The sequence below is a fragment of the Canis lupus genome, chromosome 10 (genome assembly GCF_011100685.1).
Source record: "Canis lupus familiaris isolate Mischka breed German Shepherd chromosome 10, alternate assembly UU_Cfam_GSD_1.0, whole genome shotgun sequence".
In the NCBI taxonomy this organism is placed as follows: domain Eukaryota; kingdom Metazoa; phylum Chordata; class Mammalia; order Carnivora; family Canidae; genus Canis; species Canis lupus.
The window spans coordinates 11,294,137-11,438,315 of NC_049231.1; the positions used below are offsets into that span (position 1 = coordinate 11,294,137).

The following is a 144,179-nucleotide window of genomic DNA, read 5'->3' on the forward strand; positions in this document are numbered from 1 at the left end:
TAAGCCAAACCAAATCGCTGAAAATAATATGAACAATTAAATCCATTGAGTGATCAAGGCCTGGGTGGCTCAGTGGTTGATCATCTGCTTTTGGCTCAGGGCTGATCCCAGGGTCCCTGGATCGAGCCCCGCATCGGGCTCCCCGCAGGGAGCCTGCTTCTCCCCCCGGCCTGTGTCTGTGCGTCTCTCATGAATAAATAAAATCTTTAAAAAAAAAATTGAGTGATCAGTATGTTTATGAAAGATTCCTTTCTAGTAGGCTAGAGAGTGGAAGGTAAAGTTATATATATAAAAAAAAGCCCCTATAAAAAAGGAACTAATTGCTTCCTGGCCAAACCACCTTGTTCTTAACAAGGACTACTTTTTGCGTCGAGCCGCCTCAAGTCTTAGGTCCTTATTTTTAAGTTGCCACGCCTACGTGCCGAAAGTGGCAAGGTCTTTCATTATTGAGTTCCTATTATATAAATATATACTTTTAATGAGAAGGAATGTCACATAAACAAACCCAAACATTCTGGAAGCATAAAGTAACCTCGGTTCTTTACTGCCCCCGCCACCCCCATCAGGGCGGCCGCCCAGAGGCTTCTATTTCTCCGACTAGAACGTTTCTACGCATCGCGTACAAGACTATTTTGTAGTGTTTTTGATCGTCCTTTAAAAAAATAGAAGTCTTGAAATAACTCGTTTGTATACAATTCCAGTGGCCGGCAGTGTGGGCTTAATATATCGCACAGCTGTCAATTTTGGTTTCTCTATTGGTAGCGGCGCTTAGATACGCCCGGTGCCTGCAGTTTGGTGGTAAACACGTGACATACAGAAATAGCGCAACGGTTAGAGTCCCAAGGGTCGCGCGCCAAGCGAGCTGCGGCGGCCTGGGCCGAGCCCCCCGCCCCGGGGAGGACTGGGGGGGACTGGGGGGGACTGGGGTCGGTGCACCGCCCCGGGGGGCCTCCTCCCCCCCACCCCGCACCCGCTCCAAGCCGACCGTCCTTCCCCCCTCCCCCGGGCCCCTACCCGCACCCCAAGCCGCCTCCTCCCTCCCCCACCACTCCCTCCCCCCCTACCCCCCCACCCCAGCCCCCCTACCCGCATCCCCCTGGGGGTCTCCTCCCGCGCCCCGCCTCTCGCCACCCAGGACCTCCTACCCCCGCACCCCAAGCCGCCTCCTCCCTTCTCCCCTCCCCCAACCCCTCCCTCTCCCCCGCGCCCCCCTACCCGCAACCCCTGGGGGCCTCCCCACCCCACCCCACCTCCAGGCCGCCTCCCCCTCCCCCACACCCCCCGGGTGGCCTCCCCCCCCACCAGCCAGGCGGAGGCGGCCCCACGCGGGAGCTGCGCGCGCCGCCCCCCTCCCCAGCCTCCCGGAGCCCTCTCCTGCCCGGCGAAGCCGCCTCCCCCCCCCTCCCCTCCCCCACCCCGGGCGGCCCCGCCCCCTCCCGGAGGCCCCGCCCCCGACGGCAGACGTGGGAGGGCGGGCGCGCGCGCAGAGCGCCCGGATGAGCGGCGACTTCCGGCGCGGGGCGGGCGGCAGGGGGCGCGTCGGCCGCACGTCGGCGGCTGGGCTCCTGGGGCCTGCGCGGCCCGGGCTGGGCGAGGGGACATGGGGCCGCCGCGCGCGCCGCTCTGAGCCGGGCCCGCGCCGCCGCCAGGAGCCTCCCTGCGGGACCGGGGCGTCCGAGCGCCGCCAGGGGCATGGCCGCCGGGGCCGGGGGCGGCGGGCTGCTGCGCGCCCCGTGAGGGGCCCAGGGGAGCCGTGGGGGCCGCTCGCCGAGCAGCAGGTACGGGCCGCGGGGCTCGTCGGGCGACCCGGGGCTCGCGGCCTTTGTGCGCCCGGGTGGGGGCGCGGGCACGTGGGCCGTGGGGCTGCTGGTCGGGAGGAGGGCGGGGCTTCGGGCCGCGAGCCGGGCGCCCCTCCCCCTCCCTTCTGCGCCCCCCCGGTCTCCGCGGGTGGTCGGGGTCAGGGTCACGTGGGCGCGCGGGCGAGGGGCGGGAGCTGTGCTGGAGCGGCCGGTCTCCCGGCTCGGGGCCCCGAAGGTGGCAGGTGCCTGTCGTGTGGCCTCCGCGGGCCGCGCGCGGTGTCTGGGCGAGTCTGGGCTGGTCCCGTGGGCAGGTTGACTCAGCTTTTCCCTTGGGGCGGGTCAAGTTCGGACACGTCCCGCGCACGCAGGAGCGGGAGCTAAGCCCCGACTTGCCTCCAGCTGCGGCTATTTAAGCCGCGCGTGTCCCCAGCTGCGCTCAGAGATAGGGACCTGTGCTCCCGACCCGCGGCCCCGACTCCGCCCGCATCCAGGTGAGGCCCCGCTTACTCTACTGCCTTTGCTCTAACAGGGACAGCACTCAAGGGCGTTATTTTTATCCCCTTTCCGTGTGACTTTGTTGTTGTTTTTCCCCGCAGATGTTTCATTATTTCGAGTTTTTATCTTGTGTTTTTTTTTTTTCTTTTCTTTTCTTCTCCCCACTTGTAGGCAAATGTGCAATACCAACATGTCTGTGTCTACTGATGGTGCTGTAAGCACCTCACAGATTCCAGCTTCGGAGCAGGAGACCCTGGTTGGTATTTATGGGGGTGACCAACTGACTTCTGTTAGACCCGCATTTATAGCCCGGTTCTCCAAGCGAAACTAAACTGTGCCAGTCAGGGGCAGGTGTGAAGCAGCCCGTAAGAATCGGTACTTGTTTTCTCTCTTGGGTCCTTTATCACTCTGGATATAAAATTGAGTTCCATTACATTCTTAAACGTGGATGCTGAGGTCATGTTCGTTACAAACCAATATTTGTTTTCTGTTTTGACTTGTCAATGTTTAACTCTTTGAAACGGTTTTTGAAAGTCACAAAAGTTAACTCACGCTTGTAAAGATTTTTGGGCATCAGGGAAATGTAAAAAAGCTTGGAAGCTGAAAATTCTAGTCTTCTCTTTTGGCGGTGTCTTTTAGGTCTTTCTCTCTGTGTGTATCCACATACATACATGCACATTTTATTTTATTTTTTTTAAAGATTTTATTTATTTATTCATGAGACAGACACAGAGAGGCAGACACACAGGCAGAGGGCGAAGCAGGCTCCATGCAGAGAGCCTGATGTGGGTGGGACTGGAACCCAGGACTCCAGGATCAGGCCCTGGGCTAAAAGCAGCGCTAAACCGCTGAGCCACCCAGGCTGCCCTATTGTGTTTTTCTTAATAATTTGTAGTAGTTCTTTGTGTTTCAAATGTATTAGACATCTGTCATTTACAAAGATTGCATAGAACTTTGTTGTCTTTTTCCTATTGAGAATGTTTAAGTGAAGTCCAGTTTATGGACTTGTTGGTTTTCGCATTTCATATCATGCTGTGGAAGAACTTGCCCATCCCAAGATTATACAGATAGAGTCCTGTATTTTCTTGTGGTACATCTAGATCTATCTTTGTATTTCTTTTTGTTATTAAATGTAAGATTAAGAATGGTATTTGTAGTTTTCTTATACGTATTTTAGGTCTTAATAAACTGATGGCTTTCCTTTACAGATTTTTATTTTGAGTTTTCTGTAGTTTGAAGTTAATATAGCATACATAAAATTTCAGGAGAAAAAATTTATCTTTCAAGAGAGAGTTCATTAAGTCTAAAAGTGAAGTGTATATGTAAGGACACACACAGAAGTGCGAGCAGAAAAGTTAAAGATTCAATACCACACTTACTGTGTATTTTAAGTGTTTTGGTTATTAGATAATATTCTGTTGATTAGCTAGAAATAGGCAGTTTTTCTTAAATCTAGTTTTGAGAGTTCTATTCCAAACTGGGATGCTGTTAGATTTCAAAGTTAGATAAAGGAAAAGAGTATATTGAGAAGAGGAACAGAGGCACCTGTCTGTGTGGAGGTGGCAAGCTGTAAAGACCCTTGAGTTTTACAGATTTTGATGCAGCATCAGTTAGGGAGAAAGAGAATATTATATCCCTACCTCCTTGCCAGTCATTTCCTCAATATCTAGAGATTGTAAAATCTCTAGATCAGGGTCACGTACACCCTAGCCTGTGGGCTGTATTTGACCTCCTGCCTATTTGTGTAGCCATGGCCATTGGGTTCAGTATCTGTATTTGAATCCAGACCTGGCAGGAAAGTCTTAAAATATTTGCCATCTGGCTCTTTATAGAAAAAATTGACTCCCAATCTATTTGGTGGGTTCCTTAAACACAGCTCATGTTTTATTTACCATTTGCCCTCCCAGTACCTACTGCTGTCTGGTGCGTGGTGGAAGCTCAGTAAATACTTGTCAGTAGGTATTTGAAATGTAGATCACCTAAGAGGCAGCATGATATAGTAGGAAGAAAATGCTGGTTTGTAGTTGAGGGTTGTGAATTGCAGCCTCAGATCTGCTTTTAATTATCCTTGTCAGTTTGAGTTATTTAAATCCTCTAGCCTTTAGGAGCCTAATGTGTGGGAAGAAAAGATTGGGAAACAGAATTACCTTAAAGACTTACTCTTTTCTCTTGGACTTTGCAATTTAGTTTGTGGTAATCTTATTGGAGTATTCCATTTATAGCTAAGTTTAAGGTAGTAAGCAAATAATAGAAAGAGCTGGAGGAAAAGAATAGTTTTCACTGCCTTGGCATGGATACTGTGTTTGATTGCAGCTGATGATACTTGAGGATTCTGTGATTATTTGCATAGTAATGAAATCAGCATTTTTTCCCAACTGCCTTGATAAGTCTATGATCTTCAGTTTCTATTGTCTGTTACATTTAGTGAAAACATTATGACTTAATTTTTGAGTTCTAATCTTGTGAGATTGTTAAATACAACATCTACCTTTATTGAAGTTCTTCATGGACATGCTTGCTGTGGGGATTATAGCTCTGGAATAATTTTGGAAGTATAATAGCAGCTTTTTGTTCTTTGTAGGTTAGACCAAAGCCATTGCTTTTGAAGTTGTTGAAGTCTGTAGGTGCACAAAAAGACACTTATACTATGAAAGAGGTAAGCTAAATAAAGAGTTAACAAGATAACTAATGTTTTGTTAGTTACATGTGGCCATGGGGAGAAATTGACCATATAGAGGGAATTTTTTTTTGTTTTGTTTTTTTTAGTAAGCAGCAATATTAAGTATTGTCATTTGGATTATAAATTGAAGCTGAAATTCTAATTATACTTGAATATCATTTGTCAGGTAGGAATTCTTGAGATGAAGGGAGGCTTTGTAGGGGTTCTTAGCATTTTTGTGCTGTGGACTTAGGTGGCAGACTGGAAAAGTCTTCTCAGAATCTAGTTTCTAAATGCATAAACCAAAATGTATAGGATTACAAAGGAAAACAAATTACGTAGAATACAGTTATCAAAATAGTAAACAAGTTTGTGATATGTGCTTTTTTGTGTTAGCACATTGAATAATAAGATTTAGCAGGAGATTTTATGTAATTTCAAAGTAGTGAGGAGGATAGTTACTATTTTGAGATGTTTACACCAAGCAAAGTATGATATGAAAACACTTGTGATTTTTACTGGTGACATAATCACAGGTATTACTAATACTTTGTGGTTTGTTGCCTATATTCATAATTGAAGGAAAAGCTAAATTTCAGTTAAAAAGTAATGAAAATATAGATAGAAATTTTTTTTCCATCCAAATTAATGGATCCCCTGAATTCTATCCAAGGACTTCTTGGGCATCCATGGATCCCAGGTTAAGAACTTCTGCACTAGAGATACATGAGTACAGTATACTGATCTTTCTGGGATAGAGGTGAGCTGCTTCATGAACATATGTTCTATTTAACGGATACATTTCAATGTATTGTTCTCTAGCCTTAAATTTGTGCACAGAACCATGATTTTCAGTGAGAGATTGGGCCATCTTAGGCACAATTTCATTGTGAATGAAGTTTGCCTTTTCCCCATCTCTCCCACTTAGTTTGTGGGGCCCAGAGTGCTCAAAACACTGAAGTACCTTATCTACATCAGGTTAGTGGGTCAGGAAGAGACTCTGCACCTTTTTCTTTTTCAGCCACACTTTTTATAAACTGTATGGGATGTTTGGTAGGAGTGTAGGAGTCTTCTTCCTTTCCCCCTATCAACTTGTCTTCTTCAATCCATAGTCACCAGGTAATATTCTTTTAAGTCTGAGGCCGGTTTAACCAGTTAAGTCTACAGACAGTAGGGTAGCTTGCAGGGAAGCATGGAGGTTAAGGATGTTTTTGAGGTTAAAGCTGTATTTATGGCTGTTAACTTGGTTTGTCCTCATCATTATGTAATTGGTTAAGGAAACAAAAGGTATACATTTAAAAGTAGATAGAAATAAGGGGGAAATTGATTAGGCCATTATAAAGGTGTAGAAAGCTTTATTGAGTTTCCAGTTGTGGGATCTTTGTTCTGGGGCATGTGGGAGAGTGATGACAGCTAGTATGGGGAAGTAGAAAGAACTCTGGACTTAGGAGTCAGAAGACCAGGTCCCATTTCCTTATCTCTAATACAGTGAAAACAATTCTATGAAGTAGCAGAAGAATGAGATAGTACTTGTTAAAGTACATTTAAACTGTAAAAAAAACCAAACACAAAAAAACCATAGATATTTAGGTGGTTAATAGGTTTGTATGTGGATGTCTTAAGGTGTATCATTTATTTCATTGTTTTAGTGGAGCATACAATATTTAACTGTATATGCATGATTCACGGTTACTATTTTGATTATTTATTGTTGCATAGATTATATTGATGTCTTCAAGAGTTTATTTTATTCACCAAATTCTTCCAAACTGTTGTGTAGATGTAATTGGTCACTTTCCTGTCATCCTCACCTGTGATGACCTCAGGCTGTTGAGCTGTATGGTGTTTGGGACTATTTAATAAATGACTTTAGGTCACTGCTATATTTCAGTTGATGATTTGATTTTGTAACTTTTTATTGCTCTCAGTGGTTTTGCATTTTGCTGCCCTTTCCCTTCTAGTATGTATATACGTAGTACCTAGGTATCTGGGCAGAGTTAAAGTCCGTTACACATACATAATTTAAGTAAATTGGAGAAGCAGTGTCTACTCCCATAAATTAAAAGGAAAAGATTTAGAAGCTTTTTTTAAGAGTACAGAATAGTTGTTATTCTAGACCATTTTGGGTATGGTTGCTGGTTTAACCATCTTTAGATAAATGAGAAGTTGAATGTATTTGAAACTAACATTTAATTTTCTTTAATCTCAGAATCCTATTTCTATTTCAGGTGATATTTTATCTTGGCCAGTATATTATGACTAAACGATTGTATGATGAGAAGCAACAGCATATTGTGTATTGTTCCAATGATCTTCTAGGAGATTTGTTTGGAGTGCCAAGCTTCTCTGTGAAAGAGCACAGGTAAATTCTTCAGTTTAGTCCGTTGTAAAAAGCCAGCTGGGCAAACATTTCAGTTTACCTCCTCCTTTTGTTAGAGAAAAATTGTTGCATGCAGAAATTGAATATAGCATATTGTTTGAGAACCTGAATTCTGGAATCTAATAAATCTGGGTTTGAGACCTAGCTCAGTCCTTTACTAGCTGTGTGACTGGGTAAATTGATTTACCCTCTCTGAGCCTCAGTTTATCCTACTTGTAGGGATAATATAAATACCTCATGTGTAAGTTACGAAGAAACAATGTGTAAGAAGCAGTGCTTGACACAGAGAAGGCATTTAAATGTTAGTCACAGGGGTGCCTAGGTGACTTCAGCTCAGGTTATGATCTCAGGGTCCTAGGATGGAGCCCTGGGTCAGGCTCCCTGCTCAGTGAGGAGTTTGCTCTTCCTTCTCCTTCTCCCCGTCCCCGGCTTGTGTATACTCTCATAAATAAATATTTACCCAAAAAATGTTAGTCACAATTACTGTGTATTTAAAAATATTATTGCAGTTACTTTGAAAGGTAGTCTTTAGGCCACACTGTGGTAAAGGTTTAAGTTTGAGCCTTACTTTGGAGAATATTTTGTCATACATCATCATAGCACTTAATCGGCTAAATTTAACCCAGCTAACATTTCTAGAATTACTCTATTAGGAACTGAAGACTGTTTTTTCAGTCATTCTTTCCTTACATTAGAATTCCTTTTCCCATTTGGTTTAGTACAGTCCATGTGGAGCCTTAGTATGATGTGTAGCTTAATAAATGGGAGGAATACTCTTTCACATGAAACAACTAGATTCTACTAGTATAATGTTCAATAATAGTGTAGCTAAAAAGATAGTATTTAAATGGAAAATTTATAACTCTGAAACTACTTCATTATATAAGCATAATATGTATTCATTATTGGACAGTAGGAAAAGGCATAAAATGAAGAATAGGAAAAAAAAAGTCTAGTTTGTCATCAAATAGTATTTTTTTATTTTATTTTTATTTTTTTATTTCTATTTTTTTTATCAAATGGTATTTTTAACTTGTCATTTCTATATTACGTGTAGATGTGTTTTGACTCAGTTGTGAACATACTATGTTTAATTTTGTCAAGCTTTTTAATTTAACACTGTATAAATATTTATCTGATTTATATTCCTATTTTGCATTTGGCCTTGGGATCTAGGCTTTATTGTATAAATTTAAAAATTAGGGCAGCCTGGGTGGCTCAGCGGTTTAGCACCGCCTTCAGCCCAGGGTGTGATCCTGGAGACCCAGGATCGGGTCCCACGTTGGGCTCCCTGCATGGAGCCTGCTTCTCCCTCTGCCTGTGTCTCTGCTCTGTCTTTCTCTGTGTGTCTCTCATGAGTAAATAAATAAAATCTTAAAAAAAAAAAAAAAAAAAAGAATTAACTGTATTGGTGACTTGGTACCATTTGAGTGTTGAATCTTCTGATAATGTTCTGGGGTATGATTTTATAGTTTCTCAGATTGAAGGCATAGTTTAAAAAATTATCTTTGACTTGAATTCTATGTTGAATAGTTGAACAGTGGGGAAATTATTGACTGGGAAAAAGAATATGAATAGGAATATTGATATTTATAAGTTTACGGAGCTGTATCATTAGTCCCAAGGGGAAAAGAAATATTTGGGAGTGGTATTTCCCCTTAATGATGAGAATTAGAAATTATATCATGTGACCAGTAACATTGTCTAAAATCATTAGCTTAAAAGAAAGTATGCCATAATATCAGTGAAAATTAAAATAGGTGAATTGTCTTTCTATTGGGATGTAAGCTCCATGAGGGCAGAGATTTGTTTCCATTTTATTTCTTTTTTTCCTGTTTCTAGAATAGTGACTGGTTCATCATAGGTTTTCAGTCTGTGTTTATAAATGAATGAAGGAAGCTTCATCTCTTAATAGATTTTAATATAAGAAAGAAAATCCATTAGGTGATTGGTCCATGGTTGATAGAAATCAAAATTACAATTGTGCATGATCCACTGTCTTTGTAGGCAGTCTACTGCCTTTTTTTTTTTTAATTTTAGTTAATTATTCATGAGAGAGGCAGAGACATGGGCAAAGGGAGAAGCAGGGTCCCTGTGGGGAACCCAACATGGGACTTGGACTTACTTGTTCTAGGTACTCCGAGATCACGCCCTGAGCTGAAGGCAGACACTTAGTTGCTGAGCCAGCCAGGTGTCCCTAGGCAGTCTACTTTTAAACTTTAAGCACAGAGATAGAAATTTTCTTTTTTGTTTGAAAATAGATATATCAACCCTGTTTCTGCATTCACACTCATTCTCTGGGGTCTTTTGGTAAAGTCCAAACAAGACACATTTCAGGAAATGGAGATAGGAAATCCTTCCAGTGAGAGAGACCTTTGTGATTAATAAGAGTAACTATGTAATCATTGGACAACTAATTATCATGATGCTTTTTTTTAGGACCTTGCTTGCCAGTGACTTAGTTTGAATGCAGTGATTTAAAATTTTTAGCTTATGTACAATTTAGTTAATGCTAACGTGTATATAAAAATCTGAAGTCCTATTTAATATATTTTTATTTTAAGATGTACATCTCCTTTTTTCCCTGTCCCTACTAGGAAAATATATACAATGATCTACAGAAACTTGGTAGTAGTCAATCAGCATGGTAAGTTAATTTTGAATACCATAAATAAGCACTGTAAAATATTTTAAAGACATTTTGTGTATGTGGAGTCATTTAACAGGAAGAAATGAATTGTATGAACTAAAGCAACATAATACTAAGGTTCTAATGCAGATTTGTGATATGTAAAGTTAAATACCTTTATTCCACCAATTTAAGCCTTGGAATATCAGTATTAGAATTTGTTTTGAAATATTTCTTTTCTGGGGGATCCCTGGGTGGCACAGCGGTCTGGCGCCTGCCTTTGGCCCAGGGCGCGATCCTGGAGACCCGGGATCGAATCCCATGTCGGGCTCCCGGTGCATGGAGCCTGCTTTTCCCGCTGCCTGTGTCTCTGCCTCATTCTCTCTCTCTCTCTGTGACTATCACAAATAAATAAAAATTAAAAAAAAAAAAAAAAGAAAGAAATATTTCTTTTCTGGATTTTTGGGGAGCAGTACACAAGTATTTGTTAAATATTTTTAAAATTTTTCTTTTTATTTTAATTCCAGTATAATTAACATAGTGTTATATTAGTTTCAACTGTACAATGGAGTAATTCAACAATTCCATACATTAACTGACAGTCATCATGACAAGTGGACTCCTTAATCCCCATCACTTGTTTAACCACATTCCCCCACCTACCTCCCCTTTGATAACCATCATTTGTTCTCTATAGTTAAGAATCTGTTTTCTTGGTTTTGTTGCTTAAATTCCACATAAGAGTGAAATCATATGGTATTTGTCTTTCTCTGACTAATCTCACTTAACGTTATATTCTCTAGATCCATCCATAGTGTTGCAAATGGCAGGATTTCATTCTTTTTATGGGTGAATGCTATTCCACTGTATAGATATGTACCACATCTTCTTTATCCGTTTATCCATTGGTGGACGCTTTGGATGCTTCCATATTTTGGTTTTTGTAAAGAATACTGTGTATATCTTTTCGAATTGTTATTTTTGTGTTCTTTGGTTAAATAGTGGAATTACTGGATCATATGGTGATTCTATTTTTCATTTTTGGGAAACCTCCATACTATTTTTCACAGTGGCTGCACCATTTTGCATTCCCACCAACAGTGCATGAAGATTCCTTTTTCTCTACATCTTTACCAACGTTTGTTGTTTCTGAAAGGTAGATAAATTCGAGGTCATGCTTATTAGAGGTATAACACACCTTGAAATGTGTACTGGAAAGGTTTTGGGAGGTTATATAGATATCTAATATGAATGAATGAATGAGTCCTCTTTTGTTTTTGTTTTTTTTGTTTTTTTTTTGTGTGTTTTTTATAATAGACAAAACTTTTATCAATTTATTAAAAATGGCATTTCCCTACCTGTAGACTTACAGTTCTTAACTGGTTATTTTTAGGTCACATACTCCGTGGATAATCTGATGAAAGCATTGGGTTCTTATTTTAGTAGAGATACACATAAACATATACAGTGATATACTGGTAAATCTTTAACAACCCACTTTTTTTGGGGAAATGCCCTGATTTATGGTGTTTTCTGATCCCATGGTGTAAATACATTGGCCATTTTCAGGCTTCATACATGGACTTGGTAAAAAGAGGCACACAGCTTTGAGTACGGGTAGGAGCGGTCTCTCAGCACACCATAGACTTTTTTTTTTTAACATAGACTTCTTATAGCCTCCCCTCAACTATAATTTTAAGAACTGTTCTCATAAGCTTGTTTACTTCGTACAATGAACTGACCACTCTTTTGTGCTTCCACTGTTGTGTATTTAGGTTTTGTTACACATTCTTTTGTTATACTTGTTTGTATTTCTGTTTCTTGTTTCCTAAGCAGGTTTGCATTATATATTAACAGTATGGTGTTTTATTAATATGTTTAATAAATGTGTTGAGTTGAATGCTCTTCCAAAGCTAGGACTTAAGACCCAGAAAAGGACATCACTGTCTTATCCTAGAGTAGAAGTGACTGTTAGTTTGGTGACATGTTTTGTTGTTTTACAAAAACTCTTTATGAATTCAAATGAAGGCAAATAAAGCAAGCAACTATAGTATTGTAGTAGCATTTTCAGTTTTCTTAAATATTACCCTGATGTATTGATTCATTCATGTAAAGAAACCTTGGGTAGATTACTAGAAAAATTGTATATTAATGAGTTGGTAACCTGTGGATTATTTGGGTATTTCCGTTTTGAGTTTGTTTCAGGTTTCAGTTTAGTAGAATTCATTTCTGCACTTCTGTAACTGTTATCAACCTATCACTTCTCAAAATTTCCTTTTTATTTAATCTGCATTGTAACATAATACAGATATAACAACATATTAATATAATATATATTATTTATTATATTAAAATGAAATATAGCTTGTCTGTATCTACAACTTAAAATCCACATAACCTGTGATAAAAAGAAATAAACTGTTATGATAATGTGCATAATTTTAAAATGTTAGTGAGCGGGCCTGACATTCCCATTAAGGTGAGGATGTTTCCGAGGGAGTAACAGGGTATTTGATTATGATCTTTGGCAACTGTGTATATTCTGTGTGTATTTGAAATTTTGACTTCTGAACTCCACGTCTTGTACATCCAACTACAAGCTAAACCTACCTACCAGAATGAGTTTCATGCATTTAGTTCATTATCTTTCCATCCTAATTTGTTTATCTTCTGAAGTTTCTCTCTTGGTGAATGATCCTACCTGTTTACCCACCCAAGGCAGAATCTTGGCATCCTCCATAATGCCTTTCTCCTTTGCCTCGTGTATCTGATGCCTGGCCTTGTTGGTTTTTACCTTTTTAACTTATCTGGAATTGATCTCTTTTCCATGCCCCAGTTTAGGCTTTAATACTTTGGCATTTGTATTATTGCAGTTACTGTCTACTACTGGCTTCCCTGCTTCTCTCTCCCTCTCTCTCTCTCTCCCCCTATCCCCCTCTCCCCCCCCCCACCGCCCCCTCTATTTTGCCAAAGTGATATGTCACTTCTCTGCTTAAAGTGACCATGTAGGGGTTCCTTATTGTTCTCTGGATAAAAAACTTGCTGTGTACTGCAAATCAGTTTTATCTATTGGATTAAACATTTTTAACAGTGAGTGGTTGCAACAGTGCCATTGGGCAGATTCTAAAGTGTCAGCCAGGAAGGATGCAACGATGCAGGATTGACGGCACGAGGGCTACTTGTTGACATCCTTGTTCTGTTTCACAAGACACACAGAATCCTTTATGAGCTTTCTTACATGCCGGTAATAATTAACTGCCTATAGTTCCCTGCAACAAACATTGGTAATTCACTTCTGGATGCTTTTTTTCATGGAGTATTCTCTTCTGGAATAGCCTTTCTTAGTCCTACTTCTTCATATTCTACTGTAAAACCTTTCTTGATTCCTTATTCCTCAGACCTGCCCTATTCCTACCAGATTGCTCTCGTCTCCAGTGATTTATCTTACAATACTTCTTTTATCGTGTTTATTATGCTTTTATTACTTCTAATGTAATGCTACTCTGTATTAAAATTGAATTATTTACATCTCTGATATCTAGCATGAGGTTGGCTCCTGGGAGATACACATTTAATGTTTGTTGAAAGATTAAATTGTGTAAGTTTGTCCTGGCCTGACAAACTAGTTTCTTTCCTAGTTTGTAATTCTTTGTTGTTGTTACCTTCCCCCCCACCCCCCCCATCAGAACCATCAGATTCAGGCACATCTGTGAGTGAAAATAGCTGTCACCGTGAAGGTGGGAGTGATCAAAAGGTAATCTGGGAATGAACACATTTTATAATGTTTTTTGAAAGTTAGATTATTTTAAACAAGTAATTTTTAGCTTCCTGGTGTTACAAGTTCGTTTTTGTTTTTTTCTCTCCCCTCCACACTGCCCCCCCCTCCCGCCCCGCCTCCCCGCCTTGAATGCTTAAGGACCCTGTGCAAGAGTTGCAGGAAGAGAAACCTTCATCTTCAGATTTGATTTCTAGACCATCTACCTCATCTAGAAGGAGAACAATTAGTGAGACAGGTATTTATGATTATTTAATTGGCACTTTCAAATAGCTTTTGACTGTTTATTTTCTAATAAAATTAATGCATTTAGACTAAATGAAATTGTGTGGGGTTTTTTGCTTTTAGATGAATGCATTTCTGAGTTTCTTTCATACCTATTTTTATATGATTTATTTGGCTTAAAAATTTCTTAGCAACATTTTTCTGGTTGACTATAGCAGGCACAGTTTCCTGGGCCCCACTGGAGTTTATAGTTAGCCAGCTGTCTATTATTCAAGGTAATAGAGGACAAGTATATAAACTATTTTAGCCCTTATTCTTAATTATTGTAGCGATTAAAATATTTATTGTTTCTAATAAGTGATAAAACACAGCACTGAGTTTAAAACCAAAGTAAATAATATCGTAGAACTGACAATGAGATAAAATAGCGGAGAACATTTTTATAGAGAAAAGATTGTGGAGAAGGCTATTGCTTGATCAAAATTCATAATAACTAAAACTGTGATTGAGATGAAAGAAGAATTCAGCAGATCAGTGAGATAGAATAGATAAAAACCCAGACTCGTATGTCCATGAAGGCAGAGAGCGGAAAGGACAGAGGATATTTGTTAACTGCATGGGACTGGAACAAATGGTTAGTTATTTGGGGAAGAAAAAACAAGTTCTATCTGTACCATATATGAAAATGAATTCCAAATGAGTTTAAAAGATAAATGAAAAAGATATTTGATGGATATTCGCTTTAAATTTGACAGTGTTAATACCCTTATCACATAAAAAGTTCCCTCAAATTGAATAAAATATTAAAGATCCATATCGCTAAAAAAGCAAAAACCCAAATTTTTCATAGTAAATATAAAATGACTAAAATATGAAAGGGGGGTGGATTTTAGTGATTTTGCTTTATAGACAATAAAAAATGCAAATGTGTTTTTTCTAGGCTATCAAATTATTGCAACTCTTGCAAAGAAACTGGGTCCTGGGATCCAGCCCCATGTCAGACTCATCCTTATTAACTTGTGTGTTGGCAGTGATAGACTATTGGTGTATCAGTTGGTATAAGTTGGTGTTAAACCTTTACAGATTTAAAAAGGCTTGGAGTTCTTACCCTTATCCCAGTAACTCTACTTCTAGAAATCTATCCTAGAGATATAAACAAATTCAAAGATTATATATTTAGAGACACTAATTTTACAGCATCATTTATAATTGAAGACATACATGGTAGAAAATGTCATCACTCTAGTTCAGGCCATTGCCCTGTCTTCCTTGATCACAGCAGCAGTGTCCCGATTTTCTTACTCCTGCTCTTTGTGTTCCTTCACATAGTACCAAAAGAGATGGTAAAAGGTAAATTGAATTATATCATTTCTTGCTTAGCCACTTTGGTTACTTCAAATAAAACCCGTACTCTTTACCTTGGCCTACAAGGCCATGATCTACGTTTAACCTGATTTTTGGCCTTTTCCCTCCACCTTTATTGTTTCCATTGTATTGATTATTTGGTTTCTCAAGTCAGAATTCCTTCCTGCCTTAAGGCTGTTTACACACAGTTTTTTTCTGCCAGGAGTTCTTCTATCTTTGTGTATGAGGTGAGCTCCTCATTTTTTCTGTTTTTGCTTAAATGTGACCTTCAGAAAGAGGCTGTCTCTAACCAGCCAGAAAAGCAGATTCTTTCTTTTCCTTAGCTCCCTGCTTGTTTCCTCATAGTACTCACTATAGCTTGTAAATAATTATGTTTCAATTGCCTTGATGTTTGAAATTAAACAACTTCTGGTGGCAGGGATGACAGTTGACTTCACTTTTGTATATACTCACTGCCTAGCACTGTGCCAGACAGTAAGCAGGTGCTCAGATTTGTGGACTAAATGGTTGAATTGTAATGAACAGTATAGAGACGTCTGGGTGGCTCAGTCGGTTATGCCTTTGGCTCAGGTCATGATCTCTGGGTCCTGGGATCCAGCCCCACGTCAGGCTCTGCTCAGAGGGGGTCTGCTTCTCTCTCTGCCTCTCCCCCCTGATCATGTACTCACTCTCTCTCAAATGAATGAATAAAATCTTAAAAAAAAAAAAGATAATATATGAACCTATGTCACAGACCCCATATTCTGCAGCCATTAAAAATAATATAAAGGAAGATTTAAGACAAAACTACCCCCAAATAGTACACGTAGTGTGATTCAGATATGTTTTTTTTAATTAATTAATTTATTTATGATAGTCACACAGAGAGAGAAAGAGAGGCAGAGACACAGGCAGAGGGAGAAGCAGGCTCCATGCAAGGGAGCCTGACGTGGGACCCGATCCCGGGTCTCCAGGACCGCGCCCTGGGCCAAAGGCAGGCACCAAACCACTGCGCCACCCAGGGGTCCCTCAAATATGTTTTTTAAAGGAAATAAGGGCAGCCCAGGTGGCTCAGCGGTTTAGCACTGTCTGCAGTCCAGGGTGTGATCCTGGAGACTCGGGATCGAGTCCCATGTCGGGCTCCCTGCATGGAGCCTGCTTCTTCCTCTGCCTGTGTCTCTGTCTCTCTCTCTCTCTTTTTGTCTCTCATGAATAAATAAAATCTTTAAAAAAAAAGGAAATAAAAAATGTAAACTGGAAAATTATTACAGTAAAATGTTAGTAGTTGTTATCTTTATGGTAGCACTAGAAATAATTTACTTTTTAAAAATTTTCTATTTTTTAAATATTTCTATGATGAGTATATATTTTAATAATCAGGAAAAGCCCCAATTACTATTTTTAATGGAAGTAAAAATTATGAATCAACATGGTTTAGGCTTCAACCATGATCACCTTTTATAAGGAATAAAACATGATTAAGAACTTAGATCAAGAACTTGTGATCTCGTTGTGGAGATCAACACAAAATTACTTAAAATATAGGATATAAAAGTGGAGAATTCAGAGGGAAAAATGTCTTTTGGCCAGGATGGTCAAGAGAAGGACATGGAGTGAGCAGAAGTATGCGAGTTGTACCTGTTTCGGGCATATGGATTATAGTTTAATTAATAACCCTATTTGGTACTTACTTCAGTAAAAGGCTGCAGTGAACACCCTTGCTACCTACGTTTTAAAGTAATATTGCAGGTATTTCTCTATCTCTAGAGATTGCCCACAAAATGTATTATTTTAGATTTCTACAGTGTATAAAAATGTATTCTCAAATCTCTTGAAACTGTCTTTCATTTTAATTTTTGTAATTCTTGTGGGTAAAAAATGGTATCTTGTTTTAATTTATGTGTCCCTGGTCAGTAGGAGGTAGGGGATTTTTTTTCATGTTTATTCTTTGTATTCTGTGAATTGCTTTTTCATTGAGTTTTTTTAATTTAATTTTTTTATTTTTAAGGACTTTATTTATTAGAGATCAGGAACGGGGGGGTGGTGCGAGAGGGAGAGGGAGAAGTAGACTCCCCGCTGAGTAGGGAGCCCAATATGGGGCTTGATCCCTGGACCCTGGGATCAAGACCTGAGCCGAAGGCAGGTGTTTAACTGACTGAGCTACCAGGTGCCTTTTGACTTTTTTTGTTTTTTAATCAAATTTTGTTTTGTTTTACTTGATTGGTGTATATAATGTATAGTAACCATTTTAAGTATGCTGCGGATATTTTCTTTTAGTCTGACATTTGCTTTGTTTTGTTTATTTTGCCACATAGGCCTTAATTGATATAGTTTAATCTTGATAAACTTTTCTTGAAGGTTTTGTAGTGCTATATCATACTTCTTTACCCTGGTATTTTTAAATTTTTTTTAAAGATTTATTTATTCATGAGAGACAGGCAGAGACACAGGCAGAGGGAAAAGCAGGCTCCATGTGAGGAGCGCGATGTGGAACTCGATCCCGGGACCCCAGGATCTCACACCCTAGGCCAAAGGTGGCGCTAAACCACTGAGCCACCCAGAGGTCCCTTTACCCCGGTATTATAAGAATGTTCTCTTACAAGTATCTGGATGATTTTGTTCTTTGTGTTTGGTTATTGAATTCACTTGGAATTTATTTTTATATTTGATATACTACACAGTAGGACTCTTATTTATGTTCCTGACAGGTTTGGTGACATTCTGACTTTAAGTCAGAGATCATTTATTCTTTAAAACAAAATATACTATATTTTCACTGGTTTTGATTCCTGTTGAAAATACAGAGTACTGAGGAAATTGAAATGTTAAGAATACCTTCTAAGTAGGGGGTGTCCAGGTGGCTCAGTTGGTTGGGCATCCAGCTCTTGGTTTCAGCTTGTGTTGTGGTCTTGGGGTCCTGGGATTGAGCCCCACATTGGGCTCTCTGCTCTGCAGGGGAGTTTGCTTCTCCCTTTGTGAGCATTCTCCCTCTAATGAATAAATTTTTTTCATAAAATCTTTTTAAGAAATAAAAATAAAATGCAGTGTTCTGGGGATGGCTCAGTCAGTAGAGCCTGTGACTCTTAAACTTGGGGTCATGAGTTCAAGCCCCACATTTGGCATAGTGCTTACTCTAAAATAAATACAGCATTCTGTTGTAGCTCTCAGTTGGACAGATCCACTAGAAGTGTTGACTTTTGAAACAGTAGTAATTGACTATTTTCTCTGTTTAATTCCATTGAACTTAAATTTTGGTACAACTGGGTACTCAAGGGAGCTCATTTGCTAAATTGAATCCTAGTATGGGGTTTTAATTGATTTGTCTTTGTTTATGCATACAGAAGAACATGCAGATGATTTACCTGGTGAACGGCAGAGAAAGCGCCACAAATCTGATAGTATTTCCCTTTCCTTTGATGAAAGCCTTGCTCTGTGTGTAATAAGGGAGATATGTTGTGAAAGAAGCAGTAGCAGTGAGTCAACAGGGACGCCATCAAATCCGGTAATATTTTCATTTTAAGTAACACAAGACTCTTATTTTCAAAATCTAGTTCTAACAGTCCACTTGGACAGAATACACATACGTGTATGCTATGCACTTGCTGTTCTACGCTGTGGTAAATTTTTCTGTCAAATAAAACAACCGTATAAATTTTCTCTACTCCCAAAACCCCAGGTTCGAGAGAAGGGTGGAAGATAAGCAATTGCGGGGTGTGTGAATAAAATTTGTACCTTTATTAATAGTTGTTAGTATCATCCTACATATTGGAGAATCTTTGTGGGCCCCTGTACCAATAGTAAACTCAATTCAAGTAAATTGGAGTGTAGAGTGGTCTGAGGATTTATAGTTTTACTTTTTAAAAAATAAGGGAAAAAGCAAATTTGGTTGAGTTAAATATCTTAGAACTCTAAGGCAGGTTTGTTTTGAATATTGAGAGTAACAGTATCTTTTTATTATAGCTACCAGCAAATCAGTCAGCAGAGTCTAAGCTACACATTTGTCGTACATAGGCTTAGATATCAGGAAAAGTCTGTTACTAAGGCTGTGGAATATAGGTATGTTATTGCATGGATGTACTTTAGTACTTTTTGATTATTAATACGATATCCCAAAGCGTTAGAAGTTCTTAAGAGATGTCATTGAAAATAGTTTGGTTAAAAAAAAAGTTTTTGCTAACAAGAATGCCTGACAAATGGAATATTCTCTTTCTGGTCATTAAGTATTTGTCTTTATTTATTTATTTATTTTAAAGATTTTATTTATTTATTCATGAGAGACACAGAGAGAGAAGCAAAGACACACAGGCAGAGGGAGAAGCAGGCTCCACACAGGGAGCCCGACGCGGGACTCTATCCCGGGTCTCCAGGATCAGGCCCTGGGCTGAAGGTGGTGCCAAACCACCAAGCCACCTGGGGTTCCCCATATTTGTCTTTAAAATACTAAAAATGGAACTTGTGATATGCCGGCACCTTGTGATCATTATTCTGGGTATTAGTGATCGTTTTATATCTCTTGGAAGGTGTAGGGAGTGAATGAAGTTGCGTGCTAGTAACCTTATTTTTAGTTTTTCTGTAATGTTACTTCTTAACATTGTTTACATTTTTATTTTGTCTTCCAACTCAGTGATTCTAAGGATACAGATGTGCCCTGTAGTTAGAATTTCATAGAGCTGTTACTTCTGTGGCCACTAGATGGCCTTGAGAGCAATTTCTTCAGTCAGTGGGTCTGTAAGTGTTTTTTCTGTGCCAGGTTCTGTCTAGCAGTGGGGTGGAGTGGTAGTCAGGGTAGATATTGGCCCTGCCCTCATGGGGAGACGTGGCATCAACAATTAAACAGGTAATTAAGGGGATCACTGGGTGGCGCAGTGGTTTGACGCCTGCCTTTGGCCCAGGGTGCAATCATGGAGACCCAGGATCGAATCCCACATCGGGCTCCCGGTGCATGGAGCCTGCTTCTGTCTCTACCTATGTCTCTGTCTCTCTCTCTCTGTGTGACTATCATAAATAAATAAAAATTTTAAAAAAATAAAAAAAATAAACAGGTAATTAAGATGTGGAGTAAATGCTGTGGGGGAAAACACAGGTTCTTGAGAGCACATGCATGTAATCTGAAAATTGAATCCAATTAAAGAAAGCTTGACATGGACACAAGCTTCATGTTTGGATAATTGTACTCCTTACTATCTATCTATCTATTTATTTATTTATTTTTAAAATTTTATTTGCATTTATTCTATGCAGAATTTACTCCTGGCCATAAGTTTTTGTTTCTTCAGTTTCTTCTGGGAGATCTTTTTCTTCTGTGCAACTTCCTCTTCTGGTTTAGGAACAATCTGCTCTTTTTCAGTAAGAATCATCTCAATGTGGCAGGGAGAGCTCATGTATGGGTTAATCCGGCCATGAGGTTCTCCGTCGCATCGTGAGGGCTTTATTCACCTGGATGTGCTCAATGACCAGAGAATCTACATCTAAACCCTTAACTTCAGTGTTACTCTCTGCATTTTTAAGCATGTACAGTAAAAGTTCAGCACTTTTCTTGGGCCACCGACCCTGTGCCCAGCCCCACTGTTTGGCCTGCGCACACCTACCAACTCCACCATTGTAGTGACGGAATGGCACACACTGCTTCTGCAAAGTGACACCTTTCAGATACTTGGTGGCTTTTTGGATATGCATACCCTTGATGGCCTGGGCAGTTTCATGCATGTTCTTAAAATGAACATGAAGATTTGAACCTCTCAACGTGCATGATTTTGTAGGGTTTTCTGGGTCCGGTGAGTAGCGAACCATCTCCGGAGGTCACCTCAGGCCGCTCAGGGGGAGAGAAAGCCTTACAGATGATTTAAATAGAATTCCTATGCTCTTTAAACTTAGTCTTTGTTAAAGTTGTCTCAGAATTCTAGTTAAATGACATTTAAAGTCCTTGTTTTTGCTTTCTACCTGGGACACTGCCTTGTTACCAAAGCAACAGAGGATAATTTTCTTTTTGTTAGTCCTAGCCTTTCCTGTCTTCTAAAACTTGTCTACTGGGGATCCCTGGGTGGCTCAGTGGTTTAGTGCCTGCCTTTGGCCCAGGGCACGATCCTGGGGTCCCAGGATCGAGTCCCGCATTGGGCTCCCGGCATGGAGCCTGCTTCTCCCTCCTCTTGTGTCTCTGCCTCTCTCTCTCTGTGTGTCTATCATGAATAAATAAATAAATAAATCTTAAAAAAAAAAATAAAACTTGTCTACTAAAAATCAATGGTTTTTCAGGCTGAGTTTCTAGTTGTGAAAGCTTTTGGTAAGGTAGGATTTTTTTTCCCTCATCTTAGCTTATCTGAGAATGTTGTAGTCTTCATTTGGTGATGGCGTTCACCAATTTGTGAAGGGGTTAAAGGAACATGCGTTTGCCTTCCATCTTTCTTTCTTTTGGGTTTAGTAAATTGAGGAAGCTACTAGGCTCTATTCTAGGCTCTGTACTAGGCAGTTTACATGATATTATCTCAGCAGCCTCAAATTCCATTTATAGATGGGAAAGATCAGCTTGCGGGTTTAAAATAACTTGTTTAAGATCCCATACCTAATAATTGTCATAGTTGGAATTCAGGCAAAACCACGGACTTCTGACTTCAAAATTAATCTTTCCAGATCTTGCCTGTCTGATGCTTTTTACATGTGCAGTATTTTTAAAGTTTTTGGGTGGGTCATTCTTTTTCGAACATTAGCCACAACTTTAAAAAAAATAGCTTTTAATCTGCCTTCTCCATAGCACCCTAGAACAGTGCCAGCAAACCTTTCCTGTAAAGGGCCAGATAGTAATTTATTTTGGGCTTTGTGGGCCCATTGTCTTTGTTGCAGCTACTCACATCTGCTGTGGGGCTAAAGCAGCTGTTAGAGAACAGGAAACGGCTGTGTTCAGTAAAACTTTATTTATAAAAACAGATGAGTAGTAGGCCATATTTTGCCATACTTACCATAGAAGATATTTGCTGAATGGGATACCTGGGTGGCTCAGCGGTTTAGTGCCTGCCTTTGGCCCAGGGTGTGATCTTGGAGTCCCGGGATCAAGTCTCACATTGGGCTCCCGGAATGGAGCCTGTTTCTCTCTCTGCCTGTGTCTCTACCTCTCTCTTTTCTCTATATGAATAAGTAAATGAAATCTTTGTAAAAAAAAAGATATTTGCTGAAACTTTAATGTCTTGTGATTTATCCTCATATTCTAAACCTAGTACACTAAATGCTAGTTAATGGAAGTATCCAGTTTGTTAGGTTACTTTATTATAGAGTCCCTGTTAAGAATTAGAACTGTAAATGGTCAATTTTGCTTTTACTACTATTTTCTTAATATCAGTTTTATTTATTTATTTAAGGTTTTATTTATTTATTCATGAGAGACACACAGAGAGAGAGAGAGAGAGGCAGAGACAGAAGCAGGCTCCATGCAGGGAGCCCAACGTGGGACTCCATCCCGGGTCTCCAGGATCAGGCCCCGGACCGAAGGCAGCGCCAAACCACTGAGCCACCGGGGCTGCCCTGAACATCAGTTTTTAAAAGTCTTTTGACCTCAATGTTTGTAAAATACTTTGTTTTTATAGATAATAGAAATATTAAAGATCATTTAATCCAGACTCCTCTCATAGATGAAGTAGCTGTGGTCTTTACAAGTTAAATATGTCCAAGGGTAAATAGCTACTTAGTGGCAAATTAAGAAGAAGAAAGTTTGTATTCTGATTCTTAGAGGAATGTACTTTTCCTAGTTCTAGCTTTTGGCTTTGATATGAGCCTATTCTTAGCCACTGACAGCAAATATTATGGGATTAATCATTTTATTATGGTTCTTACATTATAAATTGAGGAACCATATGAGCTGATACAGAATGTTTAAAATAAATTTTTAAAATTATGCCTGAAAGCTCTTTCAAATAAATTAGCAAAAGTTTATTAAAAAATACATTTCAAGACAGCCCGGGTGGCTCAGCAGTTTAGCGGCACGGCACCTTCAGCCCAGGGTGTGATCCTGGAGACCTGGGATCGGGCCCCACATTGGGCACCTGCTTCTCCCTCTGCCTGTGTCTCTGCCTGCCTCTCTGTGTCTCTCATGAATAAATAAAAATCTTTAAAAAAGAAATTTTTATAATGAGACACCTGGCTCCCCGCAAGGAGCCTGCTTCTTCTTCTGTGTCTCTGCCTCTCTCTGTGTTTCTCATGAATAAATAAAATCATTAAAAAAATTCATAATTACTGTGGGTTGTAGCTACTAGCATTCTACTAATCTGAAGATATAAAGAGATTAACACGTTTTTAACTCAGATATCTAAGATTCATGTATGCAAAAGTATGCATAATTGACATGCAAAATTTATAATTATAGATCTATACATAAAAATACGTTAAATATGTAAGTAGTGAAGATAATTAGAAGTGGAAATGACAGAGGCTTTAGCAGAAAAGGATGAGTAGGACTTAGTAATTCCAGTGAGAAGGAATGTGTGAAAGTTGAAGTGCCAAGTTTGGTTTAGATAAAAATGTACATCTGGCTGATTGTTCATATTTGGGGGGTGGAGAGGAGTGTCTAGTTGGAGATAAGATGAAAATGTTAATATGGTCCTACTGTGTGAACCTGGAATGTCCAGGGGATTTGGTCTTATTCCTTTATGAAATGAGATTTTGAACAGGGAAAATAAATAGTAATAACCCAGAATCTTAATCTCATGTCATTGTGTAGTATGGATCTAAGGAGGAAATAGGACTATGGGGATGAGCTAGGAAGCTGTTACAGAGGCCAACAGGTAATGTACTCTAACAACTTTTCTCCCTTCTGATTTTAGGATCTTGATGCTGGTGTAAGTGAACATTCAGGTGATTGGTTGGATCAGGATTCAGTTTCAGATCAATTCAGTGTAGAATTTGAAGTTGAGTCTCTTGATTCAGAAGATTATAGCCTTAGTGAAGAAGGACAAGAACTCTCAGATGAAGATGATGAGGTAGTTTTATTTCTCTAATTACAGTCTAAAGTTCTTCAATATTTTCTATATTCATTGATGATAGTTGAAATAATGTCTTCTGATTTCACTTAATCTTTGACTTTTGATTTGTTCAAATTAGAATATTGTTTTGTGGACTTAAGGCTTTGGTAGTTCCTTCTGGTTCAATTTATATACTTGTAACTGTAAGTGTCAAAAAGTCAATAGTCCTTAGTGAACATTCTTATAATAGTCTTACTTTTTAAAAAATTACCCTCTTTGGGGCACCTGGCTGTCTCAGTAGGTAGAGCATGCAACCCTTGATCTTGAGGTCATGACTTCGAGCTCCACATTGGGGGGTAGAATTTGCTTAAATAAATTTCCCTCTTTTAATATTAACTTTTTAAAAAAGTACAGTATACAGTCAAAATCATTGGAGGTGACCACCTTCAACATTGCTAGCTATTTCAGTTATTTAATATCTCCATACTTATAAAATAGAAATGCTTATCCTGAATTTTTTGCCTTACTCATTTTAAATATCCTGTGTCTGTTGCCTTTTAACCATAATGGGTCAGGATTTCATGGTCCTTCACGTTTCCCCCTTCATACTCACTTATTCCATTTGACCTCTGTCTCAGATTTTTCTCATACACAGTAGTACATGCTATTCGTTTAGGACTAATCACTAAGAAGCCTTTCTGGTTAAGGAAAAAAGGTGATGGATTGATGCTAATGGATTTGTTTTATTAGGTGTATCGAGTAACTGTGTATCAGGCAGGGGAGAGTGATACAGATTCATTTGAAGAAGATCCTGAAATTTCCTTAGCTGTAAGTATACATCTGCTTTTTTAAGGAATCAAGAAAATACAGAGGTTAAGGTTAGAAAAACATGCCTAGTCTGCTTCCTGACGTGAGGTAATTTCTAGAAAAGTTTTAAAGCATTTTTGTCTTTATTTTTTGTGTTGGAATCTGTTACTGCATTTTTTAGGTTTTTTTTTTTTTTTTTTTTTTTGGTGCCAGGATTGGAACTTTGAACATTTTTTAATTGAAAATTTCAAGTATGTACTTGAAATTTGACAGTTAGCTTTGACAGTTAGCAACATTTTGCCAGTCTTACTGATTTGTGTAGGATTTACTGTGGGTGGGGGGTGCCAGGATGATTCAGTTAGTTGAGTGTTTGACTCGATTGTGACTCAGATCATGATCTCAGGATTGTGAGATCGAGCCCCACATTGGGCTCAGTGCTCAGGGCGGAGTTTGCTTGTCTCTCTCCCTCTGCGCCCCCCCACCCCCATGCATGCATGCTCTCTCAAACAAAATGTTAAAAAAAAAAAAATTCAGGACTAACACCTGGGTGGCTCACTCAGTTAAGTTTTCCAACTCTTGATTTCAGCTTAGGTTATGATCTCAAGGTTGTTGTTGAGGTCTATCCCTGTATCAGGTTCCATGGTGGGTGTGGGGTCTGCTTAGAATTCTCTCTTCTCCTCTCTTAAAAAAAAAAAAAAAAAAGTAACAATGAAAGAAAGAATTCAGGACTTGAAACATTTATGTTTCATGCTTCAGGAGGTTCTTGAAGTATTGGAAGGATTTTTTTTTCTTTTTTAATTTTATTTTTTTATATTTATTTTTTATTGGTTTCAGTTTGCCAACATATAGAATGAGCACCCAGTGCTCATCCCATCAAGTGCCCCACTCAGTGCCCGTCACCCAATCACCCCCACCCCCCGCCCGCCTCCCTTTCTACCACCCTTTGTTTGTTTTTTTTCCTTTTTCTTTTTTAATTAATTAATTTATTTTATGGAAGGATTTTTAACTGAATATTAATGCTTTAATTTTTGTTAATACTGCCTTTCCTTTAATTATATTTGAATAGGAAATTTCATTTTCTTTCTTTTTTTTTTTTTTTGCTGAGTTGAAAACAATTATCCAAATGCAAAAAAGATGAAATTGTAAAAACTTTTGAAAAAATTTTTACTGTATTAGAAAATAATTCAAGTAACTAGTTGACACATTTGATGTCAGACATAGATCCTGCAGTTTATTGGGCTCTTTGAAGCACTTCCTCTCCCATATTACAAAAATTTTGCCTTTGATTTTATCAGTTGGGTAGCAGCCTGTTTTGGGAACTTGAAAGAACTCATGTGGGAGAATGAACAGTCTCCATCCTTACTGCTAATTTTTTAGGTCATTTGTGAGGCAATTTAAAAATGGTTGTTCATGGCAAGTTTTACATGGACATTGTCCTCAGGCAAAAATCATGCTTCATTTAAGATAAGGATATGTTCCTTATTTTTTTTTAAGATTTTATTTTTTTATTCATGAAAGACAGAGAGAGAGGCAGGGACACAGGCAGAGGGAGAAGCAGGCTCCATGCAGAGAGCCCGACGTGGGACTCGATCCTGGGACTCCAGGATCATGACCTGAGCAGAAGGGAGACACTTAACCATTGAGCTACCCAGGCATCTCAGGATGTGCTTGTGAAAAAGGCTGAGGATGGATGTTAAGGGAGGGAGTTTATTATCCAAACTCTGTGATGGCAGAAAGGTTTGGGAAGTAGGTTGAGGTATGAGAGAAGCAATACACACAGAGATGAGTATGGATAAGGGGCATATATTTTGGATAGTGACAAGGATGACAGATTTTAGCAGGCAAAGATTGCTGAGACGAATGTTTTAGTGTTTCCTTTGTGGATGAAGTTAGGGAACACTCAGTTGAACCCAGGTTTTAGAGCACTTCTAAGGCAGTCTCAATGACGCATTGGGCAGTAGTTTCATCTAGATTGATTGGGTGGGCATTGGGCATGGTATCTAGGGTTAAACCTTTAAGAGAGTGAAGTGGATACAGGCCTCACTTCAGAGTAAGACTGCATCATGCTTGCTTCAACTAAATGAGCCAACTGTATCTGTGTCCTTAAACGTAACTATTTGGTACATGGTTAAGATCATGGTGAATACTTTTTTTTTTTTTTTTTTTTTTTTGGATTCTTTAGCATGGTTTGGGGAAAAAATTCTGTACTTTATAATTATTCTTGAGGAAAGACTGTTACATGTCAAATGTTTTATATAAAACATGAAATGCTGGAAATTGAACTGTATGGTAGATTTTACCTCAGACATCTTGGAAATTGCTCATGTTGGCTATGACTAGTTGTTAAAGGGTTACAGAAACTCTCTTTTTTCATTGAAGGACTATTGGAAGTGTACCTCATGCAATGAAATGAATCCTCCTCTTCCACCTCATTGCAATAGATGTTGGGCCCTTCGTGAGAATTGGCTTCCTGAAGATAAAGGGAAAATCCCTGAGAAAGCCACACCAGAAAACTCAACACAAGTAGAAGAGGGCTTTGATGTCCCTGATTGTAAAAAAGCTGCAGCCAGTGATTCCAGAGAATCATGTGCTGAGGAAATTGATGATAAAATCACACAAGCCTCCCACTCCCAAGAAAGTGAGGACTATTCTCAGCCATCAACTTCTAACAGCATCATTTATAGCAGCCAAGAAGATGTCAAAGAATTTGAGAGAGAAGAAACACAAGACAAAGAAGAAATTGTGGAATCTAGTTTTCCCCTTAATGCCATTGAACCTTGTGTGATTTGCCAAGGTCGACCTAAAAACGGTTGCATTGTTCATGGCAAAACAGGACATCTTATGGCATGCTTCACGTGTGCAAAGAAGCTAAAGAAAAGGAATAAGCCCTGTCCAGTATGTAGACAACCAATTCAAATGATTGTGCTAACTTATTTCCCCTAATGGACATGTCTATAAAAGTAGAATTCTATATTTCTAACTATATAACCCTAAAAATTTAGACAACATAAAATTATTGTTTTTTTACACATATCAAAGGGGGATCTCGTATCTGTACATATAGATTTCTTCTCTGTAGTGTAATTTACCTATTTTGGAAGGAGAAATAGTAAATACTTTTTTTTAGAAAAATTTCACTTTTGTTTATATTTTATATTTGGGTTTTAATGTAATTCGAATTGGATATATAGCTCATCCCTAACCCTTACTCTTCATATTTTAAATGATTTCCACTTCTTAAAATTTAGAGAAGTATCTGTTTTAAAAAATATATAAATAGAATATTTAAATATATGTACATTCAGCATATGTTGTGCAGTGATTATGGTCCTTACAAAACATTCAAATCTGCAGATAGTTTCATTTACCATGCTTATGTGTTAAATTGTCTAAATTTTTAGGCTTAGTATATATTATTTATTGATTTACAAATAAAAATGTCAAATGATTAAGAATTGTTTCAACAATGTGATTATTGGGTCTTAAAAACTTTTTTTGTAATGAGTTTTGTTAAAATAGAAATTAAACTTGAATACTGAATATTATTTGGGTAATCAAAGGTACAACTCTGTGCTTCTATTTTTGGAATGGCCAAGACTGTCCACTGTGGCAGCTTGATGCAGTTGGGAGCCTCCAAGGCATTGAATAAGGTTCAACTTGAGAGAACGATGTTACAAAGTTTAGTAGGGCCATGAAATGCTGTTTTCTCTCTCCTGTTCCACTTGTGTTATCACATGGCAGGTTGGTTTCTCAAGAAGTGATGATGAATGTTCTGGAAGGGATGTAACTGGGCCAGGGAGGGGAGATAGAGCTAAGCACCCTGCTACTTGTCAGCATGAAAAGCCCTTTGTAATTTTCTGTAATTTCTCTGCATCATCTGTGAAGCTAAATTCCATGAGGCCAACAACCTCTTTTTGATTCTGACACTGACATATAGGTGATCAATAAGAATTTATTGAGTGAATCTCAAAGCATTGGGACCTATCTTGAAGCGGACTTAAAAGCAGGAGTCTGTGGGCTCTAAAGCCAGACCAGGGTTAGCTGTTGGCATCATTTCGTTCACTTTCATTTTTAATGAAGGTTTTAAAGGTACTGATTAGTGTGTCGTATGTAGACATCTGTTGGTTGAGGGTGGTAACTGCAAGCTGTCATGGCATGGAGGAAGGTTCATAGTTGCACTTGCTGTTTGGATTTTGAACTGGGGTTTGATTTCGTCTTTACAAAAAAGTATCTTCAGCTTAAAAATTACCAGCTGTTTAAAAGTTTGTGGCCATATTGTCTACCATACAGAGCCAGCTTTCACTTTTATATGGTAGGGAATTTTTGACATTTACAAATACTGCTTTATTTATTTATTTATTTAAAAAAGATTTTATTTATTCATTCATGAGACACACACAGAGAGGCAGCGAGAGACAGGCAGAGGGAGAAGCAGGCTCCATGCAGGGAGCCCAATGCAGGACTCCATCTCAGGACCCTGAGACCATGCCCTGAGCCAAAGGCAGATGTTCAACCACTGAGCCCCCCCAGATGCCCCTAGAAATACTGCTTTAAAAAGATAAATAGGGATGCCTGGGTGGCTTAGTCTTTTAAGCATCTGCCTTTGGCTCGGGTCATGGTCCCAGTGTTGTGGGATCAAGCTCTGTGTTCAGTGGGAGTCTGCTTCTGCCCCTGCTGTACTTTCTCTCTCTGTCAAATAAGTAAAATCTTTTAAAATTTTTTTGGAAAAATAGGGATCCCTGGGTGGCGCAGCGGTTTGGCGCTTGCCTTTGGCCCAGGGCGCGATCCTGGGGGCCCGGGATCGAATCCCACGTTGGGCTCCCGGTGCATGGGAGCCTGCTTCTCCCTCTGCCTGTGTCTCTGCTTCTCTCTCTCTCTCTCTCTGTGTGACTATCTTAATTAAATAAAAATTAAAAAAATTTTTTTTTTTTGGAAAAACAAAGCAGTAGCTCATAAGGTGCTCAGAAGTGTTGAATATGGTGCAGTTATAAAATGGACTGTTAACAGGAACTTGATAAAAAGGCAAAAGAACATAGGAGTAGTCTCAAGTGTAAGCAGATGGGAGACTCTACATGTTCAGTAATTTATTATATGTAATACCTTTGAAATGATGTACTAACCTTCTAGAATAATATTTTGGATAAGAGACTCCTATTGATTATTTTTAGGAGATGATCCTAAAACATGAATTTTTATTCTTTTTTTACAGCTCTTTAAAGATTCTTCTTTAAAAAACTTTTTAAAGTTTTTAAAAATTGATAGATGTGTTCCTCTCATCCTGTTTCAGTTCCACAGATCTGCTTTCAAAATACAGTTATTTGGGGCATCTGGGTGGCTTGTCAGTTGTCTGCCTTTGGCTCAGGTCATGATGCTGGGGTTCTGGGATGGAGCCCCACATAGGGCTTATTGCTCAGCAGGGAGCCTGCTTCTCCCTCTCCTTCCTCCTTCTGCTCTCTCTTAAAATCTTAAAAAAATATATATTTATAATGAGATTAACAGTCAACTAATTACAGTAATATTCCGAATTGCAAAATTTCAGCCTTTTTCCTCATTTTTCTGTTCCTGTCATATTGAATGAATTCCATTTAAACATTTCTCAGAAAAAAAAAAAACCTTTCTCAGTTAAATTTTAGTATTTTTATGTGTTAATTTTGGTTTATACCTTTCCAGGTCACACCCTGTATTAGGCCTTCTTCCAAGATCACAGCACCCCCCCCCCCCCAATTGACTTCACTGCCTTTGGTCTCCCCCATTTTCAGTTCATTTATAGATAATTTACAGGTAGCTTTATGTTACTTCCTTGATTTAAATACAGAAAAAACTTTAATGATTCTATTTCTTGTTGGATGTTATCTCAAATGTTCTGGGTGTTTTAGACTTTTAGACATGAATGTCTATGACACAGCTACTTTCACCATATCCTTAAACTCTTTTGCCACAACAAAGTTCATTTGCATCCTCTCTCATGAGTTATTTTTATCCTAATGGAGTGGGAATGGCTAAATTCAAAATGGTACTTTGTGACCTTAAAGACGAATCTATGGAGCCTATGATACGGTCTTGCAGGTAGTAAAGACTTAAAATGGCAGCTTTTAATAATACTTTTCTGTATCTGTTTATGACCATAACCACTCCAAAATCTAGCTGAAGTAGCCTTGAATTAACTCTTTTTCCCCTTCTATGTTGTCTCAACTGCATTACTGCTAAGTTGTTCACACTTAAATGTATTCATAGGTTGCTTTGTATCTTCTCTGCAAAAGCAGGTTGTAACATCCATTTGTATCTTCTTCCCCGCCAGGTTGCCTACTGTAGCTTATTGAATGCACAGAGGGCATTCAGTAAAGGATGTTGATTGTCAAGGAAAAACAGCTATGGAGTTTTCTCAAATTTACAAGAGGAAAAGACAGTTTTAAAAAACATCCAGAAAAAGTAATCTTAGTCTGCAGTATTGCAATAATTGCAATAAATTACTTCCATGGCAAGAGAAACAGTCTGACAAAACAGTGGTTTTCAAAGGTTTATACAGTATCAGAATTGGTAAACCTTTGCTTAAAACACCCCCTGTATAAAAGTTTTCCCCCTTTTCTCACATTTATTTTGTTCTTTTTAAAGAGGCAAGTGGGAAGACCAAATGTCTTTCTTTAGTTAAGCACTTTGCTAGCCAGCAGTGGAAGCCCTACTCCTACTCCGGGAGTTCTCTGCAGGCATCCTGTAATGGGGGGTGGGTAAGGCCCCTAACAGTGGGGACCCAGCACTCCGGGGAGAGGTTGCTGGTTTAGAGAGCAAAGATGCGATGGAACGCACTCAGTTGTTAAAACACAAACTTGCCATCTTGGTCTTGAAATCCTTCAGTATTCATCCTTCAGAACTTCATGTCTTTGGTCAATAAAGGAAAACGATTTTTAAGTTTAACAGTGTTAATTCAGCACGAACGCTGGAAATTAATAACTACATAGGAGGGGGTAGCAATTACCTATGTAAACTGGTGCCTCTAAAATTTGAGGTTCCATTCTTTATTTGCTTTTCTCTCATAAAAAATAGAAATTGGAAACTTCTAATAGATTCAAAAATGAAGTAGGAAAAACAAAAGCACAGAATTCTGCTATCCAAAGAATGGTCTAATCACTTGTTTTACTCATTTCCCCTACTCTAATATTTAAAAATTTTGTTCATTTTAAAATTGTACCTTGCTTTTGGGGAGAGTGGGGAATAATGGACCCTCTAAAGAGCTGTAAATATTGAAGTCTAGCTAAAATGTTCCAGGGAACTTCTGCCAAAGGGGTTCCTATATATAATGAATTCTTTGGAAAATCAAAAAACTTTTCCCATTTACTGAGTATTTTTTTAAGATTTATTTATGAATGAGACACACAGAGGCAGACAGAGAAGCAGGATCCTATGGGGAGCCCAATGAGGGACTTAATCCCAGAACTCCAGGATCATGCCCTGAACCAAAGGCAGAGGCTCAACTGCTGAGCCACCCAGGTGCCCCACTAAGTTGGGATATTCATTATTTTTTTAGAAATTGGTACCTCTAAGTCATTTTGTACTCAGCCATGTCTTATTTAAACTATTGTATAAAATGTCTCAGAAGGCTAACTGGAGTCCAGCCTCTTTCCTTGGCTAGAAATTTGACATCAGGGGTTTCAGTGATAAGGGTTAAGGGATGTTAATTTTCAAATGCCTACAGAAGGCAAATCTTTTATAACTCTGTGTTTCAAAAGCACTTTTTAAAAAAAAAGATTATTTATTCACGATAGAACTAGAGAGAGAAAGAGGCAGAGACACAGAAGGAGGGAGAAGCAGGCTCCATGCTGGGAGCCCGATGCGGGACTCGATCCCGGGACTCCAGGACCGTGCCCTGGGCCAAAGGCAGGCGCCAAACCGCTGAGCCACTCAGGGATCCCCTCAAAAGCACTTCGAAGTCAAAATTTAATACTTGGGACAAAAGACTTCTCCCTATACCAGCATTTCCCAAAATGTGTTTGGTAATCAAGGAATCTAAGTTCAGAGGGATGGTCCTAGGTTAAATTATTTAAGGTAATGGTTCTCTGGCTAAATATGTTAAGAATCCTGCATAATTTCTCAGCACTTTTACTTACATTTATACATTAAATACCTTGTGTATTCAACGGTTGCAAAGGTTTTCTTGTTGTTTTTAATCAGAAGGCACATTTTTCATCTGCCATTTCTCTCATGGTACAAAGTGATTTAGGGTGGGCTATATATCATAGCTGCTCTGGAGGGACTGGGTTTTGAAGAGTTGTTGTAATATTATTGCCTCACAAAAAGATCATTAAATTTGGTCTTGTCCAGGCTTTATTTGGTGGTAATCAGTTCTGTGTAGTATGTGGACTTTGTTATATTTGCTTGTTTTTAAGGTAACAGTAATGCAAATAAACAGTATTCATTGCTTATAAGAATATTCTTTATCAAGGATCAGGAGGGGTGCCTGAGTGGCTCAGTGGTTAAGCATCTGCCTTTAGCTCAGGTCATGAGCGGGGGTCCTGGGACTGAGCCCTGCATCAGGCTCCCTGCTTGGTGGGGAGTCTGCTTCTCCCTTTTCCTCTGCCCCCACCCCTCCTGTGCACTCTCTCTCTCAAATAAAAATCTGTTTAAAGGAAGAACCAGGAATATTCTAAATTTGCTAAGTTCAGAGGTAGTCATGACCCCTACCCAGTAGGGGTTGTCTTAGACACAACTGTCTTAGACAATTTGTGAACGTTCTTATAGTACAGAAGAAAGTCACTGAGAAAACTTACAAAATCAACTGTAAAACATCTATAAAACACTGTGGAATAGTTCATATGCTAAAGTAGGATAAAATGTTCTCTGAGTGGGAGAGGATCTTATTAGTGATATAATGTAAAGTCTCTAATGAACTCAAACTCTTTTCCTAAACTTTTATTTTACGTATTGTGATGTGGTGTTTGGGTTTTTGGGTTTTTTTTTTTTTTTTTTTTGGTTCTTCAATAATCATTCTCTCCCCCCTTCTAAAGCCACGAGGAAGATATAAGGGACCTGTCATAAAAAAGACAACCATAATGTCTCTAAACTTCTCGATAAGCAACTGTTGTAATGAGACAATATACTATGCTCATTTTTTCTGGATTCTCTAGGAAAAGATTATTTCCAATCCAGTATCAGATATTATTACTTTCTAAAGCTAGAAGTAACTTCTTACAACAGTTAAAAAAAATTACAAATGCAAATTTGCTTCTGGAACAAAACACAACATTGATTTCTTAGACTTTAAAAAATGCTGAGAAGCTTTTAATATCTCTGATACATGTAACAGCTCAAGTCTGAACATGATAATTAAGCACCAAAATCAAATTGACATTTACCTGTAGAGACTTCACATTTCTCTACAGTACTCCCCTCCATTTAGATTTATTCACGTTAACGTTTATCATAATTTAGATAGATTAAAAAAAAGTTGTGTTCAGGAGATTCCTTAAACAGTAAATGCCCATCCCAGCTAACCAGTGTTTCAGTTCTCCGGTCAATTCTGTTTGTTATCTGAGGCAAAAGACCTGGTCTTTAAGAAGATATATTATGCTGCCTTCAAAATATTTATGCCACTTAGTGTTAATTATCCTCTCTGCGCCTGGGCAAGCACCAAAAATGACATCAAAATAAGGCATCTTAAACCACAGCTTTTAGATAGTCACAGAAACAGTCAAGCAAGGGTCTTCATTTTACAAGTAAGGAAACTGAACGTGGGATGGGTTTGAACGTGGGGTTCTTGCAAATTTAACTCCCATGTTCTTTTATCTTGTAAAATTTTACCATGTTGTTTTCTCCATAGAAGGAATTTATACCTGAACTTAGAAGCTGAGGAGCATAACCACCATAAGGGAGTAAGAGATAGTAGGAAAGAGGTCATGCAGGGAGATTTGGGGCTCTGGTCTAAGGAGAGTTGGAATTCCGGTTTCTCCCCTTGGACACTGAACTTGGTTGGTGGAGAGTATACTTGAGATTCGGTTATCCTAAACCCTCACTACAAAGTTTACTTCTGAGTACTTTGCTGCAAAATAGGTACCCTGAGCGTGCTCTGTATTAAACTCAGGTTTGGTTTAGATTTAGTTTGGAGATTATTTTGTTTTACTTGTGTCTAAATGATTTTGATAAAATTTCTGATTTTAAAACATTATTTCCTTAAGGAAATTACATTAAGGCTTGTGAACCAGTTCAGATTTTGGTTCATGTCCCTTTGAAAATTGGTATTGTAGAAAAGTTGGGACTCAGACTGATTGAAAAACAAGGCTTGATGATAAATCGAGTTTTCTGTGCTTTATAGCATACCAAAATCATTTTCTGTAATATTAATACATTCATGTATAAATTAGTTTATTTAAATAAAAATGATCCAGATAATTCAAGTTATTACCAGACTTTTATAAGAAATAGGAAGATCACAAATTCTGTTTAGATTAACAAGCATGATTTGTGTGTATGGAATAAGGTTGGCACAGGAATAGCTCCCATTCGTTTGTGGTTCTCACGTACTCATCACGTGCCAAGCCCAGTATAGTTTCGTTTTCAGATCCTAGAGAACTCTCAGTTGAAAGACCCAAGGCAACTTACATTCCATGAGCAATATATAGCACTTAGACATCTGCTTATGAGTTGCTGTTTTTTTGTTTGATGTTTCCCCTCTCAATTCTTAGATAAAATGTTCTAAGATAGGTTAACTCTCATGATAGCAGGTGGAGAACAGTTGCTTCAAGTTGAGTACCAATGGTAGAACTTTTGTTTTCTGATGACAAAAGAAGGTAGCTTGTGTTGTTAACAGGTAACAATACGTTTACTATGAACCTTAGGATAAAGGCAAAGCATAGTAAAAACACTGTATTCAAATTTATTTGTTGAGACATAATTGAAAACTCTTCTGTCAGTGTGACTACTAAGCTGGAGATTGCCAACGCAGAGGCCCTCATCTGACAAAATGACTCAAAGCCCAACACAGCTTGTGGGAGGGACTGGGACTATAGGTTCCTAGAACTCTTTGTTTACTCATTCATTTGGTTTCTACTCTGTCCTGGGCTCTGAAGACATAAACATGAATTTTAAGCAAGTTGATTGTTTTTTGTTTTAAGTAGAACTTCCCAAGTTCTGTGTGGAAGATGGATTTGAAGAGGAGAAGCCTGGGAGCAGAGACCAGTAAAGCTGCTGCAGTGGTGCCGGTGAGCTGTGATGGCCTAAACTTGACAATGTTACTAGCCATGGAGAGAGGGTTTATAATTTATAATATAACACTTAAAATTAACATCAATCTCGAGTGACTGAATATATGGGATGAGGAAAGAGGACAAAGTATCAAGGACGACTCTCAGGTTTCTCGTTTGGTGGTTCAGAGAAAATCTAGGAGGAAAAGCAGCTCCAGGGAGGAAAATATGTTCAATTTCAACATGATGAGTTGAGGTACCTGTGGGTCACATCCAGGTGGATATGTATAGTGAGAAGCTGCACTTGAATTTGAAGCTCAAGCGAGATGCTAGAGCTACACTTTTGGGGGTCATCAGCATGACAGAACTATGGCATCTGCATCTGCAGAAAGGCAGGGACGCCTAATTGACCTGTTGTTTTGGGGCTCTGTAGATAGAACCTTGCCATCCCATTAGGCCCTTATTTTCTTGGGCCACTGAGACCTGGTTGCCTCTTTTCTCTCATATTTCCTTAGAACATTTATGAAATGAAATATTTCAGTCCTATCATCATTTTTCCCCTGTGCTGGGAATGAATTATAAATGGCACCTCCTCTATCTTCACATATAGCACTCATGGCAAGATTTCGGATATAGTAGGTAATCCATGAATGTTCATCTTCATTGCTTATATTCAGCTGGCTCTCTGTGTACAAAATTTGCTTCATATTTTTCTTGCAGAAACTTCTTTCTTGATTCTCAAGTTTTTCTTACAAATTTCTAAGACAACTTCAAGATTAAGTGGACTACTTGAAAGGTCAGTATCTTCCATTCATCAAGATCAAATCATTCCTTTTGTTATCACCACCACATGTTGCTTGTTGTGATTTGAAAACCACTGTTTCTCTTCTCTGGGAAGGGCCATGGAGTTTGTTCAGTCAAGATCCCACAGGGGGAGTTAAGAGTTGCAGTAACCTGGCATGAAATCCCTGATTCCAGGTGATGATGGGGGGTTGTATTTCACATTTTGCTTTATTTGACAAATATGTGAAAGGCAGTCACTAGAAATATGAACAGACCAGGCTTTGTTGCAGCTGAGTGGCTTGGCAAATTCCTATACAGAGGAATCTTAGGACATAAAGGAGTTGATACTGGGATAGAATCCAGTTGCCCTCTGAATGGGAGTAAAATATCCTTTTTAAGAGCACTGAATTTCTCAGATTTTTCTGGAATAACCACCTTTGTGAGGTATGGATCATGTCCAGGGACTGTAACCTGAGAGGAAAACAAAAAAACAATCTGAGTGATTTCAGATGTTTTGTGGTGCCAACACTAAAAACACCGACATCCACCACTAAAACACAGCCTTTATGAGTCACACATAACCATCTGCCCGGCCTCCCAGGCTAGTAACAGCTTTAGGCCTACTCATTGAATGAGTTGTCCAATGCCTGTTGCCCAGAGTTATGAAGTGCAGTAAAGACAGGTCCTTTATCAGGAGATGTAAGCTAAGAGAAGGAACCTGTAGGTTGATTCTCTCATCTTTTTTATGGAGAGCAAAGGTAAAGTTGACTGTTTCCCTTTGTCCCAAGTCTATACTTAATATCCTGATTGGGTATCGAGATTATACGTGGAATTCTGTTCTCAATTTATTCCATTTTCCTTGTAGCTGATCTGAGTGTACAAGTTTATTGCTTCCTCAAAAGGCTTTGATTTTACCTGGCTTTCTTCCTGAGCCTGAATCTTAAGCTGGATTGATTGATGGAAGAAATCAGGAGAAAGGACAAAAGCCAAACTACAGATGATGTCCACTGAGAAATATTTTCTTTTAAAAATATTTTATTTATTTGACAGGAGAGCGAGCATGGAGAGAGCGAGAGTGATAGCGAGAGTGAGAGAGCACGTGCGTCAGAGTGAGCACTTGTACCAGCGGAGGGCAGGGGAGAGGAAGAAGCAGGCTCCCCATTGATCAGGGAACCCGGTGGTGTGGGGCTCCATCCCAGGACCCTAGGATCATGACCTGAGCCAAAGGCAAATACTTAACCACCTGGGCACCCCTGAGAAACACTTTTATTATATATGGAGAAGGAAGAGAATGGGGACAATTATTTACATAAGCAGCAGATGGTATATATTTTAGTCATTCATTTCAACTTCCAGTCTTGCCCTCCACCCTTGTCCTAGAACTAGTAGCTAAGGCTAACAGGTACTTAGTCTAAATAGAAATGAACAATTAATAACTTTATAAAGGTGTGGCTTATTTTGGGGATTACATGATAATTTATTTATTTATTTATTTATTTATTTATTTATTTATTTATATTTATTTATGATAGTCACATCAGAGAGAGAGAGAGAGAGAGAGGCAGAGACACAGGCAGAGGGAGAAGCAGGCAGGCTCCATGCACCGGGAGCCCGACGTGGGATTCGATCCCGGGTCTCCAGGATCGCGCCCTGGGCCAAAGGCAGGCACTAAACCGCTGCGCCACCCAGGGATCCCATACATGATAATTTAGACTCATTACAAGGACTCTCCCAAAGCCCCCCGTTTTTTTTGTTTTTTGTTTTTTTCATGGAATAGAAAGGTCACTATAACAGGAAAATAAAGGGCCTTTTTAGGCACAGAGTCACAGTGAATTGCGGCCTTTCCAGTTCTAGGGGCGATTCTTAAGAGGATTAGCCGTTGATGAGCCCCACTGCTGGGCACCAGGGGAATAACCTATAGGAATAGAAAAGCTCTGCATCCTAAACGTTTATGAATTGAAAAACGTGCTTTTCATCATTTTACCTTCAGGACATAACAAAATACAAAGCCAGTTTTTACTACCGAGCAGATGACCACCTTTTCCAAGGAGTCACTTTGTACAGAAAGACTGCTTTGTAGCTGGCATCAGACCCACTAAGCAAAGCAGAAGAATCTTGAGATTCTTAGAGAAAGTCGTATCAAAGAGGAAGAAGCACAGTCTGGCCAATTAAATCAGGTAATTAATTCACTTAGTTCATTCAGATAAATCTGTTTGGGCACAAAGTAACCCAAGCCTCCCTCTAGGAAATGACTCAAACACCTTCATAGAATTAAACCTGGAATTTTACTTGTATTGATTGGAACTCACCATCATTTGCTTATGAAAGGGCTTCAAAGTATGTCTACCACTTGCTTTATATAGTGGTAAAGTTTGTGGATCAAATGTTATTTATAATGAATTTGAAGGAACTTGTGTCCCAATCCATTCTTTAATAGCAGAAATTATGTTTCACGAAATGGGTGTTAAAATGGTATTCCACGAAGCTTGGAAGCACTTTGGCTACATTGTTTAATTATTCTTATTAATAATAAAGTTCATTCCACCTTTCATCATAAAATATATCACAAGAAATAGGATTTGGCTTCTGTTAACACTGCCAGGTGGGAAAAAAAGTGATTTGTTTGGATTGTTCCTATCATTCTCACCTCTTCTACTCCCTGCCAAATTTAAGTCTGGTGATGTCCTTTCCTTCTATCCTGATGTAATCACTTTTGGGACTTTGCAGACTTATTTCAGATTCCTTCTGGGTAAGTACTGCAAGTTCTGAAATGTTTTAATAACAATAATGAGGGCTATATACTCACATTTAATACATAGGACCCAGGCAAGAGGAGAAGATAATACTCTCCTAATTTGTTGGTTTTATAAGGGCAGATATGTTTTCTGTCTTGAACTTCTACAATTACATTGGGTAATGGATTTCCATTCTGGTCAAAAACTTGACCCTTGACACCTGCAAGACAAAAAGAGCATTAAATGTTAACAGCACATTTTATGACCTATGGAAAAAATTTTTTGTAAGTATTTAAGAAAAATACACCCAATTATTTATTAAGCTATTTTAAAATGATGATAATAAAGTATTTAAGGGAAGGTAAACCTTTCCAAAAAATTGAGATATAATTGGGATATAACAATAGTTCCAGATGTATAATGATTTGATATATGTATATTTGTGAAATGATCACAATTTACCTAGTTAACATAGTTCAGGATTTTTCTTGTTTAGAGTTTTATAAATGGATGTTAAATTTTGTTAAATGGTTTTTTCCTGTATCTATTGGGATGATCATATTGTTTTTATCTTTATTTTGTTGATATGGTATATTACACTGATAGACTTTGCAGAGGTTGAGCCATCGTTGCATCCCTGGAATAAGTCCCACTTGATCAAGGTCCTTTTAATGTATTGTTGAAGTTGGTTTGCTAATACTTTGTTGGAGGATTTTTGCATCTATATTCATCGGGGCTATTGGCTTGTAATTTTCTTGGAGTGTCATTCATTTTTGCTATCAGTGTAAAGCTGGGTTTGAGAGTGTTTTCTCCTTTTCTGTTTTTTGGAAAAGAGTTTGAGGATTGGTATTAATTATTTAAATGTTTGGTAGAATTCACCAATGAAGCCACTAGTCTTGGGCTTTTGTTTGAATTAGGAATCAAAAACATGTCAAAAGTCTCCCTACTAGTAAAAGGTCTGTTCAGACTTTCTGTTTTTTCATGATTCAGTCTTTGTAGGTGATGCTTCTGTGGATTAACTATCATCTAGGTTGCCCACTTTTTTGGTGTGTAGAGTAGTCTTTTATGATCCTTTGCATTGCTGTGCTATCAGTTGTAATATCTCTTTTGTTTCTGATTTTGAGTTCTTTTTGAACTAAGTGAGTCTAGCTAAAGGTTTATCTTTTTTAAAAAAACAGTTCTTAGTTTTATTGATTTTTTTCTCTTGTCTTTTTAGTTACTATTTCATTTATTTCCTCTTTGATCTTTATTCCTTCCTTCTCCTAATGTTAGGCTTTATTTTTTAATTTTTATTTATTTTTTTATTGGAGTTCAATTTGCCAACATATAGCATAATACCCAGTGCTCATCCTGCCAAGTGCCCCCCTCAGTGCCTGTCACCCCGTCACCCCAACCTCCCGCCCACCTCTCCTTCCACTACCCCTTGTTCATTTCCCAGAGTTAGGTGTCTCTCATGTTTTGTCACCCTCACTGATATTTTCACTCATTTTCTCTCCTTTCCCTTTATTCCTTTTCACTATTTTTTATATTCCCCAAATGAATGAGACCATATAATGTTTGTCCTTTTCCGATCGACTTATTTCACTCAGCATAATACCCTCCAGATCCATCCACTTCGAAGCAATTGGTGGGTATTTGTTGTTTCTAATGGCTGAGTCATATTCCATTGTATACATAGACCACAGCTTCTTTTTTTTTTTTAATTTTTATTTATTTATTTATGATAGTCACAGAGAGAGAGAGAGAGGCAGAGACATAGGCAGAGGGAGAAGCAGGCTCCATGCACTGGGAGCCCGACGTGGGATTCGATCCCGGGTCTCCAGGATCACGCCCTGGGCCAAAGGCAGGCGCCAAACCACTGCGCCACCCAGGGATCCCTAGACCACAGCTTCTTTATCCATCATCTGTCGATGGACACTGAGGCTCCTTCCACAGTTTGGCTCTTGTGGACATTGCTGCTATAAACATCAGGGTGCAGGTGTCCCCACGTTTCACTGCATTGGTATCTTTGGGGTAAATCCCCAGCAGTGCAAATCTATTTTTAACTCTTTGAGGAACTTCTACACAGTTTTCCAGAGTGGCTGTACCAGTTCACCTTCCCACCTATAGTGCAAGAGGGTTCCCTTTCTCCATATCCTCTCCAACATTTGTTTGTCTTCTTAATTTTCACCATTCTCACTAGTGTGAGGTGGTATCTCATTGTGGTTTTGTTTTGTATTTCCCTGATGGCCAGTGATGCGGAGCATTTTCTCATGTGCTTGTTGGCCATGTCTGTCTTCCTCTGTGAAATTTCTGTTCATGTCTTTTGCCCATTTCATGATTGGATTTAGGCTTATTTTATTCTTTTTTTAAGCTTGGTGAGGTATGAAGTTGGGTTGTTTTGAGATTTTTTTAAAATTTTAATTCCAGTATAGTTAACATACAGTATTATATTAGTTTCAGGTATACAATATAGTGATTCAACAATTCCGAGATCTCTGTTTCTTAGTGTAGGTATTTATCCCTGTGATCTTCCTTCTTAGAACTGCTTTTGCCGCATCCTATAAGTTTTGGTATGTTGTATTCTCATTTCATTCATTTCAAGATTTTTATTTTTTTGACCTATTGGTTATGTTATTACATGTTTCATTTCTGAATATTTGTGAATTTTCCAATTTTCTTCTAGTAACTGATTTCTAGTTTTATACCACCATGGTTAGAAAAGATAGCCGATATGATTTCAATATCTGTAAATTTATTGAGACTCATCCTGTGGCATGACACATGATTTATCCAGGAGAACGTTCCATGTGCACTTGAAGATGATGTGTATTCTGCTGCTGTTGGATGGAATACTATGTCATTTAAGGTATTTCTGTAGTAATTTTCCGTCTGGATGACCTGTCCATTGATGAAAGTGGGATAATAAAGCCTCTTATTATTATTATTATATTGCTGTCTATTCTCCCTTTAGGTCTGTTAATACTCACTTTATATAGTTAAGTACTCCTATGCTAGAACATTTTGTTGGACTGATTCCTTTATAATTCTGTAATAAGCTTGTCTCTTATTAGTCTTTGTCTTAAAGTCTGTTTTGTCCAGTATAGCTATCCCAGCTATCTTTTCGTTTCCTTTGCATGGAATATCCTTTTTTACCCCTTCACTTTCAGTCTCTGTGTGTCCTTATATCTGGAGTCTCCTGCAGGCAACATATAGATGGATCTTATGTTTGTTTGGTTTTTTTATCCATCCAGCCACTCTGTCTTTAGATTGGAGAATTTAGTCCATTTACATTTAAAGTAATTATTGATAGGTATGTATTTATTGCCATTTTGATGATTGTTTTCTGGCTGTTTTGTAATTCCTTTGTTCTTGGTTTTCTATAGTATGCTTAGATTCCTTCTTTTTTTGTGTATCTATAGGGTTTTTGCTTTGTGGTTCCCTTGACACTTAGATAACTATAACAGTCTATTTAAAGTTTATAATAACTTGATTTCATTTTAAACCTTTGCATGTTTATTCCCATCACCCACATTTTGCATCTTTTTTGTTTTTTAAGATTTTATTTATTTATTCATGAGAGACACACAGAGAAAGAGAGACAGAGACATAGGCAGAGGGAGAAGCAGGCTTCCTGTAGGAAGCCTGATGTGGAACTGGACCCCAGGACTCTAGGATCACACCCTGAGCCTAAGGCAGATGCCCAACCACTGAGCCACCCAGGTGCCCATTTTGCATCTTTTTATCTGTGTATCCATTAACAAATTATTGTAGTTATAGTAATTTTTGCCACTTTGTCTTTTAATCTTCATAATAGCTTTGTAAGTGATTAACCACTACCTTTACAACATTAGATTATTCTGAATTTTATTTAAGATTTACCTTTACCAGAACAGCCCAGGTGGGTGGCTCAGCAGTTTAGTGCCGCCTTCAGCCCAGGGGCCTGATCCTAGAGACCTGGGATTGAGTCCCATGTCAGGTTCCCTGCATGGAGCCTGCTTCTCCCTCTGCCTGTGTCTCTGCCCCGCACCCCCCCCCATGAATAAATAAAATCTTTAAAAAAAAAAAAAAAAAGATTTACCTTTACCAGTGAGTTTTCTGTTACTAATTAGTACCCTTTCATTTCACCTAAAGAAGTTACTTTAACCTTTCTTATAAGGCTGGTCCAATGGTGATGAATTCCTTATCTTTTGCTTGTCTGGAAAATTCTTTCTCTCTCCTTCAATTCTAAAGGACAGCTTTGCTAGATAGAGTATTCTTGGTTAGCAATTTCTTTTCTTCCAGCACTTTGAATATACTGTGCCACTATCTTTTGGCTTACAAAGTTTCTGCTGAAAAAAAAAAAAATCCACTGATAATATTATGGGGATTCCCTGGTATATAACAAGTTGTTTTTCTCTTACCACTTTTTAGATTCTCGGTCTTTAACCTCTGACACTTTGATTATAATGTATCTTAGTGTGGATTTGAGTTCATCTTATTTGGAATTCTCTGGCCCTCCCAGATCTGGAGGTCTGTTTCCCTCCCCAGGTTAGGGAACTAACTCTTCAGTCATCCTCTCTTTATAAAAGTTTTCCATTCCTTTATTGCTTCTTCTGGGACCCCTATAATATAAATATTGGTATGTTCGATGTTGTCCCATAAATCCCTTAAGCTGTCTCCACTTTTTCATTCTTTCCTTTTTGCTGCTCTGATTAGATGAGTTCCATTGCCTTGTGTTCAAGTTCATGGATTTTTCTGCTGCACCCAGTCTGCTGTTGAGCCCCTCTGTTGTATTTTTCAGTTCTATTACTGTATTTTTCAGCTGTGTGACTTTTATTTGGTGGTGTCTTATAGTCCCTCTTTGTTGAAATTCTCATTTGTTCATGCATTGTTCTCCTGAGCTCAGTGAGCATGTTTATGATCGTTATTTGAACTCTGTATCAGGTAAATCACTATCTCCATTTCAGTAAGGTCTTTGAGGCTTTATCTTATTTTGTTTGGAATATACTGCTCTGTTTCTTCATTTTCTTTGATTCTATGTTGGTTTCTATACATTAGATAAAACACCTCTTCCAGTCCTGGAGGAGTGGTCTTTTGTTAATGAAACTTATCCTTCAACTCTGACCTAGCTCTTGGTTGTTTCTCAAATCTTTGTGATTGTCTAAACAGCCCACTTTATTCTTAGGAGTTCCCAGTAGTTGAGGTTGTGCCAAGACCTATTGGTACCCAGATTCAGGCTGATTGGATGCCAGACCCTCAGGCAGAGGCTTTTAAAGTATGCAAATAAACCTCTTTCAGGGCAATACTGGAGAATGGATGTGTCTCCCTGTCCCCTTTACACTGACCCCCTGGGGTGATAGCCAGTTAAGACCGGTTTCTTTGTTAGTCTCTTGTTGGGAGCCCTGAACACAGACCCCACTGGCTACCAGAGCTAAGAGGTATTCACTTGGTTGTAGCCCCAAAACTGGGGCACCATATGCGTGCACAGGCTCCCTTTTGGGAGAGACTGTTGATCTGGAGGGAGAGGGAGTGCAAATATGATGTCTGCCAACTTCTATCTCTGGAGACTATTTTGGGATACCCCTAGATTTGTATTAAGCTAGATACTTGCCCCTCAAGCCAAAGCTTTAAGACCAGCAAGTAGGCCTCTTCTGCAGAAAAACTGGGCATCTCTCAGTTGGCTGGCTTGGCACTGGGCCCTCGCAGGCAACCAGGTGCACCTGTGCAGACCTATAAGAACTATTTCCCAGTTTGCTATAGCCTTGAGGGTCTTGTAGATGCAAGCCCCAGTGGCTTTCAAAGCTAGATATTTTCAGGAATTGTTTCTTGGGTGTAGCTTTTAACAGTTGGGGTGCCAGATGTGGGTGGGGTTCATACCTTTTGCTGCTCAGAGAGAAGCTTGGAGTTGTGAGTACCTTCCTGTTGTGGGTTGCTGTACCAGGGATGGGGCGTATGGCAGGATCACATCTCAACCTCTCCTACTTTTTGCAACATAGGTTTATTTTCATTCATCCAATGCATGGGAATGGCTCAGGCAGTTTTTGGTTTCTTTCAGAGGAAAGTGTCCCATATGTAGCTATAGATTTGGTGTATTTGGTCCCACAGAATGTGGGAGGAGATGAATTCAGGATACTCCTACATTGCCATCTTGAACCAGAACTTGGTAAACTAATTTTTGATGTAACTTAAAAGTTTATTTCAGATATTCCATCTATAGCACCTATTAGCAAAATGGGAGAACCTTGATGACAACCTAAATCCATTCCTGTCCTTTCCAAGTTGTCCAAACTACTGTAGCATTGCTCTTGGTGGAGTTCATTAAATCCTAAACTAAAAAATGCCAGTGTATATACAAAAGTGGGAGGAGGTGGTTGCACCTGGCTGAGTCAGTTGGGGGAGCATGTGACTTTTGATCTAGGTGTCATGAGTTTGAGCCCCATGTTGAATGTAGAGATTACTTTTTAAAAAATGCCAGTGTATTAATTTACAATAAGATACTTAGCTATGCAAGGGACTCAATAGTTTTGTCTCGTGGGAAACTACAAACTACATGGGAAAGTTACAATCACAAGATTTCTTGTAATTAATGGTGTCTATTGCTAACAACAGGAGTGAACATTTACTGACCAGTTAGTATATTTCAGGCTCTGTGGCAAGTGCTTGCCATGCATGTTCTCCTCACATCAACTCTGATGTAGGCAATATTATCACACTTTTGCAGATGAGGAAACTAAGGCTTTGGATTATTAAATAACCTTAAGCTCCTAGAGCTGAGTGGTACAGCTGGGCTGTAAGTCCACACTGAACCGGACACCATACCCCTCATCTCAGAATTTCAGGAATACAGTTAAGAAAAGGCCATTTTAAATGTTACACGTCACATTCCAGTTTGTTCACTCAGTGACAAATCATCTTAACCAATGAGAAGAAGCTACAATGAAAAAAAATGACCATGCACTATTCCCAGGTCATTATACTTAGTAATTATTTACTGGAGCAGAAAACTACGAGACATAGATTGTTTTCCTTCAGAAAAGTTGAAAATGAAATGTAAAAGTTTTGACATTTGGCAACAAAATCTTTGTCTCAAAGGTTAAGCATTGCCTTTTGCTTTAGTTCCTGACTCTGTTGCCTGTGCCCACCCGCCCCCCCCTGCACAGAAATTACTAAATGCCGTATTTCCTTCTCACATATTCAACATGTAGCAGCTGTGTAACCTCTGTTTTCAGGTAATTTGTCCTCCTGCCTTTTCTAAAAGTTTCATCTATATTTATTCCTACTACTTGGTACGTATCCTTTGGATTTTTAGGTAGGACCCAACCATAAACATCAGTCATGATTTAACAACCCAATTACACATTTATTCATGGGATACCAGTGGCATTATTCTTTGAAGAAATGTTTTCACTGTGCCCTTCTCAGGAGGTCTTTTGACACATTAGGTAAGTACAGATATGTACCAGTCAGGTCACAGTGTAAATCCCAGGTCACAACACATTCCCAAGACTCACTTTCATCACCTATAAAATGGAAGTGATATGTACCACCTTCCAGGCCCTTCTACTGGCTTAGGAGGCTTTTCCTTTCCAGGCAAGGTAAGCCAGAGACTTCCAGATGGGTCAAAGTCTCAGATGTCTCATAGCAAGTGGGGAAGCTAAGCCAGTGACTGTAACACCGCTTGTCAAATATCAGTACTTTTCCTTAAACCACAGTAATACCAGTAAGAAGGTGTTTGCGCCCATCATCTCTAAGCTTCCTACCAGACACTGCAATGGAGAGAACCTATCAAGTAACTGGACATCGGGTTTCATTATTAAATTGGAAAAAAAAAAAAAGCCTCTGTTTTAAACCACAAGGGGGCAGGGGTGGTGTGCTTATATATATTTTAGGTAGCTTGTGCATACCTGATTGTAGGGACAGGGAGATACATATTCTTTCTAAAACCTAGTGTAAATGGACTTGTAAGCTCTCCAGATTAATAATAGTCATGCTATAATTTGCATGTTACTTCACAGTTACAAAGCTCCTTCACTGGCATTATTAGGTCAGTGTGATACTTCGAGCCCACCTTAATTCAGTGCTTGGAAGATAACCTTTAGTGTTAGATTGCAATTCCAAAAATAGTAGTGCAGTTATGTGGAGCATATTTCATTTTCAGTTGCACTCCCACGTTGATACAGGTGAAGGAGAAATTTATATTAGGCAGGGTAACACTAAATACAGAAATATGATAGGCTAAATTAGTATGTGACTCATGAGGAAAATCTAGGAGCAAAATACCAGAATATTAATCGAGAGAGGACTCAATAATCTTAATAAATGCTAAGATGCTGATGAAAAGTGACTTCTTTAACATCCCTTATCACAGGGAATCGGCCTACTTCATGAATGTCTCAGCCCTGTGAATTCACCAGTAATCTTTGCACACCTATGCTCTGGGGGGTGGGTGCTGGAGGGGCACCCAGGTTGGTGATATGGGCTCATATTGGGGAGGGAAGCTCAGCTCTGGAGCCCCTATGCTTCTTACTCTTCCCTCATCTCTTTAGCAGGTGGAAAGCTTTGGTGTGAAGTATGCAGAAAATTCCAGGAGCTGTGCAGTTATGTAGCAGGCCTATGAGGTAAAACCTCCTCGACCCAAACCCATACCTACTTTAGCTTGACTTAGTAGCATAACTACTGTGCCAGTTACTTGATAGCAAATTCTGAGGTTTCTTTCCCCAAGCCATCCTGAATGGAGAAAAATAACTTATACCCTGGCAATGCAGGAGAGCCTTCCACACCCTGTCCAGAGACACAGCCTTGTTCAATAAACTTGAACTGCATGACTCCACCACCATCACAAGCACTGTGTTTCTCCGGTACAGCGGTTTTCAAAGCATGGTTCCTGGGACCAGCAGCATCTCCTTGGGAAAGGTGAACCATTCAAGATGTACTAAGTCATGGGGATGGGGCTGACAATCTGTGCTTTAACAAACCCTCCAGTGAGTCTGCTGTACAGGTTTGAGAACTACCACCCTTATCCCATTTAGTCCATCCATCTGTGTTAAGGGCTAGATAGCTGTCTAAAAGACCAGACTGGGAAGACTGTCAGGACCAGGTCACTTGGCAGAGTTGCCAGGTGTGGGGTTTAGGTCACCACCCCAGTACTAGGAATACAGTACTAGGAAAAATGCAAAATGGCATGTCCAGTGTCCTCTGAATCTATGATGTTGTGTGACAAGCAAACTGTTGAATCATCACCCATCTAGAAAATGCCGGGAAGACTGGGAAGACTGTCAGGACCAGGTCACTTGGCAGAGTTGCCAGGTGTGGGGTTTAGGTCACCACCCCAGTACTAGGAATACAGTACTAGGAAAAATGCAAAGTGGCATGTCCAGTGTCCTCTGAATCTATGATGTTGTGTGACAAGCAAACTGTTGAATCATCACCCATCTAGAAAATGCCGGAGTAATAACTTGTTTTTCTAGATCTTTTGCCAGACTTCTCAGTCAGTCAACATGAAGATTTTGAAGTACTCTGGATTTTCCACCCTCATATTAAAGTAACATACATCATGCTTTCTCTTATATGAACTGATGAGCACTGAATTTCTCACATGCTGCAGATATTCATGCAGAGAAAAGTCTTAATCATTAGTTCTGGTACTCAGAATGAGGCTGTACCCGGAAAAACCAATAGAGGCTTGCATTTTTTCAACCCAAAGTTTGTGCCAGATATAATGTTTCATGTTAGAAGAAATTAAAAAAAAATCTTACAAACCTAGGTGCACCTGTTTTATATATTCAATTAGTGAAGCTTTGTTTTTATTCCAGAAGAACGGAAGCTTCTCCTCATGAGGATATTTACAGCATGACAGCTCCAACGTAATCTCAAAGCACTGCTCCCAGATGTAGTTGTAATCTTGCATTCCACCTAAACACAAGCATATTTAATTTTTTAAGTCTGAAATTGAAATAGTGTTAAGTATCCCAAGCCTTGGGGACAAGTGAATCAGACAGTTACAAGGAAAGTACATGTAAACAGGAGAAGATGAACTTGACGTATTAGCATTATAGAATCAGGACCTGACATCTTATTAGCCAGGCGTGAACAGGCAATCTAACACTCTCACGTGGGTACCTGGGTCGGAGCAGACTAAAGTTCAGCTGTGCGCCACCTGAGGGGAGGGGAAGGGTCAGTCCTATGTTTTTTTTTTTCCAATCATAACTTACAAAAAGGATTTATCAGTGTACATTTCTTCTGTAAGTTACATCCTAGACAGATATGGAATGATACTTCTAAAAAAAATACTGCTTAGAAACCATAACTACACTTATTATGTGAAGCTACATACACTCATTCGGAGGAATGCCAATGGCTAAGGGTCAGCGAGCGTGTGCCTTCAGTGGGTACTAGCTGAGGAGTCTGTTAGGCAGCTACTCCCCAGGTTTTACAGACAGACCATCACAGATGTCAAGGAACGTGCCAGTGAGCGCAGAGCCCAGCGCGCAGGCCCTCCTGTCCAGGCCCCGTGCTCTTACCCACTAGGCTGAGCTGCATCTGGGGGTGAGAGAGAGGGTGCCGGGCGGCTCTCGGGAGCGGAGGGACCCAGGCCCTGGGTACCCAAGCTCACCGTCCAGTTCTCACCTATGGAGACTATTTCGAAAGGGTCATAATCCTGTTTCATATTTTCTAAGATGCAAAAATTTTCATATTTAAAAATCTCTGAGTTGGGAGGTGTGTTAAACTCGATGGCTGAAAAACCCAGTTGTCATTAGTTTGGCCAGAAACGTTTTTCTTTCATCCTTGGAGGTACGGTGTTTTATCCTCAGTGGCATCTTGGATTTGGTGAAATCACTGCAGGCCAGCAGGGTACTTGGGAAGTACTGACTTAGCAAAAAGCCTCATGCTAAGAAAATAGTCAAACAATTATCAACGTGTTATTTACGTTAAGTAGCAGCTATGGAGGTCTAGATTCTAGCGGGAAGGATTTCTCCCTTCTTGGTACTTACTTCCCTTCTAAGGCTTGTACTTGTGTTTCTCTCTGACCTCGTTTTCACCAAGAAATAGAGGAAGAGACAGAAAGCCAAGTCCTGGGGAGGGGGGGGGCTCTCGGAGCCGGTGGGAGCTGCGCACGCAGGGTTCCTAGCTCGTCCCCAGGGTTAGAGACCCCGCCTGCGGGGGTGGGGGGGGGGTGGGGGGGAGGACGGAGGGCCACCCCGATGGGGCCAGGCCGCACAGGTCCCGCTTGGGGCTCTCGGGTGCAGGCCTCCCAGGCCACCATGGGGAGTGCGCACGGTTGCGGGGGGCAGCTCTGGGGGGGCTCCCCTTGGGGCGCGGGGCTCCAGCCCTGCCGCTGCTCCCGGCCTGCATTTCTCCTCCTACCCCCGGGCTGCCACCTACCTTCGTCCTTCTATGGGAACATTCCCACCCCCACCCCCGCCCCTGGGATCCCTGCGCGGGGGTCCCCGTGCCCTCCCGCACCTGCCCCCCTATTCCCAGGGCCGAGGAGCCCGGCGGGGGGGGGGACCCACCTCTGAGCGGATACCAGGCGTAGCCGTTGGTGATTCCGTTGGGGAAGTCCATCTTGTCCTTACACTGATCTCCCTTCTTCATGGTGGGGTTTCTCGAGGCGTAGACGTGGGCGAGGTGTTGGAAGACGTCGTCGTCGGGGGTCAGGCTGCGGGAGTGGGACGTCCCGGTGGCTGCGGGGGACCCACACGTCTCGGCGGGCGCCCAGCGCGAAGCACCTGGCGCCGCCGCCTCCCGTGCCAAGGCCCCTCCTCCCGGACGAGGCCGGGGCTCCTGGGGGGCTCCCTGCACCCCTCCTCCCCACGAGGCCGGGGCTCCTCCGGGGCTCCCTGCACCCCTCCTCCCCACGAGGCTGGGCCTCCCTCGGGGGCTCCCCGCACCCCTCCTCCCCACGAGGCCGGGGCTCCTCGGGGGCTCCCCGCACCCCTCCTCCCCACGAGGCCGGGGCTCCTCGGGGGCTCCCCGCACCCCTCCTCCCCACGAGGCCGGGGCTCCCTCGGGGGCTCCCCACACCCCTCCTCCCCACGAGGCTGGGCCTCCCTCGGGGGCTCCCCGCACCCCTCCTCCCCACGAGGCCGGGGCTCCTCGGGGGGCTCCCTGCACCCCTCCTCCCCACGAGGCCGGGGCTCCTCGGGGGGCTCCCTGCACCCCTCCTCCCCACGAGGCCGGGGCTCCTCGGGGGGCTCCCTGCACCCCTCCTCCCCACGAGGCCGGGGCTCCTGGGGGCTCCCTGCACCCCTCCTCCCCCACGAGGCCGGGGCTCCGTCGGGGGCTCCCTGCACCCCTCCTCCCCACGAGGCTGGGCCTCCCTCGGGGGCTCCCCGCGCCCCTCCTCCCCACGAGGCCGGGGCTCCTCGGGGCTCCCTGCACCCCTCCTCCCCACGAGGCCGGGGCTCCTCGGGGGCTCCCTGCACCCCTCCTCCCCACGAGGCCGGGGCTCCTCGGGGGCTCCCTGCACCCCTCCTCCCCACGAGGCTGGGCCTCCCTCGGGGGCTCCCCGCGCCCCTCCTCCCACGAGGCCGGGGCTCCTCGGGGGGCTCCCTGCACCCCTCCTCCCCACGAGGCCGGGGCTCCTCGGGGGGCTCCCTGCACCCCTCCTCCCCACGAGGCCGGGGCTCCTCGGGGGGCTCCCTGCACCCCTCCTCCCCACGAGGCCGGGGCTCCTGGGGGGCTCCCTGCACCCCTCCTCCCCACGAGGCCGGGGCTCCGTCGGGGGCTCCCTGCACCCCTCCTCCCCACGAGGCTGGGCCTCCCTCGGGGGCTCCCCGCGCCCCTCCTCCCCACGAGGCCGGGGCTCCTCGGGGGCTCCCTGCACCCCTCCTCCCCACGAGGCCGGGGCTCCGTCGGGGGCTCCCCGCACCCCTCCTCCCCACGAGGCCGGGGCTCCTCGGGGGCTCCCCGCACCCCTCCTCCCCACGAGGCTGGGCCTCCCTCGGGGGCTCCCCACACCCCTCCTCCCCGAGGCCGGGGCTCCTCGGGGGCTCCCCGCGCCCCTCCTCCCCACGAGGCCGGGGCTCCTCGGGGCCCCCCGCCCCCCCTCAGGCCTCAGATGCTCGCATCCCGGGGCGCACGGCCCCCTTACCCGGCACCCCGTTGTCGAAGGGGTAGCTGGCCACCAGGGCGCCGCCGTGCAGGTTGGCGGAGAGCACGAAGGTCTCGGCCTCCAGCCAGGCCATGACGGCCGCCGCCTCGGGCTGCCGCGACACGTCGTTGGGCTCGAAGGCGTCGGGGAAGTTGCGGTTCAGGTCGTAGTGGTTACTGTTCTCCCTTCGGGAGGAGGACGGAGGAGTCGGGGTGCGCCGGGGCAGGCGGGGAAGGGGCCCGGCCGCGCGGGTCTGGGCGGTGGGCGTCCTGCAGCCCCGGGGACACGCGGTGGGCAGGGTACGTGGGGGCTCATGCCCTTAGATGCCCCCCTGGAGGCCCGAGTCACCCCCACCGGCCACCTGGGGACTCACGGTGGGCGGGGCGCTGGGGGTACGGGGGGCTCCCGCCCTGGACACCCCCCCAGGAGGCCCAAGTCGCCCCCAGTGGCCGCCCAGGGACTCACCGTGGGCTGGGGCACCCGGGGGCTCCTGCCCTGGATGCCCCCCCCCCAGGCCCGAGGGCCCCATTGGCCGCCCGACTGGGGGCTGCCACTGAGTCTCCCCGGACTCCCGCCTTCCAGGGCCCAGAGTGAACAGGGAGGGTCCAGGTCGCTGAGGCCGGTACTGGTTCCCCAGCGACGGGTGGAGAGGCCACAGGAACCTCCTCAGTGCCCACCCCTCCTGGGGGCCGTCGCTGTCCCTATGCCGCAGGATGGCCCGACATAGCAGGGTCATCGACTGGTGAGGTTATATTTATTTTTGGTAAAAGCAAACAAACGTTTGCCCCCATATCAGTGTTCAGCAGACCCCTGAGAAATCCTCAACTCCCGGGGGCCATTGTGAGAAAATAAACTATTTTTTTTTTTATTTTTATTTTTTTTAATAAACTGTTTAAATCAGAAATAGTACAAGGCTCTCTCTTTCTCTCTTTTTTTTTTTCTTTAAGATTATTTGGGAGGGGGCAGCCCCGGTGGCTCAGCGGTTTAGTGCCACCTGCAGCCCAGGGTGTGATCCTGGAGACCCGGGATCGAGTCCCACATCGGGCTCCCTGCATGGAGCCTGCTTCTCCCTCTGCCTGTGTATCTGTGTGTGTGTGTGTGTGTGTGTGTGTCTCTCATGAATAAATAAATATTTTTAAAAAAGATTATTTGGGAGGGAGAGAGCGCGCGAGCGGGCACATGCCCTTCAACAGTGGGGTGGGGGGGACAGAGAGAGAAGCAGCGACAGCGCAGGGCTCTGTCCACGACCCTGACATTGCCCCTGGGCCGAGGACAGGAGGCAGACACTTAACTGAGGAGCCACCCAGGCACCCCCTGACCCCCTCTTCTTCTTTTGATCAGTTCCTGTCCTGGCTTTTAAAAAACCAACTGGTAATTCCCAGGGTCCCTGCTGCAGACTTAGGCCCCGAGATTTAACAGTGCACAACGCGGGCCGCAGGACTCCTGCCCCCTCCCGGGGCGCTCACAGACGGGTGCTGGGCCCAGTCAGGAGGGATCCCCGAGGAGGCCTGGGCGGTGGGCGGCCCGGGGGGGCAGGGGAGCCCGGCGGGTGGCCCAGGAGGAAGGCCGCCTTCTCCGGCCCTCACTCGTCCGCCTCCGGCAGTCGCCTGAAACCTTGAGCGGCCCAGGCCAGGGCTGGTTCCCGGGGCACCCGGGGCCCCCCTCACCTTCCGTTACTGTAGAAGCAGTCGGGCTTCCGGACGGCCTCGAACCCATCGGGGTTCATGGAAGGCATGAAGTGCATCCGGGTGCTGTTGATTAGGTTCGTGATTTCCAGGTCTTTTCCATCCCTGGTCACGAGGTGCTCGATCAGATGGAGCAGGAGCTCCCGCCCCACGGTCTGCGCAGGTTGAGAGAGAAAACGGGGTGTTACTAGGGCGGAGGACGGTGAGGAGCGTCGTCCGGAGGCACGGTTTCCCCAACAAGGGCTCCCACTGCCACCCACGCCTGCTCTGACACCACGGTGACCTCCCCATGCGGCACTCGTGCAGGGGGCCACCGCTCAGCGGCCTGTGGGGCAGCAGCGGCGAATGGTATTAAAATAAAAAAAAAAAAAAGTTAATGTTTTAAAAAGCATTTTAAAAAGTATTTTTTAAAAATTTTTATTTATTTATTCATGAGAGACAGAGAGGTAGAGACACAGGCAGAGGGAGAAGCAGGTTCCATGCAGGGAGCCCGATGCGGGACTCGATTCCGGGTCTCCAGGATCACACCCTGGGCTGAAGGCAGGTGCTAAATTGCTGAGCCACCCAGGCTGCCCCAAGAATTTCTTTTTTTTTTTTTTTTTAAAATAATGAATTAGGTGGAATAAAGGTTATTCTTATTATCGTCTCCGTTTTCTCTGCCTTCTGAAATACTGGAGGGGGAGAGCAGGGACAGGGCAGGAGCCGGCCCCCAAGAACACATGGATGGCGACCCACAGGGCCATGTTTCAGACACACGTGGGTTCCAAGAGGGAAGAGTCCTGTTTGGTAATAAGTATCCACACAGTGAGCAAGGTCAGCCCCGTCTGTGCAGCCCCGGTTGCCGCCTTCTTGGGTTTCTGCAACCTCAGCCATTTGCACATCATGCTTTTTTTTTGGGGGGGGGGGGGCCCATATCTGCATATTATCTATACTCTTGCTTAGTTTCTATTTTCTTTAAATCAGCTCACTTTTACTTACAAGAAAAAGAAAACCTTTGTGTCCTTAACCATTTTGCCAGATAGGTTTCTGATGGGCCTTGTTTGAAAAGCAGGACCATGAAAATAAACATGATCATATCCAGCTACCATTATCTGATGTATCACCAGCGAGTGGGGACCTCAAGACCCATGAGAGATCTTGCTTCATAATCCTCAATAGTGAGAATTACTTTTTTTATTAAAAAAAAAAGGTAATTTGCAGTTCACAACCTGATTATAGAACTAGCCTGACGAGGCTATGTCAACTTGTCTCTAGAATCCTGGGTTCAAAGGAAATCTCCTTGTAGGAACGTTGGCCTCTTACCTAAGATCAGATGCTGCTGTGGGGTCAGTCCCTGGGAAATCTGGGGCACCGGGTGATTTAGGGCCGCGGTGTAGAGGCGCCAGTGTAGGCATGAGCAGGACAGGAGTTTCCAATGAAAACCCCACCGTATGAATTGACTGTTGTGACAACGGATGAGCAAGCCTTGAATGGCAATCTCTCACTGTAGTCCCCTCGTTGGCAAGCAAAGAAACTACATTTTATGAATTTGAAATCCCCATGAACATGGAACCATTGGAACTGGGACTAAGAAAATTTGGAATATGTGAATTATATGTTTACAGGTAGCCATCAGGTCCAGAGCGGGAATATATTCAATTTTGACTTCAATTTTTTTCCTACTTATTTCTATCTTCTACTACTACTACTACCTTGATTTTTGTGTTTACAGTCAAAATTATCAGCTTGTGGGGCACCTGGCTGGCTCAGTGAGTTAAGCGTCTGCCTTGGGCTCAGGTCATAATCCCGGAGACCTGGGATCGAGCCCCAAACCAGGCTCCCTGCCCAGTGGGGAAGGGGGCATGAGAGCCCATCAAAAGCTAAAAATGATAAATATGTGTGTGTGTGTGTGTGTGTGTGTGCGCGCCTCTCCCAGGCAGAGGGAGAAGCAGGCTCCCTGCAGGGAGCCCGACGTGGGACTCGATCCCAGGACTCCGGGATCACGCCCTGGGCTGAAGGCAGATGCTCAACCGTTGAGCCACCCAGGCATCCCCAAAAATGCTATATAAATATAAATGATATATCATTTAAAAATGATTACAATTTCAAAAAGTTTTTCCCCAATTTTCTTTCTTGACTTTGGAAGAACCCGGTAATTCCTTAGGTTGAGAACATATTTATCAAGTCTACCAATTACTTGAGTTTCACCTCAGTTTTATTCTGTTCACATAACATGAAATCTCATGCTTATTTAAAGGGTACCGTAGTCTGACACCCCATTTTATTTTATATCCTTTGAATCCTCCTCATTCTCTTACTGCAGAAATCCAAAGATGTCTAGAACGATATCTGGCAACTATTCATGATGGTTGTTTCTGAGTGCTAGTATTCTGAATGATTTTTACTCCTTTTATTTTTCTGGCATCATTTTTTTTTTTTAAAGAAAACCTTTATTATTTTTACGAGACCAAGAAAATCTGGATTCTTTCAAGTAAACCAATGTAAAACCAAAGTACTTTCTGTCTCCATATCCCAAAAACATATCACAAGTCCTTAACTGCAGAGGACAAATTCTAAAAATCTTGGAAAAATGGTAAAACACCAAGTAAGAGAATAATTTTTAAAAGGCTGAGTTTAAACAGCTAAAATTTCAGGGAGTTAAAGTCCTCTCTTTCTGTTGGGGCTGTATTTCGCTGCCTTCCTAACAGCAGATTTATGTCAAATATTATTCAAATTAATTCTTCCCAACCTTAATATAAATGTTTCAAGCACTCATTCATGTTTTATGCATAAACTTCCCTTCTTTAAAAATTAAGTCTTTGAATATGAAACCTTAGAGGGTCCAAATTTTAAAAAGGATCACGGTCAAAGCAATCCCAACAGCTTCACCAGCTTTCCGTTTAGCACGCCCACTTCCTGTGAGGGTGTAGACTGAATATGAGAATCCCTCCCGAAGACACTGAGAGGCTGGGCGCACATGCCAGGTTTGGGGGCCTTTCCCTGATCACTCATCTGCCAGTTAAAATGGTAATAATCCAAATGCAGCAAATAAATTCTCCATCAGTTCTAGTTTCCAGTCAAGGTGGAATCTGCCAGAGACAAAATATGCATTCTAGCTCTTTGAAGAATGTTTTATAACAGTGGAAATAATTTTTGAAGAGTCACCAATCTAGGCAACACGTGAGAGCGAGAGCAAAACCCAGCTATCCCGACGACGGAATCTGTCTTAAAAATGCTACGTTATAGTGCAGCTTCTGGGTGGAAAAATAAGCCTGTGAGCTCTGGGGCTCCCCAAACAGTGTGTTATCGATTTAATTCTTTTGTCTGATTGCCTAGATATTAGCCTAAATATTACATTATCTAGCACACTTTTCCCAGGGTTCCAGAGCTCTGCAGGCTTGTGCTCCCCTAATAGCACCCATACATCTACAATGGCCCCACCGACCTTGACCAATCACCCTGCCCCCCACTCCCTCCTCTAAGCCTTGAGGGCAGGGACCCTAAGAGGCTCTTTCTGTAGCCCCATAACTTGCCCAGCTCTGAGGATAGCATGTTCTCCGTAAACGATTGTTGAAGACTGTTGACAAACCCGCTACAAGGTCAAGACTATTCTAAGGAGGAAATTTCTGAAAACGTGAAGACTTAAGCTGCTAAACGAGGGCAGAAGATGTACTAACCATCAAGTTATTTCCTTTGAACGATTTTCAATATTGAACAACTTTCACAGGGGCGGGGACTTACATACAATTCAGGTAATGCCAGGGACTCAAGGTACCTGGTCCCCTAGCATAACCTCACCAAAAGCGGAGATGGAGAGAAAAAGCACGATTACAGGAGAAATTTAATACATGCTTAAAAGGAATCAGACCCTTCACTTGGAATAAAGATTAATTCTAACTCCAAAAGGAAAAAATTAACAATCTAAAGCCACACTGCCTAACTGAGGGTATTTTGCTACCATCTGGGATAATGGTGGAAAAAAGAACTTGGTAAATGACATCTGGAAGGACAAGCTTTACTTTTTTTTTTAGTACATTTGGAACCTGTACTGCATGTTGACTACACATCCCAGATTTTCCAGCCCAGGCAAAATTAAGGTATTATGGCCTGGTGTTCATATAAATCATTAAATACCCTCTAAATACAAACATCTAAGCACACAAACTGCATCTCATAAATCGTCTCTTATATGCCTAGAAGGTGTGTGTGAGAATCCTTTATCCATTTATCCTGTATTTTTAGGTTAAAAAATATGGTCACTATTATCCAGGGATTGTTTTTGCTTTTAGCTTATATACCTAAAACATAAGAACTACGAATGAATGCCACCCAAATGTGAAGTTCTAAGTGTGATGTGGATATTTCGAAAGGCTACCCAAATAACCCACCCTAGTAAAAGTAAGTCATTGATGTTTAAGAAATAGGAGCTTGGGACTGGGGGGGTGGGGGGACACAAAAGAAACTGAATTGGCAGTTCAGTTAAGCCTAATGAGCACACAGTGACTATCTGCTCCCATCCTGCTGAAGACCATGGCCCTGAGGTCAAGGGAACCCAGTGACCCCAGCTTGTGACTTGTACTTTGCCTATTACTGGATTAGCTGAAACCTATCAGCACTCAACTTTCTCAACACATAGTCAGGCCTCACTTCAGTATTTCTATTAGGAAGTAGAGAGGTCTTAACAATCTAGAGATTAACCAAGACTTTTTTTCTTCCTACAGAGTTTAAAAACCATGGGATGAGGCGGCTTTGGGGAAGGCACCTCCCCCGCCCACCCTGAGGCTGAGGCTACCAGATGTTCCCAGCCTTGGGGCCTGGTCCCAGTCTCCAGTGGAACTCTGTCGATGACTCTGTCGATGGCTCTAGCTCACTGCAAAGCGGACCAGTCACAGAAGGAGGGGGACGGAGACAAAGACCCCATTCTCCAGCTCCGCCAGTGTTTGTGGAGTAAAGAACTACAGGGAGCCCACTCAGTGTGCCGGCCGCGTCCCTTCCACTGAACGACAATCACTAGGCTTGAGATGCGTCTACACCGCCCATTAGGAGCCTGCAGAAACTAGAACTAGAATTGGGGCTTCTACAATGCGACGGGTCGGCGTGTGTGTCAACAGATGGCCCAGGTGACTGAGAAAAACACGGGCGAAAGGTAGAAACTCAGAAATACTTCTCCCTCGCTGTTCTGAAAAGAGCCTGAAGCCCAGGTGGCAAAGGCCCAGGGGTGCAGTTGGCTACCCTGCGTGACTTCCTGGCGATCAAGGAGGGCAAGCAGGGCGCAGAAAAAAGGACGGGAGAGGGGACTTGGACTTACAGCCAGGGTCACCCTAAGGGCTTGGCCTCTTTTACACGACGAGGGAGACCCAGTCTTCTCATCCAATGGCATTGAACACTCCGAAGGCAGCAGAAAGGGTAAAGGAGGTGGACCTACGCTGGGTGGGGCTCGGCGCTGGGTTTAGACACCCGTGACCGAGCCCACGGCTGCTTCCCTCCGGGGAACCGGGCCTAACCAACCTGCCTGCTGCAGAAGGGCTCAGCCTACGCCCAGGGCCACGGGGCACAGTCTTGGTTCGGCCCAGCTCCTGACTTCAGGGCCGTGAGATCGAGCCCCACGCTGGGCTCCACGATGAGCGCACACTCTGCTTCGCATCCTCTCCCTCTCTCGCGTGCGCTCTCTCTCATCCTCCCAAATGAATAAATACTTAAAAAAAAAAAAAAAGGAAGCTCTGCCCACCCAGCACTTAATGTGGCCCATGCTCCGTAACGTGGGCTATTCTCATTATTCTCTTGTAAAGCGCCGCGGAGACGTAACTCGCCAGTCCCATCACCGTGGCTCAGTGAGCTGGTGTCATTGGAAGCACGGGAGCCAACAGCAAGGTGACCCAAGACAAGCAAGATACTACACGAGCGTAGGCTGAGCATCACATCTTTCCTAACAATCCTTGCCTGCAAAGGGGCCATCCTACGTTGATTTTGCTGCCACGGTTTGCTTTCTGCAAACCCTCAGCATCAGCCAAATCCATCCTCACGATTCCTAAGGGTACGTTAGCCAAGATGTTTCACACCCATACAGCAAACCTTTGCATTTAGCTTCCAGTTGGAAGGAAACAGGAACTAGAAGCCCAAGTTCAATGATACCATAAGGAAGGAAGAAATCCAGAATGTGGGACATTCTGCAGGATAGATAACTGATCAGGTCTCTTTATTAGATCTAGAGTCGTGAAAAGATCCTTTAAAGGCCAGAACAAAAGGGATTTAAGGGTCATATCGATCACATGCGGTGCCTGGGCCTGGACTGGATCCTGATTTAGACAATTTGGGGGACATTTTAAGAAACTAGAAAGGGGGATAGGAGATAAAGATAGGATACACTCTTATTAACTTGAAAGGGTAGCTAGTGTGAAATGTCACAAACAGCAAATCAGCATAGCTCATTTAACCAAAGTGCGCACACGCACACACAAGCATCTGGAAGGATAAACAGTACTAGGAGAATTAACTACTGATTTTTGGAAGGTCAATACACAAGGTTTTTGTTGGTGGTGGTTGATGTTTTGTCGGAGATGCACAAGACTGATTTTATAATGACAACAACAAATTGATTTTAATTTCAAAAAGACCTGATTCAGGACGCCCGGGTGGCTCAGGGGTTGAGCGTCTGCCTTCGGCTCAGGTCGTGGTCCCCGGGGTCCTGGGATCGGGTCCCACATTGGCCTCCCCACGGGGAGCCTGCTTCTCCCTCTGCCTGTGTCTCCCATGAATGAATAAATAAAATCTTTAAAGAGCTGATTCTAAGACAAGGTATAAAGACGTAAGGTGAAAGTTCATGGAGGCAAATAGCGGGTCTGATCAGCAGAACCGGGTCTTGCTGCCTCCACTGCCACCATCCAGCCGGGTACTGACACAGGCGGTACACAGTCCTCGGTGGGGCGGGGTCCAGGTAAGAGAGGCAATATTTTCAAAATAGTGATCGGGGCGCCTGGGGGGCTCAGTGGTTGGGCGTCTGCCCGGCTCAGGTGCCGGGGTGGATCGAGCCTCCCCCTCCGCAGCGCCTTGGGCTCCCTGCTGTTTCTCCACCATCCCCCACCCAGCTCACACTCTCAAATAAATGAAATGAAAAAAAAAAATAAGTGTGATCAGTGCTGTCCCCCATGAGCTGCTTGTGTGGGGCCCACAGAGTCCTGGAGGAGCCAGGGCCAGTGCTCGCGCGGGGGGCCGCCCCCCCCCCCCCCCCGCAGGGCTCCAGCTAGGGAGGTGGGGGCCGCACCCACAGGGTGGCCGTGCAGCTTTTTTCTCCGCTCATGGAGAAGAGGCCTTTGGTCCCCAGCTCCTGGCTGTCATCCGCAGTGGGGCTTGGGGGCTTGGGGCTCGAGACTCTCTCTCAATTCCGAGGGGTGGGAGAGAGGATGCGGGCCCCGGGGTGGTTGGAGCCCCCGCTCAGGCCCCGGCTCCCGCGGAGCCGTCCCTGTCCCCAGCTCCCCGGGGCACCGGGAGCAGAGGGTCGAGGTGGCCGGTCCTCGGGGCCGCGGCTGGGACGCTCGGGGACAGCAGGCCTGGGTCCCGCCCGAAGCCCAGCAGCAGGGCCAGGAGGGTGTGTCGCAAACCAAACGGGGGCAGCTAAAGCGGAACAAAACCAGTTTGTCTTTGAGAAGTTGGGGGAGAGGCGGGCACTGGGATAGGGTTTGCGGGGAGGCTCCCTGGGTCGGTTGCGGGGCCCGAGGCTTTCAGAAGCCCAGGTGTTCCTGGGATCCCCTGCGTGAGGAACAGTCCAGCCCCCCGGGCTGGGGCACCCTGGTGCCCCTAGAGGTGGGAAGGCCCGCCGGGGAGGGGAGGGGTCAGGGGTCCAGGGAGGGGTCCAGGGAGGAGTCGGGGGCCTGGGGAGGGGTCCAAGGGGTCCAGGGAGGGGTCGGGGTAGCCGGGGAAGGGTCCGGGGAGGAGGTCTGGGGAGGGGTTGGGGGGCCCAGAGAGGGGTCCAAGGGGTCTGGGTAGGGGTCTGGGGGCCTGGGGGGGGTTCCAAGGGGCCTGAGGAGGGGTCCGAGGGGTTGGGGGCCAGGGAGAGGTCGGGGGGGGGCTGGGGAAGGGTGGAGAGGCCCAGGTAGGGGTCAGGGGTCCGGGGGCCCAGGGAGGGGTCCGGGGAGGAGTTGGGGGACCCAGGGAGGGGTTGGGGGAGGGGGGGCCATGCGGGCTCAGGCACCCTGCTCCCCCAGCCCCACGCAGGACCAGCTGCCGGGCCGTCGGGCCCGTTCCCTGCACCCTCTCGAAGGCCTCTCGGGGATGTGGGCGCTGCCCTCCGCATCCCCAGGGCGCTCGGAGTCCGGGCCGCACACGTACCTCGTCTCCGTGCATGTTTGCCACGTACTTGAACTCCGGGATCCCGACCCTGTGCTCCTTCGGGAAGCGCCCCACCACCAGGACCCACAGGTTCCTGCCTGTACAGCAAGGATAGAAAAGGATAGAAAAATAAGTTGTGTCCCGGGGGGCGGGGGGAGAAAGACCGACAGTCTGTGGGTCAGGCTCACAGTCCTGGGGGCCCCTCAGCCCAAGCCCTCCCCCTCCGGGCTCCCCGCTGATCCCAGGATGCGATTCCCAAGAATCCAACAAGCCTCAGGCTGCAGCCTCCGCATTTCCCCCAAATGCTGGTGCTTTGGAGAAACCACCCTGTGCCTTCGCTGGGTCCCCCGATGGCTGCGGTGGGTGGGGGGGCGCAGAGCCCTGGGCCTCGCATCGGGGTGGCTTCTTGGAGCACAGATGCCGCAGCCCCAATGAAAAAAAAAATCTTTAAAAAAATAAATCAAAAGATTTTATTTATCTGAGAAAGTGTGTGCACGAGCAGGGGGAGGAGCAGAGGAGAGGGAGAGACAGGCAGCCCAGGGCAGGCCTCCATCCCAGGGCCCTGAGATCATGAGCTGAGCCGACGGCAGACACTTGGCTGAGCCACCCAGGCGCCCCTTCCCCATTCATTCTTCATTTACTGTTAATATTTTAGGGAAGTTTTTCATGACAGGGTGACGCTTTAAATTTAGTAACTGCAGGATTTCTCAGAAAATACCCACAAAAAGCCGTTTATCGGAGTGATTAGAACAGAACCCGCATTAGCTCATACATTCCTTCACTTGGGACTACCGTATCCGGGCATTTTGGCAGGTGACCAGACTCCAGTGAGTTTCTGATCTAGTGGAGAATAGCAGCGTGCAAACACATAATTACATTAGCCGGTGACCTATACGGCCAAAGAAGTGGGTAGAAGTTACTGTTGTGTATGTAGAATCAAAGAAATGGTTCATTCTTTCCAAGGAGGGGGATCATGAAAAGGTTTACAGATCTACGAGTTTATAGATGCCTTCTGAGCAGGGTTTTGAAGAAGGTTCCCACGTTTGCCACGTGGACAAGTATAATCCGTCCAGTGATTTTCCATCAGAACCATTTCTTTTTTTTTTTTTTAAAGACTTTATTTATTCATAGAGATGAGGGGGGAGGGGGGCAGAGAGAGAAGCAGGCTCCATGCAGAGAGCCCGACGTGGGACTCGATCCAGGGTCTCCAGGATCACACCCTGGGCTGCAGGCGGCTCTAAACCGCTGCGCCACCGGGGCTGCCCCAGAACCACTTCATTAACCAGAACCTTCTATTGCCTGATATGAACTCTCAGGTCATCTAGAATTTCAATTCTACAAAGTTAATATTTTCATGTAAGCCCCTAGAGGTGGGAAGGGGATTTTTTTTTTAAGGCTGGGTGTGGAACCTACTTAAAAAAAAAACACACACAATAAAAAACACAGGCCTTGAACTCGCGACCCTGAGACCATGACCTGAGCTGAGATCAAAAATCAGATGCTTAACCGACTGAGCCACCCAGGCGCCCCAAGGAAGAGCTTTTTCTGAGTGAGCTAATAAACCTGGTTTTCTAGGTTTCCTTCTGAGGAATTCTTTTTTGGTAGCTCTTAATGCTTTTTAAGCTAGAATAATCATGGATTTGTACAGAAGAAGATTTAGTTGCTTCACAGGCAAGGGGGAAAATTCATTATCATCTCAACATAATATTTATAATGACATAACAACCAATTTGCAACAGCTGGTTTGTCACATAAGACTAGGGTAAGACAACAAAAGCTGGGCAGCCCCGGTGGCTCAGTGGTTTAGCGCCGCCTTCGGCCCTGGGCGTGATCCTGGAGATCCAGGATCGAGTCCCACATCGGGCTCCCTGCATGGAGCCTGCTTCTCCCTCTGCCTGTTTGTCTCTCTGTCTGTGTGTCTCAAATAAATAAAATCTTTAAAAAAAAAAAAAAAAGACAACGAAACCTGACTTGACACAGCTATCTGGTATCAATTGGCTTAAGGCAGGAGGGAGATCGATAAAACCTAAGTGAAAAAATACTTGGTGGGTAACTCAATCCCAATTTTAGCACAGATGGCCCCTAAATGAACTGCAAGATGAGAAATTTACCTTGAATAACCTCAGTGGCACAAAGTTTGAGAATGAAAACCAACCAATAACCCTGGAAGACCACAGCTTTGTTGTACAACCTGAAATCTGGCATCGTGATGCCCCCAGCTATGGTTTTCTTTTTTAAAATTCCCCTGGCTATTCGGGGTCTTTTCTGAATGTGAACTGGTGCAGCCACTCTGGAAAACTGTGTGGAGGTTCCTCAAAGAGTTAAAAATAGACCTGCCCTATGACCCAGCAATTGCACTGCTGGGGATTTACCCCAAAGATTCAGATGCAATGAAACGCAGGGACACCTGCACCCCGATGTTTCTAGCAGCAATGTTCACAATAGCCAAACTGTGGAAGGAGCCTCGGTGTCCATGGAAAGATGATGGATAAAGAAGATGTGGTCTCTGTATATAATGGAATATTCCTCAGCCATTAGAAATGACAAATACCCACCATTTGCTTCGATGTAGACGGAACTGGAGGGTATTATGCTGAGTGAAGTAAGTCAATCGGAGAAGGACAAACAGTGTATGTTCTCATTCATTTGGGGAATATAAATAATAGTGAAAGGGAATAGAAGGGAAGAGAGAAGAAATGAGTGGGAAATATCAGAAAGGGAGACAGAACATAAAGACTCCTAACTCTGGGAAACAAACTAGGGGTGGTGGAAGGGGAGGAGGAAGGGGGGAGGGGGTGACTGGGTGACGGGCACTGAGGGGGGCACTTGATGGGATGAGCACTGGGTGTTATTCTGTATGTTGTCAAATTGAGCACCAATAAAAAATAAATTTATTATTAAAAAAATAACCCTGGAACATATTCACACAAATGCTTTTGGAATGACAAGCGTCCTGAAGGCTTTTAACTCCCCTTTCCAACGAACACCGGCCACCCCTGGCTTAGACCAGAGCAAATGCACAAAGGACAAACTTGACGTTTCACAGCACGATTGCCAGCATAAGGTTAATTTAAACACCATCTTTTTCTTCCCCTATCAAGGTCGGAAAGGCTACCCTTATTTCCCCTTTCTAATACCTGGTGTGCTGAAGAGTTCTGAAATGCTTGGCCTTTCCCTTTACTACAAAGTAAATGAAACTTGAATTCCAAATATTTTATTATTTATTTATTTTATTTTAAGGATTTTATTTATTCATTTATGAGAGACAGAGAGAGAGAGAGGCAGAGACACAGGCAGAGGGAGAAGCAGGCTCCCGGTGGGGACCCCGATGTGGGACTCGATCCCGGGACCCCAGGATCATGCCCTGAGCCAAAGGCAGGTGCTCAGCCACTGAGCCCCCCAGGCGTCCCGGATTCCAAATATTTTTGTATCTATATTATATTCGGGAACTTGGGAGCTTGACACAAATCCCAGGGGTGTGACACAGGTGCCCAACACAGGGTGTGACACGGTTTGTTTGGAAGATCAGGAAACGCTTTATAACATCTAAGGATTCACAAAACCCCAAAGACAAGAACAGCAGGTGATAAGTGCCACAAAGTACTTTTTTAGGAGTTCAGGAGAAAGCAGATGGAGAAGTTTGGAGAATTAAGTACAGCTTCAAGAGTAGAAATGGGAGAAGTGTCATGCCCAGATCAGAGCCACCTGGATCCCTGTAAAAATGCCAACCCCCGAGCCCCATGCGCTAAATCAAATTCTAGGGGTAAAGCTCAAAACCTGCATTTAACAGGCTCCCTTGGTGATTCTGAGGCCCGTTAAAAATTGAAAGCTTGCTGAGACTGAGGCAGTGAATCTCCAGACAGATCGAGAGGCGCTTGATTTTTAGGCAAAACCATCTCATTTTGCATATAGTCACATGCTTCTATGTTAACAAAATAAACTTCTAATTTTTTTAACTGGCTGCTTAATATTTTAACACCTGACTATATTAGCACTTGCGTTCAGCCAATGCCCTTTTGTTAGGTGTTCAAAAATATGCAGTTTTATGCGAATCACAGCATCGCTGCCAAACTGACATACAGAATTTCTGACGACACTATTTCATCATGCAGAAGAAGTCAGAATACCCAATTGTATTACGTAGGGCCACGTACAACAGACTGCTCGTTAACAGACGAGCCTGCAAAGTGCACGGCGGCTCACCATGAGCGATGAGGGTTGGAGGACCGGGGCGGCGGGGGGGAAGCCAAGGAAAATTTTTCCCACTTCCCTATCCTTCCAGTTTTTTAAAAAACAAAACGCCAAATTCTATCAGAGCCTAAACAGCGGCCCCGGTGCTGAGCCCTGTTCCTGAGCCGCACAACAGCTCATGCAACACCCACAGTTTAGTGTTGAGGAAACCGACTTGGGTGGTGGCACCAGGCCCCAAACCTAGGTGTGTGATTTTTTTTTTTTTTTTTTTTTGTGGTGTGCGTGATTCTGAAACCCGTAATCCTCCGATGATGCCAGGCTGCTCTCACGGGCCTGAAAGTGCCGGGCGGGCCAGAGGCAGCCTCAGCGCGGGGCAAACGTTCCCAGCAGCTGTTTCAATGTCGTGTTGCTACGGTCACACCGGGGGCATCAGCCGGCTGCCACCTGGCTGCGACCCACTGAGCCAGGACGAGACCCCGGCCTGAGGGCTGGCACCCGGGTCAGGCTCTCTGCTCCCACGGTTTCCCACGGGGCGGCCTGGTCCCCGGGGGCTGCCGGGCTGATGAGGCTTGTCCGTGTGTCTGCGAGGCCACGACGCTCCGGTGTCCGGGGATGCGGCACCGCTGACCCCCCAGGTGCCCACCCGGGGCTAAGGCGGGCTCCGTGGGCTCTGCTAAGGCTGCTTCGCCTTCCCCAGGGGGAGCCAAACGCCTGACGCCACGGCCTCGATTTCACTGGTGCACGTTCCCGTTCACACGCTCACACTCACACACAGCTTAGCACACAGCTCCGAGGCCGCACGTTAGCTAGTGGCGGGGTGAACACAGCCCGCTGCCCACCCGAGCCACGTTAAACGCCTGGCCTCCAAACGTCATGTGTCTCCCGGCTCTGGAGTGGGGGGCAAAGAGGTTCCTGCCAAGGGGCTCATTCCAGAAACCACACACACACACACACACACACACACACACACACACACACACACGGGCAAACAGGGACCAAAAGCCAAGGTCTCCAGGTTGCCTCTGCTTGCTCGGCCACATCCTCATTCCCAGCTCACAGCCCGGGGGTGCTCACGCCCTGGTTTGTAAACCCGCCCCAACAGGGACCGCGCCCCTAAGCACAGTGCCGCGCTGCTCTAGCTCCCCACGATGTGCTCTAGCTCCCCACGATGTGCAAAATGTCAACGACGACCAGAAATATCAAGGGCGGGCGCCCCAGGCCTCAGGCATGGGTTGCGCTGTCGGGAACCCCCTCCCTCCCCCGCGGGGACCCGGACCCCGAGGAGGATGGTGAGGGCCCAGGAGGCGGCGTGGACACGGCCAGGCTATCACGCGCTCCCGTGGCTTTGCAGACAGCTCCCTGATTCCCGGACCGGGGCCTCGGCTCCCCGAGGGGGGATCTGGAGTGGGTGCGCCTCGGGGCACCCGGCGCTGGGGGCTTTCCCGGCATCGCTCGCCCTCTGCCCGTGGGAGCGACAGAAAACACCGGGCAACCCCCCACCCCGCACAGTCTGTCTGGGACCCCAGGTCACGCCCGTGCCCTCCCTCGGTGGCCAACCCCCGCGGCGCTCAGGTGGGGGTCAGGAGCACCCTGTCAAGAGCTGGTCCTCGCACAGCCGCAGTGACAGCCGCTGGATCCTCATGCGGCTGCTCTTGTCGGGGCCAGAGGGGCTCGGCGGCAGGGCCTGCGCTGCAGACGGGGACCAGGGCGCCCCGGGACCCCAGTGCTGCAGGGCCGGGGGAGCTGCCTGGAGGCGGCCGGGCGATGCCCACAGCCATGCAGGACCATGGGTCTGAGTGCAGGTTGCCATGCGGGGAACTCCCGGGCAGGAGTTCCTGCCGCCCTGGGGCGGTCCTGGTGCGGGGGCCCAGGGGCGCTGCGGGGGCCCAGGGGCGCTGCAGGCCCCACAGCCCGGGCCCCGGATCCGAAGCCTCAGCCCTGGCACTTTCCCAATAAGCCGCGGGCGGCAGATGCCAGGGGGCCGCCGCCTCTCGTCCTGGCACCCCGCATGCCGTCTGCCCGTGGCCAGGCCCGGACGAGGAGGTGGCGGTCCGCTGAGTATGCCAGCCCTGCCGTCCGGTCCTCCCCGGCCCATCCCCCTGGCCGGACATGACCCCCCACGGCCACCCCGGTCCTTCCCCAAGCCTGTGTATTTTCTTCTTCATGCATTTTTCATTAAGATCGTAAATTTAGGGGATCCCTGGGTGGCGCAGCGGTTTGGCGCCTGCCTTTGGCCCAGGGCGCGATCCTGGAGACCCGGGATCGAATCCCATGTCGGGCTCCCGGTGCATGGGCCTGCTTCTCCCTCTGCCTGTGTCTCTGCCTCTCTCTCTCTCTCTGTGACTATCATAAATAAAAAAAAAAAAAAAAAAAAAGATCGTAAATTTAGGGACATGGGGGCGGGGGGGGGGGAGGGGGGCTCAGCGGTTTGGCGCCTGCCTTTGGCCCAGGACGTGACCCCCGGGACCTGGGATCGAGTTCCACGTCAGGCTCCCCGCAGGGAGCCTGCTTCTGCCTCTGCCTGTGTCTCTCATGAATAAATAAATAAAATCTTAAAAAAAAAGATTGTAAATTTAATTATTCCCTTGCATAATGTCTGTCTTGACTAGAACGCAACATCCAGAGCACCCCCCGCGTGCTCACTATTTGTCGGGTTTGCGCGTTCAGCGCGCAGCTATGCTCTTAGCTAACAGTGCCTGGTGCGCAGCAGGTGGCCAATAAATGTCTACGCAGCCTTCCACGGTTACTGAAGCGGCTCCAGGACTACTTCTTTGTAAAGGCTGGCACATCAGATCCAAATTCCTCCCTCGTCCTACCTCCGCCCAGACTGTTCACCACCTGCGGACAGGTGCTCTCACCGGCAGCAGGCCCCTCGCTGTGCCCCCTGGCTCAGCCTCGTCCTTGCTGCTGACCATCTTGCCCTAGAACACGTCACTGGACTTTCAGCCTTTTCAAATCCTGTGCATTCCCCAAAACCTAATTCCAGAAGTTTCCCCGGATTGCTCAGATCCACGCTGATTTCTCCTCTAAGGTATTTCTATAAAATGACACTGCACACTTTGGTGTTAGAAGAACATCCGGGGCAGTGATGGCTCCATAAAACCCAACTCTCCCTTTCGGTTGGTTTTCTAAGGGTTTCACATGAACAGTCTTGTTTTCTCAACAGTGTTGTCGGCACGGCTTGCGCGGTCAGAGCCCCCTCTCTTGGCTGCCGTACACCATGGCCAGCCACCAGGGTTCAGGTGGGGCCAGCAGGGGCCTGGGTCACTACGGTTGACGCCACACCCGGGGCCTTGTTGAGCTCAGGTGTGGTCACCTACTCTGGCCCATGAGATGTGGGTGGAAATGACACACGTGGCATTTCTGGGAAGAAGCTACAGGAGCCGTGTAGGGTGGCCACCTCCTTTGGCTCCATCGCAAGACAGGCAGCATTTGGCAGAAGCTGCTCGGTCAGCCTAGGTCCTGGGGGAAGACGGCAGGGAACAGGGTCACAACTGACCTGTGATACACGTGTAATGTGAGAAAGATATAAGCCTTCATGTTGTTGTCATCACCCATTGAGATTTGGGGTTTTAAAAGTTTCTGGGGTAGAGTTTAGCTTCTCCTATCTGTTACGCCCTCCGTAACAAACCCACCCCAAGGGATCCTTCCCGCCACCGAATGCTCATCATTCTTAAGACAAAACACTGGTTATCTGCAATTTTTTCCCCCCAGACAGGTTTTGTGGGGATGACACAGAGGTGAGGAAAGTTTAAAAACATTGCTTTAAAACTGCTCACGTGGGGAGGGGGCGCCTGGGTGGTTGAGCCAGTTAAGCCATCAACTCTTGGTTTGGGCTCAGGTTGTGATCTCAGGGTGGTGGGATCGAGCCCCACGTCAGACTCCATGCAGGGCGTGGAGTCTGCTCTCTCTCCCTCTCCCTTTGCAACCCCTGCACCCCACCCCATGCCTGTGCTCACTCTAAATAATAATAATAAATAATAATAATATCATGGTAAGACATCATTGGCAAAGCCTATCTCTTAGGATTTTTTTCCCCCCGGATCATCTCATCATATCTGCCTGTATCATCAAATAGTATTTGTACATAGACACGACTCCAGAGCTGAAATAATACTTTGAGTTCCAGAAGTGCAAAGTTGGACATGAATCGACAAAAATGGGCAAGAAAGGACCTAAATACATGTCACATGGAAGCAACGTGGGATGGCCTGAAGCCAGGTAAACCAATGCACTAAAGCACAGGCATAGGCAAAGCGGTAGCCCCGGTGGCTCCTGGAACCCAGGCCTGCCTGACCTCAGGAGCCAGAAACAGGCCAGCAAAGGCTTTGCTAACCCACGGCTAGGAGACCGAGCTGAGAGCAGCAGCCAGCACCGTAGCCAGCAGCTGCAGCCCTGCTGGACTAAGTGCTTCCCTGCTTACAGATGCTTCTGGAAGGCCTGGTCCGGGCCTGACAAAAAGCAGATACATCTTCACCGTGAAAGCTACTGTCCCGTACAAAGGCTTAGTCTTCCATTTCCCCATTTATTCATTCAATAAATAGGTATGGGGTCCCGAGCCTGAGTCTGGCATTTAGTCAGCTGGAACAATTGTAAGTCACTGATGATACTGGCCTGAAAAACACTGATTTTCTATTTTTTTCAAGTACTTTGGGATGTCATTTTTTTTTTTTTTAAGTAATCTCTACACCCAACATGGGGCTGGAACTCACAACCCTGTGATCAAGAGTTTCACCCTCTGTTGACTGAGCCAGCCGGGCTGTCCCCTGATTTTCTGATTTCTGAGGTCACTCTCATCATTTGGGGGGAAAAAAGTCCACATGAAGCACAATGTCTTATAAACTTTCCATTATTTGGAAGGAGGGGTCAATCAAATGTGAATCAAATCCCATGGCTCGGGATCCCTGGGTGGCGCAGCGGTTTGGCGCCTGCCTTTGGCCCAGGGCACGATCCTGGAGACCCGGGATCGAGTCCCACATCGGGCTCCCCGTGCATGGAGCCTGCTTCTCCCTCTGCCTATGTCTCTGCCTCTCTCTCTCTCTGTGACTATCATAAATAAATAAAAATTTAAAAAAAATTTAGAAAAAAAAAAAACAAATCCCATGGCTCTGCTGCTTATCCTGCAATAGTTCCCCAGGGCATTAAGATAGAACCCAAGCCTTCAGCATGGCACGTCTGTCCTCAGTCTGTCCACTTGCTGCCTCAGCATCCTCCCCACAACCACAATCCCATACACCAGGCTCTAGGCATTCTTAATTATGTGTCGTCCTCAAAGGAGCCAACCACCTGCTCCTTTAGAAAGGACCTAAATACATGTCACATGGAATGCATGCTATTTCTTCATAATGGATAAATAATCCTCTGTCCACCCACCAAAGCAGCTACCTTCCACTGGCCTTTTCAAGGCTCAACCAAAAAGCCAACACTTTTCCCCTTCTCCTCCTCCCTTGGTCCTATCCCTTGCCAGCCTGAGTTACTCTCCCTTCTGAACCTTCATGGGACTTTTGCAGCCTCTCTCCTAACGCTTATTGAAACCACAGGTTTTCCTGCAACAAGGGATGGTGTATCTTTGGGCTTGCAGAACCTCATACAGTGCCTGGCACATACGTAGTAGACGATCGATACATGATCGTTGAGTGGATTGGTGACTGGATAAATTAACAACAACTCAGAAGTCCAGTTGGAGCTACGGTCACCCCTGGTCCAGAGACTAGATGGAAAAGTCTGCAGCTAGTCTACAAAGTACCATTTGGGTGGGATCTGAAAAGAATCCAATTTCCTAGACTGCAATCCCAAAGCACATGAACCCTCTTGGAGCATTACCATGGGAGTGTGCGGATGTCCAAACCAAATATCTGGCTTTGAGTGAGACTCTTCCCACATTATGGGAGTTGGGATCTCATCTGCTTACACATTTGTCCCGAAGCGTGGCACTAATGTTCTGAAATGATATCTAGGTTCCATATTATTTCTTCCTGAACAGGTGAATGGGATGGGAGAGGGTGTTGGAGATTTCAGTTTCCAAGTCAAGGATTCTTCTGATTGCTGAGAGACATTTCCTTGTTTCATTGAAAAACAGGAAAAACTTGAAGATGCATTGAGTTCGGGTAAACTTTCTTTTCTTCTTAAATTTCAAAACTAGTCACGACTCCCAGAGAAGCAGAGCATCTTGTCTTATTAATCATCAACCAGCAACCCAAACAAGAGGATCCTAGGAAATTCCTCTGCTTTTCTGCTCTGGCAAATCTACCCTCATGAGTCCTCCCGCTCTATTCCCAGGTCAGAGGCTGAATCTGTTCCCCTTCCTCTAAACATTTTAGTTTTTGAGCTGTAAATTATAAGAAGTTTTTAAAAATTGAGTTTTAAGAACTGGCCATCATTCTCATACCCCAACCACCGTAATCTCCCTATATTCCTCTCTAGTTTTCGTCGTCGTCTTTTTTTTTTTTTTTTTTCATATAGAGACAGGAAACTTGTTTTTGAATCCCCAAAGTGAAAACCTCTAGAGGCTTCATACTATAAAAAGCTGAGAACTTCCCTTTTTGGTCCCCGGGGAGAGAAGTCAAACGTAATCAGATCATCACAGTTGAGCAATCATAGTAGCCACGTTGACTATTAACTTAAAACGCAAACAGGACTTAAGGAGATTTTTAAAATCTTATTTTAAAGGATGCAATAATTACAGCTAGTGCTACTCATTAATTGTCCATTTGAGAGTTCTCCTTGATGGTGCGTCAGGAGCGTGCTCAGTCGGTATTGATGTTCCAGTTCTTTCTTCCCAGTTGTTTGGATTTCTTAGGAGTTCCTGTAGGTGTCACAGAGCTGTGATTTGTGAGGAGGTCAATGCAGATCCATCTGACCCAGAAAAAGATCATTTGCTGGAGGCTGGCTTCTCCTTCCTGCCTATTTATTATGACCCTAAAAAAACTCATCTTTTAGTGGCAAGGAATAATGGCAATTTATTATAGGTTTCCTTATGAGCTACTTGGGAGGACAGAACTTTTCCTTTCCATCATCCCACTCCCTGCACCTGTGCCCTAAAACACTTTCATTTGAGAGTGAAGTGGGCCGGAGTCGGGACAGAAGGATGTGGAGCCCCTGACAGCAGGAGGAGCCCTGCAGTCGCCAACCCGAGATGAGGTTCCTTCAAGGACTCCACTCAGCCAAAAGCCAGGGCACCTGATGGATTGGTGGGATTAACGAAGGTGGACTTCTCACTAGTACCGCTGTTCTGAGATTTAAATCTCGTAAAGGAATCAATAGTTTAGTAAAGACATCAAAACCAGTATTTCAGTGACACACCATCTGCCTCGAAACAGCATCTGGATTTATTTTATTTAAATTCAATTAACATATAATGTATTATTGGTTTCAGAGGTAGAGCTCAGTGAGTCCTCAGTCTTATTTAACACCCAGCGCTCATTACATCAGGTGCCCTCCTTAATCCCCATCACCCAGTTATCCCATCCCCCCACCCCTCCCCTCCAGCAACTCTGTTTCCTATGATTAAGAGTCTCTAATGGTTTGTCTCCCTGATTTCATCTTATTTTTTCTTCTCTTCCCCTATGATCCAGTTTTGTTTCTTAAATTCTGCATATGAGGGAGATCATATGGTAACTGTATTTTTCTGATTGACTTATTTTCCTCAGCATAATACCCTCCAGTTCCATCCACGGTGCTGTAAATGACAAGATTTCATTTTTTTTTTTGATGGCTGAGTAATCTTCCATCGTGTGTACACACACACACACACACACACACACACACACCCCACATCTTCTTTATCCATTCATCTGTCAATAGACAGCATTTGGGATTTCTTAAAAGATACTCAGTATCCCTATGGCGGCACTCTATATACTGACGCAGGTTCTAGAATCAAATTGCCAGGGTTTAACCCCTGGCCACTTATTAGCCATGTGGTATTGGGCAAGTTGCTTAATCTGCCTGACTGGATCAGTTTTATTGTCTTTGTTATGGGATTAAGAATACTCACACCTCATGGGGCTGCTCTCTTTTAATCCCCACAAGCTTTACGGACAGTGCCAGAAACGTGGTAAGCGCACGTCTGCTGGAGGGCCTCAAGTGCACAGAACTGGCTGAGGACAAACTTTAGGCTCTAGCAGGTGACGCAACAGTGGAGCAATTAAAGAAAAATTTCAAATGTAAAGTGTCCATACATATGGATAGAGACCTTTTGCCAAGAGTCAACAGCAATGTATGTTCCAGAAGATCTGCAGCTCAGATATGCTCAGAAAGACCAATACCCACTTAAGGGTTTTTTTTTGTTTGTTTGTTTGTTTTTTAAATAGAAGGATGGACCCACAAAGTAGAAGGGGTTATCTTGAGAAAACAGGTCCTTCAAAATCTGTTAGCAAACAGTCACAAACATTCTCATCACCAGACATCCAGTGAGTTTACTTTTTCAATCCCAGCCCTGAGTCCCATGGAGAATTCCCAGGATGAGATGCCTGAGGTTGGTGTCAAGCCTGGAATCTGCACGCACACAGGGCCAGAGGGCAGGTTAGGAAACCGGTCACCTCAGCTAATTGCGCTGAACCATTAACCATAAACACGTCTTTCACGTCTTCTTACGTGTCTTATTGCCAAAGGGATTGAAGCCATCACACAGATTTTTTTTTTTAAACTATCTCCAGGCTAATGAGGCTGAAAACCACGTTAGGATTTCCAGTCTGGAGAGGCTCCAACTCATCCCTGAAAGAGCACAACCCAAGAGCTTGTAGATAAAGAATTGGCTCATTAAGGAACCAATGACATAAAACTGGTTCAATAGGAGTGGGTCGAAGTCAACAAAAGGGAGGGGACTGTCCCAGATTATGAGACTCCAAGAGACATTAACACAATATGCAACGTGTGGACTTTGACTGGATCCTTAAGGAAAAAAAAAAAACCCACAAAAAACCCATAAGTTATACAAAGGCATTCTTGGGATCATTGGAGAACTTTTAAATGGAATATGTTATTCATTAATATTTTTGTTAGTTTAATAACGGTGTGTTGTGGTAAGGTAGGATGAAGTCATTTTTTGGTGACGCATGCTGAAGTCTTTAGAGACAATGTGGCATGCCACTTACCATTTCTAATAGGTTAGCAAAACCGATAGAACTCAGACAAGGCAAATGTGGTTCTACATGAAGACTGTGTGAATATTTATTTTGCTACGTTTGCAATTTTTCTATAGGTTTGAAAAACTGCAAAATAAAGAGCTGGGGAGAAGGGAGGTTTCAAAACAGTAAAGGTGAGGGATCATGGCCTGACCCACTGGCTCCTGCAGTGTATGAAGGTGAGACGCAGGATGGAGGAAAGTCAGAGTTGTTCACCTGAAAGGTGAGGCCATCAGGAAGGGAGTGGGGGCCTGGAGGAAAAAAAAAGTCACAGGATGCCTTTTCCCAAAGAAAACACAGAATTATTCTCCAAAAGGAGTTAAGAAATTACTAGGTCCACTACCTCAAACCAAAGCACCGAGTTAGCTTCTTACAGCTCCACAAATAAGAAAAATCATCCCAGTGTAAACATGAATGTGAACTAAAGGACTTTTTTTTTTTTAATTTTTACCACAACCGGAAAACAAACCACAAAAATATTTTTACACACATGATTTATGTAACCATTGAGCCTTCGGATCCCCAAGCCATGAAGCCCACAAAGGCCAAGTGACTAACATAGGATACAAATAAGGAATCGGGAAAGCCTGGGTGTTGGGCAGCTGAATCATGACTCCCATCTCTTCCTCAAGATTGGACTTCGGATCAGGGGGAAAAAGGAATGTAAATGGTTGGAATTCTTCTATCTGCCTCAATTTGATCACCATTTCCCTGCAGGCCTTTGTTGGAACAGAGCAGCAAAACTATTACGGGGGAGGGAAGGTGAGGGGGGGCAGGGACAGTGGCTGCTGAGCTGCCCAGTCTGAGTGACAAGGGCCTACCACTGTCACTCGGCCCCACAGACACTCAGGAGAGGCCCTACTTGACCCCACGGACGTCAGTGCAGGGCCACAGGTTTGTGGCTTTCACAGGTCCTTTCAATTTATCCTTTAACAACAACAACAAAACCACAGCATGTATTTGCTTCTTAGGTCAATGAACCTGAGAAGCTATATGATTATCACTCGAGCACTTTCAAAGTAGTGGTGGATATGAGATTTACTTACATTTCTGTTTCTGTTCATTTTTAATGCAGCCAAGAATATGAACATACTTCAACACTATAGCTCTGGGTGGTACCCAGCACCATCAGCTGGTGCTAATTTTTTAAATAAGATTTTATTTATTTATTCCTGAAAGACCCAGAGAGAGAGAGGCCGAGACACAGGCAGAGGGACAAGCAGGCTCCCTGCGGGGAGCCCAATGGGGGACTTGATCCCAGGACCCGGGGATCACTCCGAGCCCAAAGCAGATGCTTCAACCACCGAACCACCCAGGCATCCCTGGTGCTAATTTTTTTTTTTTTTAAAGATTTTATCTTTGGGGTGCTTAGGTGGCTTGGTCAAATAAGCATCTGACTCTGGCACAGGCCATAATCATCTCAAGGGGGGTCATGGGATCAAGCCCTGTGTCAGGCTCTCTGCTCCATGGGGAATCTGCTTGTCCCTCTCCTTCCACTCCTGCCTTGGGCTCAAACTCTTTTTCTAATTCTCTCTCAAGTAAATAAATCTTAAAAATATAAAAATGAAAATAAAGATGTTATTTTTAAGTAATCTCTTAACCCAATGTGGGGCTTGAACTCATGACCCCGAGACCAAGAGTGGCGGCTCCACCCCAGGAGGCGCCCCAGCTGGTGCTGATTAATTCCTCTAACAAAGTAGCAGTTTGCTTGTCCCTATTGTCACAAAGTGGACACAAATACAAACACTGGCTTAAACAGAGCCAGCGCCCAGGCACTGAGGGCCTTGCCACAGCCCTACCTGGGAAACCGTGGACACGCTTCTCAGGCTTACGAAGCGATGGGCCGAGGAGGGTCCTGCACGATGTCACAGGGGTCACAGCTCACTGCCCTCGGAGGAGTTTCCGCTCATCTTGGGCATTTCCAGGGTTTCACTGAGAGTTTGATCATTAGGATTGCCAAGGAAGGGGCCTATTTAAGTGATGTCTTATTGTGAAGTCGGAGGAACAACTCGAAAACTTTAGGGAATCCTATCTGCTTAAAATATTGGTATTTTACATACTTTCCAGGGCATTTTTCATGCACTTCATCAGAGTAGTTAGTCCTTACAGGAGCCCCCGGGATGCGTAAGGCAGGCATCACTGTCCTCGTTCTACAGGCAGGGGAACGGGCTGGGCCTTGGAGCCTAAGTGGTTTTTGTTTTTGTTTTTTTTAAAGATTTATTTATTTATTTACGTTAGACAGAGAGAGAGGCAGAGACACAGGAGGAGGGAGAAGCAGGCTCCATGCAGGGAGCCCGACATAGGACTCGATCCTGGGACTCCAGGATCGTGCCCTGGGCCAAAGGCAGGTGCTAAACCGCTGAGCCACCCAGGGATCCCCGCCTAAGTGGTTTTTATTTGCTTCACACTAAGACCGATGTTTGGCCTACGGGGCTCCTCCGAGTGGAGAAATCGTTGCCAGCTCAGCTGAGATAGTTACTGTCCTTAACCCGAGAACTTGAGGCGTCTCGCTTCCTAACCCATGGGGTATCTAACTCCCAAGATGAACAAGAGCTTCATCTTCCTCACTCCTTTCCCCACCCCACAAGAGCAACTTGTGTGTCTGTGTTGTATGTGGTGTGTGTACGTATGGCCTGTGTTGGGGAGTGTGGGCTGTGTGTGTGTGTGTGTGTGTGTGTGAGACCCATGTGAGGCCTGTGTTTTTATGTTGTATTTGTTGTGTGTGTGTGATGTATATGTGTGACCTGTGTGTGTTGTTTGGGGGGTATGTGTGGTGTATGTGGCGTATACAGGAGTGTTTTGCAGTTGTGGGTGTTGTGTGATGCGGGTGTGGTAATTGTAGTGTATGTCTTGTGTATGGTGTATATGAATGGGTGGTATATATGTGGTGTTGTGTGGTGTATATGAGTGCTATTGTGGTGGTGTGAGTGGTATTATTGTGGTGTGTGTTTGGTGTATGTGGTGTGTGCACTGATATGCCACACACACCTCACATACACAACAAATACCACACAGAGCACAAAAAACATACCGCAAACACACAACATGCATGTACTCTATACACATGACACTTGTACATGCATGAAGACACAACACAACAACCACACACCTTACGCTCGATGTGCTTCTATACCACATACACCACACTCACAATGACCACACATACATCACACAGAGCACACATGACGCGGAGAGGGCCACCAATACACACACCCCACACAAACCACAAATACACCCCACAACCCCACAGGTACATCATACGCTCACCACATATGACACACGCACACATCACACAATGCACGGATGCCACACACACCACTCAGACACCACACACGCAGTACACAGACACAGAAGCAACTCTTAAGTCACTTCTCCAATGGCGACACGCACCTCCTTGGATTCATCAAGGAGAGACGTCTTCTGGAAAGTCATGTGCTGATTTTGGGTCTGTCGGAGCTTCGAGAAACTAACTGCTTACCGTTCGAAAATCCACTTTATCTGGGGCATTTACCAAAAGGAAATACACGAATTCAAAAAGACCTATGCACGTCTAGGGTTACTGCAGGGCCACTAGCGATGGGAGGGTACGGAAGCAGCCCAAGCGTCCGGCGGCCGACAAATGGCTAAAGACGCGGTGTGTGTACGGACAACTAGACTCAGCCCTAGGAAAGGAGGAGATCTTGTCATTTGTGACAACACACGCGGGCCCACAGGGTATGAAGCGAAGTGAGATAAGTCAGAGAAAGAGAAATATCCTAGGATTTCACGGATATGTGGGATCTAAAAAACAAAACAGATGAATAAACAAAAGGCAGACACAGACCTATAAATACAGAGAACTTAGGGTTGCCAAGGTCAGGGGTGGGGATGGGCAAAATGGGTGGAGGGGAGGGGGGTACAGGCCTCCGGTTACAGAATGAATATGTCGGGATGCCTGGGTGGCTCAAGGTGTGACCCCGGGGTCCCGGGATCGAGTCCCACATCGGGCTCCCTGCATGGATGCATGGAGCCTGCTTCTCCCTCTGCCTGGGTCTCTGCCTCTCTCTGTGGGTCTCTCATGAATAAATAAATAAAATCTTAAAAAAAAAAAAGAATGAGGATGTCATTTGGATGAAAGCACAGCACAGGGAATACAGTCAATGCTAATGTGACGGCTTTATGTGGGGAAAGAGGGTGGTTGGCTTGTGGTGAGTGTAACATACGGACTTGTTGAATCAGTATGTCGTACACCTGAAACTAGTGCAACGTTGTGTGCCAACTACACCTGATATTTATTTATACATATATACACCTGAATTTAAAAGGAAACGTTTTAGGCCGCTTTCCTACCCCCTCAAAAAACAAAGTCAATGTTATTTGCGAAGCAGGCCTGCACACACACACACAGGAACCAGCATTTTTTTTTTTTTTTTTTTTTTTAGGAACCAGCATTTATTTTCGAAATTGCTAAATTTCCCAACTATTTCTCTGGCTGCATATCTAGCGCTGGCTCCCCTTACGTCTTTTCTAAGCTGAAGACCGTGGCTTTACCGATGCCACCTTGTACTTGTATCTACAGCTTTTGCTCAATATGCCTAAAGCAGCAGCAATGAGCCGTCAGGCTCTGGACCGCCTGCCAGAGTAGATCCAAGGTTGCGTGGGCTATTTTAAGGTCAGAAAATCTCTCAGGACCACCTCTTTGGCTTTATCAAACTATCGAACTGTATAATTAAGCTTACGTCTCAGGTAACCTCCCCTTTAAAATGTGGGCTGAGAAGCATGAGGAAATGCAGCTGCTAATAAGCCACCTGAGTTTACTCACCCATTTTTTAAGCACATCTTATCTTGATCTTTGGTAGTTTATAAGATATTTAGCAATTCATGCCCTGCCAATTTCACAAGGATATGAGGCAGCTGGGTCACAGAGCACATTGCCCACTGGCAATTCTTTCTCAAGAAAGAATGGGCCAAACAGACGCATGAAAAAATGTTCCGCGTCACTCGGCATCGGGGAAATATAAATCAAAACCACAAAGAGACACCACCTCACACCTGTCAGAATGGCTCAGATGAGCAACTCAGGAAACAGGTGTTGGCGAGGATGCAGAGAAAGGGGAGCCCTCTTGCACTGTTGGTGGGAAGGCAGGCTGGTGCAGCCGCTCTGGAGAACCATGTGGAGGGTCCTCAGGAAGCTGAAAATAGAGCTGCCCTACGACCCAGCAACTGCACTGCTGGGGATTTACCCCTAAGATACAAATGTAATGATCCGAAGGGGCACCTGCACCCCAGTGTTTAGAGCAGCGATGTCCACAAGAGCCAGACTATGGAAAGGGCCCAGATGTCCATGGGCAGATGAATGGATAAAGAAGATGTGGTCTGCAGACACACAATGGACTATCACTCAGCCATCAGAAAGAATGAAATCTTCCCACTTGCAGTGACGTGGATGGGACTGGAGGGCATTATGCTGAGTGATAGAAATCAATCAGAGAGAGCCAATTATCCTATGATCGCCCTCATCTGTGGAATTTAAGAAACAAAACAGAGGATCATAGGGGGAGGGAGGGCAAAATAAAACAAGATAAAATCAGAGGGAGACAAACCGTAAGAGACTCTTAATCACAGGAAATAAACGGAGGGCCTCTGGAGGCGGGGGAGGGCATGGGGTAACTGGGTGATGGGCACTAAGGAGGGCACGTGCTGTAATGAGCACTGAGTGTTGTAGCAACTGATGAATCACTAAATTCTACCTCTGAAACTAATAATACAGTATATGTTAAATTTCAATAAAAAAATTTTAAGGGAAGCCTGGATGGCTCAGTGGAGTGTCTGCCTTCGGCTCAGGGCGTGACCCCGGGGTTCTGGGTTCGAGTCCCACATCGGGCTCCCTGCGTGGAGCCTGCTTCTCCTTGTCTCTGCCTCTCTCTGGGTCTCTGGTGAACAAATTTAAAAACCCTTAAAAATTTTTTTTATATAAAGGAGAGCACGTGTCATGATGAGCCCTGGGTGATGTATGGAAGTGACAGACACTACATTGTACCCCTGAACCTAATATTACACCGGATGGTAACTATACTGGGATTTTAAAAAAAACAACTTCTCTATGTAGCAGCATTTAAAAAAAAAAAAGTCCCAGAGCTTCTCAAGGGCACTGACTGCTTAAAAAAAAAAAGAGCGGCCCAGACGCGGGTCCGAAGGCCCAGGACAGACTGCAGGCGCGGGAATGCACGAGGCCCCCACCTTTCCACGGGCGCTGACCCAGGAAGCTGGGGGCGAAGGCTCGCAATCCAAGGGGGCCATCCGGGGCGCTTGGTGACTCTGCTCTGCGCTTTGTCACTAGGAGACGCGCAGCCCGGCTGCTCCCCCACCTGCCTCGGCTGCACCCCTCTGGCAGCGCCTGCCTGAATCTTACCCTGTGCCTCCCCATCCCCTGAGCCCAAAGGGTCTGGCCTAGCGCGCCCTGGGGCTGCGGCCTCGCTCCATCCAGGGCTAGGCTGGACGGCTGGAGGGCAAGAGAGGGAGGAGGCCGCCCGGCTTCCCCACCACTCAGCTCAGCTGCTTGGAGGTGCCCGGTTTGAGCCCGGGGAGGGGGAGAGAGGGGGGAGAAGGTGTGAGCGCCTCTGCCCAGGCAGGTGGGGGGCTGCCACAGGGTCGGGCCAGAGGCTCCCACACCTGCCGATTATCCTCCTGCCCTTCTAATGCAGGAGGAGCTGGAGTGTCCCCTCCTGGGGGGATGATGGAGATTCAGAGAAATCTTGGAGCAATTTTAGACAGGGTTGCTACACTTTTGTGATTTATTATTTTTTATTTTTAAAGATTTTATTTAGTTCATGAGACAGAGAGAGAGAGAGGGAGAGACACAGGCAGATGGGAGCAGCAGTCTCCATGCAGGGAGCCCGACATGGGACTCGATCCTGGGTCTCCAGGATCACGCCCTGGGCCGAAGGCGGCGATAAACTGCTGAGCACCCCCGGGCTGCCCAATTTCTTTTTTTTTTTTTTAATTCATGTAAGATCTATGGGATCCAGTGGGAGTTCAGTGGGAGTTCAGTCGTTCCCAAGTAATCCTTGGCTGTGCTCATGCAGCCTGTTGGGGGCCAGAGTTCAGCACAGCAGGCAGGGCCTGGAGCAGGCGCTGGCGGTGCTGCATGTCACAAGCACCCTCTGGGGGCGCCTGGCTGGCTCGGCAGGGGGAGCGCAAGCCTCGCGGGGTGCTGGGTTTGAGCCTCACGCTGGGGGTAACAATTACTTAATAAATCAATCTTCTAAAAAAAACCAACCCCCCAGGCAGACCTCTAGACTACCTGCAGCAGAATTATCTGGGGTTTTAGTTAAAAGAGGCAGCCCTTGGGCCCCCCCAGAATGCCACCCTTTCCACGAACGTTCAGGAGTTTGCATCTTTCACTGTAGCTCAGCTGAGCGCAGCACGCACCATAAACACCAAAACCAAAAGCAAACCCCTTAGTGACTTAGGACATACACGTGGCAATGAGATTGTATCCGCCAAACCTGCAGGCATGTACCCAGCCCCCCAGAAGCGCCCCCAGTGTGGCTCCACGTGCACCCTTGTGCACACATACGAACCATCCACGCTCTGGGCCGCAGCGCCGTGCATGGTGCAAGGCAGACACTCGGGGAGGCCCCGTAGACCCCATCGGAGGTCCCTGGAGGGCCGTGGCTCGGCCAGGATGGGCCGCGGGGGGCCTGGGAACCCTCGCAGAGGTCTCGCCGCCCTGCCCCTTGCACACGGCAAGTGGCACCAGCAGGGTGGCGGTGCCCACCCCGAGCCCGACCATCTGGGGCAGCGCTGGGATTTTGGCCTGGGCACCCAACCGAACTCCCTGGAGTCTGAAGGTCCTTCTGTGTCAAAGACGACCTATTACTCCTGTACCTTGAGGGGGGGCGTGCATGGGAAGGAGCAAGACAAGCGGCCTTGGAAGGGCGCCTAGAACAGGGCCCGGCGCATAGCAAGCAGTCGCGTGTGTTGTGTGTGCTTGATGCACTGGCATTTCTGGGCTCACCGGTGTAACACAGCACAGGGCTGTGTGGTTCTAAGTCCAAAGGAAGAAAGGGATGGAGGGGACTTTGAGTGGATTGGCCCAGACCAGTTCCCACGCCGGCCCGCTTTAAAGAATTATCCATCCACTGAAGGCTTATTCATCTGTCACCAGTGTTTGGGCCACACAACATCCTCTTTCAAGTTCAGAGGCTGGAGACCTGCTTCAGTAAGAAGCGGGGGGGGGGGTTGGGGGGGGACACAGCATTCACCACCGCAGGGCCAGTCAGGCACCTCCCTATTTCTGTTTTGCACTTGAGGAATCCTACAGCAGCCACATGGGGCCCCCTAATTTTATAAAAATATGGGGAGAGCCTTATGAAGACTCTTAAGGGTTAAAAGAGATTTTATCAGTTTATTTTGGTTGTAGTTTCTTATTTTTAAAAAAGTTAGGTAATCTCTTCCACCTTCCCCAAATCCCAGTTCTTGCAGAGTCATTAATGTTCAACCAATGCTTTCTGGTGTCTCAATTCTTTGTATATGCATTCTTTTCAGATGCATTAAACAAATGAATCTGTAAAATATAAACTCCCTGAAGAGGCTCTCTTAAATCTAAAAAGGGTTAATTAACATACCTGTGAGTTAGCAGTCCATCCAGAAGTAATGGAAATAAAAATCAGTCATTAATCCAAAGTGGGGTTACTTTTTTTTCCAAGGTTGGGTTACTTTTAAATAGGATATTATCGGGATTCCTGGGTGGCTCAGCAGTTTATCACCTGCCTTCGACCTGGGGCATGATCCTGGAGACCCAGGATTGAGTCCCACATCAGGCTCCCTGCATGGGGCCTGCTTCTCCCTCTGCCTGGGTCTCTCTCCCTCTCTCTCTCTCTCTCTCTCCCTATCTCTCATGAATAAATAAAATCTTAAAAAAAAAATAAAGAAAAAAATTAGAATATTATCCCAAAGTCTTTTTTTTTTTTTTGTCCCATATGATGGATGAACAACCCTATTACATTACAACTAGAAATACCAAAGGATCCAATCTCTGAATCATACTGGCTTATTTTCCGGTTTTTGTATCTGAAGCTGTGATATTTCATGTATTTGAGAAGTTTCATGTATGTCCTGAGCAACCAGGACACAAGGTCAGTGTTTTGCCTCTGTCCCTCCCTGGACCCATTAGGACTCAATTTATTTGACAGACCACAGCCTTCTTTCCCATCATGTTACCCTTTTTCTTCTGGACATCTACTCCCTGAGTGTCTTTTTCTTTTTTCCTTTTTTTTTTAAAGATATTATTTTTAAGTTATATCTACACCCAACATGGGGCATGAACTCACAACCCTGAGACCCCAAGATCAAGGGTCACACACTCTATCAACCCAGTCAGCCAGATACCTGTGTCTTTTCAAAATCTCCATGTTTCTTTCTGCTTATAGAAATCATACACAGTTTAAAAATTTGAACATTCCAAAATACATACACTGTATGTAGGATGTGGAATCTATCCAAACACACTCCGTTCACAAGAATAGATTCCAGATGGAGTCAGGTGCCAAATGTAAAACTAAAGCTATCAAAATATTGAAAAAAAAAAGTATAGACTATATTTATGACCTTAGGGCAAAGGCAGGCTTTTTAAATGAGACATAAAACATAAAAGCATGAAGAAAAAGAAATAGATTAATGACCAGGACTTCATAAAAATTAAAAACTTATGTAAGGCCAAAAAATATTGAAAACATCATTTATATTGTATACATATTAAACAATTAAAGACAAGCCACAGAATGGGTGAAAATATTTGCCACATGTATCACAAAGAATGTCCAGAATATCTAAGGCCTACAAATAAGCAGAAAAAGAGGCAAAAGGCACAAGGAGGTACAAATGGCCAATAACCTTTGAAAGTAAACTCAGCGGGGCAGGGGTTTATGTTTGTTCACTGCTGTCTCCAGCATCGACCACAGAGGCTCAGTGTTTATTTAATATTAAGTAAACGTGAAAACATACTCCTTAGGATTTTCAATCACGAAAATGCAATTTAAAATGGAGATATGGGGCAGCCGTGGTGGTGCAGTGGTTTAGTGCTGCCCTCAGTCCAGGGCCTGATCCTGGGGACCCGGGATCGAGTCCCATGTCGGGCTCCCTGCAGGGAGCCTGCTTCTCCCTCTGCCTGTGTCTCTGCGCCCCCCCCCCCCCCCCCCCCCCCCCGCCATGAATAAATAAAATCTTTAAAAAAATAAAATAATAAAATAAAATGGAGATTTTCCCCCCTACTGATTGGATCGGAAAAATTTTAAGTGTTGGCTAGGATGTGGGGAAATGGACATATTCATGTGGTGCTGGAATGTAAATAATCTCTCTTATCAAAGGGCAATTTGCCAGTACCCACCAAATATGAAAACGCATGTACCTTTTGACTCAGCAATGCCTTCCATGAGAAATTATTGAGGCCAAGTGCTTGTTCAAGGGTATCGATCGTAACATTGTGATATCTGCCAGGTGTAAATACCCTACATACTCATCAATATGGAAATGATTAAATAAACTCTGAGAAAAATCAAACCATGCATGGTAGGAAGCAGCTAAAGACAATGAGGCACAACTGCTCCGGCTCTTTGAAAGGCTGCATTACCCAACTTCATTTTTATGAAAAAAGGCAAACAGAGACAATAGCATCCGGTGTTGGTTTTGCAGCTCACCCGACCAGCAGCGACCTGGGCCCTGCCATGCTCCTACCCCCGGACCACATGCAGCATCTCAGCATCAAGCCACCACCTAAGTGGGTCTCTGAGCCTTTGTGCATCTCCTGTTTTGTGCATCTGCTAGTAAGAGGTGTCCTAAGGTATCAGAAAAGCCTAAGAGAAGTTACTTTTTGGGTGTGTGAACACTCGAACACTCAAATAATTTTCCATATAAATTAATGGTAAGTGCTTCCTCACTTTACTTCCAGTTCTTGCAGAGTCATTAATGTCCAACCAATGCTTTCTGGTGTCTCAATTTACTCACTTTACTCCATTTGGGCTGAGGGAAGTGGTCATAGGGACGCTCTACCTTCAGACAGCAGGGGACACCTGGAGTACTATGTGCACCAACCCCCAACACACCTAAGTGAAAAAGGCAAGTTGCATAACCATACTTATTAGGTAGTGATACTCATAAAAAACAAAACTATAGACATGTGCATATATATACATGGGCAGAAAAAAGTTTGGATGTGAATTTTTTTCCTTCACAATATAGTCTTCACTATCAGACACATAAATCTATCTCTTTTTATAAAGTTTACATAAGACTTCATAGACTGAGCATAGCTTAATCTAATCCATTTCCTATTGATAAATGCATGGTTTTACTTTTGAACACCTTTTCTCTTTTTTTTTTTTTTTTAAGATTTTTTTATTTCCTCAGTAAAGACAGAGAGAGAGAGAGAGAGAGAGAGAGAGGCAGAGGCCCAGGCAGAGGGAGAAGCAGGGTCCATGCAGGGAGCCCGACGTGGGACTCGATCCTGGGACCCCAGGGTCACTGAGCCGAGGGCAGAAGCTCAACCACTGAGCCACCCAGGCATCCCTTGAACAGTTTTATTGAGATAATTCATATATTATCTATTCACCTACGTGGATGGAGTGTACAATTTGATGGTTTGGGCATTTACATTGTTTTTTTTAAATTGTGGTAAAACATAAAATGTGTCTTACTTTACATATACAATCTAATAACGTTAGATGACGATCATTTTCATTTTTTACTGTTATAAGTCAGGTTACAAATCTACATCCTTAAACATACTTCGTTCCAATGTACTTCTCTATTGAATAGAAAGCTGTCATCTGCTGAGGGTCAATGATAAAAATATGGGTTGGTCTTTTCCTAAGATTACATTATTGTTAAACATGATTTTAAACTTCTTAAAGACGCAAATTTTCAAAACGAATACAAAAGTGAAAAAATGAAAAACAAAGTCCCTTATTATTCTACGTTCACTGACATTGTCCAATATACAAACCCAAGCCAACTGGAGCAAAAGATGATTTGTCATCCAGTATCTGAGCGTGTATATGCTGAATCCCAGGGGAATCAGTGTTTTGGTATTTGACAACTTATCCTGAGTCTTTTCTTGACCAAACAGATCTTAAGCAATTGGGCCCTACCCAGAGAGACACAGCCTTATTTTTAGATCTGGTTTCCCAATGTGGACTTCACAGTTTAACTAGAGAGGGACCTTTGACAAATCACTTAATCCAACAGCCTGATGTTCCTCTTTTGTCCAATGGAGGGTCTGGCTCGGACGCTACAACTCGTATGGCCCAGGTCACAGGTGTGCTGGCAGGAATCAGCCTAAACCTACAGGTGTGGGGGTAGCCAAGCTCTGAAGACCTAGAGCTCTGCTCTGAATCTGCCAACTAATTGCTTTGTGGCCCTGGGCAGGTTACTGAGCCACTGGCAAGTCAGTCTCCAAGGCTGTCAATTGGTATTTACCTCATAGAGAGCTATAAAAGCTCAGTGAGATAAAGCACAAACACTGCCTCTCTCTGTGCCAGATGGCAGAGATGCCCTCATCTTCGGGCATCTTCCCAAAGATGAATGGCAGCTTTCACTGCTTTCAACACCAAAACACGTGTCAGTGCTTCCGAGTTGCTCTATATCCCAGTTTATGTCACAGCAATAGCAGCAGGCACTCCTGTAGCATCTCTTATGTGCTGATCACATTCCGAGTATTTCATAACTATGTATTTAACCCTCCCAAACCCATAAGGTTAATACTGTTATTTCCATTTTTCAAAAGAGTAAATAGGCCCCCAAAGGCTAAGAAACTTGCTCAAAATCATGATTACTGAAGAGCATAACAGTCTTAACTACTATCAAACAGGCTTATGATTGTTTTCAAATATCTGTATTTACAGTATGGATACTTTCAAGTATCTGTATTTACAGATATGGATATAAATGATATTTCCCTCTATTCTGATAGCTCCTCAATTTTAATACCTGATACCAAGATCTCTTTCTTGCCAAGATTTTAAAAATTAAGATTACTTTGATAAACACTCAATTTTCACTCTACCACTTACTTTAAAAACCTAGAGTGAGTGCCAGATGGAAACTTGTTTTAAAGGAGCCTGTATTAAAAAAAAAAAAAATTAAAAAAAAAAAAGGAGCCTCTATAAAAAGAGTGAACAGTCAAGGGAACAGAATAGAGAACCCAGAAGTGGACCCTCAATGCTATGGTCAACTCATCTTTGACAAAGCAGGAAAGAATATCTAATGGAAATAAGACAGTCTCTTCAACAAATGGTTCTGGGAAAATTGGGCAGCTACATGCAGAAGAATGAAACTGGACCATTTCCTCATACAATACACAGAAACAGACTCAAACTGGATGGAAGACCTAAATGTGAGACAGGAATCCACTAAAATCCTAGAGGACAACATAGGCAACACCCTCTGTGACCTCAGCTGCAGCAACTTCTTGCTAGACATGTCTCCAAAGACAAGGGAAACAAAGGCAGAAATGACCTACTGGGACTTCATCAAGATAAAAAGCTTTTGCACAGCAAAGGAAAGAAAAGACAACCAACAGAATGGGAGAAAGTATTTGCAAATGACATACCAGATAAGGGGCTAGTATCCAAGATCTATAAAGAAATTATCAAACTCAAAACCCAAAAAACCAATAATCCAATCAAGAAATGAGCAGAAGACATGAATAGCCCTTTCTCCAAAGATGACCTACGCATGGCCAACAAGCACATGAAAAAAATGCTCCACATCACTCGGCATCGGGGAAATACAAATCAAAACTGCAAGGAGATCCCACCTCACACCATGGCTCAACTGAACAAGTCAGGAAACAGCAGGTGTTGGCGAGGATGCAGAGAAAGGGGAGCCCTCTTGCACTGTTGGTGGGAAGGCAGGCTGGTGCAGCCGCTCTGGAGAACCATGTGGAGGGTCCTCAAGAAGCTGAAAATAGAGCTGCCCTACGACCCAGCAACTGCACTGCTGGGGATTTACCCCTAAGATACAAATGCAATGATCCGAAGGGGCACCTGCACCCCAGTGTTTAGAGCAGCGATGTCCACAAGAGCCAGACTATGGAAAGGGCCCAGATGTCCATGGGCAGATGAATGGATAAAGAAGATGTGGTCTGTAGACACACAATGGACTATCACTCAGCCATCAGAAAGAATGAAATCTTCCCACTTGCAGTGACGTGGATGGGACTGGAGGGCATTATGCTGAGTGATAGAAATCAATCAGAGAGAGCCAATTATCCTACGATCGCCCTCATCTGTGGAATTTAAGAAACAAAACAGAGGATCATAGGGGAAGGGAGGGCAAAATAAAACAAGATAAAATCAGAGGGAGACAAACCGTAAGAGACTCTTAATCACAGGAAATAAACTGAGGGCCTCTAGAGGGAAGGGGGTGACGGGGTAACTGGGTGATGGGCATTAAGGAGGGCACGTGCTGTAATGAGCGCAGGGTGTTTTTTAAGACTGATGAATCACTGAGCTCTACCTCTGAAACCAATAATACATTATATGTTAATTAATTGAATTTAAATAAAATAAAAACAGAAAACAAAACAAGAGTGAATGGTGGGCAGCCTGGGTGGCTCAGTGGTTTAGCGCTGTCTTCAGCCCGGGGCCTGATCCTGGAGACCTGGGATCGAGTCCCATGTCGAGTCCCATGTTGGGTCCCATGTCCCTGCATGGAGCCTGCTTTTCCCTCTGTCTCTCATGAATAAATAAAATCTTTTAAAAAAAGTTCTGTAATGGATGCAATCTTGTCTCGATCGGTTTCAGAGGCCTCTGAACCTTTGTACAACACGTATGTCCCAAAGGCCAGGGACGGGTGATACTCCTTGGCACCCACCAGAGAGCCTGGCACATTGTCTTGCCTGTGGCAAGTCTTGCAAAGGTACCATGGTCAATGCAGTAATTTTCAGGATATTCATTGCTGGTCATGCGACCTTTTTTTTTTTTTTTTTTTCAATAAAAATTTCAGTGTAAAATCCAATGTAAAAAGTTAAAGCTGAGCTGCTGTGGGTTAGGGAAGGAAAACCCAAGCTGTCTGTTTCCTTCCCTGTTGGAGTCCCAAGTCCCCCTAACAGGAGCCTCCAGGTTCTAGAGACCGTTTGAAAACTGAACTGGGGGTCTGATTTCTCACAGACCTGGGTATGAATTCCCAGCCCTGCCACTTCCTGGCTAAAGGTCTTGGGCATCTCATCTTTCTCCAAGTCTCAGTGTCCCATCTGTAAAACAGAGAGACCACCACTGAGTTCCCAGACTGATACCAGGATTTAAAAGAATGCATACAAGTAAGTATCCAGCCCATAGTAAGCATTCAATAAAGTGTAGAACTTTATTACTAATCCTCAAATACCCTTTTTTCTTCCTTTTAAAACTTTTTTTCCCCCAAGGACAGAGAACAGAATGTCCTATGGAAACATGATTCCCTCAGGGCTACAAATATTTAGTGCAGAGTTACGGGAGTCAAAATATTTTCCCTATTTATCACTGTTCTTTGAACAATCTATTAAAAAAAAAAAAAAAGCCCCATAATGACCAGAATCCTTCTAAAACTTGGTATTTTCAAGTGAGCACAAACTAAGATATCATAGATGTTAAGATACAGTAGAAACAGTCACCAGCAAGTGGTCTTCATCCTTGACCATACCTACAAGGGCATCCTGGGCACGCAGCTCCCATGCTCCAGCTCCTTCGGGCAGCAAACCTCACCAGGCCCCACAGGCTGTGGTCTATTTTTTCATTCACTATACCTAGAATTCCCATCCTTTCACCTGTCTGCTTGACAACATTCAAAGCATCAGCTCCCCTGATAAGCCTTTCTCCATTTTATCAAGCATCCTGGAAGTTAGGCCTCTGAATGACCATTGCCCCATTACGGTGCTTTTCCCATTAAAGGGATTGGGTGTAGGGCCTCCAGCTCTAGTTCCTACAGAGAAAGGTCCAGGCCTCGTCGCTCTTCGTATCCTGTCACACGGATTCCAGTAGACAACAGGAGCTCCCTGAATATTTGAATCAATATATAAGTAAATCACTAAGAGACAAATTTGGGTTAATGACCCAAATCTACTAGTTACCAAGATGAAAGTTTGGGTCATTAAGTGCTTCATCTTTGAAATCTGTTTGTTCTCAGCTCTGAAATGGAAATGTAAAGAATTTGGAGTCTTTAACATAGCTTAAATGAGGAAAACTTGTGAAGGGCCTAGCACAGTGCCTGAGATGTAACAAGTGCTCTGTAAATAGCCCTTGCATTTCTTTCATTTCCCATCCTCGCTGTTCCTCCCAAATAGCCTCCCTTGAAAATGATTAAGTTCCTTCTCAGTGCTGCCACTACCACCTGGAAATGCAAATGGTTGTATTTCATAAGAACAATATTCCAACATTATTTTTAAGTAGCAAGTATCTGTGCACCGTTGGTGGGAATGTCAAATGGTGCAGCCATTATGGAAAACAGTATGGTGGCTCCTCAAAAAAAAAAAAAAAAAAGTTAAAACTAGAACTACTATATGATCCAGCAATCCCACTTCTGGATATATATCCAAGAGAAATGAACTCATTATCTCCAAGAGGTATCTGTACCCCTATATTTAGTGCAGCATTATTCACACCAGCCAAGGCATGGAAACAGCCTAAGTGCCCACGTGCCCACAGATGGATGAATGGATAAACAAAACACATATATAGTAAAACACATACTATGTATACAGTCTATTATAAATATTTTAAATTGCCTGTTACATTTAAATTTTCTATGATATATAATGGGATACAAGTTATTCAACCACAAAAAGGAGACCCTGTCATTTAAGACCACATGGATGAAATCTGAAGGCATTATGCCAAAGGAGGTCAGACATAGATAAATATTCTATAATCTCATTTATATGTGGAATCTAAAAAAAAGCAAAACTCGCAGAGTGGATTGGTGATTGCCAAGGACCAGGGAGCATGGGAAATGGGGAGATGCTTATCAAGTGGTAAACTTCTAGGACAAGTTCTGAGGATCTAATGTATGGCATGGGGACCATAGTTAATGATACTGTATTATATACTTATATCTCAGTACAGCTGGGAAAAAAGTATCTGTTTCTACATCCTCCAGCATTACTTTCTGAATTCTAGGTTTATATTATAAATCTAGAATTATATATTATAAATTATTATAATATTAATATAATTATAAATTATTAATATAATTATAAATATTAATATAATTAATAATTATTATATTAATATTTATCAGTTTCTGTAGAAACTTTAATCACCAAAATTGCTGATTAAAAAAAATCCTTTCACGTGATCTGTGAGGGCAAAAAGAAAAGATAGTATGTGTTATACAGTATTGAAATTTTTTTTTTAAGATTTATTTATTCATGAGAGACACAGAGAGAGAGAGGCAGAGACACAGGCAGAGGGAGAAGCAGGCTCCCTGCGGGGAGCCGGACATGGGACTCGATCCCAGGACCCTGGGGTCACGACCTGAGCCGGAGGCAGATGCTCACCTGCTGAGCCACCCAGGAGTCCCTATTGAAACGTCTCTAATAAACGGTATTGGTAAAATAATCTTTACATTCTAAATGAACAATTCAATCCAATTATGGGATTTAAATCAGAAGTTTTCACATTGATAGTTCTTGGGAACTGCTATTTTTACAGACTTGATACTTCATCTTGTTGGTGTTCTCATTGTCTCAGTCCGGTGTGTATACTCTCACCACACTCCCCCCCGCCCCCCGCCCCGGAATGGCTGCACCACCTCATTTCTTAGAGGGTATCTTAACTTTACATTTCATTTTGTATTACAGTAATCAGAAAATTTCCAATCCAGAAAACAAATTTGTCATTTTCCCGTCAGGTATGAATCCCTAGGAGGATTCTGGCTCCTCCTGGATGAAGCAAAAAAAATCTTCAACAAAGCGTACAAGGTCCTCTCCTTGACCCTCCCACTTTGCCTCCTTTCCCCTCCACCCTCTCCTCTTCAGCCACACTGAACTTTGCGTTCCTCAAGGTCCAGATGCTCCTTCACCACCAGGCCTTTGAATGTGCTGTTTACGGCCTCACCTTCCCCCTCTCACCTGGCCGCCTGCAGGTCTCAGCCACGCGCATCTCTTTGCCGTGGCTCCCATACCTTATCTCCTGGGGGGGGGGGTCCTCTTCCCTCCTAATCACTTCTCAGGCCCTCAAGCCCATGAGGGCAGGGACCATGTTTAACTTCTTTATCTCTATATTCCTCTGCTAGCTAGTGTGTGCCACAAACCATATTAGGCCTTCCATAAATGTCCTCAGGATCAATGGAATAAATAGATCTACAGAACAATTCAACTCCCGTCACTCTAGGGCCCTCGATTTCCAGTGTTAGCAGTATTCCACATGGTGGGTTAGCCACGACCTCAGCAAGGAAAGAGTTAACACAGCCTGTTTCCTCCCTTCTTATCTCTGGGAACACCTGCAGTGGCAGTAAGGACCCCCAGCCAAACTCCGAGCACTGTACTCCTGAAATGTTCACTAATGAACGATGGGATTTTGTACCCCCACGTGCAGGGAAGGCCAGGACGCACCAGGCCAAAGTGTCGTTTAAAGTAAACACGAAGATTCATGAGGTGCACCTGGTATCTTGCAGAAGCCTGCACTCTGGATGGTTGCACAGTCACATGACCAGCTCCTCTGAAGGGCCCTGGACTGCCAAGACTTGAGTGGCCTTCCTTGGGTGGAGGGACAGTTCACAGCTGGAGAAAAACACCTATCCAGGGGGGCCTCACAGATTTTTAGGGAGAGTAAAGAAGCCAATGCCGACCTTTTGGGTCTTTGCCTATGTAGATCATTATGCTGCTGCTCCTAGTGGGTGGTCAAGGGGACCCCAAAACCGCTTCTTGAGATGCTGCCCTTCCTGGATGCCTGTGACCCCACTCTTACTTTTCCTCCTACTATATTGCTGCTTTTCATCTCCTTAACTGGCTTCTACCTTTACCAGATTCTAATGGCCTAGTGCCCTATAGCTCTATCCTGGTCTGTTATCTTTACTCACTTTTAGTATTGAAACTCCTGGAACTGAAAATTATCTATATATCGATGACCCTCAAGTGTATTTGTTTATTTCTCTAGCCAACCTCTCCCCCAAACTCTAAACCCATACCCAACTACTGGTCATCCCCAATGATTGTCTACTAAGGGCTTCAACTTACAAAAATTGTCTCAATCAAACCTCTTGATTTCAACCCAAACTTGTCTTTTTCTAGTTGTCCCCATCTTGGTCAATCATACTCCCCACATTCAGTTAGCTAAGCACAAAAGCTAAAGGTCATTCCTGTTTTTTTTTTTTTTTTTTTTCCCTCCTGATCTCCCCCTTTCCCCCTTCCCCTTCCAATCCATTAGCCAGTATTGTTGGCTTTATTTCTGGAATAAATCTCTAATCCTTCCACTTCCTTCCAGTTCTAATACACCATCTTAATCAAAATCACCGCCATCACCATTTGCTTGGATTATAATAACTGGATTATTCTCTCTGCTTCTATACTTGCCCCTTTCTAATTCTCTATTCAGCAGCCAAAGTTACTTTTTGAAAAATCTGCCTCAGTTTATATGGCTGTCCTTAAAACCCTCCAATGGTTCCCTATTATCCTCAGAACAGAATGAACTTTCTACGCTTGAATTGGCTTGCAAAGTACTCCACGATCTGTCCCTGCACGCACCTCCAATGTCACCCAATATAACTCTCTCTTTGCTCAGTATGCTCCAGCTTGCCTGGTTTTGCTTCTGTTCCTAGAACACAGCAATAACCCTGTCCACCTCAGGGCCTTGGCGATTGTTGCCCACTTCTGCATTTGGAACTAGTGTATGCTGTAGATCCCATAAACACATTTTGTGCACTTAAAAGTACATGTTCTTAAAACAAAAGATGACCAAGCCCAATTAAACTGTTTTTATTAAACCCAGAATGTGGTATATCCCAGTTTATCTTTGTTTCTTTAAAAACAGAGAGGAACTTACCAGTAGCAAATGATAAACCAGCTCGGCTTACCTCTAGGATGGTTAAGATTATTCAACCGAGTTCCTAAGAGTAATAGGAAAAAAAAATTTCTCCAATTGAGTAGCCTTTATCTGAAATTTAACTGCATGTACACCTGGTATTATTATTAAAGGGCATATAAATCTTTCTGATTAAAAAGTAATGGGGAAGCTGTTGAATTGCTGCATGTTAAAACGATCTGTGTGCTCTACACATCTGGAGGCATCTATACTCACAAAAATGACTACTACCCCCTGCTTTTAAGAAGATATTAATGGGTGGAACTTACTGAGTTACCAATGGTGGGCAAGGGAATGAATATTTAGTAGGACCTAAAAACTAAGGTTCTTCCACAGTCTGTCTACCTGGGAATTTCCAGTACCTGTGCCTTTCTGATCCACTCCAAGCAAGGATAATTAAACATGCTGGAGGTCTTCATCTTAAATCTGTACAACATTCCTGAGCGTGGATGGGAAAAAAAAGACACTTTGAATCGAGAGGTTTACATTCTCTGCTGAACTGTCAGGGGGTAGGGGGCAGATTTCATCACAGGATTCTTTTCCTCTCTTTTTAAATTCTCTAAATAGACACTTAAATTGTCTTTGCACTGTTCAAATAAAACAAGGGATATTTACTCAAAGTCTTCTTACAGGAGGAGCATGCATATCTCCTATATTTACTCTCTTTTAATACATGTTTAGTTAGCATTTGGGGGACCCGATGACTCTAGGCTTGTCAGAATAATTCAATTATCCCCTTCACTGCCTGAAGACACTCATGTCCTCCTACCACCTCCAACACCCCGGTGACTTAACCTGGAGCTGCGGCATCAACCTCTCCAACTTAGGTTATTTGTCATAAAAAGAGCAATTCAACAGTTTCCTCATTACTGTTTAATTAGATTTATTTACACCATAATACTACTTTCAGATACAGGCTACTCAACTGGGGAATGCATTTTTTTTTCTATTTTTAATTTTTTTCTATTTTCTATTTATTTTTTTCTTAGACACTCAAATACCATAAAAATACCATAAAATACTTGACAGACTAAAGTACTTACTACATACAATTTATGTACCGATACAAAGTTGTATACCTAAAGCTGGAGATGGGAAATGTAACTGCATAAAAGCATATAGTGTAATAAGGTGACTGTGTTCTATACTGTATGAAAGTAGATTTATATTCATGTTTCACTTACTATGGGTGGAAAAACTCTTTAGGGTTGACACCAGTGCTCGTCCTTTCAGATGCACACATCCAGGCCTAGGATATGAAGATGAACACAGCCTGAACCCTTCCCCCAAGTGCAAACGGAGCTAAAGCCCCCGAAGGTGCTAGGAAGAGGAGTACAGGGAGATGCTAACTCTGCCCGAGGGATGGAGAAAGGCTTCCAGGGAGAGTTAACATTTAGAACTAAGCCGTAATGAACTGAATGAGTGATCAAAAGGCCTGGGACACCCATTCCCACTCTAAAAATGGGACATTGTACTAAATTTCGTCTGTGTTCATAACATAGTTGTGTTCTTTGTCAGAAAGTTATCTTAGGCATGTATTTGGATAATTGTTTATGTTTTGCTCAAGTATGGTTCTAGGTTCCTCAGAGATTTCTATCAGAGAAATTAAAAATCTGGGAAAGCAAGTGGTGGGAAGCTCTTTACTTAGAAGGGGGATTTCCTTGGTTTCTTCCACTGAACTCTGCGAAAGGGTAACCCTTCCCAATACACGAGCACGCCTGCTCATGCCTTTATTACCCCCCCCCCACGAAGGCTGTTGTTATCTGCAGCTCTGGGTAAGTTCACGATAAGTCCTTTAAAGGACTTTAAAGACAGTTTAAAGGCAATTTGTTTGAAGTTGGCAGCCTTTTTCTGATGGAGACCAAGCCCTCCAGCTGAGCTTGCTGCAGCTATTATGCCATGGGTCACAGACCAGAAAGTTTGTACTTTAAAACATCTGACATGCAGCAATCCTTACAGAGATGAGAAACACTCTTAATGTGCAACTCCTATCTGTTTCCTTTTATTATTTTTTTGATTTAAATTCAATTTGCCAACATATAACACCCAGTGCTCATCTCATCAGGTACCCTCCTCAGTGCCCATCACCCAGTTACCCTTCTGCAACCCTTTGTTTCCTAGACTTAGGGGTCTAATTTTTCCCCACTCAGTTCCCCCCCTTCCCTTGTGGTCCCTTTCACTACTTCTTATATTCCACATATGAGTGAAACCAATGATAATTCTCTTTGAATGACTCATTACACTCAGCATAATACCCTCCAGTTCCATCCACATCGAAGTAATTGGTAGGTATTTGTCTCTTCTGATGGCTGAGAAATATATATACATATTAATATATATTATACATATCTGTCAAACCTAATCATCTGTCAAACCTAATCATGGCTCCTTCCACAATTTGGCTATTGTGGGCATTGCTGCTTTGAACATTGGGGTGCAGGGGTCCCGTTATTTCTCTACATTTCTATCTTTGAGATAAATACCCAGTAGTGCAATTGCTGGGTTGTAGGGTAGCTCTATAACTAACTTTTAACCAAACCCAAATTAGGATGTAGTAACTTCTCAGCAGACCACTATACTCTATTACATTCAATCACCAAGGAGCTAGGAGGAACACCAATTGCTTTAAATCACTAGATAGGACCATCTGATTTAATCGCTTTCTCAAAAAAAAAAAAAAAAAATCGCTTTCTCCTAACCCAGAGGCAAGTTGGAATTTGAAATAAACTTTTTTTCTTCCTTTAGAATTCTTTTTATCTTAGGTACTCTTAAAGAAAGGGGCATTCTAGATATATAAACTAAAAGAAGGAGACAGGACTAATGGCAGTTTTTATTGCTTGACTCCAGACACCGCTGTCACCGCCAGTGTTACCTCCAGACACACATATTCATTGATTAAGAACAGAGACCAAACACCTTTTGGATGCTGACTACATAAGCTTGAATCTAGGTCTGTGATTTTATTTTATTTATTTATTTTTTTTAGGTCTGTGATTTTACTTCCACAGTTCCTAACCCTATCAGTTTATGCCTCTTTTCTTCAGGTCCAATCTATCTTCCTTTACTATGCTGGCATAACACATTTACATACATGATTTCAAGAAGATCAATAGAACATTCAAATTATATAAAGATAAATAAAAGGAAAACAACTTAGAATAGAGTATGGGATCACTAGGTAAGAATTGGGGCATGATTCACTAGAAGACAGGAGAAAGTGAGATGATTATGTCCATGCCTGAAAGTCACCACTTGCATCTGCTACAAAGGCTGACTGATTCAGCTGCGTGGTCACTGGTGTCAGGGTTTTATGAATGTGAAGTCCCGCTCAGTCAAGTTCAGAGCTGCGGAAAATAGAATTTCCCCTCAACTGACATACAGTTACATTCCTGAAAAGTTCAGTTTATATTAAGACTATGGGAAAGTATTTTTATTTGTACATAAAACAGAATGTAGTTTTAGGTTCAGATAACTGTAAACTGGTCTTAGAGGGCATTAGGAAATGTGAGTGACAGCTTCTTTCCTCTGCATAACTATTCGTGCATTGCTGACAAGATCAGAAGACGGGTTCCGTCCCCCGCCCCCCCCCCCCCCAAAGATTTTTAAGTTATGGCCTAAACCTCCAGCTCACATTTCCAAAATTCCCCCAGGGGGCGGTACTGCTCTTAAGGAGAATAGCCAGTCTCCGAAGAGATGGCATTTTGGTGGGTGGATGCCCCTTAAGTGTGCAAACCAGAATCTCAGAAGTCTCCTTTCACCTCATACTCAGAGTTTTGCATATAGAAAAAAAATTATCTTTACAACAAAAGATGGAATCTGAACTGGTTTAGATGAAACCGAATACTTAAAGGGGGTCAAGGAATTCCACAGAGGATCACTTAACACATTAAAAAAAATTAATATAAGACTTTTCTTGGATGATTGAGGATGCTTGTCAACTTTTTCAGATCAAGGGTCAGAGGCAAGATGGGGTGGGCAGGACATACAGAGCGGAGGAGGTAAGGAACAGGGCAGAGGAAAAAGTAGCTGGAGAAACTTTATAGTAAAGAAGGTTCAGTATTTGGCACAAGGCAGACATTGGTTTCAATCACTTACTGAAAATTTGGTTCCTCTGTCATTTACTATGTACAACTCATTTAATCTCAATTCTTCATGTGTAAATTGGATAATAATGGTATTTCAAACCACTGTTAGAATCACCAGGTGAAACACGTAACGTACCAGCCAAATAGTAAAACTTACTTGATGTTGGCTGTCATTATTTTTTAAAAGTCTCAAATGCCACTTGTCCCTAAAGTGTTGCTGTTTAGATATGTTTGAGACTTGGAATAAAAATAGTTACTAGATCTAAGAAGCAGAGTAAAATTCTATGTCACTTTGTGGATATTCGGTCTCACATTCCTCTTATAAAACATAGAACAAACGTAGGGGAAGTCTAAATCATTTATTTTTATTTTTATTTATTTATGATAGTCACACACACACAGAGAGAGATACAGAGACATAGGCAGAGGGAGAAGCAGGCTCCATGCACCGGGACCCCGACGTGGGATTCGATCCTGGGTCTCCAGGATTGCGCCCTGGGCCAAAGGCAGGCGCCAAACCACTGTGCCACCCAGGGATCCCTAAATCATTTCTGCATTTAAAAGAAAGGCAGATCTTTAAGAAACCTTGAATGGTCACAAACAAAGCTAATATTTGTAATAGGTTTCAGAAAAGGATTTTGCCTTTTAAACTGTTCAAGGAGCAGAAAGGTTTGCCAAACCAATATAGCTTTAAATCACATACATTACAGAAGTTCTTAGATTTTAATGGTTTTCTTGATATTTGGTCAATATGTCAGTATTTACATCATAATAAGCATTTTAGGGACACCGGGGTGGCTCAGTCAGGAAAGCATCTTAGTTTAAGTCAGTTAAACTCTTGATTTTGGCTCAGGTCGTGGTCTCAGAGTCATGAGATGGAGAATGTCAAGCAGGCTCACTCTCCCTCTGCCCCCACCCTTGTTTGTGTGCATATGTGCCCCCTCTTGCTCAAGAAAAAAAAAAAAAAGAACATTTAATACAGGGTCCCAAGCAAAGTGGCTTTATGATCACACTTGAGAGATGGAGAGTGTGATAGAAAGGCAAATGTTGTGGCAACGTTTTATACACAATGTTCTCTTCTGAGGGAAAATCATCAGCTAAAATCTACCCCCATCCAGGATGGTGGACAAAGATCTGTGTAGGAGAACACAGTACATGCCTCTTTGGGGCAGGAGTCTAAACCAATTCTCGGGTTGGGGGAGGGGGTTACTGAGCATCTGAAATGGTTATTACTCCCGGCACAGTAGTTCAATTAATATCTATCGAATGAATACGTGAAGGTAAGTGTTGTTGGGAGAAAATCATGAGAAATACTCCCCTATTCATTAAACAATGAAAATTTGAGCCTTCAATAATCCTTATTATTATGCCTTTTATAAGAAGGCAACATAAGATCTACCCTCTTAGGACATTTTTAGGCCTACAGTACAGTGTCGTTAACCATGGGTGCTAGGCAGGAAAGTAGGCCTCCCTCTACAACAGGTTCATCTTGTACAACCCAAACTCCATACTGACAAATACCACAGTCACCTTTCAAACCACTAACGTCCATACTGATTTATGAAGAAAAGAAGATTTAGAGAAGTTGTTTTCTCTTAGCATACGTTTCTTATAAGATCATAAAAGTCAAGACAATCTCTTTGGGAAAGCAATTTGGTTACATGTATCAAATACATTAAACTGCCTACAATCTGGTAGTTTCCTTTGGGGCAACTTCTCCCTCTGTAGCAGCTACTGTATCCCCAGCAGCAGCTTTGATGTAGCACTTACTATGTGCCCCAATTATCCAGCAACTGCAGGTCACACTGCTACAGAGTAGAGGGTCTAGAATTTGCACTCGGTCCTGAGGTTCCAAAGTCCACATCCCAACAACTTTTGCTGTCTTAGCTATGAAGATGTCTACACGATGGCATTGTTTCTAACAGGAAAACTTTACAAACTACATGCCCATCAGTGTACAAGTTAAATAGACACTAAGATATCCATTGGTAGGACACAAGGCAGGCATTAAAAGTCAAATTTTGGAAATAACACGGTTTGCATGGACAAACACGATCATCAGCTTAGCGCAAGGCAGGGAAAGGCGCAGAACAGCACACCCAGTGGTTTTAGCCTACCAAAGGTTTGCTTTGTGCAGTGAGATTTGAATTTCCTTCTTGGTGCTTTGCTGTATCTTCCAAATTCTCTAAATGAACTCGGATTCTTTTTGCACGCAAAAAAAAAAAAAAAAAAAAAAAGTTACTAACGATGTCCGTCTAGGGCAGCACAGCCCAATCAACATATGCTGCAAGCCGTATCATGTAAAATGTTCTAGTAACTGTGACTGCATTAACAAAAGTAAAGAAGCAGGTGAAATTTTAAATATACTTTTAACCTATAGTTCTAAATTATTTCAACAAGTGATCAACACAAACATTAAGATTTTTGTTTTTTGGGTTTTTTTGTTTTGTTTTGTTTTTTTTGCATTAAGGCTGCAAAATCACTTTCAGCACGTCTCAATTTTCCCTAGTCACATTCCAACTGCTGGATAGCCGGGTGACTCCTACTGTGATGGACAACCCAGCTGTAGATCTTCGGCAGAAGCTATACTTTCAAATCAAACGTGCCCAAACCAGGACTCTGAAACCCTCCACTAACAACTTCAGTCTCCATGTAGCTATCTACATCTGTTCAAACTGCTTCTTTAAAGGGCAAAGAGAGGTGCTTGGGAGGTACACGGATCTGTATTCGCATCCTCTAACACTTACTGGCTGTGTGAGCTTCAGCAAGTTAATTAAAAAAAAAAAAAGGCACAGGAAGTTAAAGATTTTGTTTATTTATTCATGAGAGACAGGGAGAGAGAGGCAGAGACACAGGCAGAGGGAGAAGCAGGCTCCATGCAGGGAGCCCAATGTGGGACTCGATCCCAGGTCTCCAGGATCACGTCCTGGGCCGGAGGCAGGTGCTTAACTGCTGAGCCACACAGGGATCCCCCCCTGTGCCTTATTTGACCTGTTTTGTAAACTCAAGGGTAACAATACCTACTCAGGAGTTGTTGAGATTGAAGTGATGTATTAAAACCTGTAAGGTGGAAAGCACTTGCTAATAGATTTTTATTATCTACTCCTTGCCCTTTGCAACCTTCTTTATTCAGATAAAGGTTAGACTTAGCAGGATAGAAAATTCTTAAAACTGAGATGGCAGAAAAATCTCATTTTAAATGGTCCTAAAACTAGAAAAAGAAATACTCATTCACTGTTGGGAATGTAGACTGGTGCAGTCACTCTGGGAAAACAGAATGGAGGTTCCTCAAAAAGTTACAAATAGAACTACCCTACCCTCCAGTACTTATACTACTGGGTATTTACCCCAAAAATACCAAGACACGAATTCAAAGGGGTATGTGTACCCCTATGTTTGTAGCAGCAGGATTCACAATAGCCAAGATAGGGGAGCAGCCAAGTGTCCACTGATTGAGGATTGGATAAAGAAAATATGGGGTGTGTGTGTGTGTGTGTATATATATATACACACACACACACACCGGAATATTATTTAGCCATAAAAAAATGAAATCGTGCCATTTACAACAATATGGATAGAGCTTGAGTGTGATGGTAAGCAAGATGTCAGTTGGAGAAAGACAAGTACCTTATGGTTTCACTCATATGTGGAGTTTAAGAAACAAAGGAAAAAGAGAAACAAGATCAAGAAATGGACTCATAGAAATCTGAGAGTTACCAGAGGGGAGGGAAGGGCAGGATAGGTGAGAAGGGGTGATGGGGATTAAGAGGGGCACTTGTGAAGAGCGCTGGGTGTTGTTTAGAACTGCTGAAAACTAGTATTACACTGTATGTTAACTAACTGGAATTAAAAAGCTAAAAAAAAAAAAGTGGTGGCAAAAAGAAAAATATAAATTTTTGGGGATGTGAAGAGGCTTGTTGGGGATTTGTTGTTTTTGTCCTTTAAAGGGGGCTACCTAGGGACGCCTGGATGGCTCAGGGGTTGAGTGTCTGTCTTCGGCCCAGGGCGCGATCCTGGAGACCCGGATCGAGTCCTGCATCGGGGTCCGTGCAGGGAGCCTGCTTCTCCCTCTGCCTGTGTCTTGGCCTGTCTCTCATGAATAAATAAATAAAATTTTTAAAAATAAAATAAAGGGGGCAACCTACTGGCAGGCAATGAATGGCACACAATTTTGCTTGCTTCCCACGGCTTTCACTCAGCAAATATTCATTTAACAAACATATAAATTACTGAATATGGGCCAACATCGCGCTAGACAGAGGGGGTTAGGAGTGGGGGGAAAAAGGGGTGGTGGTGGTGGTGGTATATTCACTTAACTAAATGGAGGAATGAGTAAACCACTGAATATTGTCCCTTTTCTAGTTTTTCTCAATTCGGTAGTCAGTTTTTTGAGTTGCTTCTCTTGTTTCACCTAGGATTTTGCTAGGTTATTAGATAACAGGGTTTCCTCCAAAAGGTTCAAATGAAATATGATCAGTATACTATGGATGAATCCGGGTGAAGGGTATATGTGGACTCAACTTTTGTGTAGGTTTCAAGCATTTCGAAATAAAAAATTGAAAAAAAAAACCCACCAATTATAATGGAAGATAATCATCACAACCTGTATCAAAACTTTTAAAGCAAAAAAAAAAAAAAAAAAAAAAACTTTTAAAGCATCATGATTTGTAACAGATCAGAGCTACCTAGATGCCCCAAAAAGGTGAATGACTAAGACCATTCACATAGCCAAGAGGATAAAACACTATATAGCAGGCAACCAATTTACATCTGCAGACTTTGTCAGTTTGCAGAAATATGGAATGAAATCGTGTGAATTGAGGAGAAAGGCAGACTAGGATCCATGATTACAGCAACAAAAATACAGGTGATGTGCATTTACAAAACCTAAGAATATATTTGGCTTAAGAATATATTTGGAAATATTACTCTCTTCTAGGTATATTGCCCATGTTCATAATAAAAATAAATAATATGTATGGTAAAAGCTGTTTGCCAAGCAAATGTATCCCACACCAGAGGGTGGGACGGCCAGGGAAAACTGCCTATCTAGTGAAAAGGGTGTCAACAATTGAGCACTGATTTTCAATGGTCATGATATCACACATGCAGTGACACAGTGTACAGTTTAACACCCACCTCTTGGAACCTTTTTCCTAATCAGAGGAATTATTCAGAACAATATTCAACACAGCCATTTGACTACTGGTATCAGATTTTATTTTTACATGATAGTTTCTCAGTCCTTTAACCACAGGAGTACAGACATACAAAGGGGGGGAGGCTAAGGGCTCTCACTGTTACTGTGGTCTGATATCATGCAAGATGGATCGGTTCACATTAGGAAAGAGATTCCCCAATTGCCAAAACTTGCCAGATCACTCAGTACTTAAAATTAGCAACACCCTCATCATCTTGTGGTTTAAATGATGACTGAACAATAACTCAAGATAGTTGTGTTCCATATTTGCTTTATTAAGATAATTAGTATTCTTAGATCTCTTAAAATTGCTCTTCTTTAGCCCTAGGGGGAAAGGATTTCAAAAGGCTGAGTACATATGCTGATTCAAGACACGATTTCTCACATACCCAACCTCTATAATTTGGATTATTAGAGCAATATAGAGTAATTCTGACACCAACTCTCTGGCAACGTTGTTTGAAAAAGATATCATTACACACATGACCCAGCGTTTTTTATTTTGTACTGCATGTAAGTTTGTGTAATAGGTCTTCTTTAATATAAAAACCAGGACTTTAATTTTTTTTAAATGACTGAGAATATGGTAATTAAGAGACACTCCTTGCATCAAAGGCTCAGAGCTAAAATCTGGATGTAGAGTTTGAACGCACCTTATTAAGAGATGCATAAACTTGACCAAACTTTTGATTTAAGCATCAGGTAATCCCTTTAAAGGTCCCAACATAAAAACATTAAGAATGTTTTGATAAACTATTTGCCGCATCCTAGAGTATCTTTGCCTTTAAGTAGAGTGATCTGAATGCCAGTCCTGATGATAAAATCTACCATCTGGTGATCTTGAGTAAAACATTTAGTATCTCTCTGATTCAAATTCTTGTCTATAAAAACGAAACAACGTATAGTCATTTATACTTAATACATAGTTTCTAAATTAAAACAACGAAGCAATTAAATGATAAATGTGAAAATGCTCTTCCCAGTCATTGCTGGCATCCATTTATTATCAGGCAATCGTCCTATTCAAATGGGTGATTCTAAAACAGCTAGTAATCATGATCAGAGCCACTCTTTTGCATAACTTTAAGAGGTCTAATTACACAGGACACAAATCTTACCAATGATACTATTTAACGTTAAAGGAAACTTATAGAAATGATGGGTTTTTCTTAAAGATTTTATTTATGCATGAGAAAGAGAGAGAGAGGCAGAGGGAGGCAGAGAGAGACAGAGAGAGAGAGGCAGAGACACAGGCTCTATGCAGGGAGCCCGATGCGGGACTCGATCCCAGGACCCCGGGGTCACGCCCCGGGCCAAAGGCAGGCGCTCAACCGCAGAGCCACCCAGGGATCCCCAGAAATGATGGTTTTTGCATCACTCTAAGTCCTGGGGCTAATTGCACACGACGGAAACCTCACCGCCAGAACGGAATCCCTGCAGCTTACAGGAGACTTGAAAACCAAGTTAGCGAAGCCACACAGCTTACCTGCAAGTAAGGTAAGCCACAGCCTTACCTGCAAGCCACAGGTAAGGAAGCCAACAAGAAGGCAGCGCCAGGCGGTAGCAGCCGGACGCTCTCCGGACACAAAGTTCATCCACCAAGAAAAGCGAAAGGGCGCCCCTCGGGCAAGCGGCGCCAGCCCGACGGAAGGGCGTCCCTGACACGGGGGCTCGGTGACCGCGAAGGGCAGCGGAGGCGCTTGGTATCCATCAGGTCCTCCTCCTGCTCCCCACAGGGACGGCAGGACGCGCGGCGGCACCGGGGCCACCACGCCGGCACCGGGCGCCCCGGGGGCCGCAGGGCGGGGACGCGGCGCCGCGCGGCCGGGACGCGCCCTACCTTGCACCGACTTCCCGATGCTGTGTAAGCGGGTGATGGAGCTGTAGTTCCGGGCCACGGTCTTCAGGAACGCTTCCATCTGCTCCTGGTGGTGGTAGGCGAACTCCAGCGCGGCCGCCGCGGGCAGCAGCAGCCCCAGGCACAGGCGCGCGACCTGCATGCTCTGCGGGGACACGAGCGCGGCTGAGCGCACCGCCAGGCCCCCGTCCCCGTCCCCGTCCCCTACCTCGGGCCCTACCTCGGCCCCCCCCCCGTCCCTCCCTCGGCCGCCCCCCCGCCGTCCCCAGCTCGGTCCCCAGCCGTCCGTACGTCGGGCCCCCGCGCCGTCCCCGTTCCCAGCTCGGCATCTCCCCCCCGCCCCTACCTCGGGGCCCCCCCGTCCCCATCTCCGGCCCCCCCCGTCCCCACCTCGGGCCCCACCGTCCCTATCTCGAGCCGCCCCACCATCCCTACCTCGGGCCCCCCCCCCCGTCCCTGCCTCGGCCCCCGCGCCCCCTGCGCCCCGCTCCCGCGGAGGGAGCCTCGGAAGCCGCCGCGGGACCCGGTGCGAGCGGCGCCCGGGCAGCGCCCCCACCCCCCGCCCCGCCCTCCCCTCCCCTCCCCTCCGGGACCCCCGGCGGCTGCAGCGCGCACCCCGCTCGGCGCGCCCAGCTCACCCCTGCCCGGTGCGCACCGCCGCCCGCCGCCCGCCGCCCCGGGGACCCGACATATAGCCGCGCGGGGGACGGCCGCTCCCGGGCGCCGCCCCGCCCCCGCCCCTGACGGACGTCCCGCCCTCCCAGTCGGGCGCCCGCGGGTCCCCGGGGCGGGGCTGCCCTGCGCCCTGCGCCCTTCGCACCTGGGCGATCCCGGCCCGCGGCGGCGGGGACCCGGGGGGCGGCGGGGAGCGGGGGTGGGTGGGGGTCCCGGAGGCGCGGACCCGGGGGTGGGTGGCGGTCCCGGGGGTGGCGGCGAGGAGCGGCGGAAGACTGTCACGTCCCCAGGTTTTGCCGGCGCCCGAGGGCTGGAAGAGTGTCCTCCCCGCGAGCGGGGCTCCTGGCGGGGGGCGGGGGCTTTGGGTGTCGCCAGCTGCTGGGAGTTTGCAGCCGTAGAGCGGAGCCCCGGCTCACCTGGCGCCCCGGACGCGGGGAGAGCCCCACCTGGCCTCACGGGCCCTGAGCCCTGACTCACCTGGTGCCCCGGACGCGGGGAGAGCCCCTACCTGCCCTCACAGGCTCCTGAGTCCTTGGCTTCCTGGAGCCCCGGACGCGGGGAGAGCCCCACCTGGCCTCACGGGCCCCTGAGCCCTGGCTCACCTGGCACCCAGGATGCGGGGAGAGCCCCGGCTCACCTGGTGCCCAGACACGGGGAGAGCCCCTACCTGCCCTTACGGGCTCCTGAGCCCTTGGCTTACCTGGAGCCCCAGACACGGGGAGAGCTCCCCCTGCCCTCACGGGCCCCTGAGCCCAGGCTCACCTGGCACCCAGGATGCGGCGAGAGCCCCCCCTGCCCTCACGGGCCCCTGCGGCCGAGCTTAGGGCCCGCGCTCCCAACGGCGCCAGGCTGCCCAGCCCTGCGCTGGGATTCAGGTGTTGAAGTTTTAAATTGCCAATTGTGGAGTACAGAAAAATTTCTGACAAATTTATTTGGCGGATGAGATTGATTAAATCAGTTAAATTTAAAACTAGAAATCACATGGAAGAAAGCAAAGCTGCGATTTTTAAGTCCAACATTCCCTCCGCCAATCCTCCCTAGGCCAATTTCTTCCTTTCGTAAATGCTGCTTTCTGGGAGGACGGCCTGGTCTACATTTGCACTAGGGGTAACAAAGGTTGCACCCCAACCCGAGAGGCGGTCTGTGGTGAGGGCAAAGACCTCACGCACCTGTCACACATTACCTGTCAGTAATTGGAGGTTCATGCCAAGGGTCCAGCGAGTCTAAAAAGCTTGAAAAGCACTGATTTGGGATAACGTTCCTCTTCAACAGGTTAAAAATAGTAGTGTCCCACTGAAAACTAATTGAACAGAATTTCTCTCGATGAGGTCCTGGAAAGGACATTTTTTAAAAAGTGCCCTGAGTGAATCAAACATGCCATCAGGAGCTGAAACCTGCGACTGATTTGCCTGCCTCTTCTTTGTTGCGGATACAGACACTATTGTAGAACTGAGCTCCTGGGAACAATGAGGCCTCCTGTGATTCCCAGGCAGCAGAGCCTGGATGGATAAATCCCAAAACTAGCGGCACCCGATTTGGGTGCTAATCCATGCTCTGACTCTCAGTGGTTGTGTCAACTAGCTGTGCCATCGTTTCCTGGTCCTTAAAATGGAAATGATTCCACCTGCCTAACTAAAGTTGTAAGGACTATGCGAGGTGGTGTTTAAATTCTCTAGTTTCATTCACAGGCCTTTCGGCAGACTTCTAAGAGTCGGGGTTAACAGGACGTTGGGGTTTTGAGCAGCTTTTTAGAAAGTATGCAGCAGTGACTGTGCTAAATGTGGCTTGTACTAGATGGCTCGAAGAGGGTCTTTCACTGTTGTTCATCGACTCAGAGGCCTCCAAGCAGACAGAATGGGGTTGAGGAGGTCACATTTAGGCAAAGTTACTATAATAATGGGAAAAGATGCTGACAAGGAACAAAGGGAAAGCTTGCAGATCTGACCTCAGAAATGATTCATTTGTTATAGAAGAAAGTAGCAGCTCTAGGGTTTCCTTCAGTGGTGCTGGAGACTGGAGAAATGGTGGCTTTGTCGGTCCTGGGTGGACACCACAAGGGTTGTCCCAGAAAAACAAAGGGGTGAAGTATAATTGAAATTACGTTGAGGTTCATAGTAGGTAGGGAGGGAAGCAAATCTAGAGGAGAGCCAACCAGAGAATGGAGGTAGAGTACAGAGGATTGAGGGCTGAAGGTCTAAAACCTAGGGACTCCAAGTGTGGTCCAGGAACAGCATTGGCATCGCTGGTCAGCCCCTTGGAAAGGCAGGATCCCTTGGCCCACTACAAATCTACTGAATCAGAACGTGAATTTTAGTACAATTCCAATTAATTCATATGCATATTTGAATTTGATTTGCAAAAAAAAAAAAAAAAAAAAAAAAAAAAAAAAAAAAAAAAATGAATTTGATTTGCACTGGTCTAGAGGTTGCAAAGGCTTAAGGTGTGATGAGGAAGAAGGAAAAATAGGTTGGTCTGATAGAGTAAAACACTAAAACATAAGATGTCAGAGGTGATCTTTCTAAATACAACACCACTAACAGTAAAACCCCAATAAAGAGGCTGATAAAAAAAAAAAAGAGCCGATAATTCGACAACAGAAAAAAGTTTACCTTCTGTAAAGGAAAACTCAGCATCAATGTTGACCAGAGAAATTACAAACTGGAAGAAAGAATGATTAGCTCTTACAAAATCAAGAATGGACAAAAGACATTAATTGGCAGCTCACAGAAGTTGTAGTACAAATGAGCAATAAACATAGCAAAAGCTACCAACTGGTTAGCAATCAAAGAATTCATAAGTTTATTTATTTATTTATTTTTGAATTCTTAAGTTTAAAGGGCAAAGTAGTATTATGTTTTGCTTTCCATTAAGAAAGATGTAAAAGATGGAGAGCACTTGGACAAGATCTGAGGAAATGGCATTTCTGCTGTTTAAATGATACTATGACTTGAGACAACACTTCTGGAGGCTATCTGGGAATAGGTCTCAACATTTAAAATATATTCTTTTCTAGGAATTTAAGCTATGCAGGTAATTCAAAGAAGTGCTGAGTTTATGTGTTAGGATCTTTATTAATACCACTGGTTTTGTTTTTTTTAAGATTTTATTTATTTGAGAGAGAGTGAGCGAGAGAGCAGAGCGCAAGTGGGGGGAGGGGCAGAGGGAGAGGGAAGAGCAGACTCCCCAACTCCCTATGGGGCCCAACATGGGGCTCGAGTCCAGGACCCTGGGATCATGACCTGAACCGAAGGCAGATGCTTAACTGACTGAGCCACCCAGGCGCCCTTAACAGCATTGTTTTTAATTGTAAAAAAAAATAGATAAATGTAAATGTCGAATAATAGCAGATTGATTGTATCAGTGGTTCTCAACTGGAGCAAGATTGCCCACAGAAGACATTTGGAATAGCTGGAAATGTTTTTTAAAAAGATTTTATTTATTTATTTATTTATTTATTTATTTATTTATTTATTTATTTATTTATTTATGGAGTGGGTATGCACAGGCTTGCAGGCATGGGGGGTGGGGAGGGGCAGAGGGGGAGCGATGGGGGGTGGGGAGGAAGAAGGACAGACTATTGCACTGAGCACAGCATGATATAGAGCTGGATCTCAGGATTCTGAGATCATGACCTGAGCCGAAATCAAGAGTCTGAGATGCTTAACTGACTGAGTCACCCAGGGGCACCCTAGCTGGAAACATTTTTGGTTGTCAGGACTAAGGGGATGGTGCTACTGGCATGTAACCTGTAAATGGCAGGGATGCTGCAAAACATCCTACCATGTACAGTACAGGCTCCATAATAAATTGTCCAGCCTCAAATATTAGTGCTGAGGTTGACACATCCTGGGTTAAATAAAGAATATTACATCCATAAAATAAATTATTTTTCAGCTATAATAATGATGATGCAGATCTGTATTTATGGGCTTGGAAACGTAAATCATCGAGTGGCAGAAACGATGATAAAAGTAAAAAGAATAAAAGTAAAATTTCCATTTTGGAAAGTAAACAAAAAACTCTTCCCGACAACAAGTTTAAAAGGTTGCAAAAATGCTGGGTGGTATGCCCCGGATTGCAGTGTTTTGATTCTCTCCTTTGAAACCTTCTGTATTTTCTGAAGAAATTTTCCAGCAAATGTATTTCTTCTTGTAATCGGAAAAACAAGGCATTTTCACCTAAAAGCAGAACAAAGCAAAAAGCACAGAAACATCGGAGATGGACAGTTGTGAATGAACACTGGGTCTAAAATTCTTTGTGCTGAATTGCAGAAGTGAAGAAGAATGAAGTGAATTATAGAACTGAAGAAGGCCACTGGAAATGGGACATGAAAGGACTGAAAAGTGAGAGTGGGAGATCAATCCTACTCAAAGACGCCGAAGGTCCCTGAGTAAGTGGCAGGAACTGGAACAGAGGGAAAGACTATAGCTATGGGCTACATACCTCAACAGAGGTCAACAAGAATGAGAAGTGTAACTAGACTTTGTGATCTTTAAACTTTCTTTTTTCTTCTTCCAAAAGTGTCACAAAATATGAACAACATAAAAGAAATTTCAGCAACCTACAAATTCCACTTACCCAGAAAAAAACCATTCTTTTTTTTTTTAATTTTTTATTTATTTATTATAGTCACACAGAGAGAGAGAGAGAGAGAGAGAGGCAGAGACACAGGCAGAGGGAGAAGCAGGCTCCATGCACCGGGAGCCCGACGCGGGATTCGATCCCGGGTCTCCAGGATCGCACCCTGGGCCAAAGGCGGGCGCCAAACCGCTGCACCACCCAGGGATCCCCGAAAAAAACCATTCTTAAACCAAATTTAGGTATCAATCAGTCCTCTAATGTCACATAGTTGTTTCTATCTCGCTTTTATATACAGCACACCCATGATCATTCTTAGAGCTAAATCTTTGGGCACATCCTATCTTCTTAGGATCAATACTTAGATAAGCAATTGCTAGGTAAAAGAGCATGTGTGTTTTTAAGATTTTTAAATATTTGACCAAGTTGTACTCCTATAAAATGTCAAAAGTGTAATTTCAAAATGTTAAAAAAGAATTCTCATACAAATACAGTTAAACACAGGTCGGGTTTTTATTTTAACTCACTATCAAGAAAATTAGCAGTAAACAAATCTCATTTAAAGAAAGATAAGAGAAAGAGTGTGTATACATCAGTATGAGAAAAAAATACTGATGTCATTCTAAATTATTGTGACATTAGACGTATATCTGATTAATGTTCTACAGAACAATAAACTATAACCTTTGGTGCTATCTTCTTTACAAAGCAGAAATTGTTAGCATCTTACCAACTTTCTACAAGTTAATAACTAAATTTCTTTTTTTGGAGACAAGTTTTAGCTATATCTATTAAAGAAACTGAATCAATAATTAATAACCTTCGCAAATGGAGTCAGGCCCAGGTGGGTTTACTTGTAAATTCTACCAAACACTTAAAGAAGAAATCATACCAATCCTCTACAAACTCTTTCAGAGGATAGAAGCAGAGGGAACACTTCCTAACTCATTCTATGAGGTCAGCATTACCCTAGTACTGAAACCAGATAAAGATAATAAGAAAAGAAAACTATAGGCCAATATCTGTCATCAATATTGATGCAAAAATCCTTAACAAAATATTAGTAAATCAACTCTAAAGAAGTATATAAAGATTTATACATCATGACCAAGTAGGCTTTATCCCAGATATGTAAACCTAATTGAACATTCAAAAATCAATTAATATAATCCATCACATTCATGGACTAAAAAAAGAAAAACTACGTGATCATATTAATAGATGCAGGAAAAGCATTTGACAAAATCCAACACCGAATCACGATTAAAAAACTCTCTGTAAACTAGGAATAAAGGGAGAACTTTCTCAACTTGAAAAAGACCATTTACAAAAAAAAACTATAACTCACATCATACTTAGTGCTGAGAAACTCAAAGGTGTTCCGCCAAGATCAGGAACGAGGCAAGAATGTCCCCCCTCCCACTACTCATTTTCAATATTATACTGGAAGTCCTTGCTAATACAATAAGAAAAAAAAAAAAAGCAAAGACATACAACTGGGAAGGAGATATAAAACTGTCTTTGTTCACAGGTAATATGATTGTGCAGAAAATCCAAAAGAATTGACTCAGTCGGAGAAGGACAAACATTATATGTTCTCATTCATTTGGGGAATATAAATAATAGTGAAAGGGAAAATAAGGGAAGGGAGAAGAAATGGGTGGGAAATATCAGAAAGGGAGACAGAACGTAAAGACTGCTAACTCTGGGAAACGAACTAGGGGTGGTAGAAGGGGAAGAGGGCGGGGGGTGGGAGTGAATGGGTGACGGGCACTGGGGGTTATTCTGTATGTTAGTAAATTGAACACCAATAAAAAAAAAATCCAAAAAAATAAAAAAAAATAAAAATAAAAAAATAAAAAACCGCTGCTGAAACTGATAAGTGACTATAGCAGGACCACAGGATACAAAGTTGATATATAAAAGGCAATTGCTTCCCTATATACTAACAATGAATAAGTGGAATTTGAAATTAATTTACATTAGCACCCCCCAAAATGAAATGCTTAGGTATAAAACCAACAAAATATGTACCAGGTCTATATAAGAAATACCATAAAACTCTGATAAACGGTCTCAAAGAAATAAACAGAGAGATATTCCATGTTTGGGGACAGGAAGACTCAATATTGTCAAGATGTCAGTTCTTCCCAACTTGCTCAATAGATTCAATGCAATCCCAATCAAAATCCCAGTAAGTTATTTTGTTGGTATTAATGGATGGCCTGATTTTAAAGTTTATATGGAAAGGCCAAAGACCCAGAATCACTAACACAGTGTTGAAAGAGAAGAACAAAGTTGGAGGATGGACACAATCCAACTTCAAGACTTATGCTAAAGCAACAGTAATCAAAGTAGTGGTACTCTACTGGTCAAAGAAGAGATAAATAGGTCAGTGGAACAGAATAGAGAGTCCAAAAATAGACCTCCATATAGTCAACTGATCTTTGATAAAGGAACAAAAGCAATGCTATAGAGCAAAATAGTCTGTTTATTTTTTTAATTTTTATTTATTTATGATAGTCACAGAGAGAGAGAGAGAGAGAGAGAGAGAGAGAGGCAGAGACACAGGCAGAGGGAGAAGCAGGTTCCATGCACCGGGAGCCCGACGTGGGATTCGATCCCGGGTCTCCAGGATCTTGCCCTGGGCCAAAGGCAGGTGCTTTTGTGTATCCAAAATACACAAAGAACTCCTAAAACTCAACAATAAGAAAACAAACTTGACTGGAAAATGGGGCAAGGACCTTGACAGGCCCTTCTCCAAAGAAGATATACCGATGGCAAATAAATGTATGAAAAGATGCTCCCCATCGTACGTCATCAGGGAAATGAAAATTGAAATAACAATAAGGTGCCACTAAAAACCTATCAGAATAGCCAAAATCTGAAATTCTGAAACACCAAATGCTGTTGAGGACACGGGACAACAGAACTCTAATACATTGCTGGTGGGAATGCAATGTGGCCACTTTGGAAGACAGTTGGGTGGTTTCTTACAACACTAAACAAATTCTCACCATACAACATAGCAATCCTGCTCCTTGATATTTATTCCAATGATATAAAAACATGTCCACACAAAAATCTGCACAAAGATGTTTATAGAAGTTTTATTCTAATTGCCAAAATGTGAAAGCAACCAAGATGTTCTTCAGTGAGGAATGGGTAAATAGACTGTGGTACAATCCAGTGATGGCACACGATTCACTGCTAGGAAAAAAATGAGCTGTCAAGCCATGACAAGATATGGATGAACCTTAGGTGCGTAGTACTGAGAGAAAGAAGCCAATCTGAAAAGACTACATACTATATGAGTCCAACTATATGACATTCTGGAAAAGGCAAAACTGTGGAGACATAAAGAGATCAGTAGTCCCAAGGTGGGTGGTATGTAAATGGGCAGAGCACAAAGGGTGTTTAGGGTAGTGATGATGATGGTTATATGTCATTATACATCTGTCCAAACTCATAGAACGTACTAGAGCGAGCCAGCCCTAAGGTAACTAGGGACTCTGGATGATTCTGAGGGGTCTAGACAGGTTCATCCTCCATGAAAAATGTGCCATTCTAGCGAGTGATGCTCATAATGTGAGAGGCTACCCATGCGTAGTGGCAGGGGTACAGGCTTCCCCCCGCTATCCGAAGTAGAGCATTCCAACGAGAACTTTCATAAGGCTAACTGGCATAAAACAAAAAAATTATTGTCATTAACTCACGTGGAAGTTTTTTGGGGGCATTCCCAGACCCCCCACAATATCCTGATATCTTAGGACACACCTCGTTACTGGATGCACACAATAATCAAGATAAAGCGGAGATGCTCACAGACAAGCTTCAAGCCATGGAGGCTCGATGCTGAGAGGCTGAGCGCGGTGAGTTTGGTGGGGCCACTCCCGCTGCTTGGGGTGCATGCTGCCTCTGTGGTGGCTTGCTGCAAAGCGGTCACTGAAGGCTAATTTTCCTTTTCACCTTTTCCTGTAAAAATCAAAAACAGATCCTCACTCATGGAGGTCTTTTGTAAAAGCAAAGTGGTGTATCACGAACTTTTGAAAAGCAGGGGATTACCTGTACATGGGAAACCTCTGCACCTCTTTCTCAGTTTCATTGTAAACAGAAAACGGCTCTTAAAAATCGCCTTAAAAAAGATGTATTCTTGAAATTTCCCATGTAAAATGAATGATATCTTGTCCTCATGTCACTCAGTGATTCTTTCCACTGCCTGCTGCTTCCTATATATCTAAGAGGGGTTGGTGTTTATGTCAAGTGTGACTCTTCTGGAACTTCTCTCGCAGCACTATACCTACCTCTAGCACACCAGCTCCCCCACATCAGATCTATCCCTTCACCAAAACTGGGTTTGCCATTATTTGATAAACACAAAAGAAGAAAGTGACTTCATAATGTTGCAGAATAGAAAGATTATGATATTTAGCAGAGCATATGGAAGTTGTTAGTGAAAAGCTAGATGGTGTCCATGAAGGTCCAAGATTTGATCCTTCTCCTTGACTACCAAGGAATGGTATCTGAACAGTGGGACCCAGAAATTTAAAGAACACAGCCTAACTCAAGCTTTCTGTATAAACCAAGAACTGTCTCATGTACTGCACCTATTTTTGTTTTGTTCCCCCCCCCCTTTAAGAATTGTACATCTTTTTAACAAGCATTTCTCTAGGGATGGTGATTATGTTTTCTATTTGCTATGGAAGCTATCAAAATCCAAGCAAAGTTGTTCTTTTTATCTTGGATGTAGAACTGTAAATATGTTAGCATTCCCTTAGGAGATTCATAAAGAATAGGAATTCAGGAAGATAAAGTTCTGAATCCTAGAATTCTCTTTTTTAAAGATTTTATTTATTTATTTATTTTATTTATTTATTTATTTTTAAACAATTTTTTCCCATTTTTTTTTAAATTTTATTATTTATGATAGTCAGAGAGAGAGAGAGAGAGAGAGACAGGCAGAGGGAGAAGCAGGCTCCATGCACCAGGAGCCCGATGTGGGACTTGATCCCGGGTCTCCAGGATCAAGCCCTGGGCCAAAGGCAGGCGCTAAACCGCTGCGCCACCCAGGGATCCCCTATTTATTTATTTATTTATTTATTTATTTATTTATTTATTTAATTTATGTGAGAGAGAGTGAGAGGGAGAGCATGAGCGGAGAGAGAGAGGGAGAGGGGAAAGAACCTTAAACAAACACCCCACTGAGCATAGAGCCCAACTTAAGGCTTGATCTCATGACCCTGAGATCTTGACGTGAGCCAAAACCAAGAGTGGGACACATAACAACCGAGCTACCTAGGCACCCCTGGATTCTAGAATTGTTGATGGCACACAGAAAAAAATTAAAGGATTGAAAAGTGCTATTTAAGTCATCAAAAAGCACAGCGTATTTCCTAGAAGAGTATGACAAAATGTAGCATGACTGTAAAGGCGTCCACCGTCATCCCTCTTTCCATGGTTCCCCTTCAGCGCTATGCCACCGTGGGCGTAGACCTACGTACGGTCCTGATCCACTCTCTCACTTCCATCTACTCACTCACTCATTCCTTTATCAAATACCTACTGCTGACTCTGTGCCAGGCACTGCAATAGGGATTACAGCTGTGAACAAGACGGGCCAATCCCTGCCCTCATGTCGCTTACATTCTCTACTAGAGAACACCCTATGTCCTCAGAAACCCGTGACCTTTCTTGGGAGCTGGCCTGACCTTACTTTCTGCCTCTTACATCTTATCCTTAGCGGTTTGGACCACATCCTACACTGCATAGCATGACCTTCTTCCCTCAGCAGTTTCTCTACCTACTGACGGTGAAGCCGAATTGCACTTTCATCAGATCAAAGTTGGATCCCACACTCCAGTGTGTCCCTGACACACCACTTGAGAACCACTGTCGGGAAAAAATCTAAGCAAGGGTGAAATTTAAGTTAGTCCAGAAAAATACCTCCAGGTCTGATATTCATTTATTTCTTTTACTTCTACATGCTAGCATCTTCTAACCTACTGCCAACCGTGGGATAGATTTTTATCTTTTTTTTTTTTAAGATTTTATTTATTTATTCATGAGAGACACAAAGAAAGAGAGAGGCAGAGACGCAGGCAGAGGGAGAAGCAGGCTCCATGCAGGGAGCCCGACGTGGAACTCCATCCCGGGTCCCCAGATCACGCCCTGGGCTGAAGGCAGGTGCTCAACCGCTGAGCCACCAACGCGTCCCGATAGATTTTTATCAATTCCAATAATTTAGTGTCAGGGAGCAATTGCTAGGATGATGATTTTTTCTCTTAAAAGCGTGGTCTCTGAGCACAAAATACTTTTCCTGCTATGCTTTATATATATATATATATATATATATATATATATATATATATATATATATATATATGATAGATTTGAAAGAAAGCTTACTGGGCCTGAGAAGGCAAGTTTCCAAAGCCAAGGTCATAACATTTAGCAGCATTTAATCCGGTCATTAGATGATGTGGCTATCAAACCATCTGATGACGATAAATGTCTTCGTGTCTCTCAGGAAATGGTGTAATTGCTGAATTCTATTGCCTTCTCTACTTTGTGTCAAATGTTGAGAAATAGCGATCTTTTGGCTCATTAAACAACAACAACAACAACAATGAACCTGTATAATTGAGAAACAAACCCCCTGACTTGTTAATATCCCACACTTGCCTTGAAAAGAAAAGGAGTGGGAGTGGGGAGAAAGGAAGAAAAAGAGGTACATAAAGTAGAATGACAAAGAGACTAATTGAATGTAGTTGAAACTTCTGTTTCATCTATGCAGAGGCTGCTTTTAAATGGCCTTCTGCTCAGGGTGTGATCCGGGATCCTGGGATCGAGTCCCACCTCCGGCTTCCCCCAGGGATCCTGCTTTTCCGTTTGCCTCTCTCTCCCTCTCTCTCTCTGAATCTCTCATGAATAAATAAATAAAATCTTAAAAAAAAAACCTGATAAGAACGGATACTACACTTGATCAATAGTAGTAGTAGTCAAGAGGCCCAGAAGTGCTATAGAGGCTGCTGTTAGACAACAGGCTTGAGCAATGGAAACTTGATCAAGATGCAAGGGCCCGAAGTGACCCCAAGCCCTGGACTGAATACAGGGGATCCACCTCAAAACACTCCTAGGCCCTCACTAACCAGCCAGTCACCAGAAAAGGGAGAGCTTCATGTTGCTGTCCCCCGTCCTCCCCTTCCCCCTTTAACAACCGCACCCCCCCCCCTCCTCCAGGCAGACAGGCTCTCCCTCCCTCCCTGTAGGGCCCTCCCATCCCTTGCGGTGGATTCAATAAACATCCATCTCCTTTGGTCTGCCTCAGGTGAATCCTTACCCCCCTCCCAGCCACAGGTTCCACCCCATATTTGGGGGCCCTCATCCAATTGACACCACACTTAGACACCACAATCTAATCATTTATTTTCTCGTGGTTCTTATGAAAACAGCCTAAATCTTATCCCTCAACTATGGATTCCACAAAATCAAATTATAAACACATTTAGACCATACCCAAAACAAATTCTCTTGTCTTCTCATGGTTAACTGATTCATCCAGTCAGGGTGCCAGTGCTTCGGGGCTTTATCTCTCCTTCGTTGGTACCTATGGTTCTTGGTCACGCCACTTGGTAGACCAGATGAGTGGTGGGCAGTGAGCAAGGTTTACTGAGCCATTGCCGGGTGATGGCATGGAGCTCCCGAGGAGAGGGGACCCCAGGGGGCTCTCACCCGGGTTCCTAAGTCTAGGGGTTTGTATGGGCTCCTTGGTGGGCTGTCTGTTTACCCCTCCCTGTCCCTGTCACCCAGTCAGGTCACCTATGCATCACGTGGGAAAGGGTGCAGGGCTCCTTCCAAGGGGGTGCAAAATCCTTTTAAGGGTGGTTTCCGCTTGGGGCAGGGAGCCCCTTGTCCCTGCCTGACCTGTCTTCCAACTGTCCTTCATCACCAGTAATTACTTACTGAACTTTTCATAATACGCTCAGCACTGGGGATGCCGTGGTAGACGGGGAAACAGTCTTCACTTTAATAGAGTCCATATTCTATTGGAGAAGGCTCGGACAACCAGCCACTCAATGACCATGTTCATTGTAGGATGTTGTGACACAGACTAACAGAAGTTGCTAGTCGGGTAGGAGTGGGCATGAGTGGAGGTCAGAGGAGGCTTCTGGAAGGTGTGTCTCAGTTGAAACCTGAAGGAGAAGTGGAGGGCCCAGACAGAGACAATTGTATACTCTATTTTACATGCTCATGTAATTTTTATTACATTTCTTCACACACATCAGAGTCAATATTGAGATCATAGGCTGTTTTGTTTTGGAAGGCAGATGATGCTCGGAGATGGAGTTTGTCTTTGCCAGCAATTAATGCAGGTTTGCTGTGGGAATCTCACAAGCCCAGAGCGTTACAGGGTAAGGTCTCTTAATGAACTAATAAAGAAATAACATACCCCAAAACAGTGATGGATTAATCACATAATTCCAGGCAAGCAGAGAAGAAAGGAATAAAATCTCAATGCGGTTGAAGTGTATCTTTATAGGAGTTGGTGCTCAGGCCACCGCAGGCCCTTACCAGGGAGGCCTAACTGCCCCCAGGTCTTCGGAGAGCTGTTTAGATCAGCTACGTGTCGCCTTGCTCGAACCAAACGTTCTTGGACAGTCTTGGTATTTATAGTCAAAATGTCCCCTGGTTGTTGTTGATTCTTTGTGCGCTTTTATGGATAAGCTCCCCACCCCCCCACCCCTGGGGCCCAGAGTTCCTAAAACCTTTGGAAATTCCTAAGTGATGAGAGTTTAAAGGTGTCTCTTGTTATGTTAATACGGTGATTTTTTGGGCCACGCCTAAGGAGGGGGCTAGTTGCCAGGAGAACCAGACATCTGGTTAGAAGGTTGGAACTTTCTCCGATGGAAAAAAAAGAGTCTCCTCAACAAATGGTTCTGGGAAAATTGGACAGCCACGTGCAGAAGAATGAAACTGGACTGTTCTCTTACATCAGACACAAAGATAAACTCAAAATGGATGAAAGACCTAAATGTGAGACAGGAATCCATCAAAGACCTAGAGGAGAACACAGGCAGCAACCCCTTTGACCTCGGCTGCAGCAACTTCTTGCTAGACCCATTTCCAAAGACAAGGGAAACAAAGGCAAAAATGAACTACTGGGACTTCATCAAGATAAAAAGCTTTTGCACAGCAAAGGAAACAGCCAACAACAAAACTAAAACACAGTGTACAGAATGGGAGATGTTTGCAAATGTCTCAACAGACAAGGGCTAGTATCCAAAATCTATAAAGACCTTATCAAACTCAACCTCCAAAGAACCATAATCCAATCAAGAAATGGGCAGAAGCCATGAACAGCCTTTTCTCCAAAGAAAACCCACACATGGCCAACAGACACATGAAAAAATGCTCCACATCACTCGGCATTGGGGAAATATGAATCAAAACTGCAATGAGATCCCACCTCACACCTGTCAGAATGGCTCAAATGAACAAGTTAGGAAACAGCAGGTGTTGGCGAGGATGTGGAGAAAGGGGAGCCCTCCTGCACTGTTGGTGGGAAGGCAGGCTGGTGCAGCCGCTCTGGAGAACCATGTGGAGGGTCCTCAAGAAGCTGAAAATAGAGCTGGCCTACCACCCAGCAATTGCACTACTGGGGATTTACCCCAAAGATACAGAGCAATGATCCAAAGGGGTACCTGCACCCCAGTGTTTAGAGCAGCGATGTCCACAAGAGCCAGATTATGGAAAGGGCCCAGATGTCCACGGGCAGATGAATGGATAAAGAAGATGTGGTCTGTAGACACACAATGGACTATCACTCAGCCATCAGAAAGAATGAAATCTTCCCACTTGCAGTGACGTGGATGGAACTAGAAGGTATTATGCTGAGTGATAGAAATCAATCAGAGAGAGCCAATTATCCTATGATCGCCCTCATCTGTGGAATTTAAGAAACAAAACAGAGGATCATAGGGGAAGGGAGGGCAAAATAAAACAAGGTGAACTCAGAGAGGGAGACAAACTGTAAGAGACTCTCAATCACAGGAAACAAATTCAGGGCCACTGGAGGGGAGGGGGTGACGGGGTAACTGGGTGATGGGCATTAAGGAGGGCACGTGCTGTAATGAGCACTGGGTGTTATATAAGACTGGTGAATCACTGAGCTCTATCGTTGAAACTACTAATACTTATATGTTAACTGAATTTTAAATTTATTATAAAACATAGAAAGTTGGTAATTTCAGTCCCACCTCCGTGGTTAGAGGGAGATGGAGCTTGGAGGTTGGATCATGACCAATGATCAATGATTCAATCAATCATGTCTATGAAATGAATGTAAAGCCCCAAAAGGACAGGGTTTGGGGAGGTTCTGGGTTGGTGAGCACACGGAGCTCCAGGGAGAGTGGCAAGCTTGGAAAACTGCTTTGGGTTTTGTACTCCAAGTACAGTTTTTGGGAAATCCCTGAAAAACTAGTCATGAGATGGGATGGCTGACCCAGGCAAGGACCTACCCCTCCTCCACTTATGAATCATGGGATACAGTTGGCCTCCAAATAATGATTGAGGACAGAGGACATCAGTGTACTACGTACTTTTATGTGATTTATCATGTTGCAAACATTGAATTTCGGGAGTGGAAATCTTTTTTTTTTTTTTTTTTTTTTTTTGGGAGTGGAAATCTTATTCTGTGGTTTGTAACAGTGAAGCCAGCAGGAGGGGGAGTGAATGCAGATTAAGGCAGGGCAGGGCACCAGAGAGGCAGCAGCAGCTCCGACACACTGTGGCATCCCTGCTGATTCACTCGGTGGCATGGCCCTCAGCTCCGGAGACCCCGCCAGTTCTCCTCTGTCAGCCTCTGTGACCCCAGGCCTGGGGGGGGTGTACCCCAGACAGAGGTGCCTGCCACTCCTGGAAGTTATCTGCGCCCGGATCCTGCAGGCTCGGAGGCAGGGAGATACCTACGGGAGTCCCGCGGGTGTCCGCAGGCTCCAGAGTGGCCTTGCTTTCTCCCTCTCTCCTTCCCCACTATCTGCCCTGCAGGCCCAGCACCAGAGGCAGGAGCCAGAGCCTCTCACCGACCACTTATGGGCGCCAACAATGACCCCGTCTAGGTCTAATTCCTAAAACAAACCCCTCACTATCACTCCTGGTGGTTCTCCTTCTCTAACTGAGCTCCGACTGACAGAGTTAAACATAGAAACCTTAAGGTCTCACAACCCGAAGGAACCACCTCCTACTGTGTGACCTCAGGCAACTTACGCAACCTCTCCAAGCCTTGCTCTTCCCATCTGCTAAACGGGCACACCTAATCCTTTCCTTCTAGAATTGTTGTGAGATGATAAATGAAGATCGCTTAGTAGTGCTGAGCCTTCAACAGCGTTCCACAATTTTCTTGTTGCCATGTTTGGGGAGTATAATGGAGAAGAAGGCTAGCAGGTCCCCTTTCCTGCTCATGCTGGGGCCCTAGTGAGAGATACAGGCAAGTTGGCGGGAATGTAGGGAGCACAATGTGGTAAGGATGCCTCGAAGGGGAAGAAAGAACAGTGAGGGAGGACTGGCTCAGTGTGGGGTGTATCAAGGCAGGATTCCCAGGGGAAGGGGTCTTTAGACTGAGCCCCAAGGATGAGTAGGGGTCCTTAAGCATTCTGAGAAGAAGGCACTGTGTGTGCAGACCGGGGAGGGCACAGGGAGCCCTGACTGTCATCATGGTTGGAGTTGGTTACACACCAACCCTCACCGGGGGGGTCTTAGGTCCAGAGCAGGGAAGGGGGGTGGACTTTGGGATGTGGGGAGGACCCAGAACAGCAGAGCCTTACCAGGAGCCAGGAGGCCTAATCAGATGCCAACCAGCTTGGCCAAGAGGCACCTCTAGACTGAGAGGGGAAACAGCACTTTTAGGGTTGGGTTCTAGTGAGCACATGTGACTTTCTTTATAAGAAGAGGAAAAGGAAGAAGAGCAGAGAAAAAGGAGCCAGAAAGCGTGAGTTACATAATGTGCCAGGGAAGGCCACGGGGAGGGCTGAGTGAGGAGAGAGAGGAAGTTGGAGTCCTGCAAGGGGTGTTTGCTGAGCCGGAGGCTGCAGAGCCTCTCCTTGAGCCCTGTGCCCCCATTGCTACAGCTTGGGAGGTTACTTGGGGGGCAGGGGGCAGAAAGCCCTTATGCACAAGGGATAAAGGAGGGGATGTCTTCTTCAAGTGTCAGTCTTACGTCAAGATTATTTGGGGGGAAAGGCCTAGGTTATTTTCAAAATGTACTCAACAGATATATTATGGGACAGAATGCAAATATCTTTTTTTTCCTTTCTTTTTTTAGGATAAAATATAAGCCTTGCAAGAAATGTCACAGTTGAGAACTGTTCCCTGCTCTTCCCTCAGATCCTGGTTAGAGAGCCCCGGGTCCCTCTGTTCTGACATCGGGTGTGCTTGGGAGGAGAAAGAACTTGCCCAGAAGTGGGTCAACAGCACCAGAGGAAGGCCCAGGTGAGAGTCAGGCCTGAGCTTGCTCTTCCCCGCGGGCTAATTCTGACCAGCACCCGCCTCTGGGACTGGCCACACAATTTGTGGGGTCTGGTGCAAAATGAAGTTGTGAGGTCCCTTGTTCAAAGATTGGTAAGAACTTCAAGACGGCGAAAGCAAGAGCCCTGAGCAACTGTGCAGGTCCCACACTCACGAAGCTGGCTCCACTTCTCTCCCTTCTACTAAACCATACCTGGGACATTTCTGAGACACCAGCTGAAGACAGGGGGGACAGGGAGGAGAGAGCGAGCGAGAGGCACTTTCCCCCAGTTTGTCCTGCTTATAACCTGTTAGACCTGCCAGGGTCTAGACCTGCCAGGGTCTTTGCCATCTGCCCCTGAATGGCTGGGAAGGGGGTGAACAGGGCAAGATTCCACGGAGGCTCCAGGTTGTCAGTCAGCCCTCCATGCCCTTGATGCTGGCCTGTGCTCCCCCCTGGAAGCGGGTAGGAAGGCCAACCATTTGTGGCTGCCCGTGTATACCTCTCTGAGCCTCCAGATGGGTCGGAAGGGCATGGGACTTGAGCTTTACTTGTCTGGTAGACTCTCTAGTCTATTTGCATGATAGGTGGAGTTGGATGGCTGAGCATCTGCATCCAAAATTTATAGGTGACTGAACCCAAACCACTATTTCTCAGGAAGATAAGGTCAGTGGGGGTGAGGTAGGGGTGGGGTGGGGGGTGTAGGTACTAGTTCATAGAAAATGGCTTCCTCTGAAAGTTGCCCCTCTAGGACCCCACCCAGGACATTGATGCCCATTGTCCCTACAGGATATTTGGCTCCTTGTTAGATAAGGAACTCAAGCAGTAGGCTTCATGTGGCCAGCAGTGAAGGGCCTCCTTCAGCATGTACATCCTTTCTCTTTCCTCTTTAAAGGATCTCCTTATGTGCTCAAAAGTCTTATATTTCTTCCCTGCCCCTCCTCCCATTTAAAGTTTTGTTTAGTTAAGTGATTTCTACACCCAACATGGGGCTCAAACTCATGACCCCAAGATTAAGAGTCACAAGCTCAAAAAAAAAAAAAAAAAAAAGTCACAAGCTCTTCTGACTGAGACAACCAGGTGCCCCCTTCAAGGCATATTTTAAGAATCACAGTCTTCAAAAAAATTTTTTTCTGGTAGTCCTAGTCCTATATCCCCTTGTTTATGTTTTTCCTGTTTATCCTGTAATGTATTTTGAGCTGTTTGCTCAATAGCTACACTGCACCAGATACACTTGTCTTTCTGTACTTTAAATTCACTCATTTATTCATTTGTTGTCTGGGGGTGCTGCTATGACCCTCAAAATTCTATGTTGGAAACCTAAGTCTAAGGTGAGGATATTAAGAGGTGGGGTCTTTGGGAGGTACTTAGGTCATGAGGGTGGAGCCCTCATGAATAGGTTTAAGCTCTTATAAAAGAGACCCTATGGGCACCTGGGTGGCTCAGTTGGTTAAGCGTCTGCCATTGGCTCAGGTCAGGGTCCTGGGATGGAGCCCCACTTCGGGCTCCCTGATCATTGGAGAGCCTGCTTCTCCCTCTGCTGCTCCCCCTGCTTGTGCTCTCTCGCTCTGTCAAGTAGATACATAAAATCTTAAAAAAGAGAGAGAGAGAGAGAGAGAGAGAGAGAGAGCCCACAATGGTCCATAGCCCCTTCCACCATATGCAGATACAGCAAAAAGACAGCTGTCTATGAAACAGAAGCTCTCGCCAAACACCAAATCTGCCAACACCATGATCCTTAACTTTTCGTTCTCTGGAACTGTGAGAAATTTCTATTCCTAAGTGACCCGGTATTTGGCATTTTGTTATCACAGCCTGAACAGACCAAGACGAGCACCTTCCATGTCTAGGTGTTGGGTTGCAATGGTAATCCAGAGAGACTCGGCCCCTGCCCCTGCTGTGGTGGCAGCCCGATGATAGGAGAGTTCTTGCTAGCTTTTTGAAGGCAGGAACAGCTTATGACTCATCCTTGTGTCTCCTTCAGCAGTAATCACAGCCCCTTCCCCTCACCATCTGCATCATCAACAAAAATAGTTGTTGAATTCAGCGCAGTAGATGCTCTTTCAGTAGCACATTGCGACGAGTGAAATAAGCCTGTCACAGCTCTAGATAAATATTTTGCTAGTTGTGGGATTGGTTATAATGCGAATGCCTTAACTACGGAAGTCAATACCATGTGTTTGTGGTAGCTTTGGTAGTATTACAACATAGAGATTCGTCAGGCATAAGTTATTCCCAGTCAGCTTTTCTATGTTTGTTAGCCTTTTTTACAATTGCTTTTATTAGTTATTCCTCCATGCTGGCTTGGAGAGCTACCCAATAAAATTATTAATGCTGGTTATTTGGTGGTTCTTTCAGGGCATCACAAGATTTATGAGCGATGTAGGTGGCAGTGAAAAATTTGCAGTATTTTTTTGTTGCATATTTTCTGCGTGCCACATAGTGTAGAAAAAATAATTTTAAAAAATGGGAAAAATGGTATGCTCCTAGACCAGCACAGCTTTGGAAGGTATTGCCCAAGCTTGGGGAGTATGTGTCTATATTTCTTTAATCCCCTCACTCTGTTCCTATCACCCTGAAACTACCTGGTCAAGATTGCCAAAGACCTCCGATGGCCACTTCTCAATGGTTCCTTTGTTGACTTCTCTGCTTATCCTCTAAGTGGTAGTGTTCTTGACTCCTCAGCTTCTCCATTTACCCGGTCTTTAGATAATCTCATCCAACCCCATGGCTTAAACTTCCATCTATATGCCAAAGAGTCCCCAATTTAAATTTTTATCCCTGACTTCTCTGTGCTCCGGACTTAGATATCTAAACGCTCATGTGACAGTTCTACCTGGATGTCTAACAGGAATCTCAAACTCTGTATTTTTTTTGAAGATGTGACTCTTGATTTCCCCCTTACAACTTGTTCTACCAAACCCCTCCCCAGCTTTTCCATTTCAGAAAATGACACTATTATTATACATTCAGTTACTCAAACTCAAACCCAGGAATACAGTCTTGATGCCTCTTTCCTTTCCTCGCTGCCATATGCAATATAGCAGCAATTCCTGTTGACTCAGTCTCCAAATATATCCTGACTTTGCTGCTGACACCTCAACTTGTGCCTTCCTGATCCAAAGCCACCATCATCTCTGTCCTCATTGCCCTCTCTGCTCCCTCTCTGGCATTTACAGTCAAGTCACAACCCGAATGCCACAAAGTTGTTTGAAAACGTAAGCAGAATTTGTCATTTCCCTGTTTGAAACACTCCAGTGGCTTCTAGTCACACTAAGAATCAAACCCAAAGACTCCTTCTGGCCTCTGAGACTCCACATAAACTGGCCCTTGCCTACCTCTCCCTTGGTGACCTACATTCTAGCCGCAAGACCCTGGAACCTTAGGACCTTTGCATTAGATCTTCCCACATGTCAGACATGTTCTTTTTCTAGACCATCCCATGTCATCCTTCTTATCATTCAGGTCTTAACTTCAATGTCGTCTCCTCAGAGAGGACATCTTTGACTACTCAGCTGTAGCCCTCAGTCCATGCCCTAGTGGTCACTTTTCTTCACATTACCAGGTCTTACTTTCATCATAGCAGTGATCATTACCAAATATTTCCTTATAATTTTTTTTTACAGATTTATGTGGGGAACATGCCTAGAGCGTAAGTTCCAAGGGAACAGGGACCTGATCATCTTGTTCAATGTGTTATGCCCTGGCACAGGCTAAGTCCTTAGGACATGTTTGATGATTAAATAAATGATTAAGCATCTTTTACAAAGAGTCAATCCTGCCCATAGGCTGTTGTCTAAATTATGAGACTCAGAGGTATTTCAGACTCCCAGTTGCCTAGCCATAATTTCAACTTTCACAGTCACTCATTGGCTACTGTCTTGAAACACCATTATTGTAAAAAGACATCCCCCAAAACAAACAGGAGAATAGAATGCTAATTGTTAATACATTAATTCATCGAAACATGAGCCTTACATAGAAATTATCTTATCCTAATATTAGATTATTTTCATTTTGGAAATCAGAAGAAGTGGGACCAAGAATGAGTAAATTGTAATGGAAGTGTCCAAAAGAGACTACAAAAAGTTGGCTACCTGTGGGTGTGCCCAGTCAGGACAGTTAAGGGTGAAAAATTAGCTGGAGGGAGGAGCTTGATCCCTGAGAGGCCATAATCAGAGAGAGGGTGAAGAGAGGGTTTGCTGAGTACTTTTCACGTGCCAGCATTATTAGGTGCCTTAAGGAGGAAGTGAAACACAGACGTTGAATGTCAGTGCCTTTTGAGAAAGCTGACTTATGGTGATTTCTGATGAGGAAGGATAATCATGCTTTTTAAAAAGATTTTTAAAGTTTTTTTTTTTTTTTTTTTAGATTTTATTTATTTATTTGACAGAAAGAGGGAACCTGATGCGGGGGTTCCATCCCAGGACCTCGGGCCCATGACCTGAGCTGGAGGCAGACGCTTATCCAACTGAGCCACCCGGGCGCCCCAAGGAAAATCATGCCTAATAAATAGGCACAAACATTTCGTTTTGTCATATCCCCAGTCTCCTCTCCTAATATCAGTTTATATCTCTATAAGAAAAAATCAGTTACCTTTGGGGTTCATAAAATTCACTAAAGCACAAATGTAAAAGTAAATGTTACTTTGCTGATTTGGAATGGATTCTGGCAAGAATTCCCAGATAAACATACAAATACATTCTTTGTTTCCATGAACAGCCTTTTTATGGCTTTTGAGCCCTCGTCTAAATCAGTTACCGTAAGAATTAGTGTTTCTGATAGGTGTCAGCCTTGTAAAACTGGAAAAAAGGAATCATAATTTCTACAACATATGAATGCACAAGTGATTCATTCTTTGGCTCAGGATGGAAACTTTCTTTTTTGGCATTCTTGATTCATCTTACTACATTAGCTTCACAGATTTTTCTCAATAAGATGTAGACACTGGATAGACTTCATTCACAAAGAAACACCAAGATAAATGGAGTGACTGATGGCCAGCAATTTGAAACTTGTAAATATTTATGAGAAAATTACATCCGTCTTTGTGAGGCTTTCTGTTTGAAACTGTATGTAACTATTATGTGCTCTAGATTCTCTTTAAATTGTGGGTTCTAGTGTTAGTATTGCCATGCTACATGGCAAAATCACTATGAAAATTTTGTATAAAATAGCTACATTGAATCTTGAATAAAAGGGACAATCCTGCTTCTTTGCTCACATAACCCTTCCCCCAACTGAGCCCAGAGCATCATATTTCGGAATCAGTACCCCAAGATCGAGACCAGCTAGATAATTTCTGGGGCCGAGTGCAATATGAAAATGTGAGGCCCCTTGTTAAAAAGCTATTAAGAATTAAAAAAAGAATTTCAAGATAGCAATCCAGCAATAACACTACTGGGTATTTACTCAAAGAATACAAAAACACTAATTCAAAGGGATACATGCATCGCATGTTTATAGTAGAATTATTTATAATAGCTCAAGTATCCACTTGTTGATGATTGGATAAAGAAGATGTGATATATATATCATATATATATAAATATATACATTGTATATATATCATGGAATATATCCATATATAATGGATAATATATAATTTTATATATGCATATTATAATCTGATATACATATTGAAGTATTACTCAGCCATAAAAAGAATGAAATCATGCCATTTGCAATGACATGCCTGGCACTAGAGAGTACAACACCAAGTGAATCAGTCTGAAAAGAGACAAATACCTATGATTTCACTCATATGTGGAATTTAGGAAACAAAACAAATGAACAGAGGAAAAGAGAGAGAGAGAGAAACCAAGAAATAGTCTTAACTATAGAGAACAAACTGATGACATCAGACAGGAGGGGGCTGGCGGGATGGGTTAAATAGGTGATGGGGATTAAGGAGACACCTGTTGTGATGAGCACCAGGTGTCATATGGAATTGTTGAATCACTATATTGTACATCTGAAACTAATATAGTACAGTACACTGTATGTTAACTAACTGGAATTAAAATTAAAACCTAAGAAACAAAAAGAATTTCAAGATGGCAACTGGAGGGCATCAGGCCCAGTATGGGGCTCTTCTAAGTATGGACCCTTTAATGATTACATAGGTCTCAAGACCAGGAAGCTCTGAGCCTACGTTTCCCAGGAGCACAGGTAAGAATACAAACACGCTTTCAGCTAGGCCTATGCTATACCCTATAACAATTGAGGGAGGGAAATCAAGTTGTTTATATGATTGCGATGTTCGTGTAAGAGAAAACAGAATTTCAAAACAATTTGCTAGTGTAAGGGTTTCTCCTGACAAGAGTCTTCTAATTTAAACTTGGAACTTTAGTAAGAGCTTCAAAGTCACTTTAGAGTGTTACTCCCAACTATTTTCTTGTCCATGAAAATATTTTAATGCTTCCCCTCTAGTCTGGTGATCCTGGCTAATCATCATAAATACTTTGGGACCATTTGAAAAACACAGATTCCTGGGCCCACTGTGGACCTAGGTTGCTGGTGAGAAAATATATAGAAAATCAATCAATCATCAATCAACCAATCAATCCTTTTTTGACCTACTATGTTGACTTATGTAGAGGCTCTGCAACTCTGTATTGGGAACTATCACCCTCAGCAAAAATCAGGAGTTTGTTAATTTTACCTTACTAGGTTGATCCAGCCATTCCCAAATAGAATGCTGTGGGACAGTGGTCAATGCCCCAATCCAGGGGGACTGGGGTACAAAAGTGTCAGGAGGACAGGAAGAGTTATGAGAAAAAGAATGTAAAGATAGTCTCTTAAAAATCTGTATTATATATTTTTTATTTTAGAAACAACTGTATAAGCTTGAAAGCCACCAAAAGGTTTATTTATACTTAATTTATATTTGTACTTAATTTACTGATTTATACTTAAATCAGTAAACCTTTAAAATGTTAGATTACTTTCAGTATTGTATTTCTTGGTCTTTTTTTTTTTTTTTTTACAGGTTTTCAAGATTTGTTAGTTGTGGTAAAATACACATAAAATTTGCCATTTTTAAGTCTACAGTTAAGTAGACTACAGTTAAGTAGTGTTAAGTATCTTTACAACGTTGTGCAACCCATCTCCAGAACTGTTTCATCTTGCAAAACCGAAACTTTACCCATTAAAAGTTAAAAATATCTTATTTCCCCCACTCCAGCCCTTGGCAAACTTCATTCTACTTTCCTTTCTCTCTTTTTTTTTTTTTTTTGAGATTTTATTTATTTCAGAGAGGGGCAGAGAGCATGCAAGCATAAGCAGGGGGAGGGGCAGAGGGAGAAGCAGACTCCCTGCTGACCAGGGAGCTCGGTGCAGGATGCAGGGCTTGATCCCAGGACTCTGGGATCATGACCCCACCTGAAGGCAGGCGCTTAACCAACTGAGCCACCCAGGGGCCCCTTCATTCTACTTTCTGTCTCAATGAATTTGTTTACCCTAGTTCCTTATCTGAGTGGAATCATAGAGTATTTGTCTTTTTGTGATGGGCTTATTTAACCTAGCAGTGTCCTCAAGGTTCATCCACATGAAAGCACGTGTCTGAATGGCCTTCCTTTTTAAGGCTGCATAATATGCCATCCTATGTACGTGCTACATTTTATTTATCTGCTCATCCACTGATGGATACTTGGGTCGCTAGTCTTTGCTTTATACTCCCAAAAGACCTTACCAAGACATTGCTTCAAAAACAGTGTTCTCCCCAAGAAGAATTCTACTAAAAAACATTTCTTCATTGTTACCAATAGCAAATTTGTGTTTTGGCTGCCATGTTAAAAAAAAAAATCAAGTCAAGCACCATCAGGTAAAGTATCAATATTGTTCGAGAAAGGTAACATCATCTGAGAGTTTCACAGTCCCCATTGATAAATGCTGTCGAAATTGTGATCGTGACTTGTCTTTGCAGCCCATTTGCACGTGGTAGCTTGGAAGCTGAAGAATTAGTAGAAGGGTTAGCAAAGAAGGAGTTGATGTTGAAGACCGTGTTCCTCGCCAATGTGACTTCATGGATAAATGAAGTTCATCAAATCCATGTAAAGTCAGCTGGAACCTTTATATACATGTGGTAGAGTTAAGGAAATCCACGATCTTTCCATAAACATCCTGTATGTGCTGTGTTAGGGAGCTCCTGGCCTTCCAGCCAGTTCCCTTGCTTTGTTTTCCCTCCACCTCCTCCTCTTTGATCAGAAATACATGTGGCTTCAGTCCTGTATGAGGCTTCTGCTTCCTTTGTGTAAAGGAAATAGAGAGAGAAGGTGTGACTCATGGGGAGGGGGTGGTGCGTAGAAGAACAAGGAAGAGTCGGATCAGAGAGCCACAAGAAGCATGTTAAAGACTTAAGGTAAGTGAATGGACATATCTCAAAATTTGCATTGATAAATGGGACTAAAGAGAGACTGTTGGAGAAAACTGTCAGAAGTTTAAAGCATAAAAATGGGAAGAAATGGTACAATCAGCTTTTCGCTTCTATTTCTTGAGCTGAGCCGATGTGGATATAGACCTGCTCTCACAAGTCTACAAATGTGGAAATGTTGACTTAAAAAAACAAACCCACAACATTAAATGCAGGAACTCCCAGGCGTCTGTCCCCACTCAGCTCTCAGAATTTGACAGTTTTCTAGACGTTACCGTCCAGGTAAGAGATGGTAAGGCTCTTCTTACAGCCCAAATTTTTAAGTATTTTTAAATACTTAAAAATACTAACATGGGGGGTAAAGGATGAGGGGTGGGAAGAGGGTCAGCAAAGAATCCACTCCTATTACTCTGGACCTAGAGTGAAGATCAAAAATAATAAGCCTCATTCTTGGGCTTCCGAACAGGTTTTAGTCCCCCATTCTCGGGGTGGGGGGTGTTAGTAGGCAAAATAGACAAGAGTTCCTGTTGTCTAGGAGCCAATTGCATTCTAAGGAGAGGGAGCAGAAGATAGATGGGTAAGATATCATCTAGTATTTTAGAGAATGCTAAATGCTTTGGCTAAAACTGCGATGGTTATGAAAAGCCACTTGGGGAGGACTCTGCAATAGTACATGAAGTTCGGGGGGCGGGAGGGAAATGCCCCACATCTAGCCAGCCTGCCATCTTCCCCGGAAGCCCTGCAGCTGAACCACTTTCATTTTCTGAAACAGACTCACCTGTACTGGCCTGTCACCCCCAGTCTTCAGTTCCTTCCACCTGGAGTCCTGGGCTCCGTGTTCCTCCTGGTGGCCCGACTTTGGTCACAATGACATTAGGGGTTGTGCTAAAGATGAACTGGGTTAGGCTCCCCTATCTATTTTATTTGCCTAATCAGCGCAAGGAGGAAGAAGCTTCAGGGATCTTCCTTAGGCCAAGAACACCAACAGCCTTTGATAGTGATCGGGTTCCTTACAGCAGCATCGGCGAGGTCTGCACTGGTTCATTATCACAACGCTGGCGAACTAGTCTGACCTCCTATGACAAACAGTTTGCAATGTCAGGTGAAGAAACAGGATTCTGGGCAACAGCACTCTAAGGCGGAGATGCAGTTCTGCAGGACAAACATTCACAGTCTCCAGGGGATGAATCAACAGCTCACCTATAAAAACACACCTCCGAGTATTGCAGGAGCGCTCTTCACCCTTCTTAGTAAACAAGGAGAAACCTAACTTTATGATCACAAGATAAAGAATCATTAGAGATCTAACTTTACTGGGGACAGGTGGGTAAACACTCCCTAACCTTCTTCTGTATGTTTCCGAACAGAGAGTAGGGACTAAGCCAGTGCTAGCTAGCACCACTGAAATGCCGATGGGCTCAACTACGACTTTAAATGAGGGCAAATCCAACAATTTGGAAGTCACTATAATTTTATGCCATGCTTTGTACCTCAGCTTCGTCATCATTCCTCCAAGGAAGGCTTCCCTGATCCCCTAAGAAGGGACTTGCCCCCTCTACTCTCTTATCATATACTTAGCACATTGTGATTGTCTTGGCCTACATTCTAATTTTGAATACCTCAGTAGACTGGGCACTTCTCAGAGCAGGAACTAAATTGATATTTTTCTCAGTTCAAGCCCTAGGTCCAGTACAAAGGCGAGCCTCCTCTGGCAGGCACAGAATAAACACCTGTTGAGCAAATGATTAACAATATGTATGAAAAAGAATATTCATCATAATAGGGCATCAAACAGTTCATATACCTTAAATCTCAGCAATTGTCCACTATTATTTATTAAGATGTTCATTTGGATTTAAAAATCACATTTAAAATGCTTTTTATAACTTTTTTATAACTTTTTATAACTTTTTTAACTTTTTAATAAAAAAAGTTAAATCTTAGGGTGCCTGGGTGGCTCAGTCGGTTGGGTGTCCAACTCTTGGTTTCAGCTCAGGTTACGATCTCAGGGGCGTGAAATCGAGCCCCATGTCAGGCTGGGTGCTCAGTGCAGAGTCTCCTTGAGACTCTCTCTTCCTCTCCCTCTGCCCCACCTCCTCTGCTTGCTCTTCTTGTGCTGTTTCAAATAAATAAATAAAATCTTAAAAAAAAAAAAAGTGTTGAATTCTGTTCCAATGTTGCCTTCTCAGGGATGCCTTCTTGCAACATCCTGACGTCCTGTACTTTTAAATCTTTTTGACCACAGCCTAGGTAGGGACGCATTTGACATAGTGACTTTGCACATCACATGAAGATTTGCCTTTATTTAATTAATTAATTTATTTTTAGATTTACCTTTAATTATGTGTGATGCTCTTTTTTTAAAATTTTTTTTCTTTTTCTTTCCGTTCTATTTCATTAAAAAAAAAGAAAGCCAGTCTGACCCACTTAACTGATTTCTTAACCCACTCACAGTTTGAAAAACACTGTTTTATATAATAAAATCCCTGACTCATGAAAATAAAATAATGATTGCTTCCCCTATGGCACTACAGGTGTGTCCTGAAAGTTCCATGATAGCTCTGTTGATTGCTGAAAACAGACCAAGAATTAGCTCCAGCCCAGTAGGCTTATTTTTTTCGGTCTGTTTGGCACATTTTTTTCCCTAAATAATTTTATTTATTCAGTGTTGTTCAGAAGATAATTTTATGCTGTATAAATAAAATTTCTTAATATTCCAACATATTAATTAAAAATTCTTCTTGGGCATATTTAGAGGAGGGGGAAAGGAAATTTAAGTCATATTTGAAGTATCAGGTGCAGATGAAAAATGTCTTTGGCAATGAATGGTTACAATAAGTTTGTAACGCATATATTTCCTTAGATATCTTAAAAATTTCATTCATTTTAGGGGTGCCTGGACGGCACAGTTGGTTAAGTGTAGGCTCTTGGTTTCAGCTCAGATTGTGATCTCAGGGTCTTGAGATTGATCCCCAAGTCAGGCCCTGTGCTCAGCAAGGAGCCTGCTTAGGACCCCCTCTCCCTTTCTCTCTCTCTCAAATAAATAAATCTTTAAAAACGTTTTTTCTTCATTTTATAAGATAGGACTTTAGATAGAAGGAAATTTTAGACTGAGTTTTGATATGAGGTCATACATAATATATTTTTTAGGAGTGAAAAAAAGTTGCATCAAGGTAATCATGACTCAGAAGGAAATGGTCCAGGCAGAAAGCATTTGCAACAATACACTAAAGAGGAAATACAATGACTAATGTATGGAAAAGTGTTTAACCTCACTGGAAATAAAGACATTAAAGCAATAGTGAAAACAACCTACGAGAAGAGCAAATATTTTTTTAAAATCTTGTATTTATTCATTTTTAAAAATGAGATTCTAATATGAGTCAGAGTACAAAAAAGGGGTCATTCATAAATTGTGGGCAGGAGTGAAAATTGCTACAACTCTTTTAGAAAATAATTTTGGGATGTAGCTTTAAAAATATTTATTAAGGTAATTCTATAAACCTATCCTAAGGGTATCATCTGAAATTTGGAAAATGTTTTTTTTCGTGAAGGCAGGAATCATAGTATTACTTATAATAGCAAAAAATTGGAAGTGAGGTTTAAGCTGAAGACAAATGGACTATATCCTGGGTTAACATATTGGTACTTACCCGTCTGTGTATTTTTTTCTCTGCATGTGTATTCATATATTTTTGTTGTCCTTTCAAAATGGGGCAATTCTAGTAAATTTTTTACTTACCTATATATTGTCAACACCTTTCCATGCCAATATACAGTTCTATCACATATTTAATAGTTGCATATGTTCTATATGGTCATACTGACATACATTTAACCAAATTGCCCATTTTTGATATCTATAAATCAATGGTTTTCAAACTGTAGCTCATGATTCTTAGTAGGTCAAAATAAATTTAGGGGGTCATGACTAGCAGTCTTATTTATTATACTTTGAATATTATTATACCTTTATGCTTTAATAGATAATTGATAGGACAAGTCCTTTCTTAACCATATTCTCCTGCTTTTCTAAATTAAATTGATTATCCTCATAAGTTTAGTCTAAAAGGTTGAGGTTTAAATTACTTTGAGGGGCGCCTGGGTGGCTCAGTCGGTTGAGTATCTGCCTTTGGCTCAGGTCATGATCCCAGGGTTTTAGTTGGAGCCCTGCCTCAGGCTCCTTGCTCAGTGGGGAGTCTGCTTCTCCCTCTGCCCCTCTCTTACTCTCTCAAATAAATAAATAAATAAATAAATAAATAAATAAATAAATTAAATATTTAACTAACTAAATAAAATTATTTTGAATAGATCCAAGAAAAATACTATGGAAAATTTCACATTCAATTTCTAATACTTTGGGAATTGATGCCTTTACAATAATGAATCTTCCATCCATAAATAAAATGGATTTATTTATTTATCATTGATTTATTTTCTTTTATGTTTCTTAGTAAAGTTGTAGAGGATGCTTCATATGGGCTCCCATATTTCTTAAGTTTATTCATTGGTGTTTAATTTTTTATTTATTTATGATAGTCACACAGAGAGAGAGAGAGAGGCAGAGACACAGGCAGAGGGAGAAGCAGGCTCCATGCAGCGGGAGCCCAACGTGGGATCCGATCCCGGGTCTCCAGGATCGCGCCCTGGGCCAAAGGCAGGCGCCAAACTGCTGCGCCACCCAGGGATCCCCTCATTGGTGTTTAATATTTAGTTTTGCTATTGCAAAAATATTTCCATTATTTTTTTTTCCAACCGAACACAGCCCATCTGTAGGGAAGATACCAGTTTGTTTATACCCTTATTTTGTAACTGAGCATACTGCCTTCTAAAAATATTTTCCCACTCGAGTTGTAGAAGTGGAATGAGAATGAGAGCTTTGAAATGTAACTGAAAATTTGCTCCTATCCCTCTTCCTTCCTCAGTCACATTTTGAGTCATTTTCGTCTCATTAAAATAAGTGGCTGGCCCATGAAAACAAAAATGAGAACGTTAGGACATCTGTACCACCAAATCTCTTTCTTGGAAGAGCAGAATGAATTTCCAAGTAAACACGATTAAATAACACATAACAGCACCCACCTGCGGTGGCTTTATCCCCTCTGTCAGCAGCTGCACATCCTGAAACCATGCTCTTCCCCAACAGGAAGAACATAAAGGACCCTGTGGATAGTTCAGACCCGGGCCTGCATTTGACACTGGTTGTTATACATACACATATAACATCGGGTGCTACTATGATCTTCATTTTATGTATGAGAACACTAGGCCCAGAGAGATGAGATACTTCATCCACTCATTCGATTGATATGTATTGAGCACCTGCTATGCACTAGACCCTCTTCTGTGGCTGCAAACTCCAGGAAGTCTCCCACCTTCCTGGAAGTTACACTTTAATGGGGCCAGACATGCAGAAACACAAATGTCCCTTGTCCAAGGTCATATATTTGAACTGTAAATGTGGCTGCAGAGCCTGTAGGCTTGACCATGACCTCACCTCGCATGGGGAGAGAACACGAGTCCAGAGAAGGTCACCTGCTGTCCCAGGTCACCTGCTGTCCCCTGCAAAGCCTTCAAGCTGGCATGCCTTGGGTGAGCTGACCCCAGCCCGGGCTATGATACCATCTATTGTACGGGTTCTACTCAGGGGGACAATATCTATCCCCTAGGGACAGTTGATTTTATATTTTTAATCACGCTTTGGATATCATTTTATGTGTCCACCCTTCCTGACCCCTGCAGCCCACCTGCCCGCCCAGAACTCCTGCTTTCACCTTCACATTCTTGCTGGCTCAAATGCCAAACTGGAGGTATTAGCGACCGATACAAGCTGACCGATTTTATGAGGCTGATGTCAGATTTTCTCATACCAGCACCAGTATATAGAGACATAGTTGAGGGCAGTTAGGAAAAAACTTTCAATGCTATTCATAATTATCCTTAAAAACGGGGCAGTTGGTTAGAGGGCTATCACCTGCAGCCACATAGATTAAACTGTTATTAGTATTTTGACACAGAGTGACTTCCACTGGATAAAACTGCATTTTATTTCATTTACCAGCCCCTGTTGTTCCTTCAATAATGAAACTAAGGCTCTTCTTGCCTTACAGACACATATATTTGATAAATACAGATATTTCCCAACTATCACACAGTGAATCTCCATTTACTATTTTTCAGGATTTATCTAGATTTTAATTTCTTATAAAAATATTTGTCTTGTTTAATTCCTTTGAAATCTTTGGAGTTAAGTAGGCTTTTTATCTAAATCCGGGGTTTGAGAGCCCTAGAAGGCTTTTGAAGGATTTAAGTTGCTTTTATTCAACAATCTTAGTCATTTCAATACAGGAAAAAAAAAAAAGTATTTTCTCTGCTATTAATTTAGTTTGATGTCAGATATTGTGAGTCCCTTTGAAATATGCTTCAAATTTTCAGCTGTATTTCAAAAATAATTTGTGAGTTTTGTTGCTGCTGTTGGATCTGTGAAAGCCAGGGAGGAAAGCGGAAACCCAAGGGAGAAAGCCCCCCAGACGTCCCGTAGCCTTTCTATTAGTACTGCACACAAGTGTGCTTGATTCCTCTGAATCCTCTGTAATTAAGTGGTTCGCACAAGTCTGGTAAGCACACTTGCTATGGAAAACTTTACACGCCTTTTTTTTTTTTTTTTTAGTACATCATGTGAAATCCTTGCAAACACAAGGACCTTTTATTTATTGACAAAGGGAACAGTGCTTCCAGACAAGCGGCTCTCTTGTCCTTCTCAAAAATAAGAAAGAGAATCTATTCCATATTTTGGTGCAGAGTAACCAGAATGAAAACTACGTATTGTGTGTTATTTCTCCTTTGTTTTGTGAACGCTTTCCACCCGACAGTGGAAAATTATTTGTGTAAACTAGCTTGTGCTTTCTGCAAATGACCTGAAAAGCAGAAATACTCTTAAATTGTCTGGGGTCAAGCACCCCATTGCGGGCCACGCTGAGCAAAGTATTAACTTTCCTGCCCTTGGGAATTTGAGATAAAATAAACCGGTGGAATGCTTTTTCCCCCCCTTTATCTACATTCCTAGATGGGTAACTGTGTATTCATCTCACAACATGGATCAAATGCCTTCTGTGTGCAGGGCTGTGTGCTAGACACATGAATGAGTCCGGGCCCTGGCCTGGCCCAGAGCATTCTCCTAAGGGAGCAGGACCGGTTAATGATTACAAGGCCGGGAGACTCGTATTCTAGTGTGTTCTAGTCGGGGACAGCTGGCAGGCACAGGGGACTCCTTTATCCAGGGACCCAGCAAATGAGGGGAAGATGCAAATCACAGCCAAACAATGTACTGATTTGAAATCTTTACTGATTCCAACCAACTCTGAACAGCCCGTTGCCCTTTACGGCCTGTAGACAAGGGTGGCCAAAGACCATAAATGGGGCATTTTAGGGAATTCTGTTTTAAAAGCAGCCTTCCCGGGGAGGTGCTACCTTCCTGGCCTCCATCATTAGGTCTGGGTCTTAGGAAAGAGCCAAGGATCCCTGTCTTCAAAGACTGCAGTGGATTCACCATGAATCTCCAATGAATACTAACTTATTGGGCACCAACCGAGTGTTTTTGGCGTCTCTGTCACCTGCTCAAAGACTCCCTCACTGACCCAGGTGAGGGCAAAGCTCATGAAGCTTCCTTCTATTACAGAGCCCCTCACCTGCAGAGGTATTCTCTAGGTCGAGTGGGGAGGGGCTGGGGCCTAGTCACATGCTATTTTGGGAAATGTTGCAAAAGTAAAATATTTTAGCAACAATCAGTTAAAATGCAAGTCTACTCTCTTTGTACTCCTGTTGTCGCTCCCTCATGCTCCCCCTCGTCAGGTGGCATCTGAATGGCTGTGGGCATTTTGGGGAGCTAAGGGGGTGCTCAGCGGTTGAGCATCTGCCTTTGGTTCAGGGTGTGATCCCGGAGCCCTGGGATCGAGTCCCCCATCGGGTCCCCACAGGGAGCCTGCTTCTCCCTCTGCCTGTGTCTCTGCCTGTGTCTCTCATGAATAAATAAAATCTTTAAAAAAAAACAAAAAACCAAAAAAGAACATGTCCCATGACACCCAGTGACCACAGGATGAGGCTAGCATGAGAGAAGAGCGAGTCTGAATTGTGTGGAGCCTGAAGCTAGTCGTGGTACATCTTTCCAAAGCTCACTGCTCATTTAGGAAAGAAACTTAACAGAGGCTCCTCCAAACTTGACAATAATCCTAAAAAGACACACGATTTCAACAAATAAGTTTTGAATCTCAAAGAAACTTAAAACAGTAGCAACAAAACAGTAACAATAACAAAAAAATGCTTGTTTTTTTTTTGGAGGACCTACCATTTTAGGGGAAAGATCAAAATCTTTTTCTTCCCTTAAAAGATGGCTTGTTACCAGTGGTTATTAGCACATAAGGGCATCATCAAAAAAATATAGCTAAGTATATAGGGAAAGGTATAGTAGAGGTGTGTTGGGGAGTTCATATCACGGGTTTTTTTTTTCTCTTCTGGATTTTGTGATGTTTGAGGCATTTATTAGCTTTTATTACTTGTAATTTGCCCGAACTTCTCATTTTGAATAAATCTTCGTGTTTCTACCAGGTTTAAATTTTTTTTTTAATGTTTTATTCATGAGAGAGAGAGAGAGAGAGAGAGAGAGAGAGAGGGGATGCGTGCACAGGGGAAGGGCAGAGGGAGAGAAGCAGACTCCCCGGGGAGCAGGGCGCCCCATGTGGGTCTCCATCCCAGCACCCCGGCGTCATGACCTGCAGGTGCTTAACCATCTGAGCCATCCAGGCGCCCCTGTTCGTGCCAGTTTTGTTTTCATGACTTTGCCTGCTTCTCCCTGAAAGAGCGCCCAGACTGTAAGCTGCAGATCCACGGGGCCTGAATCCGGGCCTGTTTCGTGGCCCCGCACCCCGCGTCCCTCCTGCCCCTGATGCCCTCTCTCACCTCCCCACCCCAGGGCTCTGCCCCTGGGAGATCTGCAGGTGTGGCAGGTGTTCGGCCCGAAGAACGGTGCCCCTGACGACTTGTACCTGGGACCAGGTCTGCCGAAGGAGCCTCCTCACCTGGGGTGGCCAACGACAGGCAGAGACAGGGGTGCAGGTGCTCCATCTTCTGACGTTGCAGGACAGGTGTGGACCAGCCCCCACTGGTCAGGCCAAGGCCAGACCCTACCTCACACTGCGGCTCAGCCTCTTGCCTTACCCCCTCTTGGTGCCCCCCCTTTACAGGTGTTGCCTGAATCAATGTGTGCCTGCAGATCAGGTGCCTGTGCATGCAGATCAGGTGCTGCCTGCATCCACCTGCTAAGGGTTTGGCTCCCTTCTCCCTGGAATATAAGGTGCGAGAGCAGGCTCTCGGCTGGCCACCTTGCTCACTGCTGCCTTTCCACTGCCTGCTGCTTGGCAGGTAGTAATTACGACCATAGGGGAGGAGATGCATGAACAATGGATGAATCCAGAAATTCTAGTCACTCCACATGTATGTCTCCAATCCTCATGGCAACCCTAAATGTAGGTGCTGTTTCTTTTGATATTACAGATGGAGCATTGAGACAGACTTTGGTCAAGTGGCTTCCTCAAAACACCCCCCCACCAAGGGAGTGCCTCCAGGCCGCTGAGCCCATCTTCTGACCTCAAGGGAGGGATCCAAGGTTTCCCTGTATCCCACTGGCCCAAGCGTGGGTGTGGACCATCCTTGATGTGGCGCAGGACAGGCTGCGCAGATGACGAAAGGTCATGTGGCACAATGATTCAGGGAAACTGCAGCCAGGACCCAAGCAGAGGTCCTCTCCTCTGCACACTCCCTGCCTGCCCCCACGGTTATTGCCCTGTGACAAGGAACAGCTCCCACCCCAAGAGAAGTGCTCCGGGAAATTCCGTAACATGAAGACTGGGCTGAGTATGGACTAGAGGAGGAGCCACAAAATATCCTTTGTCCACACCCGCCTCCCACAACCACGCACACCCCTCCATCCCCCAAACTGGCCTCCTCCCAGGGCAGCTGACTAGCTGACCAGGAAGCAATCCCTTCCGGGGACAGACACCCTCCCCTCCATGGGACTTCATAATCTCTGGCAATATATTTCCAATGTCTATGTTACTTACCCTTTAATATCCTTGCATTTTTTTACTGTGATATAATTGACATGTAACATCATGTAGGTTTAAGGTGTACCCACCATATGGTGATGTGAGACACTTGAATATCGCAATGTGATTACTACCCTGTCATTGGCTAACTCCTCTGTCCCATCACATAATCACCAATTCTTTTTGGTGGTGAGAACAATTAAGACCCAGTCTCTTAGCAACTTTGAAGCTTATAATACTGTATTATTGGCTATAATCACGGTGCTGTGCGTTAGATCTTCAGAACTCCCTATCTACTAGTTGTAAGTTCGTGCCCTTAGACATCTCCCCAATCTCCCATCCCCCATCCCCCCACCCCCCAACCCCTGGTAACCACCATTCTGCTCTCTGTTTTTTGCAAGTTTGGCTTTTTTAAGATTCCACATGAAAGTGAGGTCATACAGTATATTTATTTATATAAGTTATTTATCTAATTTATTTCACTTAGTGTAATGCCCTCCAGGTCCACCCATATTGTGGCAAGTGATGGGATTTCCTTTTTCTCATGGCTGAGTAATATTCCAGTGCGTGTGTGTGTGTGTGTGTGTGTGTGTATCACATCGTCTTTATCCATTCATCCATTGACTGGCACAGGTTGTTTCCTTCTCTTGTCTATTGTGAATGAT

At 43.7% G+C, this 144,179-nt stretch overlaps 2 protein-coding genes and 2 long non-coding RNA genes across 7 annotated transcripts; 2 read left to right on the top strand and 2 right to left on the bottom strand.

The window, feature by feature from the left end:
- Positions 1–2,463: 2,463 nt before the first annotated feature.
- On the top strand, positions 2,464–28,006 carry MDM2 (MDM2 proto-oncogene). Its single transcript, NM_001003103.2, is given in 10 exon segments — positions 2,464–2,550; positions 4,876–4,950; positions 7,182–7,315; positions 9,931–9,980; positions 13,649–13,716; positions 13,879–13,975; positions 18,648–18,808; positions 24,114–24,269; positions 25,002–25,079; positions 27,438–28,006. Coding segments are annotated over 10 exon segments (1,464 nt in total). The 5' UTR covers positions 2,464–2,469; the 3' UTR covers positions 28,002–28,006.
- A 6,303-nt stretch (positions 28,007–34,309) lies between these two features.
- On the bottom strand, positions 34,310–107,984 carry CPM (carboxypeptidase M). 2 transcript variants are annotated; one of them, XM_038549968.1, is made up of 9 exons: positions 107,924–107,984; positions 107,268–107,430; positions 62,791–62,888; positions 54,469–54,641; positions 52,802–52,986; positions 51,222–51,392; positions 49,468–49,620; positions 39,819–39,967; positions 34,310–37,483 (listed from the first exon to the last, which is right to left on the bottom strand). In XM_038549968.1, the coding sequence occupies exons 2-9, from the start codon at positions 107,425–107,427 to the stop codon at positions 37,241–37,243; spliced, it is 1,332 nt and encodes a 443-aa protein (XP_038405896.1). In that variant the 5' UTR covers positions 107,428–107,430; positions 107,924–107,984; the 3' UTR covers positions 34,310–37,240. The 2 variants fall into 2 exon arrangements, with proteins under 2 accessions (XP_038405896.1, XP_038405897.1); XM_038549969.1 differs by having other exon boundaries at positions 107,901–107,932.
- On the top strand, positions 36,708–61,602 carry LOC119873586. 3 transcript variants are annotated; one of them, XR_005365388.1, is made up of 5 exons: positions 36,708–37,025; positions 39,003–39,189; positions 47,018–47,150; positions 48,255–48,326; positions 59,187–61,602. It is a non-coding gene; the product is annotated as an uncharacterized LOC119873586 (long non-coding RNA). The 3 variants fall into 3 exon arrangements; XR_005365387.1 differs by lacking the exon at positions 59,187–61,602 and having other exon boundaries at positions 36,709–37,025; positions 48,255–49,470; XR_005365386.1 differs by lacking the exon at positions 47,018–47,150 and having other exon boundaries at positions 36,716–37,025; positions 59,187–61,601.
- A 24,383-nt stretch (positions 107,985–132,367) lies between the features above and the next one.
- LOC119873588 lies at positions 132,368–135,289 on the bottom strand. The gene is made up of 3 exons (XR_005365390.1): positions 135,034–135,289; positions 134,193–134,660; positions 132,368–133,288 (listed from the first exon to the last, which is right to left on the bottom strand). It is a non-coding gene; the product is annotated as an uncharacterized LOC119873588 (long non-coding RNA).
- Positions 135,290–144,179: the final 8,890 nt, after the last annotated feature.

What these genes read in the sequence shown, in the direction of transcription:
- CPM (XM_038549968.1), bottom strand. Translation starts at nt 107,427, where the DNA reads ATGCAGGTCGCGCGCCTGTGCCTGGGGCTGCTGCTGCCCGCGGCGGCC. An exon ending in CTTCGACAACGGGGTGCCGG is followed by an intron (nt 51,393 to 52,801) that starts GTAAGGGGGCCG and finishes GGTCCCCCGCAG; the next exon opens with CCACCGGGACGTCCCACTCC. An exon ending in TATAAAACAGGTGCACCTAG is followed by an intron (nt 39,968 to 49,467) that starts GTTTGTAAGATT and finishes TTTGTCTTGCAG; the next exon opens with GTGTCAAGGGTCAAGTTTTT.